The 121896-nt window shown below is 38.2% G+C and overlaps 8 protein-coding genes across 13 annotated transcripts; 5 read left to right on the top strand and 3 right to left on the bottom strand.

Moving 5' to 3' along the window:
- The first annotated feature begins 289 nt into the window (after positions 1-289).
- Golgin104 (coiled-coil domain-containing protein 186) lies at positions 290-5275 on the top strand. 4 transcript variants are annotated; one of them, XM_090171642.1, is made up of 10 exons: positions 290-1941; positions 2858-3341; positions 3399-3478; positions 3544-3819; positions 3947-3982; positions 4091-4144; positions 4316-4566; positions 4635-4704; positions 4856-5008; positions 5077-5275. In XM_090171642.1, exons 1-10 carry the CDS (start codon positions 568-570, stop codon positions 5164-5166), a joined length of 2868 nt encoding a protein of 955 aa, XP_090027768.1. In that variant the 5' UTR covers positions 290-567; the 3' UTR covers positions 5167-5275. The 4 variants fall into 4 exon arrangements, with proteins under 4 accessions (XP_090027768.1, XP_090027767.1, XP_090027770.1 ...); XM_090171641.1 differs by having other exon boundaries at positions 3544-3873; XM_090171644.1 differs by lacking the exons at positions 3947-3982; positions 4091-4144 and having other exon boundaries at positions 291-1941; positions 3544-3771.
- A 1348-nt stretch (positions 5276-6623) lies between these two features.
- Positions 6624-70725, bottom strand: Ent2 (Equilibrative nucleoside transporter 2). Of its 3 annotated transcripts, XM_090171636.1 has the most exons (15): positions 70497-70724; positions 31090-31574; positions 21693-21915; positions 18126-18207; positions 15285-15442; positions 15101-15198; positions 13750-13800; positions 13593-13678; positions 13467-13515; positions 13287-13384; positions 12162-12263; positions 11425-11533; positions 11271-11356; positions 8145-8341; positions 6624-7785 (listed from the first exon to the last, which is right to left on the bottom strand). In XM_090171636.1, the coding sequence occupies exons 2-15, from the start codon at positions 31400-31402 to the stop codon at positions 7659-7661; spliced, it is 1779 nt and encodes a 592-aa protein (XP_090027762.1). In that variant the 5' UTR covers positions 31403-31574; positions 70497-70724; the 3' UTR covers positions 6624-7658. The 3 variants fall into 3 exon arrangements, with proteins under 3 accessions (XP_090027762.1, XP_090027763.1, XP_090027764.1); XM_090171637.1 differs by lacking the exon at positions 12162-12263 and having other exon boundaries at positions 70497-70725; XM_090171638.1 differs by lacking the exons at positions 21693-21915; positions 31090-31574; positions 70497-70724 and adding an exon at positions 20426-20783.
- Positions 29581-31032, top strand: LOC149947816 (uncharacterized). The gene is made up of 4 exons (XM_090172313.1): positions 29581-29695; positions 29782-29901; positions 29978-30208; positions 30288-31032. The coding sequence occupies exons 1-4, from the start codon at positions 29684-29686 to the stop codon at positions 30801-30803; spliced, it is 879 nt and encodes a 292-aa protein (XP_090028439.1). The 5' UTR covers positions 29581-29683; the 3' UTR covers positions 30804-31032.
- A 1351-nt stretch (positions 70726-72076) lies between the features above and the next one.
- On the top strand, positions 72077-77198 carry LOC149947814 (uncharacterized). The gene is made up of 2 exons (XM_090171625.1): positions 72077-72288; positions 72359-77198. The coding sequence occupies exons 1-2, from the start codon at positions 72272-72274 to the stop codon at positions 76947-76949; spliced, it is 4608 nt and encodes a 1535-aa protein (XP_090027751.1). The 5' UTR covers positions 72077-72271; the 3' UTR covers positions 76950-77198.
- On the bottom strand, positions 77185-78018 carry LOC149947813 (RRP15-like protein). The gene has a single exon (XM_090171626.1). It carries the CDS (start codon positions 77997-77999, stop codon positions 77202-77204), a length of 798 nt encoding a protein of 265 aa, XP_090027752.1. The 5' UTR covers positions 78000-78018; the 3' UTR covers positions 77185-77201.
- A 5959-nt stretch (positions 78019-83977) lies between these two features.
- Positions 83978-85064, bottom strand: LOC149947812 (uncharacterized). Its single transcript, XM_090173643.1, has 3 exons — positions 84929-85064; positions 84466-84528; positions 83978-84225 (listed from the first exon to the last, which is right to left on the bottom strand). Exons 1-3 carry the CDS (start codon positions 85054-85056, stop codon positions 84006-84008), a joined length of 411 nt encoding a protein of 136 aa, XP_090029769.1. The 5' UTR covers positions 85057-85064; the 3' UTR covers positions 83978-84005.
- Positions 85065-86005: 941 nt separating this feature from the next.
- Positions 86006-87485, top strand: LOC149947811 (uncharacterized). Its single transcript, XM_090172892.1, has 4 exons — positions 86006-86086; positions 86145-86371; positions 86702-86977; positions 87052-87485. The coding sequence occupies exons 1-4, from the start codon at positions 86053-86055 to the stop codon at positions 87253-87255; spliced, it is 741 nt and encodes a 246-aa protein (XP_090029018.1). The 5' UTR covers positions 86006-86052; the 3' UTR covers positions 87256-87485.
- Positions 87486-90965: 3480 nt separating this feature from the next.
- On the top strand, positions 90966-115012 carry LOC149947810 (uncharacterized). Its single transcript, XM_090170972.1, has 23 exons — positions 90966-91048; positions 104530-104606; positions 104686-104842; positions 104911-105260; positions 109019-109145; positions 109216-109430; positions 109495-109712; positions 109779-110109; positions 110168-110322; positions 110395-110957; positions 111022-111191; positions 111255-111363; positions 111426-111490; positions 111565-111672; positions 111748-111889; positions 111954-112783; positions 112980-113111; positions 113189-113485; positions 113544-113826; positions 113895-114064; positions 114151-114259; positions 114329-114479; positions 114536-115012. The coding sequence occupies exons 1-23, from the start codon at positions 90966-90968 to the stop codon at positions 114704-114706; spliced, it is 5013 nt and encodes a 1670-aa protein (XP_090027098.1). The 3' UTR covers positions 114707-115012.
- The last annotated feature ends 6884 nt before the right edge of the window (positions 115013-121896 follow it).

Genomic DNA, 121896 nt, shown 5'->3' with positions numbered 1-121896 from the left:
AAGTGGTAAAAACTAACTACAATAATACAGTCCATGGTGAACCACGTCTTAACAATGGCTGCGGTTTGTTTACATCTAACTCCCCGTGAATATGAAGACGTTTAAAATCGAAATTTTTTTCCTGCTTTCTCGTCCCTGTATCTACTGTCCTTGTAGTTACCTATGAGATTTCTATGGTTATATCAAGGATCCTAAATAGGATCCTTAGTTATATTATATTTCTATGATCACGATCTGGCAACACTGGAAAAATCATACCTAGAGCCGCCATCTCATTGTAAATATTTAGGTGAAACGAAGAGTTGGCAGATTCTTGAAACAAAAAAATGGACAAGAGAATGATGAGATCATATAAAAAATATATTGAGTGTTATTTTTATATTTAAACAAAATTAGAGTTATATTAAGCCAGGCAAAATTTAGAAATCTAATATTATATGTATATGTTAGATATGGTTAAAACAGCTGTTTTGAAGATTACAGCTTGCACTGCAACACAAGGATCTCTTCTGGAAATATTCTTGAAATATGTAGGCTAATGTATGTGTATGTGTACAGTTTGGAGTGATGGAAGATTGTAAACGAAAAGAACCTGTGCACATTGAAATGCTTGGAGATTCTACCAATACTCCAAATGACAATGCAAATAACTTTCAGGAAGTACCATTACACTTAGAACCTCTTAAATTGTTAATTAACAGTGATAATGTACAAGCAAATTCAAATGATAATGTTATTGAAACAAAGACTGGTAATAGCACCCAATTTGAAAAAGATAGAATGCACACAACAGAAGAAAATATTGAAGGTCCAGAAATTGGTTGTGAAATAAATGATGATGAGTGTAAATCAAGCAGTGACTCCACCAACCTTGATACAGAGTCTGCGGATGAAATGCTTTCAAATGATGGGAGGTTATCAGTAGCAAACAGTGAACCAGGCCCCACAAGAACCAAAATGAATGGAGATAATATATCACTGCGATCCTTTGGTAGCGAATATAGTGGAACATCAGCTAAATTTAACCCAAAATCATACGCAGAAAGTACCGGAGATGAAGAGGATTTACTATCAGAATTAGAATCTGAACTTCTTAGGATAAAGCCATCTAATGAAAGTCCAGCAAAAAGTATTCTTGAGAATAGCAAAAAACCAACTTTGGATACTTGCCTCATTCAAATTGATATTCTTCAACAAAATGTTACGCAGTTACAAAAAGAACTAGCAACAACCAAGGCTTCAAATATAAGTCAACAAAATGAATTCAAAGAAAATATGGAAAGACTTAAACAAGAAAGTTCGTCAATGATAGTCAATTTAACTAAACAATTAGATAGTGCTAAGAAAGATAAAGAAACAATGATAATGAGGTATGCTTCTAGCGAAAAAGAAGTGATTATCCTTCGGAAGGCCAAAGATGATATGGAGAAAAAAATTAGAGAAATTGTCAAAGATCGTGAAAATCTACTAGGAAAAATTAGGCAACTTCATGCTGATCGAGTGAGAGCTTGTAGTAGTTTGGATACTAAACTAGCTGAAATGGCCCATATGCAACGCGAATTTGAAAAAATGAGAGAAGAATTAAATAATAGAGACATTAAAATAAAGTGGGCCCAAAACAAGCTAAAATCCGAAAGTGACTCCCATAAGGAAACTCAATTGAAACTTGAACAGACTGTGCATAAGTTAAATGACACGAGGGAAGAATCAGAGCAAATCAGGAAAGATTGCCAAGAAATGATCAGGCGCTATCAAGAAGCTGAAGAAATCAAGTCGGTGTCATTAGACATCCAACTTAAAGCAAAGTTATCAGAACTTGAAGTGCAGAAACAAGAAAGATATGACCAAGAAGAAGTTTACACTATGCTACGACAAGAATTAGATGCCTTAAAGAAAAGACAAAAAATAAGTGTAGAAGAAAATAATGCATTAACAGTCAAAGTATGTGATATTAACTCAGAAAATGTTTCACATTAGCTTCCATTTTTAAGAATTAAGAAATAAATTACCATCAATGTAGGCATAATTAAAAAAAAACCAATCTTGTTATACTGTCTCGACAAGAGATGACATCAAGGAAAATTAGACGATCTGCAGCCTTTTACTGTAAAGATCTCACAAGCACTTGCATAATGGCAAGTGTAAGCTAAAGTCAAACTGGGGATCCATTAATGCCAATGCAGCATTTTTTGTAAAGATGGTATAACAAGAACTACAAATTGAAAGGTCAGATATATATGTAGCTATTAACACACTCCAGTAGGCAGTCCCTAAGCCGCTAAAAATGAAGAAAAACTAAATGAAGTTCCAGAAAAATGATTTGCAGAACTATTTGTGCCTCTTGTAGAAAAGAGAATGCAATACAAAGAGGTTAAAGATAAAAATGAAGGATTTCTGTTTGAGAGAAGAGTTTTGGTAGGAGATCTTGCCAGCGGGCCTAGAAAATATTTAGGTTACTGAGAATGCAGGAGTATAAGATCTTGGTTAAACCTATATTTAGGACTAATGTTTACATTGATTTGGTTCGTGATAGAAGCTATTGTTATAATTTTATTTCTACATAAAAAGAACAAAAAAGTTTCCAAAATCACAACTTTTTTTTTTATTTAAACCTGATGCTTGTGAAGTGCTCAGTGTTGGGTGCAAAATAACTCTTGTTTAAGACAATTGGCAGAGCTTGGTTGCTTACACCCACCCGCCACATAAAATGTGTGTGCCTGTTTATATATCAATTACAAACAAGATTAGTTATTCTGTCGCAAACATTAGGTGTATAAAAAGTTAATGTAATTTTCAAAACTATTTTTGTTCTTTTAGCATAAAATGTTGATTTCTATGTTTACATTATTTTTTTTAGATTCAAGCATTGGAAAGGGAACGATTAGAGTATGAACAAAATTTAAGCAAATTAAAAGATTCACAAAATACTTTAAGACAAGAAGTAGTCGACCTAAATTCTAAATTATCCGAAATGGAGAGTTTAAAGCAACAACTTGAAAGAGAGAAAGAACGAGTCATAGCTGCTAGAAATGAAGCTGAAAGAATAAGACAAGCAAATGTGGAGCTCCAATCTGACATGGATGCTTGTCACATAAAAGAAGGCGAACTACTTCAATTTACAGAAAAGCTCACCTCTAAAAGTGTTCAGTTACAGTCAGAAAATAGTTTGCTTGAACTTAAAGTACAAAAATTTGAAGATGAATCCAGTCATTTTAGCAAAAAGGTAGATGAAACGCAACAGACACTAGAAAAAATTCATGAAGATCTTCAAATTGAGAAAGAACTTAGGATGCAAGAAACTCAAATCTTGGCAAGAAAACTAGCTGAGAAAACCAAACTAGGTAAAACATTTGGAGGGAATAATTTGAAACGAGGAATCACATTAATTTGTTTTCTAGCTGAAAGTTTAAATATAAAATTAGGAGAATCACTCAATGAAAATAAAGTGATGAAACGGAGACATTTGGCAAGCGTGAAAGTTAGTTTATCACATACTTTTATCATAAGTTTTAATAGTAATCTAATCAAATGGCTAATTTGAAGGAACTGTCAAGAGAGTTATATCACACTAAAAAACGACTTGATAATTATGAAATTGTCAGCCAATCTGGTTCCGCTTTAGGAATTGAAACCACAAGTTTGGGTTCTCGTACGAGTTCATCTAACTCTTTGGACACAATGGCTCACTGTGCCAATTCATCTGGACATATCCAAAATGGTTTAGTCCATCATATGACTGTTGCTTCCAACCAAAGATATTCCCCACCGCAGGTCAGTTTCAGCGGTGTTAAACCTAGTAACGAGCATGCAACGAATAAGGTCAGAGATTTTTCTTTGAAGCATTTTTTTAAGGAATTGTCAGCTACTTTCAACGTAAATTTAAATGCCTTAAATGGGAGTAGGTCTTTTGCTTTTTTTACTTAACATTTTCTTTTAATTTAAATAGTTTAGTACTAACTCAAAACATCATAGCAAGGTGCGGGTATGTTGGTATTAACTTCTTTATTTAAGTTTAATAACATTAGTTCCTAATTTTATTTTTTTATGGGTTTTATTTTCTGGTTCCTTTAACTTTGTGTTCTTTATGAAGGCTCGCACACAAAAATTTAAATTTTTGAAAGGTAGCAATGAAGTTAAAAGGAGGGTAAGATTATAAGATTGTTTGCAACTTCAATTTATTTGGGTCTGTGGTCTGTATATATTCATGTTCTGTTAGTTTGGCTTTCATTTTCTGTGGTGTGGAATTTTAAGCCATGTGGCATAACTTTTTAAACAGTGAAGTTGCTCATTAATTTAAAAATAATTTAATTTTTAGGATCAACATTCCAATCTGTCCAATCATAGCTCGTCCATTGCTAAAACCAACAGCGCTTCCTGTCCTAACTGCGCCACTAATTTATCAAACAGTAACTCCACCAATAGTCAAGGTGGAGTGGAAATTGACCGCCAAGTATTAATTGAAAGGATTTTCAAATTGCAAAATCAACTTGTACGTAAAAATGAGAAAAATGAATTTCTGGAGGAACATAATAACCAACTATTAGGCGAGCTAAAAAAGAAATCCAAGTTAGTGTTACACACACTCTAAAAGTTACTGGGTATTAAGAAAATAATTAAAAAAAATTCGCTTTCAGAATTATTCAAAAATATGTTCTTGAAAGTGAAGCCGGTGCTTTAGTACCAAATACCATGGATCAAAATAAGGTAGGTTCATAAAGAACTAATATAATTATTCATTCATTAACGTACTGTACTGTAACTATTAAATTTTACAAGCATATTAAAGGAAAATTTAAGGTATCATTCTCAGAGTATTTAATTTGAACATTAATTCAAGAAAAACTTCTACTTTCAGGCGGAATTGGCCAGAAAAGGTGGAGGAGTTATGGCTTCAGTTTATAATAACCAAGTAACCGATAACAATTTGACATTGAAATTGTCACTAGAAATTAACCAAAAGTTGCAAGCTGTTTTAGAAGATACGTTGCTTAAAAATATCACTCTAAAGGTAATATGGCTTTTAATAATCTCAAACAAACTGATCTGCCATCAATTTAATGGAAAATGTTTATGAAGGAAAATATAAACACACTCGGGGAAGAAATTGCAAGAATTACGAAAGAACAAAGAGATCTTCAACAGGCTGCTTCGAAAAGTTTTAAATAATATTCTATTTTTTATCTTTGAAATATATTGTGGTGTAAATATGTGTACAGTAACTTATACACTTTAAGTATTAATTTGGAAGATTGAAAATAAATTACAATCAATATAATTGGAATGACAAATTTGTTCAATTTTAATGGCCGTTGTTAGAAAGGCCAGTGGTGTCACTAAGGGTGGTGATAATTCATAGACCCAACCAGCAAGTAAAGGAACAGTAATTTATAAATCATTTGAACTATTCTGCATATAAAAACTATATAGCATTGACTAATGTAGAAAAAATTACTTAATTGTATGTAGATTTATAGGAGATAATTTTTAATAGTAGAGGAAGATGTAGGATATTTTAGATGAAATAACAGAAAAAAGGTTTCAAATCTTTATGAAATTCAGTACATGGTTTTTAAAGGAAATTTTGTTTAATGTGTGTGATGTGATAATTTTGTTCTAAATGCATGCTTTATATCAATACACGTTTTTGCAATGGATAAAAGTAAGAAAAATTCCTAACAAATAGTAAAATACTAATTATAGTAAGAGATTGAAAACACAGGAAAAATTATAGAATATACATGGTGCGTTCGCCCTTTAGGCATAATTAGTATTAGGTTTAGCAGCGAAGTCTAAGGATCAATAGGTGTTTCTAAGGGAGGTTACGTGTAAATGTTTTTTCTATGTCACTAGCTATAGTTATTGAAGATAGAGCACACGCTCGGGTCAAAGATTTTGGAAATTGAAGTCCACGTGCAAAAGGTGAGTGCCAGTAAAGTAATACAAAGCTTAAGCTCGTGAATGCCTGTGGAGAAATTACGTCAAATCTAAGATTTGTGAATTTTTGAAATCATTTCTCAGCTGTAAGCAATAAGTTTCTACAAGAATTAAAAGTCTTCCTTAGACATTCCAAGTATATACATATTTTCCTGCTTTTTTTAACTAGGAGAAAAAACTACCAACATTTAAAAAAGGGGATAAATAAATTTATGACCGTCACCTTTGTGAGGGAGACACCAGAAGCACAACTCAGCGACACCAATCACAAAGAGGTTATGCGCCAAGTTAGGGTTATTACTAGCATCAGTAATCTATATTAGATAAACCAATATAATAGTGCTAGCTCAGACTGGGTATCTTTGGGGGAGCTATGACCAATCACATATTAAGTAACTAAGGTCTCTGGGATCCACCAACTAAATTTATTTTGGGACTTCTAATAATTATCAGGACTGTGATTTTTGCTTGAAATTTTTGTTTCCTTGATTTCAACATTTACAACTTAACACCTTATTCATCATAAAATTTTTAAGCTTGATTTTATACTAAAATATGACTAAATATGGAATTGACATAAGCTATACAAACCCAATACCTGTTTTTATTGTAAGTAAGAGAAAACTTTGAAATTTTTTTAAGTATAAGAACCCATGTTTTTTATTATATTTCTATAAAAAAACGCATAATTTTCACTTTTTTTAATATCCCACCCTGAATGTAATACTAAACATAAATGTCAGTTACATTTTGAGTTTCCGCACAAATTACATAATTCTGACTAGGTTATTAGTTATTTAACTCTTTAAATATACCACCAGGTAAAACATAAGCTCTATGTTTTCTTATTTCAAACATTTAACATTTCTCTGCTCTATCAAACAAGTGATATGGTATTTTAGTTCCAAATATAACCTCTACCGAAAAAAATATACTAAATTTTACTCAAAACATGAAATATTTAATTTTTTTATCCAAATCTGAGAGATTTTGGTTTTTTACGTATAAATTCAACATTTGTAAAAAAACTCTCAACTAAGTTTCCTTTTATAAAATGTGGAAATTGAGACAATTTTTCTTGTATTGAATTTCTTTGAATTTGTCCTCATTTAATTACTGGTATGTAAATAAAAAAACTCAATAGTTAAACACTAAATTTAAACGAGATTCCTTATAAGTTTTTGCATTTTAGGAACCTTAGAAAAATTTGGATGGCATTTAAAATTAAAAATTGTATATTTTTTATACAATACATAAAAATTAAATACTTTTAACAGAAGCTATATTCTATGAAAGGTCATATTGGCACTCAAAACAAAGCTAGCTGTAAAGAGCAAGCGCTAAAGGCTTGATGCCAAATACAAGCTGTCACAGTGAAAATAATCTCTTAGTACTAAATGCCTTCCGTAAAAATTAATACCAGTTTACAAAGTATTCTTTACTTTAATTAAAATTAATAATAGAACTTTAGAAATAAATAATTCTATACTGATAATTGTATTACGTAATCAAATATAATAGAAATAACACCGGGATTCAAATCAAAGTAACTCTTTAGTCTAAATCAAGTTGCACTTTCATTAGTTAAAAATGATCTCGAGTCCACTTTAAATAATTTGATATGATTTCATTCATATATTCCCCATCAATGTTAATCCGTTTTAAATTTTAACGGAATGTAACAGGGGTGAAAAGAAAAAAAAATATCAATGTTAAAAATTTCTTTAGAAAAGTCTGGTTTCAACCAGCCATGAGATGAAAAAGGAGAAGTTGACCCCAGCCAATATCCCAATCATGAGAAACAACGCTGCCATCATTCCAGCATAAGGTGCATGTTGAGGTGCGACAGACCTTGAAATGCAAACAATTTTATGGCTTAAGCAATATTGTTACTTGTACAGTCTGCTTATATTATAATCTATGAGCAACAAATGAGCCCCACATATAGGAAATTGCAACCCAATAAAAGTTGCGCTCTCCTTGTGGGGTTTGTTAGTTGCTTATATCTCCTATAGGAAAAGTTAAATTGTACATATTTTGAAGACTTAAGTCCTAGTTTATAAACTATTTTACTTCCAAAAGTGCCTATGGTGTTATCTTACTCTTAGTCAAATTCTTGACACATTCGGTAACTTACCCCTGACATAAATACCGTTACCAACTTGCCCTTATTTTCTACCCAAGTGTAATAAAAATGAACATGATCTTACTTGGGAGCATACATCATGGCTAATGAGCTAAAATAGCCACTGGTCAGTCCTAAAAAGGCCCCAACTCCAATGTAGGCCCAATCTTGGTCAATGAGAACTGGTAGTACTCGCTTATCAGGGTTGTAATTGCACAGCATGAAAAATGGTATCAACAATGCTCGAAGCAACACAGGTAACCACAGGAAACGAGGACCAGGCTTCAAAAAGATCATAATATTTATAAAACATACTGATTGAACATCTTCGTTATTTCAACAAAACAGGGTAACAAAATTTTCGGAATTTAGCAACTAACAGCACTGATTTATATTCAAAGTTTAATTTTTTTTTACCCCCTTTTGTAAAAGCTCAGAGAATACATCTTATAATATTTATAGCAATTTACATCAACTTGTTATATATCCTTTTTGGGGATTTTTTAACAATAGGTACTTTTGTTTTTTATTGTTTCTTGGGTTTGTTATTTGTCAAGGATTACAGTAATGCAAAAAGTTTTAACCGCAAGTTATTATTTAAAAAGATATGATTAATGTAAAATTGTTACTTGCCAGCAATTTTTACAACGGAAAATACTACATATTTCGAGATTTGTGTACGTGTTGGATGAGGTAGGTCTGATAACGAAAAAGAAAAAGGCTGAAATGCAAAACAGTACTAACTTTTAAGGGTTGGCAATTTTTCCCGTATGTCAACGCATTTTAGGCTTTTTTTAACCATACTATGTCATATTATATGTATTCTGTGTGACGTTGACTTATACAACGTCGAATTTATTCTTAAGTATTAGCGCCTGACGGCGCCGCGCACTAGCTTCGCTCGAGCGCTGGGCGCGCGTGGTGCCTCCCCAACCCCATACTAAAAAAAGCTATGGGCCATCTCTAACGTAACCTAGAGGACAGCACCAAGCCTGACGCATCAAGTATCGTCAGCCCGATACTAATCCAACTAACCTAATAATATAAATAACCTAACCTATTTTCCCCGCCAAAACCCCTAAAATGCATTTAAATACGGCGAAAATAACTGAAATACAAAAGTAAGTTAGTAATGTTTTGCATTTCCACATTTTTATTTTTCGTCATCAGCCCCACGTTATCCAAAACGCATTAAAATCTAGGAATTTAAAGAATCGTCCTAGGGAAAATTCACTGCAAAAGGCCAATGTTTAAAAATTCATATCTTTGTTAATATTCATTTCCACCAAAAAAAATTAACATTAAAATAATCCCCATCTTGCCCTCTATCTAAAGAAAAATAAATAAAAAAATCGGGTGGGGGCAGCTATTCTACACTTTACCCAAAATTGCTGGCAAGTAACAATTTTATATTTATCATACCTTTCTAAATAATAAATTGCGGTTAAAACTTTTTTCATTATTGTAATCCTTGACAAATAATACACCAAAAACAATAAACAAAACAAAAAAAAAAACAACAAAAGTACCCATTGTTAAAAATAGCCACTAGGGGTCTAAGATCTCATTTTTTATCTTACCACTGACTGAGCAATAAGGATTGCTGAAATTACAATTGGTTGCCATTCTCTATTCCCAAACCCAAGAGTTACTGTTTTGTTTTATCTTCGTTTTGCAAACATCCATTCGCTATAATTATCTGACCAGTACCCGTTGCAAAATTTTTAAAACTGGCGTCCATTCATCGTTGCCAGATCACGAAAAATAAATTATAATTATCATACGTCTGGCAACGTTGTTAGCTAAGACACGATTAAACCAAAAGGTAATATACACCTCGTACGCTAGATTCGAAATAACTGCCCACTTCCTACCAGAACTCCGAAAAAATTAACTCCATAGTTACCATGGTAACCAACTAGATATGACCACGGCCAGCTTTGATGACTCTCTGTTCAACAGCGCGTCATCCAAGTTGGCCGTGATAGGACAATACAGCGACCTATTTTCGGAGGTCACGTGCCCGAAGTGGGTAAACGCTTCGTTACAAAACCGTCAAACAGAAAGCTCTCAGAATTCAAACCTAGGGAACAGAGTTATATATTATCTTTGACTAAACTTAGCCTTGAAGGTATAAAGCCAGTACCTCAGGGTTGGCAAAAAACCGGCTTTTTTAAAAATTTAAAAATCCAGTATGGTTAAATCCGCGTGTAACCGGTGGCTTAAACCGGTTAAAACCATTAATAAAAAATGCTCAAATTGCTTATATCTAGCCCTCATTGCTCAAATTGCCCGATTTCAAAATTAAATTTTTGCGAGTAACAGTACCTTAACAAAGTGAGGTATTATTTACCCACTTTTATACCCTAACATGGCAGCGTATTTTCACGCGCAAAATGAATTTGAAGATCCCCTAGTTGCTTATATCTAGCTCTCATTACTTGCGACGAAAAGTGAATTTTAAGTTTTAGTTTTTTCAATATTCTAATTAATTTCTCAATTTTTTTAAATAAAAAAGTGGATTTATCGATGGATTGTATTCGGTGGTTAAATCCAGCTTAAACCAGGGTGGTTTTAACTAGTCTGGCTGGCTCTTCTTGCCAACCCTGCTCCCATTTGAATTAGCTGTAGATTACGTGGGAAGGAGAGGAAGCCATTGCCATTGCAGGCCAAAGCACGTAAATATTCGTACCGCACTATCGCAGGCCTGCTTGCCATAGTTTTTCGCAGTGTTTACGTTAATTAAGGTAAGGTTAAATTAGGTTGCTATATAATAATAAGGGACATATCGTTTGTCTTCTGCTTCAAAATCATTCTTTGGCGGGGGGTTTTCTATCTTCTACTACGATTGGTGACGTCACTCTTATGTCGTGACGTGAACTTTGGAGTTGTAGAAAATGGTTCCGCATAGCTGTTCTATTAGTTTCAAAATAATTTATTCGTTAATAATAACTTTTATACTCTTATTTAAATTGCATCTAAAATCAGAAATTTGTAATAAACCGGCTTCAGAGTTTTTTTTTATCAAATTCAGCTAAAATAAATACGTTCAATTTTATCATTTGTGGGTGTAACATGGAATCAAGTTCCCCCTACACGTATTCTGGTGCTGGCTTAGCCTCTCTAATGACGTAAGCAATCGTAGTTTGGGCCTCTTTTACAAAGTTGTTACCGCCATGGCGCATTGTTATAGAAGTACAGCGTTACTTACAAATCTGATCCAATTGGGAAAGATATTGCCAATCATAGCAAAAACATTGAAATTCAGGAAGCAAGTAACAGCGGAAAAGTAATTGGCTGTGAAGAATGATTAATTATCAATTAGTCGTTTCTAAATCGAAATTTAAACGAAAATGTCTACTAACGCTGTATGATGAAATCACTATCCACCGCTTTGATGTTGGCGTGCACCGCCGGAAAAATGGACAGAGTTACAAAAAATATGAAGAAAACATTGAAGCATTGCGGCCATGTCTAATTATAAAAATAGAAGTGGTCAATGTATCATGAATTTACAATCCGAAGAGCAGTGTAGAAGGAAAAGCCAACTAATGCGAGAGTGAATCCGAAATTGCATCTCGAGATTTCGCTTTTGGGAGCTCACAGATTATTTTTAACATACTCCCGCGCAAAACTATAGACTGTTTCTTGCCAAAACGTGGGTGCCGCCCTTTCCCATCACTTTGATCGTTATTGAAGATGGTAATTTAGCGAAATTCCCTACAGTTATCTTACAGGGTTCTGGTAGCGTCTTTTCCCGCTTTGGAGTATAAAGGTCGCCAAAGTTTGGCTAGATTTTAAATATACGGACATTAGTTAGAAATCTTATTCACTAATCGGCATTTTTTTAAGCAAACCTTTGCATACAGTGAAGTAACGATATCTCATTGGTTGCGTTAATATTTTATTTATAATAGCGCTATATTTTAATAAAATACTGTATAACTTTAGCTATTTACAATAATTGACCTGTCGGCTGGCGATATTATATTCCCTAACAAGCTTTACTCTTATAATTTCGTCACGCTTGAAATTATTAAGGTTCCGAGTTTAAATCCAGACGCCCATTCACTGTCATCAGTTGGCCAAACCTTATTCGTGCCTTTTTGAATATTTTCCAATATGGAGGCCGGCCTGTAGACCCTTGACTTCCACCAGAAATTGCCGCTTTTTTCGCTAAGCGATGATAATAGCGATAATATCGCTAATAAAAAAAAAGGTTGTTTAAACATCTGGAGTTATTTGTCGATACTTCAAAAGAGCACGCGCGTATAAAATATTAGTGGAAAATGACTATCTTGGTTCTATTACGTTGCATCTTTGACGATTTACCCGTCAAAGAAAATGTGCGACAAGGGGCCATTTATAAATTAAGTAAAGCAGTAACAGCGGAGGAGACGTTTCTACTACAGTCCGACGCCGATGAAAAATTACCAGCTGCGGCGTAACCAATTTCTAGAGCGCTTGGCGGCGGCGCGCCGACCGTTTTGTGTCGGCGGCGGCTTTAAGGTAATTGAATCAACGGTGAGTTGAATAATAGCGGCGCGCCGAGAAATGATAGGCGGCGGCGTGCCGCAAAATACATAATTCGGCGGGGGCGCGCCGAAAATTAAAAACGGCGGCTCCGGCTCTCGTTTCTACTAGTGTTACTAAATGTTACACGGGTAGTGGTTGCCCAAACACAGTTTTGTACCGGACAATTATTTTAACTTACTGAAGCAATTTAATAACTGTTTTTTTTTTCACGATTAGGTTTCTAAAGGTAAAACCGTAAAGCAAATAATTAGGCGTAGCTTTGGTAGAAAATTAATAATTTTTTAAGTTTATGGTGTTATGTTAATTGAGGGGGGGGGGGGGGGGTTGGTTTGGGTACTTGTTGCGTAATTTGGGGTGGGATCGAAAAAAACTTGGTTTTGCGTTAAATAATTTGAAACAGCCCATAAACTACTATCACTTTTCGGGTAATTAACGCTACATCTTAGCTAGTATTTCTTCTCATTTTATGATTATTAAGCCTTATAATATTAGGGTTAACGATACACTATAGCTAGCGTCACAACTACGGTCGGCACGTCATCGTTTAGTTTTAATGTTGGCCGATTCCGATATGTAATCGATATATCATATCGATTTAGATTTTTTACCGATTTCAAAAAAAAAATCGCCGAAAGAAAGCTGACACAGCATTAGTTTTTACGCACGTGTATAAGGAATAAATACAACTTACCGAAAAGGGAAGCGCGAAGTAGGTGTCGAAACAAGTGAGCAAGATGAAAAGAGCCGTCAGAAAATAATAGATGGCGGCTGTTCGTAAATTAGGAGATACTAAAAAATGGAAATTGAAACGGAATGCAATTAATTTCCACTCGTAATCGTCGAGGATCAAGCTGTTTTTGCCCCTACTTACCAAAAATGGCAAAAATGCTTATGATGGAAGTCAGAGTTCCACTAATGTTCTGTTAGTTAATCGGGGAAAACGAAGGCAATATTTAAGTCAAGAGAAATTTCGAATGAATATATTGAAAATACATACTGAGCCTACTACGATGGCGTTGGTGTAACGCATCGGTAATTTGGCTGCTAACCCGTATATGCTGCTCTGATATACACCTCCCGCCACTAGAAATTCAAATTTTATACGATACTTAATATTTACTTTCTTAACGCAATGTGGAATAATTGGGCCTTACTGTTCAAAATTACAACGCTGCCTAATGTCAAAAAGAAGAACGTTTCCGGCCCTGCGAAAACACACGCGCGTTTTACATGTTGAGAAAATTGCGTTAAACGAATAAATTGATAATTATGATTCGCGTAAGTGAGTCAGTTTCCCGCGAAATTTTTACCGATAATCATTTCTACAAAGACCATATATTTTTGGTCGACTAAGTTATTAGGCCTAATACACCCTATTTGCCTCGTCAACGGAGAGTGGCGGGCAGTGTGCCATGTTGGAGAAATAAAGGTTGCGGAAGTAGCGAACGGGAGGTGAATTCGGTTTCATAAGTGATTGAAACGCCAATGTATTTAAGTCGCGTCTTTTCCCCGCTAGAGGAGCTTATTTTTTTGCATGATATAAATTTTACGTTACTCTACTCATATCTATCAGTAATTTGTTCAATAAACTGACACACTCATCGATATAATTATAGATTTACGCAGTGGCGGCGCCAGGGGTATTGGTTACGCAGGCTATAGTCTACTTTTAATTTCATTTAGAGTCCTACAAATCAATTTTAAGGGGGTCCTCATTTTACACGGTTCATACAATATTTCAAAAACCATTTTCCCTGATATTTCCAGGTTTTCCAGAGTAGTTTTGAATATTTTCCAGGTGTACTTTTTAAAACAATAGGGGTCTCTAAAATGTTAAAAGCATTATTATTACACTTTCTAATATAATATAGTCAAGATCGAACGTATGAATTCAATACCAAGTAATAATTTCAGTAATACTAAAACAAATTGCACATAATTTGAGTTCTCACAATTATTTTCCTTGATTTTTCAGGAAAATTTTCATTTTCCCTGACTTTTTTGGTTTAAATAAATTTCACTGATATTTCAAGGTTTTCACTGATTTCCATGTTTGTATGAACCCTGTTTTACCTCCTCTAAAATTGGTAAAAGTCTAAAATGGAGCCCACTTTTGTAAAATCCTGGCGCCGCCAGTGGACGGACGTATAATTAAACACTATTAACAGAAGTGAATGAACCTAGTAATCAAAACAAATTTCGTAACATTCAGGGGTGTAGGAAACAAGGGGCCCCTCCCAAACAATTTGCGGGGGGGGGGGTAACTAATGTAATTGTCCCCCCCCCTTATTAAAATTGCCAAAAAAAAATACTAAATCAGTTCCGTTTTAGGGTTTTAATTTTTGTTCTTAAACTGATATGCCCCCCCCGACTGCCCCTCCGCAGACCGGCGGGTTTAAGCTGCTTTGCACCCCGACTTCTCAATCGTTCCTACGCCACTGGTAACGACTGGCAACTTACAAAGATTCATTTACTTCCGGGTCTAAGACAAGAAAGTGAACGTACATGATGATGTGTCGAGCATAGCTAAAACGACGGTGAGAATGAAGATGACGACTTCCACTAAGATGCTAGCGACGATGCGAAATGTTGAACTACCACCCCTGTGTCATACAGCGAAGCGCGACGAAATCGTTAGTTACTAACAAGTAGTGGCGCGTAGAGTGCAAAATGAAACAAATATAATAACCCAAATTGGACGAATAAGTTGAGTGCGTTACAAACGACATTGGGAATCTGCGAGGCGACACCCAAATACGAGAGAAAGTTTTTCTGGTATTCTTCAATCGATCCATCGCTACTACTGTTATCGGTTGAATTAACAGCCAGCTTGTAGTCCACGAAGTACTACGCGAAAGAGTACAAAAGTCAATGTTGTAAAACCCCAAAGACATAGTTTCCTTCGCAATAGGCGTTTCAATAAATGCCGCTTTCTTTTTCTTTCCCCCTTACGTGCATGCGCGCGAGTCACTGAATAAAATAGTCAAGTGATTATGTGACGCAGTTCGCTTTTAAACACGCTAACGCAGAGTTGTATACAAATTTCATTGGACGAGCCTTTACGCTGCTGCACGTTTTACGGAAAGGGGGAAGACAATTTTCCCCTTCCGACCGCAGCAGGCGTTAAAGCGTCTAGCCAATGACAATTGTACGCAAGAAAATAGACGACTTATGACGGGTTGCGTTCTCCTTGTGTGGGGTGCTGTGTTTGTTGCTCCTAGGTTTAATTTGTAAGGCTTAATATTTAAGCGTGGGCGTAGTTTAGTCTTTCAGGAGGGCTTGCGAAGTTGAACGAGCCTTTCCATATTGAAATATTAAGCAGCGCGCGCTTTCAAATATAACGCTTTCGCGAGTATGTCCTGGCTCTCTGTATTACTACTTTTGGGCAAATCGATGATCAGGTTTTATTTAAGCGTCTATTGGAAATAATCTAAATATTGAAAATCCTGAGTCGTGTTAAATGTAAAATTTTATACATTCTAAAAGCAAATAAAAATAATTAGGAAAAAATAGCACCGAACTGATTTTTAGAGCTATTGCGAAATCAAGGTTTAGCGAATCACAGAGCCCCCTAGTGTCAAAATATGGCCGAGGCAAAATATAATACTACCAAGGACGATAATATAGAACTCCGACTGGTTGCGGGTCCAAATCGGAGCTAAGCGAGAGTACCAGTGTCGAATAACTCAACAATTTCTATCCACAAAAATATTATAATAATGTAATCTAATTATTTTTAGATTATTATTATTCTAATAAAATAAATTCGGTTTAACTCGAAGTTCCAAATTGGGGAATTGGGAATTGAACAGCGAGGTTTCGTCACCGGGGTCACAGACCTCGCCACCGCGTTCGAGTTTTGGGCCTGGCGAGATCAAAGGCCAAGTCTCGCTAATTATTTATACTACCGCAAAATCTCAGTTTCGGCGCGGTTTAACTATAGCTTACGAAGTGGCCGCCATGACAGTTACCATTTTTTATCAATAGGCAAATTACAAGGGTGACGTCGCAGGGTCTTTGGTTTCAGACGACAACACTATCTCCGAAAACAGGCTGATGGTACGCGCACCGTGATTTAAACAGCTCGCGATTAGTAGGTCATGTAAAAGTACGGAAAATCTCATTTATCGCTGACAATACGAAAACACAGATTTTAATCACGTTCTCTTTAACGGATTGCGGCGGGTCAAGCGAATCGCTCCGTCATCTTCTCCTTTGAAAAGAAAACACCGGTTCCATCTCTACCTTTCGGGAGACTATACCTTCGTCTTCTTAAAACGCTTCTAGTGCCAGTTTCGAGCAACGCAATTGAGAGATTCTCGACGCAAAAACTGGTTCCAAGCGCTAGTGTGATCGTGCTTTGAAATAAATTCACGGCTACAGAGGGTTTTATTTATACAATATCAAACGAATACGCTCGTCACTTTGAGCGTTTATTTACGAAATCGAATGTTTTCAATGATTTCGATAGTAAAATTTTGTTAGATCGTCTTACTTTTTGGTTTACTAAAACTGATTAAATAAAACCAAGACTAAACGAGGTCTAAAATTGGATTAATTGTGGATTTCCGTAATTTACGGCTACACTGCCTAGGGTTATTTTCTTATTTTTAAATGACATTTTTTCCGGTATGTTTCCAATAAGCACAGTCTCGATTATAAATTAAATCATATATTAAAACAGCAAATGATAAGATTAATTTCGTACCGTAGCGATATAGAGGTAGATAGCGGTATAGAGATATGGATACCTTTCTCGACAAATGTATAGTATATACTTTGGCTACTATTAATGTTTGGTGGCACGTCTCAAAAAGTGTAGAAGAGGAAAAGAAACTGCAGCTACCTGGGGGCATTCAGACTATTACGGTGGGGTGGCGGAGTGGTTAACACTTTCGCCTCGCAGCAAGAGGAGCCGGGTGCGACGCTTGAAACGCCAGATAAATAATATTTCAATACACGAGGCTTACGTCATCCCCGAGAGGAAATTTCTATTCCTCTCTCCATTTTCTTCACGCGCCATAGTTCGAAAAAAAGTTCCACCACGAGGCCTGACGTATTTAGGTCCTCCAGTGTAATATTTCGTATGTTTATCGTTCGCTACTCTATCTACAATGGTACTTGGTTTGCTATCCAAATTGCGAAGCGCTAACTAAGTCAACGATGCGTTTTTAATTACATTTTTTGAAATGAAAATGTTCTATCCGTAAAACAATTGTGCCCAAAAAATCAACCACCTATCCGGAAAAATTGTTCAATTATTTGTCCAAACATCAAATTTGGTGATCAAACTAAGCTTCGTTCACACCACCTTGCTTAAACATTTTTATTTTTAACCGAACGACAGGCAACTTTTGCTGCTACAACACAACAACGCACTTATTTGGATTTAAGTTTTGAAGCGTGAACGTTTAAAAAATGTAGTTTGAAAACCCCTTAAGCGTAATTCCGGTATCTTTATCGGATGTTACGAATGAGCCCCACTAAATAAGTAACACAAATAATAATAATGTCAATAGGAGAAACTTACAGTTTTAGCAGTGATAAACATGTTCCATGGCATTAGTGTCCCGATTCCGTGCAGCATCAGGATTAAATAGACCACGTTACATCTGCGAAAAGAGAGAGTAGAGCTTTTATGGCTTTATAAGAACGGACCAGATGCTTAGAACAGTCCAAACAAAACCCTGTTTAAATAGAACAGTCTATCACAGACATCCCACACGCTGGATAAAAACGGAACCATAAAAACAAGCTAAAACTCTTTCGTAGTCCTACGCGTTAAAAGAAACAATTTGCCAAAATATAGTCCGGCGCTTTTGCCGCCCTCTACATTCGTGAAAAAACGCAAAAAATACCGTGATAATATTCTTATATTAATTTAGTTCTAAATTTACACTTTTAAGTTTTACCTCACTATAGAGAGGGCTGAAAGTTCCTGGAACAGACAGCGACGAAAATTCCTTGACTTTTCCCTGACATTTTGAAATCATTTTCAATTCCCTGACTTTTTCCAGACCCTTTGCAAACATTTTAAAATTCCCTGACTTTTCCCTGATCTTTTGCAAACATTTTCAAATTCCCTGACTTTTCCAGGTTGTGTACGAACCCTGGAAGTATATACCAAAGGGCCGTTCTAGCTTTGGCAATGGTGTCAACCAAAACGAGTTTTTTCCTTAATGTGAACATCACTCCGGCGCCAAGTATAATGGCGCCGGCCTAAAAGGAGAACAGCCAGCCGAAGGGGTTCCCGGCTTTAAGAGCCGATTTAAAACGGTAACTCCCCTCCCCCGCTAGGGTGAAAGTTTTAAAGAGCTTTAAAACTTTTAAATAGACCAAACAAACTAGAAACGACGCGAGCAAAATTGCAGTTCGTGTTATGGGCGCTGGCCGGTCCTTAAGGTGAAAATGATACGGAAAGACCACTGTTAAATGGCCCGAAAGTTGGCTACGCGATACGATTAAATTACCGTCCAGCTAGTTCGGCGTAAGAGCCATTTTGCGCGTAGTTTGGAAATTAACAAATCTGGTTCTCCTGATACACTATGTAGCGTAGATGCCGATGCAAACCTGATTGCCTGTCCTTATTATTAAATACTAGGATGCAACTAATTATATAAATTCTGGACGTTAATTTTTTTGGCGATATGATCGTTTTTTTGTGCATTTGACTATTTCTAAAATGGGTGTTTCTATAAAATAAAACAATAAAATAGAAGTACACAATGTTTTTATACGCGTCACGAGCTCAATTTATTGAAATGCTTTACTTGCACGCGGGTTTCAAATTCCGAAGGGTGTCGCGACTGCAGCGCGTGCTCTCTACCTTCAAGAGCTACAGCTAAGTGACGCGGACAAAACATCTCCCGTATTTTATAAAAACACCTATTTGGTTGATTTATTGAATTTTTGGGCGGTTAAGTGGATTTGTTATCCATTGGCGCTTTTTTTGACTATTGGGTGACGCAGAATAAAACACTTTAATACTTCTACACTTTATTTGGTTTTGTACTGCCCAAAAAACTATGGATTTTACCCCCAAAATACACCAGCATTTGCGCCGATTGGCACCATAACCTAATCATTTCGACTACATTTATCATACGTACGTAAATGAAACTTTTATTACGAATAAATAAATTTTGTTATTTTCCTGACAGATTTCCTTATAGAATGGAATTTTATCCGTTGATAGCGACTAGTTATTGCGGGTAAAGGGCGAATTTCTTCATCTAGTGACGTCATTAAAGGTTTTCCTTAAAGGGACTTAAAATATACGCACACGTGTGGTTTTTCACGTCCGAGGACAACGGTGTTTGGGTTTTACCCTAGAAAATATACAACAGGACAAGGCTTTAAAATGTATCGCTAGGTTCCCAAGTCAAGAGGGCTTGGCCCGGGGTACTTCCGGGTAATCTATATTTCAACGAACGAGGCATTACCGGAAGCGAATAGGTCTAAAATACCTCGAGACGAGAAATCGTGCGAATTGCAATTCCTCTTCTTTATTTTCTACGGTTTAGCCGACAGCGCTTAAGGCGAGGTTGAACGCGTTAGGACTGTCATTTACGAGAGAAACCGCGGGCATTGCCAAACTAACGCTTCTACACTAAAGCTAATGTACGTGCGCGATGTGAAATAGGGGACATTTCGACAAGGCGTACGTACCACCGGCAATTGAAAAAGCAACGAAGAAATTGACGGCAAAATACGAAACTACCTTTACAATCAACGAAACGAGCTCATCCAACGTTCATTCGAACAAAAACAACAAAGGGACTTTTAATGGGAGACGACGCGGCGCAAAGACTGGCTCGTTGGACAACGTACCTATCAATCGGCGGGTTTCGAACGGGCTCTACGGAGATGTCATTGAGATCCTGACTTTCAATGGGTTTGTAGCCCACGTTGGACGCGGGGCTGGCTCCGGCTCGGAAGGCGACGCGTGGCGAGCCATTGACGTTGAGTTCCTCCATGGACGCGAGCGGGATCCGGCCGTGGGCCTTGGCCAGACTACTCATGCCGCCGCTTCCGTTCAGGTTGCCATAACTACGCTCGAGGGAAAGCGGATCTTCTATTCGCGGGAGGGGAAGTGCCGAGGTCAAGGGGTCGACGGGATTTTCTTTTAAACCGCGCGTCTTAAGAAACGTGGAAAAGCCTAGGCTTAGCTCGGATCCGTAACCATCATGGCGAAAAAGTGAAACTCTCGCGAGAGAAGCGAGAGACTGCGAGGAATCGGAGGAAAACGCGAAAATCAATGTCGCCGGAGAGAGAAGCGGAGGAGGAGAGGAAGCGCTCGCGTTGGCCGCCCGACCAATCGCGTGGCGCCCCCTTTTTGGGAAACGCGAACTTCGAAAGCTTCGTCGCGCCGACTGCTCCGGAGAAGCCAACTGACGGGTGCTCCGTTCCGCCGGAGATGAATCTGTATTGGAACGCGGTCGCGAGAATTTTACGCGTTATCGCGTCGACGAGATGGATTTGTAAAAGACCCGTGGTAAGGGGAAGGAAATATCGAGGCCCAGCGGACTCGAGCCCAGCCGCTAGAAAGCTGGCATCGTCAAACTCGATGACCTTTTTCGAAAAACTAGGCAATCGGATAATGATTTGGCGCGAGCTCGCGTTCGGGACCACCTGATCCGGCGCTCGCGCCCGATCGCGTTAAAAATCAATTTTCTTCTCAAAATTGGTTTCCCCATTTTTCGCTGGGAGACTTTCCCCGGAGAACGACTGGGACATCAACCGGCGCTTCAGCCATTCTCCACCCTCGTTCCTCCCGCGCAAAAACGTCGAAACGCGTTTCATTTCGATTGGCCAAAGTCTCGAAAGCCGTTGTCACGGGAACAGTGATCGAGGTGGCTCTCCCTGAAATTTGAGAAGTTGCGACTCGTTAAGGCCAAACAACGAGACAAAACTCGGATAACGTCGTTTTCATCTTAAATAACGTTACGTAAGTTAAAAGAACGAGCTATAAACGAGGACGTTTAAATTGTCGTTTGACAGTTGTAGGTCAAAGGATGACGGCAGTAAACGAATTCAGTCGAAAGCGAGTGCCTGCGGAAAACGTCCAATATATAAAGAAAACAAAGCGGGAACTTACGCGTCAACCGGTGGTTTATCCGAGATGTCTTCGTCTTCATTCTGAAGCGGGGTACCCTTGGGGCCCGTGGCCCTGACGTTGCGGAAGTTCAGCTCGTCGTGCGGAGCGTTGCGGCTCTCCCATCCGGGGGCGAGTTTGACGGGCCCGGGGTCGCCCCGCCGAAGGGTCGGAGGAGTGGACCGCAAAAGGGCCTCCCTTTGCTCCATCGCTCCCACTCCCAAATCTAGAAATTCAAAACAAGAAAACCTCGTCAAATGTACGTTAAATTAAATAGAAGTTAGTTATTTAGGGTTTCCAGAAACTACTCTCGTTCTGAGAAATGTCCACGACACCAGCCGCCCCTGAAAACAAGAAACCCGCGAGAAGAAGAGGGACACTAGATGGATGGATGCGGATCTTCGTCAGCGCCGAGATGGAATCCCGCCTTTTCCCCGTTCCCCTCGCGGCGCCACCCACCATTCAAGTTAAGCGGAGTTAAGGGGAGCCAACATCGAGATTGCGTCTCCGGGAAAAGAGCGTCTAATTATCGGAACCGTCCCACCCTCCGGAAAACATTCTCAACAATTTGTTCGACGCGTGTGCCATTTTCCACTCACTTTCCATAACAAAAACCCTTAAAACCTCGAATGTTAGCGGAAAAAATCTGATCAGCCGGTGCGCTTTGTCAAGCTCAACGCGCGGGTTATTTGTCTATTTTTGGTCTAGAAACGCCTGTAGAAATGTTCCATTTGCAAAGCTTAGGTGTATAGCTATGGAGTATTATTAGTTACTTGATTTAACGTCGAATCTACGTATTAGACTAAAGACTCAAAATGGGTAAAGGAAAATATAAGATTTCAGTAGAGAAGTATAATGTACATTGCGAACGTGTTTCCGCGTTTACTAGTCAAAATTTCAAAATTAAAAGAGGGTTGATGATTTTATTAATTTTTCAACATTTTACGAACTTCGATATTTTGCTAGTATATAGGTAACGTAAAGCGTAATTTAAATTAAATCGGAATGAACTTATTTTGTATCGAATTTCGATTGTTACAAACTATATCGAACGTATAAATTGATTTAAATCAATCATTTCTAGATCGAGTAATTTTAAATCAATTTTTTTTACATCCGAGTGATTTAATTTCGTATTGACTATTTTTAATCAATCATTTTTTGGATCAAGTGATTGAATTTTAGGTTGATCTATTTAATTAATCAATTGATTTAAATCATCATTTTTAGATCAATTGATTTGAATCAACATTTTTAGATCAATTGATTTGAATCAACATTTTTAGATCAAGTGATTTAAATCAACACCTTTAAATCAATTGATTTAAATCATCATTTTTAGATCAATTGATTTAAATCAACACCTTTAGATCAAGTGATTTAAATCAACACCTTTAGATCAAGTGATTTAAATCAACACCTTTAGATCAAGTGATTTGAATCAACATTTTTAGATCAAGTGATTTAAATCAACACCTTTAGTTCAAGTGATTTAAATCAACACCTTTAGTTCAAGTGATTTAAATCAACACCTTTAGTTCAAGTGATTTAAATCAACATCTTTAGTTCAAGTGATTTAAATCAACACCTTAAATCAGACAGCCTTCAACTATAATGAATTTTGCCAGGATAAATATTCGCCGTGTCATCCGCGTTAGCGTAATAACTAAAATCGAAGAGTTGAAACGTATAGGGCGTGCAGCCGTTACCCCTCCATTTAAATAAACTTTTGCCATTTTTACCGGGTTATTGTTAACATAAGTATAGATCGAATTTTTTCCAGAGAGAAAAGAGAGAATTCTTCTTCTTTTAACGGTTAACATCAAAAAGTTCCCCTTTTTTCCGATGAAATGCTCGCGGCCTCCAAAATACCTCAAAAGGGAAGATACGCGCCTATATAGGAGCAAAAAAAAAACTTTTTATCCCTGTTCTGGCAAAGTACTTAAGGGAAAAATATTAATGTTCTTTCATCCCTTTTTTCCCGGCGCCTCTAAAAGGAATTCCCATTTTGACCGGTATAGTCGGAGTTGGATTTCAACTCCCTTAATTGTTATTCAATACTTTTTTTTCCATGAAAGGAAGTAACAAAATTTTATATTATGAAATAATAAAACCTTCATCAATTAGAGTAACGATATTTGAAGAGAGGAACGGTTGGTCTGCAGCAGTGGGTGCAATTTTAACTCGGGCTAAAAATGACTTAACGCGAGGGGTAAACTCAAACTTTATTCTTTAAAAGGAATATAACCCGCAATGCAAACTGTATGGAAAACCCCTTCAATTATTCAAATTTCCCTGTACAGTGGCGTCAAACATTTTTAAAGCCAAAGGCAAGAGCCGCCAGAGCTGCAAATGTCGGTGTTCCACACCAAATACCTGAGATTACATTCCCTTTAATAGCCTGCCCGACGAGAAATGTAGAGGAAACGAAAAAAAACGTCGGGCCCTTCCAATGACCCGGCTGGTTTTAGGTTAGTTTTACGTTTTAATTATTAAAGCGGCGGTTATTTTTCAGCACTCGTTGGAGTAGGATCAGAACGCGTGGATGTGACCATTCTTTGGTTTTAAAAATCTAAGTTACGTTTAGCCCCAGATAGAAAATTACACTCCAAAATGTGTTATATTTGATCCAATTGAAATGTATGAAATTCTACTTTATTCCTATTTGATCAAAATTAATGGATCCAAAATGGATGGGTAATTAAGCCGATATATATATATTTATCCAAACAACTAGGTTTTCAGGTTTGCCAGATAAGTGAGATAACTATGTAATGTTTCCGCGTAATCGAAAGGATGCATTTACAGATGGGTCTATTCCGTACGCAAATTGGCAAGGTTTCGGATCATATCCCGGCAGGGTTCGAAAACCAAAAACCCAGTAGGTTTTTTTGGACCCACCCACCCGAAAAAACCCAACTGAGAAAAAACCCACTTTGAAATTTCATATTTCAATGAAAAGGCTTTTTAGGTGCAATGACCACTTTAATATATATACATATATATATTTAGTAATTTACAAAGTTAACCGGCTTGTTAACTTAATAGTTGAGACTTCAGATTTTTACCAGTCCTTTGGTTCAGCTTTGCTGCCTTTGCAGTATCTGTACACTTTTACAAGCTTTTCAGCTTTTTCTGACAGAAAAAAAAGGTGAAGCAGTCTACCTAGCAGACGATATCTAGTCCCTACAATCTTTTTTAGCAGGGCTCGACATAAGACATTTCTAATTTCTCTTGATTTTGGTTTTTTTTTGACATATCATGTAATACAAATATGGAAATAGTATGCTAAAATAAAAAACCCACTGGGTTGGGTTTTTTCGAACCCTGTATCCCGGGCTGACTCTATTTGATAGGGCTCCGAAACATATTTAGCGTAATAAGAATGACTATTTGGGCGTTTTATAATATCCATTGACACGAAGATCCGAAAACGAATATATTTCATATACATTAGAAGCCATTTTTCAGAGTTGCGCGTGACAAGGCCGCCATTACAGAAGGGACAGGGGATAAATTCTTTCTTCTCGGACAAAGCGAAGCCAGACCAAGTTACGATCTTTCGATACGAGGATTTTATACGGCACCTCCTTCTCTTATTCAAAAGCCCCCCCCCCCCCCATTAAAGAGCGAGTAATGGCGGGGGGTGGCGTTGAAATACGAGAGGATATGGTTCCGCTAATATTTCAGAATAAGAGAGCGGCGGAGATTGGACGCGTCCGGAGCTCCATTTGATTAGAAAATTCGCGAAACTTCTTCAGCGCGTAATACCCTGCGTATTTCCAAATGGTTTCAATTGGCATTAGTTAATAAAAGCTTTGAAATACGAAACAAGAGTAACATTTCTTAAAACGACTCAGGAGCGTTTGGTTTTAGCCGCTTCTGGTCGAGGGGTAATGTTACTAGTAAAAACAAGATGTCACGGACATTTAAGTACACACAATCCCCCGATGTATTAAATATATTTGGAATATTAAATTTTACTTTTAAGAAATTGAGAAATGACGGTTTTCTCAGCCACCATGTATACTAAAAACAATATTTCAATCACCCTGCCGTTTAACATAACTAACGCACTAAGCATTAACAACCAAATGAAAATCTAGGACTACACTTGATTAACACCCTGTCTTTTAATTATGAACACTTCAATCAGCCTGCGCATTAACTTAATAAGCGCACTATAACAAACTAAGTGTAAATTTCACCAAAACATCAACCGCCCTGCTTATTATTATTATTATTATTCTATAACTAAAGCCGCGCTCACACTTTGCAGGGCTCCCAGCGATTTTGTTTTAAATATTATAGGAATTTATAGGACATTTCCTAGAAAATATAGGAATGTATAGGACATTTCCTAGAAAATATAGGAATTTATAGGAACATTATTAGCCCAAAAATAGGAATTTATAGGAACATTATTAGCCCAAAAATAGGAATTTATAGGAACATTATTAGCCCAAAAATAGGAATTTATAGGAACATTATTAGCCCAAAAATAGGAATTTATAGGAACATTATTAGCCCAAAAATAGGAATTTATAGGAACATTATTAGCCCAAAAATAGGAATTTATAGGAACATTTTAGCTAAAAAATAGGAAAATGTTGGAGTATATTGAAATTATAGGAATTGATAGGAACTCTGGGAGCCCTATCTTTGATGTTTTCGGGAACACCGGACCGAAGCCAGAGCTAAGCTCTATTTAGAAGGCAAATTTTTCCCAAACGTTAAGGCTGTTTTCTAATACATTATTTTTAAAATTATAGGAATTTCTGGACATGGCTATAGAAAAACTAGGAAATTTCGAAAAAATAGGAATTTATAGGAACAATTTTGAGGAAATAGGAATTTATAGGAGCATATTGAAATTATAGGAATTTATATGAGCATATTGAAATTATAGGAATTTATATGAGCATATTGAAATTATAGGAATTTATAGGAATTATAGGAACTCTGGGAGCCCTGACGTTGCCTTGATATCAATTCAAAACGTTTAATTCAGGAGTTGCGTGAACCAGGCTAAATCGTTTTAAACCAATTCAGACCGTTTTCTACCGCTTACGTCTTAAAGTAGCTATAATCAGGGCACTAATTCTTAACAACTGAAGCGTAACCTTTCTACAAACAAATTAATTACAACGCTTTATCAGTCACGCTGTTCATTAGGAACAATATTTTAATCACCCTGATAAGCACAATATAACAATCTAAGGGGAATGTTTTACCAAAAGCAGCACATTCTCAAAAACGTAGTGCATTAACAACGATTCTAATTACCTTGTCATTCATCCAGTGAAAAATACATGTTTTCAATGAACATCATTGCTATACAACAGCCTGTTCTCCGAAAGTGTCGAACATAGTATAGCCAGCACAATGTAAAATAAACGTGCGTTTCCCTAAAAAGCACGCCTAAAGTATCCCACGCCCTGCAGAAGACAATGGACGCAGTTCATGGAGGTTTCAAAGGTCGAAAATCAAATTTTTGGAAGCAGATGGCGCTTGTATTCTGAATTTTGAAATGGTACTAAATTCAAATATCACAATAGCGCGAATTGGTTAGAAAGCTCACGTAAAATAAAATTTCTTAATTCAACCATAAACGTCGATCAGAAATGGCCAGCACTAACTAAAAATATAATTTTCAACAAAATCGAACTTAATTACAGCAAAGTATGTATATTCCAAGCCGAAAATAGCTAAAATTCATAAAGGGCTACCGCGGACGTGATATATCCTTTCGATTGAGATATACCAGTCCTTGTAAACCACCTGAACTAAAGGCTTTAAAAGTTGCTCGATGACTATAGGCTTAAGGTGGTGCCTTGGGTATTAGCCTAGCTGATTATTAATTATTAGAGAGTTATTTAGAATACGGCGGCGGCATCGGCTACACTGTAAGTGAAGCTAGAACACACAGATACCCTAGAGATTGAGGGAAAAAAATTATTTTCGAAATAAAGGTTAGGATTCCCACAAATTTTCGGTAAATTCCATTGATTTATGAAATATTTTAGTCATTTTCCATTAATTTATTAAACGTTTTCGCCAATTTCCATTAATTTCTTGAACGTTTCCGACAAATTTCCATTGATTTCTTGAACGTTTCCGACAAATTTCCATTGATTTCTTGAACGTTTCCGACAAATTTCCATTGATTTCTTGAACGTTTCCGACAAATTACCATTGATTTCTTGAACGTTTCCGACAAATTTCCATTGATTTCTTGAACGTTTCCGACAAATTTCCATTGATTTCTTGAACGTTTCCGACAAATTTCCATTGATTTCTTGAACGTTTCCGACAAATTTCCATTGATTTCTTGAACGTTTCCGACAAATTTCCATTGATTTCTTAAACCTTGTATTGATTGGGTGGCACAGAAGTCAAATTAGATGATCCACCCTAAATATGGTACCCAGGGCCCCCACTCAAATCTTAAATTTTTATATTAAAAATAGGATTATATTTCTAAACCTATAGGACTTTATAGGACGATTTTTACAAAATTATATGACTATATATGCTATTTCATTTACTAACTTTATGCATTTAAAAACAAAATCTATATTTAGAGAAGTAAATCTTTGATTTTTACTTAAAAATAGAAACTATTTAACCATTTTATCACAAAACTATACTAGTAGCTAACCATGTTAACAATAACAAAAGTATAGACTAGAATGACTTGGTATAGGAATCTATCCTATATCTAAATCTAGCAATTTAACTGAGTGGCTGGATTTGAAATGGGCAAAATATCAAAATTATAGGATTTTATAGGACTTTTGGGGGATTTTGATCAAAAATAGGATTATATAGGACATTTTTGAAAATATAGGATTTTATAGGACATTTTTGAAAGTATAGGACATTTTTGAAAATATAGGATTTTATAGGACATTTTTGAAAGTATAGGACATTTTTGAAAATATAGGATTTTATAGGAATTATAGGACCCCTGGGGTCCCTGGGAACCATTTCAATATAACAAAACTATAAATGTGTCAATTTCGTACTAGGATGAATTTAACTAGCCGATCTTCCAGTACTTTTTGGAGAGAGCAAAGTTTAGTATCAAAGAGCAGCCTCAAAATATCACAGCGAAATGAAGAGCTAACTCGGGGTAAACGCGTGATCATTGTTTATTTAAAAGCGTCGCGTCCTCTGCAGAGGTCAAATTTGAAATATCGGTACAACGCGGGTTAAATTTTAATTCCAAAGTGATTTTACGAGAAACGTTAATTTAAACGAACTTATCACGTGACATAATCTATATAAATGGATTTTTGAATCCGCAACCAGAAGTGGCCCTCGGGCGCGTGTCCGTTCCTACGGTTTTTCCTTTCCCGCGGCTCGACACGCACCGGAGACAACCAATCGGTTTTCAACATTTCACCGCGTACGGTTTAAATAGATCGCACACCTTCGGCAAATCAAGTTTTATTCGGTAAAAATCCGCTTCTTCTAACTCGTTTCTTGGGTGTAACAAATGAGACGGTGACCGTCAATATGCGGCTCTCTTTTTTCTGAATTTAAAGCGGAATTGAGAGTAGAGCGTTTGCCGGAAGGGGAATTCGAAGAGAATAAACGAGAAAGAGGGAAAGTGGACCCCACCTGAGAACGAGTTCTTCGTAATACGTTTGCGCGCGGACCCGCGAAAACCCCTGGATTTCCAATGGGTCCTTTACCCGCAAAGATTAAAAGGGAACGACTATTTTTTCTCCCACAGCCCCCCCCCTCCCCGCGCTGTTATAGTGATAAGGGCAGTCGTAAGTGGGTGCGACCACCGAGATTATGTAGATATTTGGCCATTCGCGCGACCGAAGCCTGTTTTTGCGGAATTAATTTTTTTTCTACCGCGGTAAATGTCAGTAACAAGGTGATGGAGAAAGTAGAACAAATTTCGGAGTATAAAACTGTCGGGAATCCGTCGGAAAGTCATCAGTTCTTTCTCGATTCAGTTCAGGATTACTTCTATTACCATGATCGCTAAGGTAAGTCATTTCCGAAGAGATGATGGAAGTAATCGAACGGTTTCTCCAGAAAGCGGTCGCTGACAATGGATTTCTATTCGCTGTAGATTGCCCTCCTCGCCGCCCTCGTGGCCGTCGCCCACGGAGGAGTCGCTTACGGTGGATACGCCGCCCCGGCTTTGGCTTACGGACACGCTCCAGTAGCTGTCGCCAAGGCCGTCGCCGTCGTAAGTCACCCTTTCCAAACGCGCTCTTTCTTCAATCATTCCAAATGGTCGAATTAACCCGCGTCGATTATTAAAGCAGGCTCCTCAGCCATACGAATTCGGCTACTCCCACCACACCGACGATGGCGCTGCCTCCAGCCGCCAAGAATCTAGCGACGCCGGTAACGCCAAGCACGGCTCTTACTCCATCCAAAACCCAGATGGTACCTACCGTCACGTTGAATACGTCGCCGACGCCGCCGGTTTCCGCGCCGTTGTCAAGACCAACGAACACGGAACCGCCCCGCAAAACCCAGCCGCCACCCAAGTAAGCGAACCTCTTTCGCGTCTTTAACCTAACCGGAAGGGTCTAGTTACGAAACTAATAGATACTTTTTCAATCTCAGATCCTCGCTGAAGAGCCACCCTACAAGGTCCTCCCAGCCGCCGCCCCCCTTGTCAAGGCCGTAGCTGCCCCACTCGTCGCCAAGGCCGCCATCGCCGCTCCAGCTTACGCCGCCTACGGTGGTCTCGGACTCCGTTCCGCCATCGCCGCCCCAGGCCTCGCCTACGGAGGTCTCGGTCTCCGTTCCGCCATCGCCGCCCCAGGCCTCGCCTACGGAGGTCTCGGTCTCCGTTCCGCCATCGCCGCCCCAGGCCTCGCCTACGGAGGTCTCGGACTCCGTTCCGCCATCGCCGCCCCAGGCCTCGCCTACGGAGGTCTCGGTCTCCGTTCCGCCATCGCCGCCCCAGGCCTCGCCTACGGAGGTCTCGGTCTCCGTTCCGCCATCGCCGCCCCAGGCCTCGCCTACGGAGGTCTCGGTCTCCGTTCCGCCATCGCCGCCCCAGGCCTCGCCTACGGAGGTCTCGGACTCCGTTCCGCCATCGCCGCCCCAGCCTACGGTGGTCTCATCCACGGTTAAATACCAGCCCAGTCTTTAACTTTATCAATGTCCACCATTTCGCTGGCATCCATTGTAAATGTCCCTTTCTCTCGACTCTTTCTAACAAATGGCGTTTTCGCGCTTTTCTTTTTATAGGAAATATAAATTAAATGATGAAACCGTGGAACGGTACGACGCTTTTGAGGAAAGAGCGTCGCTGGTGTAAATGATATCGCTAATGTTCTTGTATATTTATTGTAAAAATAAAAATATTTTCACTGAAATGATAATTCACGACAATCATTGAATCGCTACTCGATCTTACCTAACTCTCCGACTTTTCGTCTCGGAGTCGTGCTGGAAGGAACTCGTCTCCCTAAACTGTCCAATTGATGCATAGGCAGCGTCTCGCTTCGGCCCAAATGATGATACGGTCCTTGGTGGTGGGGCCTCAACGTGGACATCCTGGGCGACTCCCTCGGGTAATCGAGCCCTTCGTCAGCGTACAGCAGCCGCTGCTGTTCGGGCTGGCGGTACCCCAAGGGCGGGGTGCCCGAGACTTCGCCGTAGGGGTACATGGGTCGACAACGTCTCTGCAGGGAATCGTCCGAGACGTACGGGTTTCGGTAGTGGCTCATGGCGGGTCGGTATCTTTGGGCGCCCCTCTCTCGCGGCCAGCCCGGAACGGAATGTCGCTGATGTCCTCCGGGATACGTTTGGAATGATTAGGGAGCACCGGCCACCTTCGCTGTTCGGACATATGTGGTCATCGACTGGCCATCGCGCGTCCCGTTAAATTAGTCAGGCTACCTACGAAATGATAAAAATAACTGGTAAGCGTGGCCTTGCGAGAAAATGCGAAACATTTTTATCGGGACCAAGCAATCTTTCAGGCCGTGTCGCCTAACAAATAAAAACCTACGTATTTAATGCAATAGTAATTAGAGTATTAGTCATTCCTTACGAGTAGATTGCGCGAATCCAAGTTGGAGACCAACCTACACCCAGCGTATGACGTTCGAAAATCCTCCGTATTCTAAGCCAAACGATCTGTCGCACGTACCCTCGGAAACGTCGCGAGAGTTCGTCGTGTGAACAATAACTGTTGCGCGTCCCAGAATTTCAGATCGCTTCGTCGACCAGTTCGGTAGCGGTTCGTGGAACTATGAGCATTTTAACGATAGTCGACAATCGTAATTTTTTGCGTCCGATAATTTGGTGTAAAAAATACAACAAAATGTCGACGTGTGATTAAAGAATGTTCCAAACGCTACGAACCGCTTCGAGAACGAAACGAGGCAAACCGTTTCCGAGGTTACGTGTGAACGCGGCTTTAGTGTTGACGGGGAGCGCGTTGAGTGCTCATTCTTTATCTTTAGGAAATGGCCGCCGTCACTACAAGACCGTTAGTTCCGAGGACTAAAAGCGTCTTCCATTGGCGCAAAAAGCCAACGGGAGGTGATTGATTTTTATCCATTCTTACGCCGAGTGTAATGTACATATGTAAAGAGTAACGACACGACCGACGCGCTGACGTCACGCCTGGTTGAAGCCCGTTACACCAACTAGATTTATTTGGTGTTCATTTACTATTCTAGTCAAGTGAAACTAGACAAAAATGAAAAAGAAAATTGATGAACGGAGCCCATTGGGCTCTCTCAACGTGAAAAATTGGTTTTCATGAAATTAGCGGGACACGTTATTTCGTCTTGGAAGTGGTGGTAGGCAAAGTAAATCGTCGAAATATAGCTAGAAATTATTGACCTTTTTTATTTTGTCATTTTCGTGTCAATGAGGTAGATTTTTACACAGACTTTAATGAAGATGGCACCACACAGCACTGGGAGGCTGCGCGCGACGCGTGCTCCGGGGCGCGTTCCCATGAACACATGCCGTGGAGCGTGCGTCGCGCGCCTTTATTAAGTAGACGCGGGAAAGCCTCCTAGCGTGGAGTAAGGATCTCCCTAATAGATTAAATATTTCAACAATATTTAATTATTTTTAATTGAACTTCGTGTAATTGGGGCGAAATAACTCTATACGGTACCGTCCACAAACACAATCCCTAGGGATTTCTGCGTACTATTTTCACATATTCGGCTGCCGCTGTATTGCACGTCACAATTCAACCTTTCGAGATGAAATGATACATCAATCGATGGGACACAACACGGCCTCGCTCTTCCAAAATTAATTTCGAACTCGAAAGTGGGTCACTCGCGCGTTTTAGAGATTTCTAGTCTATATGCATTTCTGAAATTAAGTTTGATTTGATTGAACATTTAACGGTAAAAGTTATAGTGTGGCTCGCGTGGGATGAAGAAGGGCTTGCCACCACCCTCCTACGCATTGTAACTCGGCCAAATGAATTAATGGCTTTAAAAGTCGCTTGATGACTTAGGCCTAAGGTGGTGCCTTGGGTATTAGCCTAGCTGATTATTATTTTTTTATATTTTAATAGGTGGTTTCTTTTCGCCTGTTCTCGGACTAAAAGTGTACTCTTCGAGGGGGTAGTCACTTAAGTAATCAGGTGTAGAAATCCTAGGTAATCACGGGAATTCACTTAAAATAATCACCGGAAATCACCGAAAATTGTTGAGTAATTACTGGAAATCATCGACAACTTATGAGCAATCACTGGTAATCACCGATTGTTTTACGAAAAGGTGTTCAAAATATTTACGAGTGACTACCCCGTCCGTACTCGTTTGACTATTCGCCTGTTCCGGGGATGATAATTACTCCGCCCCATAAACTATTCGCTTGTTCCGGACTATCAGGGCTATCTCTTTTTACTCCTTCTGAAAAGGAGGTGTAAAGAGAGTAAATCAGATTTTGTCGTCTTCTAGCCAGAATTTATCTGCTGAAAAGGTCACAGGCAGCCATTTTGGAATAACGTTTTTACTCCGAGTCAAACTATTCTCCACCACAGAATCGGAGTTAAATGACGTCATAGCCTTACTCTTCTTATACCAACTCCGAAATCCCGAATCAAGCTAAAAGAAACCACCTAATGGTATGCATTTTTGTTTTGGAAATTAGTTCGTTTGGTGCTAGGAGCAACAAACACAACACCCCACACAAGGAGAACGCAACCCGTCAAAAGACGTGGATTTTCTTGTGTACGTTTTTCATTGGCTGGACGCTTTAGCGCCTGCTGCCGTCGGAAGGGAAAAATTCGGAAATTGTCTTCCCCCCGCCCGTAAAACGTTCAGCGTAAAGGCTCGTGACGCTCGTCAAATGAAATTCGCACACAACCCTTCGTTAGCGTGTTTAAAAGCTAGCTGCGTTCTCCTTGTGTTTGTTGCTCCTAGGTTTGGTGGTGCCATTTAAACCCCTATATTGGTCTGTGGAACAAACGAAGAAATATAATTATAGACATTTTAGGTAGAGACATTTCAACATATTTATGCTTTGTTGAGGATACTTGGGCATTTATTTAAAAATATAACCACTTTTACATTATTATTTTAGGAAATGCAACACTATTTTGGGAAAATGCAACACTAATTGTTTTAAACATCGAGAATACGTCAACAAATCACGCGTCTTACGAAAGATCTATCCACAGGAAAAAATTATCCAAACGTTTCCCCCGTTCGTTCCACAAATCAAAAAAGACAATTATACTACCCAAACAAACAAACATCTACAAAAAAATTAAAGTTCTGAAATATTTAGTTAACCAGTACATGTATATTAGAAAACGATACTCCAACTAGTGTATATAATAATAAAATTCAGTAAAAACAACGTTTTACCATTCACTACGAGAACTTAAATATTAATAAATAGTTAAGTTCTCATAGTATACGGTAAAACGTTATTTTTACTGAATTTTATTGAATTAATCGTTTTACCAGAGTATTAGAGTAGTGCAAATAGAGTATTGGAAATTTCGAAGATGGAGTCGGATTGCATCCTAAATGATTGGACTAGTGTGATTTGTCGCGTACTTTATAGATCAACCAACCAAACTTCATTCGTCATACAACTTCTGTATTGCAAATCAAGATTTTCGATTCACACTGATTGCTCCTACTTAAAAAACAGAAGCAAAAACACTTAAAACAGTGTCGTGTAGATAAGAGTAAAATTAAACTTTTTCTACCGAGTCAGTGAATAATTTCCGCCTCAAATAAATAGCATTCTCGCTTTTGATGGTGGCGTCAGTCAGCGAAAGAACTTTAACGTGCTATGGAAACCCACCCCTTTAAAGGTATATTACGAGCGAGTAGATAAAGGAACGCTTTTTTGACATTTAATTCGTAATTCCGCCAACGGAGTAAGCGAATAATTTCCGCCTCAAATAAATATCATTCCCTTTTGGGGGCTGACATCAAGTCACCAAAAGAACTTTTCCGTCCTATGGCCACGCCCAACAAGAAGGAGGGGAGGGGGGGAGAGAACCGGTACGAATGACCGGGGCCCGTGCAGCCTAGGGGCCCGGGTTTGAACAAACGAGGTATATACTTCTACCGGGTTTTTCTCCGAAAAAGTATCGCTATCGCCAGTAGTATAATATAAATTATATTTTATCGGGGCTCGGGCCCTGCCTATGGAAATAGGCACTACCCTTTGTTTTTCACGATTCACGGAAGATATACACTCTTTTACGAAGTCGGCCATTTCATTACAGTGTGTCAGAATTTATAGCCTGGTGTACAGTCTGTCTGAAAAGTTTGTTCGTCCTATAATTTAAAAATTTAAATGGGGATAATTTATTTTCTAGAAATACTAGTAACAAAGTTCCTAGCTTGTTGAAAAGAACAGAAAAAGCCCTACAAAACACATATTTTGACATAAGGAAAAGTATAGGTTTTGACCTATTTTCGTCTAAACTTTCCAAAATGTGGAATAGTAACTTTTTTTGCCGCTTGGAAATTTGATTTTTAATTGTGATTTGCATATTCCTCTGGGTCGATTTAAATAGGAAAAGTGTTTGAATTTTTAAATTTCAACCAATAGTTTGCGAGCTACGGCCTTTTAAATATTAGGAGAGAATACGCATTTAACTAATTGGCGCAGCACGCAATACTAACATATCAAGAAGGTTGTTTCGGCGTCGCACTTTTATTCATCGACTTCTTGATATGTTAGTATCGCGTGCTGCGAAAATAGGTCAAAACCTATACTTTTCCTTATGTCAAAATATGTGTTTTGTAGGGCTTTTTCTGTTCTTTTCATCAAGCTAGGAACTTTGTTACTAGCATTTCTAGAAAATAAATTATCCCCATTTAAATTTTTAAATTATAGGACGAACAAATTTTTCAGACAGACTGTACCTAGTAACAGAGACCATACCACCGGAGGCCTATCATCATAGTACCCTACGCCAGCGTCCACCTAGCCCGGACAGGTGACAAATCCAGCATGGGTAGTAGTACCCTACTACTGATGGTCGCACCTTTGACGCCAGCCACTCAACCCAGCAGAAGGTGCAGCAATGGGTGGCCAATTCCCACTTAGCACACAGCAGTAGGATTAAAAGTGGATGCTGTAGCAACTCCAGCCGACACCCTACCTACGTAGGTAAAGAGTCAAACCCATTGGAGAGAGCTCCTAAAGGGGAACGACGAGCACACAGCAGTCCACATAACCCGGCACTGCTGGCACCGGAGATCCCGGTGTGGCTCCAAAAGGCCGGGAAACAGGACCGCCGTGCCCTCATACGGAGGCCCACAGCAGGCTATACCCAATCCGCCGAGGTGGCCAGTTTGCACGGACTCTCTCCGTTAGTCTGAGCCGAAGCTCAGTATCCAGCCCAAACCTGACCGAAGTCGGAGGTGGGGATAGGACCACTCAGTGGCGGCTTGAGAAGGCTGGGTCCCCGGCAGTGTTTTGTGACACCCCCCAGGACCGTGCAGAAGTTTTCACGTCCGTCTTCTTCAAGTTTAATCGTTCTGATTTGCTTCCCCCCCCCCCCTCGAGCTTCTCCGATGGCACCCCAGGTTACCCTGGTTCCCGGGGCGGACCGACCCCTCGCCCCCCCCCTCCCTTTTACGCGGCCACTGGGACCATTTGATCAGAGCTAACATCTCCCAGTGCGCCACCGCCCTTATGGGTTACAAGAGTCGGACCCCGACTCCCCGGTAAAGGCACCAGTGATTGCACACTCTAACCCATTTAAGGCTACAGGCCTAATTTAAAATAGTACGGGCAAGGGCGCCTGCACGTGCTCATCAGCTCGAGACGTCGCGTGCACTTGACCGCGTGAAGCGGCCTTGCATGCGCTATTTGAAATCAGACCTGTAATAAAATGGCAGCTCTCACAAATAAGGATATAAAAGAGTGTATAATCCGCCTACACGGGAGAAAGTGGCAAAGATTACGAAGACGAAGGGGCGTGTTTTTTCTTCCGGGAATCGCGAGGCGTGTTCTCCGTTCGCACTAATACATTCTCACGAATGGAAAGCGCGCGGAGAGTTGTCGTAAAACATTTAAAGCCACGTTGACACGTACCCTCGGAAACGTTTTGCCACGTTTCGATCTCGCTGCGATTCTTAGCGTTTGGAAATAATTTTGTTCACACGTTTGATTTCCAGTGAGTTTTGAAGAAAGTTTAGCACGCGTAGTATAGCCATATAATTAGAAGTTCGTCCGCTCACGCATTTGAGTGACGTTTCAAAACATTCTAATTAAAAATGAATGCACCCAGAAGAAATTTGTTGGATTTTTTAAACAAATAGACAAAATGTTGCGAGGCATTTTCTTCTAAAAAAGGCATACAAATATTATTAGGCGCGAAGAATTTCACGATCGACTATTTTTGTTAAAAAAAAAAAGCTCGTGGTTCACAAAAACTGACTCGATGACGTCACGAATTGCTGCCAAAATGATCAACGAGGCGGTTCAGCCGAAGCCAGCTGAAACGCGCAACGGTCACTGTTCACACGACGGGATACAAATCGAGGGGTCGGACATTTGGCCAAATCCCGTACAAAATTTGGAAAAAAATCCACAAATCCAAAATCCAAGAATTTTGCTCCCATAGACCTTGTATGACAAATCCACAATAAAAAATCCAAAATCCCGTACACAAAACAGGCAAATGTCCGACCCCTCGATACAAACGTTGAGGGAGCACTCGCAACGTTGCAGAGGGTATGTGTGAACGCGACTTAATAGGCCTTTCTATAAAGTCATTACGCTTGCCGAACTGGTTTTAATGTATCGCTTTCGTCACGAGATACGTAGGAGTTCAGTTCAGTTTTCAAGGTTAGATCTTTATAAAAAGGGTGACTCCTCGAATTTTCATAGTGAAACGTACGTCCACAAGTGACGCGCCGGATACATCTAAACAATAAGGCCAATGTTACTTTATATCAAGGCCTATTGATATTTTCGGGGAGAGAAAAAACGGGTAAACCGTCTGAGCAATATATCGGCAGGGGCCATTAAGGGAGCGTCGAACGCATCACGTGTCGATCCTGGCGGCGCGCCTTGTGTCATTTTGGCACAATTAACTAAATGCGAGGAAAAAGGCGGTATTTTCGGAAGTAATTAAGACGCGCGTCCAGAGTCGAAAGTGAAATCGGGCGTTTGCGGCGGCTCAAAGCGACGCGATTTTGGCGCGCTTTCCGGAAGATTAGAAACGCCGCTTTCGGGAGTTAGCCCACCCGTTGCTATGACGACCGAAGCTGATGCCAACGCGCCGCGTAATTGGGAAGCGATCCCCGGAGAAACGTTGTCGACACAAATTATATTTCAATTAAGATATTGCTCCCCCCCCCCGTATGCCGATTTTTTGCCGCGATTATCGCGATCGAAATCCGTTGGCGATAGCACCTTCGTAATCGAAACTGATCACGTCAAATAATATATTGCTCTACCGTTGTATAAATGAAATGTATTGTTCAATACTGACGAGTACCGTTCGCGACACCTTAAAATTTGACTTTAGATACATTGGCGAGGATTATTCGGATTACATTTCGAGGCGAAAATTTTGTAGTTCCCATTTTCTCCCTGGCCAATATCCATGGTCATTTTTTTGTATTGTGAACAAGCGTGAAAGAACACCACATATAACTGACAAAAACAATATTAAATGTCACAAACCTATTATATGTTATAACAGTATTACGAGAATAAGCTATTAATTTTACCAACAACATATTTATTTATACTACATACCGATTTGACTTTTTGAAAATAACAAATCGCCAAATTATTATCAAAGGCTAATGTACACCGTTAAATTGGCGTTTTTCGATGGGAGGCGCGTGGTTTGCTTGACTGAATAAAAAGCCCGACTCAGCCAGGTTTCAGCTTCTCATTTAAGTACGTACTTAAAGGGTTAAGTAAACAACATCGGTTCTTCATCTACGCGAACCATCCGTCTCGAACTTTTTCGCAGATATTAGTATCTTCTACTCCAGGGTTCGTACAAAATTTCCGGAATTAAATTCCCTGACATTTCCAGGTTTTCCCCGACTAAATTGCCAAATTTCCCGGACCATTTTTGTAGAATAAATGTATGTTTTGAGGTATAATCTTAAAAAATGTTAATTGTGCATTTTTAATAGATTATTCAAAAATTTATTTGCCGGATTTGCTTTTGGGGTCCTTTTAAAATTCCCTTACTATTTCGGACCATTTTAAATTTCCCTGACTATTCCCTGACCATTGGGAACCATTTTCAAATTCCCTGACCTTTTGGAACCATTTTCAAATTCCCTGACTTTTCCAGGTTTTCCAGGTCGTGTACGAATCCTGTACTCGTACGGAGTGCGGCCAGTCCTTTTTTGAAGGATTTAATTAAGTCCCCCAGATGGCAGTGTTGGGTTTCGGCTCCCTTTCTCTCTCATCGGAGCCGATATCGGCCACGGGCGCTTCTCGCCATTATTTCCGGCCTATCGTGCTATTCCCCCGGGACGGAGCGTTCACTCGCCGCTGATAATATTGGACACCGTCCAATACGTTCGCCAGATAACTCGCGAAAGCCACTCGCCGGAATAGCGGGGTCCGTCGTGACGGGGCGCCAAAATGTAGCCCGCCACCAAGCGGCGACTTGTTGGACCCGACGAAGGTTTTTCTTTTCAATTAGCCTAACTGACAAAAACAGCCCTCGGTAGAGAGGGGGGCTAACTCTGCATATCGACGCAACGAGTTTTGAACGTATCAGGGAATTGATCCGGAAACGCGTAATTTTAAAATAACAAAGGCAGGCGGCCTTTTGTCTTCTCGGCCAAGCTGTTGCCTCGATTGTTTCCAACTATTCATTCTTTCAGGTTTTTGACTCTTTGACTGGAATTAGCTCGACGCCTTCAGGATTACTATTACAATTTAAGCTACGGCCCCATTTCGACGCTCGCTAGTAGCGGGTAAAACGTTAGTAGCGAGCTTGAAAATGGGGCTTTAACCCGGGGAAAGGTACGGCTACCAAATTTGCCTGGTGAACAAAGCGGAAGCGGAAAAAAGCTATTGGAAACAGAAAGATTCAAAAAGTGAAGCGGATTTTTGGCCGCTGTTAGCGGGGTTGGAAAAAAACCCAAAAATAACCGTTTTTTTTTAGTCCAGGCACGTGGCAAATAGTGGCAAAAAGTGGAAAATTGTCCAAAATGCTAAATAAGGTATAATCAGAAGTAAATGATCCGAAGTTATCGAAATAGCTCTCAGAATCGGAGGGCGTTTTCCTTATGAAAAAGATGAGAAAATCGAGTCAAATAAAAGCTAATTTCCATCCCCGTCTTTTGACGCGATAAATTGCCCTTGGGAATTGTGGGTATAGCTATTTATATGTATAAAAAATAGTTTCATAAAAACCAAAACTTTTTTTTTCGGCCTAGGAACGCGCACAATTTCAAATTCGAGGTCAAAATGTAACTTCATATGGAAAACGCCTCCAACATGGGGAGTATAGCAGTCTGATAACTTCGGTAATCAGTAGGGATGCAACGGATAACCGGAATCGGAACCGGAACCGAGAAGAACCGAGTAAATTCTAGGAACCGGAACCGAAACCTGAACCGATAATATAAAAATTTGATAACCGTATAAGGAACCGGAACCGATATTTGTAAAGAAATGATAACCGAAACCGGAACAGAGTTTTTCATTGTTTTAAACGGTTTTTAAACGGTTCTATAACTTAATTTACCAACATTTAGCGCATGTTGAAATTTGGTTATTAAACTTTCTAATTGACTATTAGTTTTTCATATAAGCTCATCTTTATCCTATCTCAGATACCTCTATGTGGGTTTCTACCTGTTTTATAGCAGTTGTGTTTCTGAATTTAAAGTTTTTAAGGTAAGGCTAATTCGTTTGTATAATATTAACGCTGGACTGGTTAGTTTTTGTTTAGAAAATCTAAAATTTCAACTCATGCATTTGCTTACATTTCACAAATGACAATGCGTATTGAACGAAATAATATGGACTTCATTTAGAGCGATATACTCAACTGAAATCAAATCGAGTCATAGAAAACCCGTCTTTTTATTTTTCAATGAAATGAGGCAGGGGCGTAGGAACCAGGGGGGGGGGCAATGCCCCTCCCTAGAATTTTTCTGGGGGTGGGGCAACTAATGTTATTGCCCCTTCAACTTTCTGGTCAGTTGAAATCTTCAATAGCTCAAATTCTCAATTTAAAAGCATATAAAGCTCAACTGTGTCTTTTCCGGGCAATTTACATAGTAGTCAAATACAGGGCCCCCACTCATATTTTCAATTTTTTTATAGGAAAAATAGGATTATATTTCTAAAAATATAGGACTTTATAGGACTATATTTACAAAATTATAGGACTATATATGCTATTTAATTAACTAACTTTCTGCATTTAAAAACTAAATCTATACTTAGTGAAATAAATCTTTGATTTTCATTTAAAAAATAGAAACTATTTAACCATTTTACCACAAAAATATAATAGTAGCTTACCATGTTAACAATAACAAAAGTATAGACTAGAATGACTTTGTATAGGAATTTATCCTACAGCTAAATCTAGCAATTTCGCTGAATGGGGGGATTTGGAATGGTAAAATATCAAAATTATAGGATTTTATAGGACTTTTGGGGGATTTTGCTAAAAATATAGGATGTTATAGGACATTTTGGAAAATATAGGATTTATAGGAATTATAGGACCTCTGGGGGCCCTGCAAATAGTAACACATGCATTCGGTGAAGCTACACTCCTTTAAAAATTCAAAACTATTCTCATTTTTATTGTGGATTTGTGTATCTTATTTATTTTCTAAATAAATAAATGTGGTATAGTATTTTTGAAAAAGAAAAAACCTCGCCAACTGCTATAATTTCGGTTTAAATATTATCTTTCTTGTACTTCCCCTTATGGTTGCATTCGATTGTACCTGTGGGTGGAAATTCCGCCGAATGTAAAAGTACCAAAATAGGCTTTAAAAAATAAAAACTTCTATATGATTATTAGCTTAAATTTAATAAATTCATTATACATATTAGTCTTTTAAAATTAAAACATATTTGTTTTAGGTAAAATTATGATACTAAATTATATAAAATTAAAATCAAATAAATAAAAAAAATCAATAAAAATCCGATTTAAATAAAAAAAATCGATTTATTTGATTTCTTTTTAAAAAATAAAAAAATTGCCAACTCTGTGTACGAAACATTACTTGTAAGTAAACTAAAAAGAAAACTGGGTCGGTTCTCCTTCGCGTAAATGCGTTCTTGGTTCTAACTGTTAGAAAAGGTTGGATACATTCGCGTTCTTTCCCAGTCATTCCTATATTTTCTCGCAAAACCTACGCCGCGAAACTTGATCGTTCTCGAGAATCTGATTCAACGTGATGTACGTCAATGGAAACGTATAGGTCTGAATCGTTGTTTAACACCTGTCACGACAAGATATAGCTTATTCCGAACAAATTTAGTATTATCAACAAAACAGAGCGGAGTCTAGACTTTCGAAATTTAGTAACGTCTACACTCGTCCTTAACCTCTCTAGAGTCGAGTACGTGTCGTTTATACAGTCGCTTGTTTTGGAACACTTACCATAAATCAAATTATTCGGCCGTTTTGAAGGTGAGTTTTACTCAACACCGTAAACTATTGGTCAAGGGCGGACTAAAGCGAGAGTAAAGACGAGTAATGATATTTTTCGTCTGTAAAGGTAAGGCAGCTGCCAGCTATTCTGCTTAAAAGTCGAGTTTGGAGCGCTCTATCGGTACGTGTGGCAAGCGAATAGTTTCATTGGGAGTTAAAAGATCGTTAGAAGACGAAGGGGTAGTCACTTAAGAAATCTGGTGTGCAAATAGTGAGAAGTCGAAATAATTATCTACGGAAATCTAGAAATACAGGAGAAATACAAAGAAATTTGGGAAATCTAGAGAAATAAACAAAATATTTTCGATATTTCTGGAAATCGAGAAATCCAAAGAAATATCGCAAAGATGTCAGATATCAAAAATCTGGTTAGAAGAGGTAGCTACGAACACAGTTTTAAAAACCATATTTAAATATTGGACTAATTAAATTAACCGATAAAGGCCTAATTTGATAGCTTAAATATCGAAGAATTTAAACGTAATAGCCTTGAAGTCAGGGTTGGAAATTTTTTGATTTAAAAAAAATCAAATTAATCGATTTTTTTTATTTAAATCGGATTTTTATTGATTTATTTGATTTTAATTAATTTCAAAGTTTTATATAATTTAGTATCATAATTTTAACTAAAACAAATATGTTTTAATTTTTAAAGACTAATATGTATAATGAATTTATTAAAATTAAGCTAATAATCATATAGAAGTTTTTATTTTTTAAAACCTATTTTGGTACTTTACAAAATAAATTCGGCGGAATCTCCACCCACAGGTAGAATCCAATGCAACATTAGGGGGGAAGTACGAGAAAGATTATATTTAAACCGAAATTATAGCAGTTGGCGAGGTTTTTCTTTTTCAAAAATACTTTATGAAAATTGATTTAAATCAGCCAATCCTGCTTGATGTCTTAGAATAAAATCTGAAAACGTTACGGCCTATAATAACGTACCTAAGCAAAATTTGTATCCGAGCGAAAGATCAACCTTTTTTCAACCTCGAATAGCTTCAAAGTGTAAGTGAATTCTTGAACTCCAACACCAAGGTATATGAACATTTCACCCTTGTTTTTTTAATTAATAATTAAAATAATAAAAAATACTCTTAGGCATAAGAGCGTGTAAATGTTACGCCACATTATAAATTCCAAATGTTTGTTTAACTCTGGTTTTCACTGGGTAAAAAGCCGTCGACGCAAAAACACTATTTCGGGTGTTACACCTAGGCCTTACGGAGATTTTTGCCTCGCCGCAACGATTGCATGCTGGGTAATAATAATAAGATTAATAATAATAATTATTAATCATAGTCATTTCAATGCTTAAATATTCGATAAATAGGCAGGCAAATAAGATCATCAAAATACCTAGCTAGAGGCGGTTTTCGGAGTTCCCTTTAAGCGAGATTGAGTTTATTTAATATTTGATAGTTTTAGAAAGTTGAAACTTGGGGAAAATGTGTCTACAGACACCATTAATTGAGAAAATTAGGCAGGCAACTTGGTTTACGGCACTTCTGGTCTAAGTGACGAAGATTGTCCGCAAAAAAGAAACATTTCCTCTTAGAGCGTACGTGGATCCGCGAGCGACTCTAGAAAAGAATGGTCCACCCGCGCTAAGAGTGGCTCCCCGTCCTACGCCAACAATGGTCTAGGTGGAGCGGCGAGAATCTAAAATAGCGTTTTGATGTTCTGCAACGGGGTAATAAGAGAAGAAATTGAGGCCTTCCACAGATAAGGCCCTATTTCCGCCTTTCCTTTTTATCCGCCGGAGAAGATGGAACGTCGCGAGGGTCTTCCTCCGAGAGGGATTGGCCGAAAAGATGGAGCAAGTACAGGGCGCGCTCCCCTCAATCCGCCGCCAACTGATCGGAGGAACCGATTCCGGGACCGGTTACCGGGTAGCATTGTCAACGGGCGGCTGTGAAATATTAGCGGCAGGACGGTCGTCCGCCAAAAGGGATTTCTTTTCCCGCGAAGGATGGCGTACAGAGTTGGACGCTCGATCTCAGGTAAGGCGCCAAATAGCGGCAAATCGATCCAAACGGGACTTTCTACCTACTGGAGTTGTACCGGCACTTTTGGTATTCATTCAACCGATTTGTATGGCAAATAAAAAGCAGCTCGCAATCGCCCAGTTCCCGACAGATAAGGCGAAGTTCGAATGGGATCGAAGGTCTTCCGCTTATTATTGCACAAGATCTTTGACAATTTTCAATATTGCGCCAATGCGTGATTTTAGTCGCGCTACAACGAACTCTTCATCAGGGAAGTTCATATTCGGAGAAAAGGACTAAAGCCTAGTTCCCACTTAGCGAAAAAAAACAATTTTCGGGCTGAAAATTGACGGTCGCGAATTAAATTTGCGATTTTTTTCAAATTCGCCGCTAAAGTCGCGTCTCCGCGGTATCTAGCGAATGTTCTATTTCTTGACGTCCACACTTTGGCGATAAAAAGCTTCAGCCAATCAGAAAACGCGTTCCCTCGATCTATTCCGCTCCCGTCCGTCGCTTATTAAGCCAAGGTCTTTAGAAAAGCGGCTCAGCCAACTTGACCAAGATACTGAAGTAAAGTTAATTATCTCACGAATATAATCTTTTATTTATTGAAATTATCAACAGGAACATCCATTTGGTTCATTTTGAACTGATGTTATATGTTAGGCCTAAAACATTACTAAAAACCCGCGCGAGTTGCTTTCAGCGTTTTTAAATTTTTGCGCTAAAGTGAGAACCGCTTCCCCAGCGACCGAAAAACCGCATCTTTTTTCGTTGTGCGAAAATTTTATTCGTCTCGAAAATTCGCCAAGTGGGAACTAGCCTTTAGAGTCGTCTTGTAATACTATACTTCTTTCTATAAATTAACGTTGACCACCTACCCCAAAGAAGGACTCGCATCAACCTCGAAAAAAGGTGTCTCAAAAGTGACGCTGCTTTTTTTACAACAAACAGAAAATAGCGCGTGAAAATCCTTTATTTTAAGAAATAAAAACGAAAACGTCGTGCGCGAGAAAACTTCCACAATACATTTTTTATTGTCGCACCTTTCAGACACAGTCTACTTGACGTGAGATGGCGCGCTCTTAAAAAATCCGCTTCACATTCGAAACAGAAAAAATCAAATTACTAGTAGCGATACACGCGAGGGGTCGGAAATTTGTACAAAATCCCGTACACTTCGCAAGAAATCTCCGACGAAATCGCAAAATCTCTGACCAAATTTCAAAATCTCTGACCAAATCGCAAAATCTTATGAAATCCCGAAATCTTTGACGAAATCGCGAAATCTCTGACGAAATCGCGAAATCTCTGATGAAATCGCGAAATCTTTGACGAAATCGCGAAATCTTGGACGAAATCGCGAAATCTTGGACGAAATCGCGAAATCTTTGACGAAATCGCGAAATCTGATGAAATCGCAAAATCTCTGACGAAATCGCAAAATCTGATGAAATCGCGAAATCTCTGATGAAATCGCGAAATCTTTGACGAAATCGCAAAATCTTTGACGAAATCGCAAAATCTCTTATAAAATCGCGAAATCTTGGACGAAATCGCGAAATCTGATGAAATCGCGAAATCTGATGAAATCGCGAAATCTGATGAAATCGCAAAATCTCTGACGAAATCGCAAAATCTGATGAAATCGCAAAATCTCTGACGAAATCGCAAAATCTGATGAAATCGCAAAATCTCTGACGAAATCGCGAAATCACAGAGATACACGTCTCTCTTGGGGTAGATGGTTTGTGTTTTTACAGGGCTATGAGCGCGTGCTGGAGTCACGAGGAATTTCGGATTTTTAGCGCGTGTGCTAAGATTGTACTAATAAATTTTTTATTTTTTTAAATAAAATCATCGATTTTTTTAATCGTTTTTTATTGAATTCAATGATTTATACACAATTAATGACTCTTTCATTGTATAATTAACGGATATTTTACTTTTAGCTAATCTTGAATTAAATTAAATCTTAATTTAATTTAATTACTATTTAATATTTTAGTTTGTTAAGATTTTCTATGTATTTTAATTTTTTAAGAACCTATTTATGGCCAATTTGGATCCCCTTATTGAAATACATTGTGCGATTTAAATAGCTAGATATTAATCTCGATATAAATCAGGCAACCCTGTTGTTACGTAATAGCAACATGTTTTATTTCTTTGTTTTTGTTCATTTTATTTTATAGAAACATCTATTCAAAAGCGTTGGTGTCAGAAGCCCTACTAGGATATTTTCGCGAGTAGGCACTGCATGATTCTGAGGCCACCCATCAAGAACTCTTTTGTCATTTTCGTTGATAATTAACTAATCAAAATATTTTACTTCATTAATTAAATAATATAATTATTAAATTATTTAATAAAAATTCAATTATTAAATAAATTATCTACAATTAAATACCGACTTTTTTTAATCGAAGGATGCCACCCTTTGATTAGCTCTTTTCCCAAATTAGTCCAACTACTATATCTGATTATTATGATATCTTAAAGGGCTACAACGGCGTTTGAGAATGATGGGTAAAACTCGAGTAGCTCCTCCTCTCCCGTACCTCGTGATAGCAACGAATCGTAATCTTGGGGTTTGTTACATTCGATTCCTACAGACTTCGCTGACTTTGTTTTCCGAAGGTCAAGGAATCCGTTTAGAATTTGCATGAAGGGCGGAGCTAACGGACAAATTCGGCGACCGCTCGCTACAAAAATGCGAAGGGCCGTTGGTCCTCGAGGCGGAAAGGCGACTTCCCTCAATTAGAAGACAAAGCTTTTGCGGAAGCGACCTGGGCTGCCGCGACAGAACAGCCTTTAAAGACGAAGGGACGAAAGATTACGATCGAAAGAAGCTGTCGCCATGGAAACCCTGATTATCCCGACGAGGAGGGGGGGGGGGTCTTTCACTCCGTCCGGAGATCGTTTTAAAAGCCCCGGCGAACTTTCGCTTTCCCTAATTAAACTTTAGGAACCCGGAGGAAAGGGAAGAGCAGAGTTTTTTGGGGTGCCTTAATTAGCTACTTGTTAATTGAGAATAACACGGCGAGCCAAATAGTGTAGTAAAGCGAGCTAATTGCCACCTAAATTACAAATTATTTTCGTGTCACGAGCGTCTTTTTTGCCGGGTGCCACGCGCGAATTTAGGGGACTCTAAATCTCTATTAAAAGATGGTCGCGTTGGAGGCCCTTTTGACAAAGCCCAGCACGCGTGCCGAAAGGATTTCATTTTTCAACGCCCTCTTTCGTAAATTGAGGAACTAATTACCCGGCTTAAATACGGGGCCGAAGCTAACTGGATTAAACGGACAAAAGTTGGAAAATGTTAAATTTATCTTTGGGGTTTCGGGTTGTCATAACCCGTTACTAATCGAGAGTCACGTATGATTCGGGCGCCGGCCAGAACGGCCCCAAAACATGAGGCCACCACGGATGACACGCTCCGACCAACATTCGTAGTGGCTAAATTGTAGCTACCACGGGTGGGTGGTTTCAACAAATGGTGCGTCAAGGTGCTAAGATTTATTAGTATGTACGTGTTCTTAGAATGATAAGAAAACGTCCCTTCTAGTGGGGTTGCGGGTATAGTTGTAAACCCTAATAGTTTAAGTCAAGTGGTTTATTTGGTTTTTTTTTTCAACCATGTCGTCTTTAACAGAAAATATAAACTAAATATTTACAAAAAAAGTATTTTTTTTTATGGAGAATGGAGTTCAACAAAGGTTACGAAACCGAATTAGTTTAAATTAACCTAACCAGTATTTGAAATTAAAGCAGGTTTAAACCACGGTTGAAACTTTTTTAATTAAAAAAATTAAAAATTAAATCGATCGATTTTTTTTTATTACAGTCGGATTTTTTTTATTTTATTGAATTTATTGATTTTTATACAATTAATGGCTCTTTTCCTGTAAATTAACTTTAATCTTACTTTTATAAGTTAGCTAATATTGAATTAAATTAATCTTAATTAACTTTAATACTATTTAATATTTTAGTATGCTCAGATTTTCGATGAATTTTTTCAAGAACCAATTTTTTGGCATTTTGTTTTCCTCCATTGAAATACATTGTGTCATTTAAATTAATGATTTTTTTAAAAACAATCATTTGATTTTATTCTTGATTTAAATCAGCCAACCCTGGTTCAAACCAAAAAAGCACTGTCTTCTGGTTCTTGCTTCACAGATAAAACTCTGACGATAGGCTCTTGCCAATAAACAAGGAACGATTCGATATAGCCAAGAATTGCAAATGGATACTTCAAAAGGCAGAAAAGTAATGGACTTCTTATAATAGCGCGTATGGATATGGACAGGAACTTCAAATCATGGGATATTTGCTTCCGTCGTAGCCTTTCAATTAGTAACAGTCGGTATCGCCGACTTCGGATTAAGAAAAGACTGACTGAAAGAGCGTTAATGAACTACCAACGATAAGCGCGGAAACGCAAATGTTTCACAACCGGGAATAATATTTAAATCGACGCAGTTTTCGGATCGCCCTGAAACATCCAACTCACTATATAAATATCAGCCATCCTAAGCCATTTCCTAAATCTCAGAAAGCGAAAAAGCAATTTTAAATGTAAAAAAAAAAAAAGTTTTCCAGCCTTAGTACGAAGTAATCTAGAGTGGGGGGTCGTCTTTTGACCAAAAAACCTAAGTACCTTCAATGTCCACATCCAGCCGGGGCAACTTGGTAACTCTCCCTTAAGCTTCGCTGGCATGGCTCTACTAGGTCATCATTATTGATCAAGGCAGTCTGATGCCAACTTTTTACCTCTTTTTGTTTTTGGTCGACACTCTTTGGCGAAGAAGAATTTTGGGAGATTTGTCGGATGAAAAATGGATTTTTAGTCGGCCAAAATCGGCGATCGTCCGCGTGGACGCTGGAAGGAAGTACACGACGAAGCAAAGATCACTTTGCTCCTATAAATGAAGATATCTCGTCGATATATAGAACCGGCAGTTGAGGCCTTTTTATAGGAATAGAAAGCAAAAAAAAAAAACGAACTTCGAGAGCAATACCACGCGCCTGTTTTTGAACGTAATAAAACACCCTGGTGGGCCAATTTAGAACTTTCCGTTTGTCTTCCCATTTTAGGGCGCTTGCAATATATCGCGAGCTCCATTTTCCTCGGACGGTGGACGCGTTTATAGTTACTTAGCGAGGACGCCGTTAGAGCCGTTTTGATTGCCAAAGATTTATTTTACGTTATTTTGTACGTTTTAGTGAGAAATGTTTCGTAGACAATTTACGCGTGGCTGTTAATATTATCCATGATACGTCGTTGATAGCGTTAAAATTATTTCGACCGTTTCTCAAAACCGGGAAGCCCGTAAAAAGTCTAGTTTTGAAATTTTCGGGTAAACTAAAAGTGAAGCGAACTATCAAATTCCAAATATTTTTCAAATACAAAATTCAAATAATTATATTTTCACCGCTATCAACAATGTATTTATTTATATTAAATGGTCTCAGGTCATTTTAGTATTATCGGCCAAAGGCTACCTGAAAACATTATCTTAAATGATCCTGTTTTTTTAAATAAGGTAGCGAAACGCAGGAATACATACCTCTACTTGGAATGCTTATCGCGGCAGATTGTCGTCTCGACAGTTTTTTTGACGTCACTATGTTAACTTAAAGGGAATATAACCCCAGGTTATAACCTTCGACAATTTCCCGCTCCCTCCTATGACTTTAGATATTTTTAGTTTAGTGACTTCCCGCCAAAATCACTTACATAAAAAAGCGTAAAAAACAAAAAACGATTTGAGGTTATATTCCCTTTAACAAACAACAGCGTGAGAGGGGAGCGCGCGCAGACGGGAGTTTTTTCTCTCGTAGTGATCTTACCATACGCGATACGCCAGGATAAGCATTCCACGTAGAGTATTCCTGCGAAACGCGAACACATTAATTTAAATATTTTTTCGAGTTACCTGGTTTTGGAAATAAGTTAGCGAAAAGTGAACGAGTTAGATGGCGCCTGTATCAATTGGTACGAAATTAAAATATCACAATAGTGCGTACGTGGGTTGTCGGGTCCCGTAAATTAAAATTTCTTAATGCAACCGAAAACTTAGTTTAGAAATGATCAATACTAACTTAAAATATAAGTTTAAACCAAGTAGGTCTTAATTTAAAAAAAATTAGGTACATTTAAATTCAAAAATTTAATATTAGAAAATCGTAAAACACTAAAAATGGGCAAATGCCCCACTTCCGGGGCCCCGATCTCACTAATTCTAACATTGCCGGCGAGGGCATGATATTTCCAATCGATTGACTATCGTGTGTCTTTGTACCTCTATCGTACCGCGAGACATCGTGTGAACACCGCGAGGGGGTATTCACTTAGAAATAAATTGTACACCAGATTTCCGATATTTTTTAAATATTCCCAAATATTTCCAGAAATTTAAAAAATATTTCCGTTTATTTCTCTAGATTTCCAATATTTCTCGGAATTTCTCTAGATTTCTAATATTTCTTTGGATTTCTCTAGATTTCTAGAAATATTGAAAATATTTCCGTGTATTTCTCTAGATTTCCAACATTTCTTTGAATTTCTCGAGATTTCTAATCAGTAGCGGCGCTAAGGTTTTCTCACAGGTGGGCTAATTATTTTGTGGCCCTTAGCGGGAACCTTAGATTCTCCAGGAAGTGAGAAGAGCAAGGTCGTTTTATTGTTGCGGCTCTCGTCGCGTTTTCTGGACCCCCTACTGACATTCTATCAGACCTGGAGGGGACACGTGCATGCCTGGGATAATTCCCTAAATTCCCATAAGCCCCTTTCTTTTCAACTTTCTCTCAATTTCCGCTACCTTCCTCCGGAATCTATATGTTTATGGTCTACTACCTTTTTGATTAAACCAATTGATTTTGAAAGATTTTTTCCAGAAAAAAGTTTCTTCGCAATAAAACAAATTTCTAGAGATAATGAAAATTCATAAATTAAAATATGTGGCCTCTTAATTATGAATATGTGGCCCCTCTCAGAAATGCAGGGGGGCTAAAGCCCACTTCAGCCCACCCTTAGCGCCGCTACTGTTTCTAATATTTCAATTTGTCACTATTTGTACACCAGATTTCTTAAGTGCCTACCCCCTCGGAACACCGGCCGCGGCGATCACCCAAAATCACTAAAATGGGCCAATACCCCACTTCCGGGGATCCGATCTTACAAATGTTAACAATGGCGGCGAGGGAATGATATTGGAAATTGATTGACGTATCATGTGTCTTGGTACCTCTAACGTACCGAGAGAAGTTGCGCGAACACCGGCGGCGGACACCATACGTGAGACTAAAGCCCTTTCCACACTGGTTTCTTTTTCATCGCGGTACGAAACCGGAATAGTTGGCTCGCGTCCAGACGGAAGTTTAAACCAGTTCCGATAACGTGATCGGTTCACTTCGTCGTAGTGTGAACGGAACTAGCTCACTTTATTCTCAAACCGCGATCGGCACGGCTAGAAAATGTTCGGCGTAAAGAATGTCATTTTATTACTACTAATGTTTTTGAAGTACCGTATACGTAATAGACATAACAGATACTTAAATAACAAAAGAAAGAAAAGGATTGTGTGTAAAAAACTTTTTCTTCGCCAAAAGGTTTCAATTAAAAATTGCGTCCATTATTATACCATGAAAATTAAATAATTCCATATTGTTCGAGGGAAACGTTTTCGAATCGAGCCACTGGCGTTCATATTTTTAAAAAAAGTAAAATATTTAAGCGCAACCGCGTACGTTAGACGCGCAACAATAGGCGAATTCTAGGCGAAACTAAGCGAAAGCGATAAAACAACATTCCATTAAAAGCTAGGCATAAATCTAAATATAGCGAAAGTCAAAAGTGGACGAAGTTTTAAATTTTTAATTGGGAACGAACCTTGTCCCGGCTCAAAGCGAAGCCGCCTCGCTGCGACTCTTTCGTTTGGAGAGAGCGGCACGGTTTTGGAGTGGCCGCGTCCAGAGGCACGGGGACACCAGCCCCCCTCCCCCCTTTCGGTGAAATTCCTTCTAATTAAGTCGGAAGAAATAATTGAAAAGAGATCCCCCTTTTTGGTTTCCACGGCTCGCGTCGGGACGGCAATGGCCGAGCCGTTCCAACTGCAGCCGGGGTTCGGGCCGTCACCTTCCGGTTTTCCGTACCATATATTCCGGGGCGAAATTAATATTTCCTCTTCGGTAACCGGGGAAGCATCAGGAATGAGGACGATTTCGCTGAAGGGGTCACGTTAAACTACGCTTTTTTCTAAAACGATTTGAAGATTTCGCGTACTCAAAGGGTAAGGCGAAAAACTCATTTTCGTAAGGGTGCTAAAAATTTCCATTACTTTCGCCGGATCCGACGTACAAATATTAAATTTCCGTTCTATTAATCAATTCGCGGGGTACGCCGAGGTAAGAGACTTAATTTATCAGAATCAAGGCGGAAAAGGGCCCGAGTAAAGCGAATAACCTTTCCACACTTACAACTTTTCTCTAGCGCTTAAGACGGGTTAGCTAATTTCAAATCGACGAATTTAATCTTAATTTTACGCTGTAACAAGACGTACGACGGTCAGAATACACACAATCCTTCTAATGTGTTAAGTTTGTTTGAGCTATTCACAGCAACCTGCAACGCCAGTATCACAACCAGTATATATCCACGGTCACACAATTGTATTTACACTTATTTGTTACTTTTAGTCATACTTTGAAAGCATCGAAGATTCCTTCGATCAGTGTCACTCTTATTTTTTACTTCTGATCACACGTATTTGTTACTACTAGTCAGCCGTTGAGTGTCACACTTATTTATTCTGGTTATACGACAAAGACTAGTTCGATCAATTTCATACTTATTTGTTACTTCTGATCACACTTATTTGTTACGTTGATTGTCACACTTATTACTTCTGGTCATAGGTCGATCAGTGTCATACTTAATTGTTACTTCTGGTCATATACGTTGAAAGCGCGGCACACTCTGAATGGCTTTGAAAAACGCCAGAGGGAAACGGGCACGTAGACCTCTATAAACACGCGGATTTACAATGTTGGAAATTGCCGGGGTCCGTATACGCTGCCCAAAAAACCTTACTTAGAATTAAAATTAAGGAACGTATTTGCAACTCTAGGTTATATGTAAACCACAGCTATTCAAAAATATAACTTTCATGAAAATCGGACTTAAATTAAGTAACTGTATGTAGATTTCTAGGCGAAAATAAAACCACGAAATTTGGGGTACCGTAAATTACCCTGAAAACTATACTTAAATGTAATATTTACTGATATAACCGAAGTTGTAGGTCCGCTGAATCCTAACCTATCCAATAATTTTTTTTTAACGTTATCGGACTTAATTTTAAGTAAAATATCTACCACATAAAGCGAAACCACCGAAAATGGTAAATTGCGCAAATGACCAACTTCTAGGGCTCCGATTTGAAAACTCCATGAAAGACTATCAATGGCGATGTATGTACATTCGAACGAGATATCATTGACTTTTCTAGACCTAACTGTTGAAAAGATATGCGCGACACGGCGACATCGGCATCGGCGGCAACGGCTACACTGTACGTGAGACTAATACACACAAATCCTTTGGATTGTGTGTAAAAAGCGTTAAGAAATATTAAGAGGTGGTTTTGTAATGAATTTTAATGGTAGGCAAGCAGACTCTTTTTCCGATAAACTGAGAGACACGCGTGAAACATTTCATTGCTTAGACCAGCGGTTCCCAATTTCTTTTTGCTATGGAACCCTAAATTATGCAGCTAATACTGGCGAAACCCCAACTAATTTTTTTAAATTATCTTAGAAGACTGTTGCCACGACCAAAGATGACCGCGCTGCGAATTCTCGGAACCCCTGTGACCCTTCCACGGAACCCCAGGGTTCCGCGGAACACCTTTTGGGAACCGCTGGCTTAGACAATAGTTGATTATTAAAAAAAAAGTAGTCTTGCCCAACTTGTTAAAATGTTGCTCCTACGTGAAAATGCCCAGCTTTATTAGTGTATTCTTCGCACGAGCGATTTGCACGCGCGATAGGAAAAGCTATATTTCTAGCCACATTAAAACAAGAAGGCCACGTTACTCACAAGAGATAACTGAACCATGGACAGTAAATTAAGAGGACAGGAGTAGAGATGGACTAAATATGAACATGTAAATCCAAGATGGCCGCCATAACCCCCCCAAAACACCCCCAGCAGAAAAATAAACTTATATATCAAAGTAAGTATTATTTTATTTGAAAAATAATTAAAATTATTAAACTTAATGTTGTTTTAATTTAGCCACCGTTAAACACCCGTTCGTTCACTGTGTATAGTCAGAGAAAATTCTATTTACCATGTTGCTATTTTTAATTTAAAAAAGTTAATTATTTTTTATTTATTTTCAATAAATGGTTTTTGGAATTTTTATTGATTACGTAACTTAAAAATGATTTTCCAACTTTAGAATATATTATTTTACTATTAAAAATTAACCAGACATCTAGTTGGGTAAAATTATAGTCTTTCGAGTTGCAAAAGTTAGTGCTCGGCAGTCGATTAATTTTTTCCATGAATAAAATAAGCTCGGCTATATTTCAATATTTATTTAAATAACGAATAGTTGAATAAAAATTGCAAAATGTTTAAATAATTGAAAGTGAATAAGCCTATTATTTAAATAAAACAAAAAATTACTTAAATAAATACCGCTTTTATTCATTGTAATTTGTTGTGTTTTTAAAATATGTATTCATTTCAACAGGGGTAAAACATAAGTTATTGGGCGGATATTGACCAATCAGGCCTATTGCAATTTGTTGTGTTTTAAAATATGTATTTTATTTCGACAGGGGTAAGTTAAATTGTATTTTATTTCGACCGGGGTTATACATAAGGGGCTATATCTCGGGCGGATATTGACCAGCCCCATTGTAATTTGTTGTGTTTTTAAAATATGTATTTTATTTCGACAGGGGTAAGTTAGATAACACGTGACAGACAAACTTGCCAAGGCTATAAAGCGAAGGTCGCGAATTCATTTCCCCATCTCGCAATTAACTAATTAGCATTTTAAACGGCGAAAAAACCAAAAGTGAATAAGCGTAAGTATTTGGTGGGGTCACATATTACCACCCATATCTCGGGCCGACCTTGTCCGATCGTGTCCAAACTTGTTGGGGTGATAGACCGAGGCTTAGGGGTGGTGGACAGCGTCGAGGTCAAAGATCATCTTCAAGGTCAAATTTAGAGTTAAAATTAAAATATGATTTTTTCAAGGACAAAAATTGGTTTTTTGGAAAAAAAATTTGGGGGTGTTTTGGGGGGGTTATGGCGGCCATCTTGGCGGACATCTTGGATTTACATGTTCATATTTAGTCCATCTCTACTGACAGGTTTTCGATACCCTTCCACAGTGCATTTTATTTCTCCCCGCGTATCAATCAGCTCGAGAGACTCCGAGGGAGTCTTGCAAAGTCGTTTGTACCACGTGATCTTAAAATTTCAAAATGGCAATCTAATGCGGTTGATATTGTTACGTAATTTTTTACGCTTTATATTTTAGTAATTTTTAATTTTGGTTTTTTAATTCTATAAAAACTATCAACTGATATTTAGTATATCATATTTAATCTATAAAAACGTGAAAAAATACCTTTTGGCGTAAAAATGTACTTTGTTTTTATCTTTTTTGTTTTTTCGAACAGTATCGTCCACTCTTAGCGATACTTGTTTTTTTTCAAATAACCTTGGACGACTCCCTTAGTGTGATTGGTTTACGGGGGCTAAAAACCAGGCTTTATACCGATCCTCTAAAATCTACTATCCATGACTGAACTGTCTGAACAGGGTAGGATTTTCTTAAAAAAAAATCCGTATCAATATAAAAGCAGGTGATAGAAATTGTCGAAAACTATCGGCGAACAGTGTTGGAAATAAGCATCTTGTAAAACTAGGACGTTTTAAAATATCAACTATTTTAATTTCTTCAGACTTTGGAGTTAAAATATAGGGTATTATAGAAAGTTTTAAGAAATGATAGGAGAAAAAAGTAAGGACCTTAAATTATAGGAAAATATCTGAAACGTCACCCAGTCCCTCTTACCTAACCACATACGTTGTTATTAATCTTCTCCCAAATGCAAAAGTTATTTCTAGGTCCCCGCGAAATGGCGGTTGCTCATCAACGGCACACAATAAAAAATTAATTGATACGGCGTTCGAACGGTATTAGTTCCCTCTATCTAACTATACCAGTTCCGAACCTTTGTTGTTAATCAAAGGGTTTTTTTTTACGCCTTTGCTATTATGGCCTGTGCCCCCTTGTTAGATTTAGTTCCGATAAAATCATAAGTCGGGGGCGGTAGATTCTTCCCCGAAATACATTACAATAGAAAGTTTCAAAGTCTACGCTGTCATTTTGAGTTAGGCGTCATCGCAAAAACAGCTACGTGTCATTTTGACATCGAGTATACGAAGATAAATTAACATAATTCGGAATATTCTACAAAATGGCTTCATCCTGTTATTTCAATTAATATCCCGTCAACAGCTGTTGCGGGAAAATAACATTTTAATGTATTCCATAACGAGCGCATTCCTCGCCTGCCCAAACCGAAAAACGAGGTGTCGGGCCTATGCAAATTGGCACGTCCTGGCCCGAGCCCGAGCTGCCTCTAAAACAATCATCTCATTTTAATCCGCGTCGTGACCCCCCCCCCCCCCAGACATTCTTCGTGGCCCGGGCCAACCCGGAATTTCTATTCGTTCTGTCGCTTTCTTGTTTTCCCTTCGTTGCTATGGAAACGGAGCGGCTGTACTCTAATCCGCGCTAAAATATTACGATAAAACTAGGCTGATTAATCGTCGAAGCCAGCCGGGTCGCCCAGTGAAGTCACTGACAGGCCCGCTCGAGGAAGGGTAATTACGGGGCGCCATCTTGCTGAGCCTACTGTCTCTAGTTTAAGACCCATCTTAAATCGAGGAAAGAGTTAGGTGACGTTTAGTGTTATCAACACTTCGTAATAGATCCCTTTCGGAGAAGTATCAAAAGAAAAATAATTTATTAATAAAATAATAATAATACTCTTCATACTTTTAAGCCCGACTTCCTACTTTTAAGCCCGACTTCCTACTTTTTAAGCCCGACTTCATACTTTTAAGCCCGACTTCATACTTTTTAAGCCCGACTTCATACTTTTAAGCCCGACTTCATACTTTTTAAGCCCGACTTCATACTTTTTAAGCCCGACTTCATACTTTTTAAGCCCGACTTCATACTTTTTAAGCCCGACTTCATACTTTTTAAGCCCGACTTCATACTTTTTAAGCCCGACTTCATACTTTTTAAGCCCGACTTCATACTTTTTAAGCCCGACTTCATACTTTTTAAGCCCGACTTCATACTTTTTAAGCCCGACTTCATACTTTTTAAGCCCGACTTCATACTTTTTAAGCCCGACTTCATACTTTTTAAGCCCGACTTCATACTTTTTAAGCCCGACTTCATACTTTTTAAGCCCGACTTCATACTTTTTAAGCCCGACTTCATACTTTTTAAGCCCGACTTCATACTTTTTAAGCCCGACTTCATACTTTTTAAGCCCGACTTCATACTTTTTAAGCCCGACTTCATACTTTTTAAGCCCGACTTCATACTTTTTAAGCCCGACTTCATACTTTTTAAGCCCGACTTCATACTTTTTAAGCCCGACTTCATACTTTTTAAGCCCGACTTCATACTTTTTAAGCCCGACTTCATACTTTTTAAGCCCGACTTCATACTTTTTAAGCCCGACTTCATACTTTTTAAGCCCGACTTCATACTTTTTAAGCCCGACTTCATACTTTTTAAGCCCGACTTCATACTTTTTAAGCCCGACTTCATACTTTTTAAGCCCGACTTCATACTTTTTAAGCCCGACTTCATACTTTTTAAGCCCGACTTCATACTTTTTAAGCCCGACTTCATACTTTTTAAGCCCGACTTCATACTTTTTAAGCCCGACTTCATACTTTTTAAGCCCGACTTCATACTTTTTAAGCCCGACTTCATACTTTTTAAGCCCGACTTCATACTTTTTAAGCCCGACTTCATACTTTTTAAGCCCGACTTCATACTTTTTAAGCCCGACTTCATACTTTTTAAGCCCGACTTCATACTTTTTAAGCCCGACTTCATACTTTTTAAGCCCGACTTCATACTTTTTAAGCCCGACTTCATACTTTTTAAGCCCGACTTCATACTTTTTAAGCCCGACTTCATACTTTTTAAGCCCGACTTCATACTTTTTAAGCCCGACTTCATACTTTTTAAGCCCGACTTCATACTTTTTAAGCCCGACTTCATACTTTTTAAGCCCGACTTCATACTTTTTAAGCCCGACTTCATACTTTTTAAGCCCGACTTCATACTTTTTAAGCCCGACTTCATACTTTTTAAGCCCGACTTCATACTTTTTAAGCCCGACTTCATACTTTTTAAGCCCGACTTCATACTTTTTAAGCCCGACTTCATACTTTTTAAGCCCGACTTCATACTTTTTAAGCCCGACTTCATACTTTTTAAGCCCGACTTCATACTTTTTAAGCCCGACTTCATACTTTTTAAGCCCGACTTCATACTTTTTAAGCCCGACTTCATACTTTTTAAGCCCGACTTCATACTTTTTAAGCCCGACTTCATACTTTTTAAGCCCGACTTCATACTTTTTAAGCCCGACTTCATACTTTTTAAGCCCGACTTCATACTTTTTAAGCCCGACTTCATACTTTTTAAGCCCGACTTCATACTTTTTAAGCCCGACTTCATACTTTTTAAGCCCGACTTCATACTTTTTAAGCCCGACTTCATACTTTTTAAGCCCGACTTCATACTTTTTAAGCCCGACTTCATACTTTTTAAGCCCGACTTCATACTTTTTAAGCCCGACTTCATACTTTTTAAGCCCGACTTCATACTTTTTAAGCCCGACTTCATACTTTTTAAGCCCGACTTCATACTTTTTAAGCCCGACTTCATACTTTTTAAGCCCGACTTCATACTTTTTAAGCCCGACTTCATACTTTTTAAGCCCGACTTCATACTTTTTAAGCCCGACTTCATACTTTTTAAGCCCGACTTCATACTTTTTAAGCCCGACTTCATACTTTTTAAGCCCGACTTCATACTTTTTAAGCCCGACTTCATACTTTTTAAGCCCGACTTCATACTTTTTAAGCCCGACTTCATACTTTTTAAGCCCGACTTCATACTTTTTAAGCCCGACTTCATACTTTTTAAGCCCGACTTCATACTTTTTAAGCCCGACTTCATACTTTTTAAGCCCGACTTCATACTTTTTAAGCCCGACTTCATACTTTTTAAGCCCGACTTCATACTTTTTAAGCCCGACTTCATACTTTTTAAGCCCGACTTCATACTTTTTAAGCCCGACTTCATACTTTTTAAGCCCGACTTCATACTTTTTAAGCCCGACTTCATACTTTTTAAGCCCGACTTCATACTTTTTAAGCCCGACTTCATACTTTTTAAGCCCGACTTCATACTTTTTAAGCCCGACTTCATACTTTTTAAGCCCGACTTCATACTTTTTAAGCCCGACTTCATACTTTTTAAGCCCGACTTCATACTTTTTAAGCCCGACTTCATACTTTTTAAGCCCGACTTCATACTTTTTAAGCCCGACTTCATACTTTTTAAGCCCGACTTCATACTTTTTAAGCCCGACTTCATACTTTTTAAGCCCGACTTCATACTTTTTAAGCCCGACTTCATACTTTTTAAGCCCGACTTCATACTTTTTAAGCCCGACTTCATACTTTTTAAGCCCGACTTCATACTTTTTAAGCCCGACTTCATACTTTTTAAGCCCGACTTCATACTTTTTAAGCCCGACTTCATACTTTTTAAGCCCGACTTCATACTTTTTAAGCCCGACTTCATACTTTTTAAGCCCGACTTCATACTTTTTAAGCCCGACTTCATACTTTTTAAGCCCGACTTCATACTTTTTAAGCCCGACTTCATACTTTTTAAGCCCGACTTCATACTTTTTAAGCCCGACTTCATACTTTTTAAGCCCGACTTCATACTTTTAAGCCCGACTTCATACTTTTTAAGCCCGACTTCATACTTTTTAAGCCCGACTTCATACTTTTTAAGCCCGACTTCATACTTTTTAAGCCCGACTTCATACTTTTTAAGCCCGACTTCATACTTTTTAAGCCCGACTTCATACTTTTTAAGCCCGACTTCATACCTTTTAAGCCCGATTGAATCTTTGGGGGCGTCCTAATGATCACGATAGTGACCTGCCTCTCGATATAGTCAATCTCCCTAAGTATAAATAAACTGATTCTTGATCTAAATCTTTTCCTAGGAACAATATTCAGTCAAAATTATGTAAGACCAGCTTAAACCTTTTTACTATAGACTCTTAAACGCGCCTCCCCAATCGACCGCCATTACCTTACAGTCTACGGGGAGGGTGATGAAAAAACCGGTTTGGGGGGATTAAATTTCTGCGGTAGAGGGCTTGCTCGTCGGTTGCCTGTACGATAATGGCGGCGCCCAGTAAACGTTTCTAAAAAGAGTGCATAGGATCCTAACTGATCCGCGACTCTCAAAAGTTGAGCCCCGTAAATCGACAGAACATTACAAATTTATCGCGAATGTTTTACAAGCTATAAAATTCGTTTCTATAATTCATTGCGGCAACGAAATATTCGGATTCCCGAAGACCCCCGCGAAGAGGATGAAATATTAATAACGATCAAAAATGGATTCGCCTCGCTATTTCGAATGCCAGAGTTGATTGCCTAAGCAACGTAGTAAGGCGAAAGCTTCTAGCTCAATTAAAAGAAGGGGAGGAGGCTTCGGCGTCATTTCCGGTTGCCTTGGCGGGGGGGCCTCGAAAATTCAGTCCAAGCGGAAGTGGTCCGCTGACGTCTGCGGATAAGATAAAGTATCGCGGGCGCGAAAAGAGAGAGCGGCGCGGCTGCCGCTTTGATGATCCATCATCTGGCCGCCCTCTCCACCTGACAACGCCCCCCGGCGGGATGCCGCGGAAGCTCTTCGTTGTTTACTATTTCACCAAGTGCGCATTTTAAAGCCAGCTGTTCGCGTGAGACGCTTAACTCTCCAGCATCCTCCGAAACGGAAGCGGACCTATACAAACCGTGGGGTCCAAACATTCGGCTGCTAATAGAGACTTCTTAAATTGGCGATAGCGTAAATTGTTTTGGTCTTGGCTAACTTGTTAAAATGTTCCCGGAAGTTCGTCATAGCACTGCCAACTTCTACAGCGCGCTTCCGCGATCGGGGTTGGCCGTGCTCAAAACTTTCTAGTCAGAGACTGAACATCACTATCGCAATAATAATACTAATGTCAGAGTCGTCGTTAAATTAAGTTTAATAAATTAATCTTTTTCCATTAAAAAGGTAAAAATATTTAAAAACGTAACTTACCACAGAATTTTAAGTATGACTTTCTTTAAAAGTTGAAGATTTATTTAATGAAGTTGAAAGTCGTTGTTTAACGGTAAACTTTAAAGCAATTTTATATCCACGTGACTATTTTTAAAGGTTTCTTCCGTTTGTTGGCGTTCAAATGTTTCCCGAAAACGCGACCACCTACTACATCTACACCGACGACAACGGCATACGGAATGTGGAGATCATCAAGGGAAAGTTTGCGGAGTGCCTCAAGCCGTTTCCAGGTCCGAAGTGCCCTTTTTAACGAGTTAGGGGGGGGGGGGACACTCAACCGTAAATAAATACGAACAAGATGTCACGGACATTTGAGTACACACAGTCCTCCTGGTGTGTTAAGTACATCTGGCATATTCAAGTTAAATTTCGAAAATTCACAATATCCCTTAATAAGCGCATTATAGCAACCTAAGAGTAATATTTACGAAAAAGAGCGCCTTCCCAACCACCCTCTGCATTAAGAACGATATTTCGAGTTACCTGGTTTTGGAAATAAGGTAGCGAAACGCGAACATATTAAGTTAATTTTTAGACAAACCGAATTTTTCGAGTTACCTGGTTTTGGAAATAAGGTAGCGAACGCGTTAATTTAAATTAATTTTCACTGAATCCGAATGCCTTTTGGAGTTAGATGGCGTCTTTAAGGGGTTTTTCTCCCGACCTCTTCGGTTTCCCCTTCCATAAGAACTTGTAGAGGTTAACGGTAAAAGTTAGTGTAGGGAGCTGTTGGCTCGCGTGGCTTCCAGGGCTTGCTCGCTAGATGACGACATCTCCCATGAGGTCATCACGATTGGTCGGACATTTACCAAAATCCCGTACACTTTGTCTAAAATCGAAAAATCTTTCAACTCTCTCTATGGTAAATTAACATTGAAATCCCAAAATGACTTCAAAAAGTAATGATAAAATCGCCAAAATCTCTACGAAATCCCGTACAAAATAATGGCAAGTGTCCGACCCCTCGGGTCATCAGCTATTTTACATTTTTCATAATTTGTTGTCATAAATTCACGATAAATAGCACTGCCCAAAAATGGCAGAACAACCCACTAGTTTAGGCCCTAGACAATTCAGTCCGCTCCAGTGGCGCACCCTAGATTTTTTCGGGGGGGGGGGAGGGGGGCGGCGATGAGTCCCAAACATTTTTAGGTAGAGGAGCGCCTCTTTGGGAGCAAAAGACGTTTTATGAAGGGTCATGCATATTTTCTTCTTCTTCCTGGGATTTGAACCTTTTTATATATTTTTTGAAATGTTTCCGCGGACCGCAGGGAGACTAATCTGTTATTTTCATTTCGATCGAGTCTGTCCAAATGATTTGACCATTCAAGTAGCCAGCCAAATGGGCATGATTTCTCATTTAGGTAGTTTACCCCACTGATTTGAAGGAAAAAAACTCGTTTTAAGAGCAAAAGCCTAAGAATAGAATTTTCTTTTATGATGAGTATTTTTGAGAACTAATACGAAATTCTTTGACAGTGTGGAAAACCAAATTTCGATTGAGAAAACCCGCCAGATAAAATAACCAATAAAAGAGAACGTTTAAAAAACACACACACATGACGTAGTGTGAGAGGAAATGACGTTTATTTAGATTTGGAAAGGGAATTCGAGCGATCCAAATGACGATTTGGATTAGATAATATGGTTTTTTGCGCCCAATCAAAATGAAGCCGATTCAAATCATTTAGATTTGGAATTGTCTATACGATTTGGATTGTTTGACCTTTTTGTTAATATTCCTGATAATTTTCATCATTTCATGGTTTCATAGGTAAAAGTACAAAGTGAAACAATATTTTTTAAATATCACAAACTGAATTATATTTAATAAGAGCATACTGAGAGCGTCTCTCTCCTCTCTCGGGAAAAGGTGCCAGACATGAGAAGCTACTTCATTTTTTTCCGCGATGCAAAGTTTGTGTAAGAAAATCCCCGACTTTTTACGATATTATTTAAATCCCCAACTTCTTTCACCAAATTTTAGATCCCCGACTTATCCGGGTTTTCCAAGTTCCGTTTGAACCCTGAGTCAGTTTCAAGGAACCTATGAGATTTGATTTCGTTCACGGTGGAAAAGGAAAACGCTACTAGAGAAGTGGCACCTGAACAGAGGCCCAACTAGGGCATTTCTACGAAGTATTTCTTTTTAAGAACGAGACCATGATCGGGATCTCTCTCCGAGTGAAATTCCATCCGCCATTGTTCGAAGATGGTCAGATTGTGGCCTCTATTCGAGTCGTGTTTTTGGACGGGCGGCGCTGGCCAGAGCCCCGTCTCGCCTGTCTGAGGAGGGTGACGTCATTAATAGCGCTCGTGGAGGAAACCCTCCGAAGGATGCTTAAGAATCACTTAAGAAGTACTCGAAAGACGCGATAAGCGAGAGAATGATGAGAGGCTCCTTCACTTTAAAGCAACAAGACGTCGCCCTTAAGAGCCCGCGAAGCCCCACCGGCATTAGCCTCCGAATACGTTCAACATATACCAATTTAACAGAAATCACCGGAATTGAAACTTTTTCTTTTCAGTCGCGTATAGTTTTTGGGCACTCTTCAAAACGGCGACGTTTCTCACACTCTCCGCAGCCCTTTAGCCGCCATCTTGGATATTTTGAACTGACGAATTGGGTCGGATGAGACGGGCTACCTTTTGTTCTATTGGTCGTACCGATTTCTCAGGCAAAACGTCATCAAAGTTCAAAATAGTAGTACCAGAAAAGAAATTTTGCAATAATTTCAGATGTTTCGTGCAGCCAAGATTCTAATTCAAGTTTTGATGTTGCATGTCCAGTATGACTCCATTTTCATTTCTAATTTTTGGTTTTTAATGGTGCTATTGTGAAAAATGTATTCTGTATTGTCTCGGTGCGTATGGTGTGAAGACCACGCTGTCATATACACCAATATTAAAGTTATTATTATTAAAAAAAATAGTAGTAGTACCAGGCACATAAATGTCTCGAGAAAAACTAACACATTTACCTGTTTGGAATATCTAATATACTGTTTAAATTTACTTTTTTGACGCTGGTTACCTAGATTTGTTTACAAAGTCCTTTTTTACCTATCACACGAACCCAAACCTTAATGTTCGCGTTTCCCCGCTGCTTGGTTTTGCGCTGGTTGCAGCCTACTTCCAGGGGCTAGTAGGCCACACTTTGAAGCTCTCTGGCGCTCTTTTAACTCATCGTAGGAAAATGGAAATAAAAACAGGCATACTTCTCAACTCACCCCCTACAACTACTTTAAATTTTTGCATAACCTTTTGAAATACCCTGAATTAAGAGTGGTATAGCACAGTTAATTAGGTAAACTTAGTTTTAATGGGCGATTAATTTTAAAATTGTATCTTGATCTTTCGACTTTAGTTTTGCCGAACTTTAAATGCTACGGTTCGGATACATTTGAATGGGATATTTACATATATTTAAAAATGCATTTTTAAATAATATTCTTATTATTTACCAGGGACGTTATTTTCTGAAGGTCAACTATGTACCTGGCACTACTTATGTTTAGACAAGGGTTTAGAGGTTTGAAGATTTTAGGGAGATTACAGAAAAATGTAAAACATTTTATAGGAAATTGGTGGTCGATTGTTTGGACTGTATACGAGAGATTTTAAGGAAAATAAAAAATTATGTATAATTGCTGATAAAATTAAAGAAAAATATAGGTTTCAAATACTTAGGAAGCGAACGGAATTTGGTTCGAAAATACTTCCTAACTATAGCCTCGTTCACAAGTACCCTCAAAAATGTTTTGCCTCGATTCAATTTCGTTGCGGTACGAAGCGTTTGGAAATCTGTTTGTTCGCACGTTCGATTTGCAGTGAGTTTTGCGTATAGTATAGTCATACAATTGGGAGATCGTCTGCTCACGCATTTGAGTAACATTTAAAAAATTAAAAACGTATGCACCCAGAAGAAATTTGTTACATTTTCCAAACAAATAGACAGAAAGTTGAAAGACTAGGCCTATTGCTTCTAAAAAATTCAAAAAAATTATCAGGCGCAAAAAAATCCAAGATTGTCGATTTTCTGAAAAAGGGTAACACGACGGGATCTAAACGTTGCGGGAAATCATTCATAAATTTGTTCTCACACTGCAAATTGACTGAACTGTAATTGCAAACTTTGGGTCGATAGAGTCGAAGTCCTCGTTTGATTGACGAAATGGTTCCGAAATATCGCTATTAAAAATCAACGTAACCACCTCGTAATTAGCTTTTAACCGAAATGGGGGGGTGAAGGAATAACGGTGTTCCCCCCGCAATGGCGGTAGTATAGCGCTCATTTAATAGAGAGATAAGGCGTCAACCCCAGCCAGAAAAGGCTCCTCTCGCCAGAAGGGAAACCGCGCCTCAGATTGAAGATTTGATAGGTTTTCCTCACTAATAGTTGGTCTATTGTAAATTGGCAAGACTATCAATTTCACCAAGAACGCGTCCCGATCAGAAGTTTCTGGCCGTTTTCTCTTGGCAGCCATTTTAGACAGAGAACCTAGTGGGGGCTTTTAAGAAAGAATACATTCACGAAAATAATATGCGGTGAAACAGAATGCGCTGGCACCATTTGGGCCGGAAATAAGAAACCCCCTCCAAAATGAATAAATTATTTCGTAATTGAACATTTTGTTTGACGCGTGATCACACTCAGAAAACCAAATCAAGTTTCATTTTGCAAATCGCATTCGAACTTTTAAAGTTATTGAAGAAATAGTGACAACGAAAAATATGAAAATCAACCCAACCCTAATATCAATTTTAAGTAAAACAAAAGCCAGCGTGAAAGAAAAATTTCGCTTGAGACCACGACATTTTTGCATCACCCCAAATGATAGCGTCGAAAGGTTATAGAATTGTGCATCATTACATGATACACAAGTGGAACACTTTCGCCTCGCAGCGAGAGAAGCCGGGTTCGATCCCAGCTTGTGGTACTGGGTTAAAACTCGGAAAAAGAGCGCCCCCCCCCCAACCACCCTCTGCATTAAGAACGATATTTCGAGTTACCTGGTTTTGGAAATAAATTTTCACTGAATGCCTTTTGGAGTTAGATGGCGTCTTTAAGGGGTTTTCCCCCGAGCTCATCGGTTTCCCCTTCCATAAGAACTTGTAGAGGTTAACGGTAATAGTTAGTGAAGGGAGCTGTTGGCTCGCGTGGCTTCCAGAGCTGGCCACCACCCTCCTACGCATTGTCACCCGACCACCGGAACTAATGGCTTTAAAAGTCGCTCGATGACTTGGGCCTAAGGTGCTGCCAAGGGTATTAGCCTAGCTGATTATTTATTTATTTATTTATTTACACTTTGCTCTTCTAATTAATGGAAGGATAATGTTTTAGACTTCAGCATGGCTTAAGCAAAGATAATGTTGAAGTTTTATGGGCGATCGCAGTGCCCCAAGAATGGAGATTTGGCTGTTTTATTGCAAATACGATAATTTACGCGTAGGGGAAAGTTTTATTTCACTTAGAAAAACAGTCAAGATGGCGCTGTAGTGCCAAAGCAATCACCGTCTGCTACAGCGTGTAGCTGAGTAAAATTGAGTTTTAAAGGGATAATTAACTTTCGCCTTTATATTGGATCATCGTATTTCACATTTGTGCCTTCTGAAATAACAGATACAACTACATGAGCGGAGTTCTCTTTAAAGTGGCTGGTATGTAGCGCCAAATTGACAAATATATCCTAAAATTTCTTACGCAGGTCTACAATATCTTTTTAATTATTCCGATTTCGCTTTGGGTTAGGCAAAAAAAATTATGTTAGTCAGGTTGTCGGGTCGGGTTAGAATACCAACCCGACCCGACTCGACGGGGCTCAACCCGAAGCCGACCCGACCAGACTCGACGGGGCTCAACCCGACGCCGACCCAACCCGACTCGATGGGGCTCAACCCGAAGCCGACCCGACCCGACTCGACGGGGCTCAACCCGAAGCCGACCCGACCCGACTCGACGGGGCTCAACCCGAAGCCGACCCGACCCGACTCGACGGGGCTCAACCCGAAGCCGACCCGACCAGACTCGACGGGGCTCAACCCGACGCCGACCCAACCCGACTCGACTGGGCTCAACCCGAAGCCGACCCGACCAGACTCGACGGGGCTCAACCCGACGCCGACCCAACCCGACTCGACCGGGGCTCAACCCGACGCCGATCCAACCCGACTCGACCGGGGCTCAACCCGACGCCGACCCAACCCGACTCGACCGGGGCTCAACCCGAACCCGAACCCGACCCGACTCGACTGGACAAGGCTTAACCCGAACCCGACCCGACTCGATAGGGCTCAAACCCGAACCGGATTAGACTCGATAGGGCTCAACCCGAACCCGACCCGATAATATTTCGGGTTGATAAACATAACCAGAACCCAACACGACCCAAAACCCGACGGCAAGCCGTAGACGATCCCCAAATTAAGACCTTTGTAATAAAAAAAAACATGAATTCTTCTAAATACGTTTTGTGAAGACAACCATTGAAATAAAAAGGCCACGTCAACCATGCGTCAACTTTATACGATTATTTTTAACTTTTAGACGAAAAGAAATTTTTGAATTTTACCTTGGTAGGCGGAGTAATACACGCGTTTCATTTTGAGCAATAATGCGGTGTACGCTCCGCGATTTGAGCGGAAAAATCAAACTAATTGGCAATTGCGAACCACCTTGTTTTATTTTTACCAAGTTGACAATACGTGTGTATGAAAATATTTTTTTTTAGTGTAAACGGCTCACGCACGCGCCGATTTTTTTATAGCATACGAAAATCCAGCAGTTAATAAACTTATCGCGTTTCCAGGCTCTATGTAAACTGAAAAGCGCTAATTCTCCGGAGATGCGAATAATTCGATTAGTGAAAAATTGTGGCGTTCCTTTTGCCGTCTTCCGTCCGCTAACGCAATTAAATGAACTCAAACGAGTTACTCAAAATACTGCCGCATTTATTAGAAAATGTTAAACAAAATTTATTTCCTATAACACCGAATATCGCTACAATTTCAGTTTTTATAACTCGGCGACATCAAACCCCCGCTGCGTTGGTAACGGCCAGGCCAAACTTTACAACGAGAGAGAGAGAGAGAGAGGGGGGGGGCGAATAAAGGGCGCGTGTAAGAGGGGGGGTTACGCGGTAGGTAATCCACAAAACGGCAGAAAAGGGGGGAGAGTTACTTTGATCAAACCGGAAAGGGGGGGGGGGGAAGAGTCCATTTTCAGTCCTTCCGAGGGTGGCGGAAGCGATTACCAAGTTTCGTGCCCCCTCCCGCGCCACATTTCCTTCCAAAACGCGAAGGCTAATTATAATTAACGCGTAGCGCCGAAGAATGGCTAAGATCATAAACCCACAACAAATACTGATAGTCTTACATTTTATCGTATTCACTTACGACTGAGGTCTGAAATCGGTTAACTACAATAAAGGGCGTTTAAAGCATTAACGATATTCAGAAGTAATTTACTACAAATATTGTAAACGAAGAATTTTGGACCGTGTTTGATAAGTGGTATTGGGTTCAAATGTCGTGTAAGAAAGGGCTCAAAGCGGCTATACGTTTGGTCTAAGCGGATAATATTTATTCTTAGACTCACTTCACCGTAACCTTAAAGTTCACAATTATAAATTAATCGTGGAAATTTCTATTAAAAAAAGCTTCGAAAATTCGTTTCCTTACTAAAAAAAGACATACTCAAATCTTGTCAATCAAGTTTAACTTATAGATTTTATCAACTAGAGTAGTTTCTATCGATAAGCGTATTCCTAGAAGAACGGGTTTGGCATTTGCGAGGGCGACATATAATTAAGCTATGCGGAGAAGAAAAAAACTCATTTTGACGCTTTTTACCATATTTTTGTGGGAATGTAGAAAACTGGAAGTGTTAGGTCGATATTCGCGAAGCAAAGAAGCGATAGTTAAGACTCAGAGGTGAAATTTTTGCGAGGTAAAACGTGGGCTACGATGGAAGTTGTACAAGAATGATAGAGCCTCGATCATTCAACGTTAGGTTAAATAAAGAGAGAAGTATTTAGTTCATTCGCGAAGGCGAGTATTGAAAAGGAAAATGTCCCAACGTTACCATTTTTCACATTTTAGGCTTAACCATTTTTCCCGCGCGCCAGAGGTTTTCGCGTTCAAATGGAGACGCCAAAACTAAAAAATAATAAATCTATGTATAAGAAAATATATAATTCTATACCTTTATCGGTTGACAATGCATTCGATGGTGCAAAGAAACTTGGCACGAGTCCCTGGAATGAAGAAAAGTGCGTAAACTGTCTGTGACTTTTTCACCGCCCGCGAAATAGAGGAAAAAAGCGGACGATGAACCGTCGCGGACGCCGACACAACAGTCGAGTCTGTCGGCTTCTCCGCAGAGAGCGCTTGCTGCAATCCGCAGCGAATTCTAGGAGAAATTTTGAGCGGGAATGTCTAAGGGGGAAAGCAGCCAATCATTGGACTAATCTGAAGGTCATGTGGTATTTCGCCTCTGTTGACCAAGGAGGATAGGTCCTACTTGTGTTGACATTGGTGTAAAACCTATTGAAGGACGAACATACAACCGTATAAGACTCTTTTCGCTACAGGAGATGCAATGCAATGTTAAAAAGATGACACTGAGCATTGCGGGGCGCCTCCTAGCGGATTCTGTACTAAAAAGACCAAAGACTTGCTCAAAGCATAGACAAATAATAGGTACATCCATAACAAAATAATAAAAATAATAATAATAACTATACGCCTCTATTCAAGGTATCGCCTGACGTCATTTTTTGTGCAAGCCACGTCGAAGGCGTTCACCTACAAAATTTTACTGAACCTGGTTATATAAACGCCAATAAGGAGTTGAAGCGTATAGATATAGTGCTGGGGAAAATAACAAAACACTGTCCTGAATGTTGCTATTATTTATCTATGCTCAAAGCCACCAGGGGCTCTACGTTAGGAAGAATACGTCTCAAGCGGAAGTTCGTTCGCAACGTTAACACAAAACGTCATTGGCATTTGGCTGATATTGTTTGGTGCTTTACTAGTGGTTTGACCAGAAAGAAAAAACCTGCACTTCACTTTCATTATAAACACCCTTTAAACTTCTAAAAATCGGTAAAAGGTCTACAGAAAATATTTCAGGTTAACATCGTTGCTATTTGAATTCTAACGTCTAGATCCGAAAATTTCAGATAAGATTTCAACGCGAAAATTATAATTTAGCTTTGAAGTTGAAAATTCCCATAGGTTCTAAAACTGTCTGTTATTAAACCATTAATTAGAAGTCTTGTTTCATTGAATTTGCATAAGATTCATTAGCACACTGCTGACATATCACCTAAAACCATTTTTTTAAACTTACCGCTTTTATCAAATCATGGAAATCTTACTGACATCTATCTTACGCTCTTTAAAACCAGTCTAACAAAGCGTAACTTTTGTCAACGCTTGTGCTGACACCTAGGAAATATTTTTGAAACAAGTAATGTCACAAAAATGCATTTAATTATAAAAAAATATTAATTATAAAATTGCACTTAATGTTTTTAATTTTAAAAACCGATAATGAAATCTAAATTAATCAAAATTATTTCAATAAAAAGGTTCCCTAGATAGCGGGATTGTTGTACGAATAAACACGTATTCCTTGACCCTCTGGCAAGATATATTATTGGCTAACATATGATGTCCTTAACCTGGCGTCATTGTTGAAACACGCCTTTAGACTCAAGCTTTCGGAGTTATAATTGGACAAGATTATGTGGAGCCTCCCCTCTACTTTCTTTTATCCTTGGAGGAAGCCGGCATGCCGGATATCCCGTATTGAATTTAGACTTCTGCGTCAACCGACGCCATTTTCTTGTCGAATTAACGCGAAACGAGGGCGCTACTGTCAGAAATTCTGATTGGTAACTATTTAATTAAAATTTAGTATCTGAATTCAGGAAGTGACGTTGTTTTCAGTACAAGGCTTCGATCGTTAAGATGGCTAAAAACTGCAGGTATTTTTTATTTTCATTTGTGTGAATTCCTGTAATCTTAAAAAAAATCGTTATATCATCACTATTTTAGGCCCAAAGGAGCGGCCAATGGAAGGAGGAGTAATAGACGCCGTTCAGTGCAGCAACCGATAGAAGGTCATGAGGCAGGAACCAATAAACTAGGCCGTACGTGTGTCGTGAAAACGGAACCTCTTGGTAGCGAATCGGAATATGGCGAACCAACAAATACAGTAAGCAACCCTGATCTTAGCCAATCAGAGGACGCTATAAACGGAAATTCCCACGAGGTGGATCATGGATTGGATACCAATAATTTAAAACCGGAAATGGCAGAAAAGTTTGTTATGGAATGTAAAAAAGAACCAGAAAATCAGGAAATTTTTATGATTAAAAAGAAAAAACCAAGAAAGGTAAAATCGCGATGGGCTAGGGGAGAAACTAGAAAAAAGAAAAAGAAGAAAATTAAAATAGATTTATCTTTGCAAAATAATTTGAACTGTTGTGATAACCTTGAACTGGAAAGTAATTCAGGGCTTTCATCTGGAAATCGTGATTTGAACAGCAAGACTAACAAACTTGACATGGATCTACTTAAACAAAATAGCAATGTTGAACTTGGTTTAAATCAGGCTTTAATACAAAATGAAGAATTATGTCCTCAAGAAACTTCCACCGAACCAGCTTCTGTTGAACTAAAAACAGCTACTCCTAAAACTAGATCAGTTACCTCCACATTGAAAGTTATAAAAATCATTTCCTCCAATAAACCTTTGATTCAAACAGAAATTAATATACCCAATACAAATATAGTTATTGATGAGATACTGAATTCAGTAACTAACACGAAAGAAGAACAAGAACCTGTTTCTTCCACTTTTTCAGATTCAAAACATTTAGAAAAAATTTTTGAACCAACTTCCCATTTTGAACAAAGCTCATTGCTCAAACAAACTGTCTCACAGCCAAATTTAAATAAAAGAGATGAACAAAACATCCCTTTGGTTGCAAGTAAGCAAAGTTTGCAACAAGTACCAGTTTTGAAGTTGAAGAAAAAACATTGTAGTGATAAGAATGGTAGAGAAATCACTAAATATGTAAGGAAAAGGCGATCGTCTGGAATTATTATTAAGAAACAGCTAAATTTTGGACCTGGTTCTAAGATAAAAAAACCCAAACTTTGGGAAAGCTCTGAAACTGAAAAGTGGGTTTTAGAGCCTAAGAATGAATCAGACTGTGCCCCACTAACAAATGATTCAATAGATTTTTTGACTAAATTAGCTGATGAAGATAAAGATAGTTGTAAAAATGTAGCTGAAGATCTAGAAAATATGGTTGATGAAACAGAGTTTATTGGTTTCTGTGAGAATGAAGTGGTTGAGTCTGTTGATCAGAATGATGGTGAACCAATCTTGAACAATTTAATTTTGCCCAAGAACTGTTATATTTCTCTAACTAGGCTTACAAATGAAGAATTTGAAAAATGGTGGCCTTATTATTCGCATGAAGAAAGTGACACAGACCAAAATGAATGTATAGAAAGTCAAAATCCTTTTTATGAAGGAAAACCAGTTATTGATACAGATATGAAAGTAGATAATAACCAAATTTCAGACTTGGAGTCGCAATATCCACCTTATAGTATTTCTTCTCCAAAGTTTGATTTCATTTGTGATCAAGATGAATCTTTTTACGAATTCTATATTAGTAGTAGTGATGATGATCGCAATTGTGACCCATCGTATAGGCCAAACCGGAAAAAAACTCCAAAAGATGAATTGGGCTATAGAAAGAAGAAAGGACGGAAACGCAAAAATAAAGAAAAGATTTTGAAAGATGTTAAAGATGAAGATGAGTCTATTCTTCAAGCTCTTCTCGAATTATCCCCTGGTCAAAGAAATGATACCAATAATGAAATTTCGAAGCAAGATGGAAATAGCCCAGAACTACCAGGATCAATCATGAAACCAGAAAGGCAACTGCTACCCAAAGCAACTAAACTTCCAAGAAGTGATTGGACACTTACAAATCAAGGTTGGAAAAATCCAAAACAAGATTGGAAAACTACAAAACAAGCTTTAAAACTTAAAAATAAGAACAGACTTTTTAATATTAGATCAGATGATCTTATTCCTATAGCTCCCAAAGGTGTAACAAGTGGCACCTCTTCAAAGTTAGAAATGTTGCCAGAAAAGGTTCCAATGACAAATGAACCAGAGAAAACTCCAAAAGAGCAAATGCGTGACAAGAACGTGTCTATTTTATCCAGCCTTTTGAAAAGTAGCATTATGTCTCAACCAAATTCAATTATAAACATGCCCAAAAAAGTCTCAAATAGCTACGAAGCTGTTGCTAATAGTGCGCAAAAACGAATTATGAAATCAAAGGTATCAAATGAACTTTACAGTCACCTAAAAATTTCAGGAAATACTGGTATAAACAGATACGTTGTTGAGAGGCAACTTGATTTTGGAGGCTCAACTCACGAATCCCCCCCAGCAACTAAAACTAGTCCAAACAATCAATTGGAAATTTCCAGCTTCACAAGTTCCAGTAAACATAAGTCTTCCTCAAATAAAACAAAGACATCCAATGCGCAAAATTCTGTACAGAGCTCTCCTCCCGTCATGCCTTTAGCCTCACCAGTGGCTCCAACATCACCTACAAACCCTCTTTCAGTGCCCACTAAAAACTTATCTGCTATGGTTAATGTAGATGGCAAAATTTTAATTATACCGTTGGAAGCTCTAATTTCTCAGCAAAATAATGCAAACTCATTATTAAAGGGGCAGATTGTAGCCCAACCTTCTAACACTAAAGCAGTTGTTCCGCCTCCCATAAATACTGTAAGTATAGTTAAGCCAACTCAGAATGTTACTATTTCGGGTGGAAAGATTTTGTCAAGTCCTGTAAATCCCAAGTCAAGCACTATATCAGCGGGAATTGTTCACGCAGTAAACAACACAGCTGGTAGTGTACAAAAGGTTTCAGTTAGAACGAATCTACCTCATACACTGACTACTAGCATGATTAGATCAGCTGCAAATTCATTAGGCATAAACCAACCAAATATGATAGTAACTAATCCGAGCCCTAGCCCTTTAAATGTTAGGCCAAGAATACTAAAACCGTCATTGGTACCAGTTACCAACTCTAATGTTAAACAAGTTACTAGTGGACCAAGAATGATTTCTACTACTGCTGTTAGAACTATTAGTAGCGCTAACCCTTCTTTTTCAAAAGTAGTCATAAACAGCCCAATGAGCAATAACTTGCCACAACCTCCCAAAATACAAATTAAAAATGTAACTGGTTCATCCAACCAATTTCAGTTCAATAATCCAAGAGATAGAAATATCCCGAAATACATACCAATATTTAAAAATCCTGTTCCAGTATCCCAGTATGTTATGAATCAAACTGGCTCTAACACAATGACAACTGTAAATTCTCTACACAGAATGCCTATCACTGCTAATAATTTAAAAACAATTAATCCAAGCCCACATGGATTTGCAATAAAAAATAGACCCCCTAATTTTAATACACCTTCAACATCTGTGTTACAACAAATTCTCAGGCGGGCCACTCCAAATAACCCTGCAGCTAAACCCAGAAAAACCATTTCAAATTTAATGAGTACCCCAGGAAATCAACCTATTACATTATCTGGCACTTCAACGCTTAGTTCTCTTTTAAAGATGAAAAATCAAACTTCTACAAATGTTGCGCCTCGGCTCTCAGTGCAAGGCCATATCGGTTTACAACAACGTCCTATAGCCAAAAATCTTTTACCAATGCAAAGGCAATTACAACCCATTGCAAAAGCTGCAGAAACAATTCGTCAAATAGTTCCAGTACCACTTAACCAAACAATAGCACCCAACCAGACAATTAATTCTGGGCAGTATTTTATAACAACTCAACAAATTGGAGGTCAACAAACATTTGCATTGTCCAATCAAAATGTAAATCAAATTGTGTTCAAACCTACATCCAATGTGCAACAAACTACTGGACCCATCATCCAACAACCAGGAGCACCAGCCCCTATTTTACAACAATATTTACTTTCTTCAAACAGTAACACTAATAGACCCATTTTAATGCAACAACCTGTGGTTGTTCAGAACACAACACACAACAGGCAAATTGCTGTACAAAATAGTAGTCCATTTATTGCCCAGAGTTTTGTGTCACAAAATGGACAACCAGTACCAGTCTTACTAACCAACAGCGCTAATCAACCTATTCAAATATTTAACCATACGATACAAACATCAGCTCAAATACCATTTTCAATGCCAACCACTAACCCAACAAGTACCTCTGCGGTCAACCGAAACCGCCCTCCAATAAAGCTCCCAATTCCGCCTATTACTAAAACGACGACTTCTATTAGAGCTCCCAATATAAAATATACAGCTAGGAATCCCGCTTTAAAAAATAACATTTGGTTGTCCGAACAGTCAGGGCACTATAGTAATCAACCCAGAAAAACCCCAAATGAGACCAGTGTTAAAAATAACTTGGACGAAACCATTAAGAAGTTATCAATGCGGGGTACTCAGTTAATTGTATCATCTACAGATAATGACGTGCAAAAACAAATCATAAAATTACCACCTGGACTGTCAGTGCGAATTAAGCAAGAGCCAGAATAGTAGAGCTTTAATATTATAGTGTATAGTACCATAAATCAAGTATAACGTAAGTGTGTCAGTTCTCTATCCTATCTTCCAAAAGTAAATTTTTTAAGACCCCTTTTCTAAATAACTCCTTTTTGGAGACAACCCACATTAACTGGCACATTTATGGAACTTAATAAGGTTTTTTTTTTAAATTGTAAATATTCAAGCATTTTATAAGAAAAAATTATTTTGATTTCAATATGAATAATAAAGTTGGTAAATTATTTATTCAATTATTTCTTTATTCCAATCTTTCATCTTACTCCCAATCATATAATTATCATTAAATACATCTGCACTCCATGAATTATTTGTTTTTTCAATAATTTTATATTTCCCTTCATCTTGAGTATCATTTTTATTTTTAGGCTTTAATAAGTCTAAGAATGCCCCTTTATTTGAAGATTGCAAAACTTTATCCTTTTTAACTTCTGAAGGTCCAGCCTCTCTTAATTTGCAGTCTAATACCTTTTGATGTGTTTGAACCGCATTAAACAACTGCACAACACCTTTGGTGCCAATTCTCATTAGAGCTCGTTCTTTATCTTTTTCCAAAACCATTGGTTTAAATCTTCCCATATTTTCCCATTCTTTCTTTTTCTCTCTTCGTTGCACAATCTCTGAGAAGTTCGGTTCACTTTTTGATTTTATAGGAAAAGCATTTACTACTTTTACAACACCATCGTTACCAATTATTTCAATTTCGGTTTTCTTCTCCGTGGGTACTAAGTCAACGTCTTTCTTAGCTTTAGCTAAAATAAACTTTTTGTGTGAAGATTTAGTACGAAGAACATTGGAAATGGCATCAGCCCAAGCAGCATTCCCTAACACTTGGTCGTCATTCGAATCTTGACCAGAGTTTTTACTATCATTTTCATCACTGTATTCTATCTTAGCCGAAATTACTGTTGATGTGATCTCTTCTTCGCCAGATAATTCTCCATCCGATTTGACATCACCCGAATCGTTAGAATCCTCTTCTTTAACATACACAGAAGCACGTGTACGCTTTCGGGTAGCCATTTGGGCATTTACAAAAATGAAAATTGGCTATTAATTTAACGATCGAAATAAGTCTAGGTGGCGCTACGCCTCCAAATCAGAGATCGTGGGAGTCGCTGCGCCTATAGAGATGAAAAACTCCCAGCATCGCCTTGTCGCTGAGAAGAATTGTTTTCGGCACGTTTCTTTTTATTTTGGTTGTTTACAAAGCCACCGAAGAAACCAAGTTGAAACTGAAACTTAGCTATAATTTACCACGATTATTTAAATATATTTATAAATTATATTTAATTTTCTTAGGCTTAAACCCAAGGCTCAAGTCAGCTAGCGAAAGTTCATCCCAATTCCCAAGTGGCCAGGTTAAATTGGGTATGAGGGTGGCGAGCCCTTCATGATACGCGAGCTTACAGCTTCCTACACTCACTATTACCGTTAAGCTATAGAGTAATGGCAGTGCTACGTCACACGACGTCACCCATACTTTTCCTATTCATAAAAAATTCGCGTCCACAATGGCGGCCATGGCCAAAGCTACAGAGTGCTACTACTCTATACAGATTTTTATGGAAATGGGGAACCGAAGTAATCGAGGGAAAACCCCTCTAACCAGTGGGGAGATAACTTGCAAACTCCACTCAGGAGAGTAGTTCCGAATTTGCACCAACTGCCACAAGCTGGGATTGAACCCAGCTCCTCTTGCTGCGAGGCAAAAGTTTTAACCACTCCGCCACAGCACCGTAACCAGGATTTGATTTCAGGGTGGGCACGCAATGGAAACAAATAAAAAAAAAATAAAAAATTGTACATACAACCATACGGTCCAGGGTGGGCACGGCCCGACCGGCTCCCCGCCCCCCCTGGTTAAGGCCCTGCTCCGCCATCTAACTTAAATTCAATTAAATCGATACGGTTTAGGTAAAGGTTAAATTAGGTTATTTTGGTTGAAACATTATTTTGGATTGCTTAAGGATTTTTGAGCAATGAAAATTGGGAATCGTTGCTTCGTTTAATCACATAGATGGACTATATTAAAAATTTACAATCTTCGTCAGGAAATTTAATATTTTAAAAACCAAGTAAATGGACTTGCCTTCATTTTGTTCTAACGAACAGAATCAAGAATATTAAGTATCAAAAATTAAAATAACAAGTTAATATCGGTAAAAACCTCTTACATTGTTCGCGTTAATTAAATATTTAAATCAATATTTCTAAAAACGTTACATGGTTTTGGTTTTCAGGCGACTTTAGAAGCAGGCCATTAATTTTTCGTGGAAGAAAATACCGCACAACGTTTTGGCGGGGATTTTGAAAAATATTGATTTAAATATTTGAAATAATAAGGTACGTGCTTTATAAAAAAAATATATTATTATTATTTAATAGTTAATATTTAATATTAAAATTATAATATTTAGTAAATTTGATGTATAATGTGACACAAAATCAGTATTTAATCCTATCTAAAAAATGACTTCTCTAATATAGGGTGAATTTTTCTTCATTAAGACTTTTGAATGGACTTAAATTTGGAGGAGGCCATTACATTAATTTATAATAGAAAATCGGCCGTTTACGGTACATTTTCGGTCTTTGCTACATAATGTTACTGGAAAACAGGACTATCAATTTACATTCTAAAACTATATCGACTCTAATCTATACCAAAAACGCATTTTTTTGGTTTAAATTATATTGAGCTAACCGTCGTTAATTTTTGAGCTAGTTATGAAGAAAATTTAAAATTTTAGCAGAAACCAATTCATACATTTGGTTTTTATGAAAATTAATTGATTTATAAAAGATTTTATGAAAAACCACTGCCGCATTTTGAAAATCTCCAAGGTTTGTTAGTGTAATCAGATGAGTAGCCACGGAGGGTACAAGAGGAGCATGTGCCCCCCCCCCCTCCCCACAACAATTTTTTTTCAATTATGTGCCCCCTTTAATTCCGCAACTAAAATTCTGGTTACACCGCTAAGTATTCTAGCGGATGTTGATAAATATATTAATTGGCAACTATTGTCAGTCGTTATTCGATAATAAAATTATACTAATTCTAAGATATCCTTTATTAGCTTTAGCATCGTTCGGCCTGCCTTCGTGGTATTAGTATTGGCGTCATTTCGTCTAATTAACATATTTTTATTTAGTTATCTATTAGGGTATACTAGCTATATCTAGTTATCTATTACTGGTATACTAGCTACATCTACTAACCACATTTAGAACTACTTTGTAACATAAGACTATCAATGTTTGTATGTATGCCAGTTTGGACATTATTTTACACAACAGAAGCTTTCTATATACTACGATATACTGTTTATGCGGTTGGGGCAAAAGGCGACCTAACGCTAATGTTTAATCCAGGTATACAGGTTTTAGAGTTACCCACCCAGTCATTTTTCTTAAAAAAAAAAACAATTTTAATATTTAAATTTCGGAAAAAATTGGATATTTTTCATGGTTTTGATTTTTTTTTTACCGGTAGGTGCTAGATAAAAAGATTTAATGATAAAGTTTCAATAAACATTATTGTAAGAAAACTAGGAGGTTCAACTGTTTTTAATTAATATTAAAAAAAATATATAAATAAAGCATATTATGGAATGAACTTCTGATCATATTATAACTGGGCTTCAATGATTCTTGGCCAAATCTTCCAGTTTTCTAACAGTAATTAGGGGTGTAGCCAGAGGGGGTACAGGTATTACAGGGTCAGATTCCCCCTTGTATAATTGTTTTCGTTTTTTTATTTTTTTCAATTGTATGCCGAGCCAAAATCTAAACTCATTGTTTATATAAACCACAACATCACGATGTTGGTGTTCTGGTGCAACGTCATGCTGGGGCCAAAGATGTCCGAAATCATCTACTCGCGCTTTCATGGGAATAACGACGCATTCTGGATATAAACGTTTGAAGAGCAATTGTAAATAAGGAAAGCGACCCTTTAAATACCAAATTTATCCGTGGCCTTTTTCTCGCACAAAAAATAGCAAAAAAATTAATTAATTAATTTGAACCATTGGTTTAATTATAATAATGCTTAATGATATTGAACAAAGATATATATATTGCAAACATTTTGTTGTCATCATTCCGAAAAGGCTATTCTAGGTAGTGTCAACTTGTTTATTTCATGACTTAATGTCTTGGTGAAAAATAGGCAGATTGTTACAAAACCAACCTTAGAAAATACACTGGAAATTTCAGAATTCTAGATTAAATAGTTTTTTAGGAAATACGTGCGCCGATCAAATTTAAGCACCCTGTATACTCAAAAGTGTGGAGTATATTATATGATATAAACTAGAAACACTGTGTATTAGATTATAACTTTAAAAAACATATTTTTATACTTCACACTTCAATTTTAGTAGATACCTTAATAAAACTGAAGAGCGCTATCGCGTTTTTGGTCCACGAAGACGCGTTCAGGTAATGGGCAAAAAACGATTGCTCGTAGGAGAAATTTGCATAATACCTTTATTTTTTTTTAAATATTTTGTAGCTATAAATTCAATTCGAACATAGATACTAGCAACAAAAATAATTTTGGGTACCTTTTACCCCCATCAAGAAATTGCTGGACAACCAAATGATGGGGACTTTTGACGCATTATGCATTAAGGGGGAAGAATACAGTAAAAGCCTCTTTTTCGTTCAAGCTGGACGTTTCTGTTTCAACAATTACATAATTGAATTATATTTTTCTTATTAGGCCGAACTTTCCTCTAGTGCTTAAAATAATTTTGATAATTCTAATATTAATAGTTAACGAGATATAAGTTCCTAACTAAAGGGTAGTTTGGGAGCTTGCCCAACTTGTTTAGCTCCGGGGGTCCGAATTAAAACGTAATAACTTAATTATTTTAAATTTTAAAATTGTCAAAATTATTTTAAGCACTAAACAAGAGGCTGTTCTACAAATAAATATTAATTTTATAAGTTAAATTACAAAATTAAAAGAGTTCAGCTTGAAATAGCGTGAAAGTAGACAATGACCACTGTAGTCTTCCTCAGTAGCGGCGCTAAGGGTGGGCTGAAGTGGGCTTTAGCCCCCGTGCATTTCTGAGAGGGGCCACATATTTATATTGAAAGGGCCACATATTCATAATTAAGAGGCCACATATTTTAATTTATGAATTTTCATTATCTCTAGAAATTTGTTTTATTGCGAAGAAACGTTTTTCTGGAAAAAATCTTTCAAAATCAATTTGTTTACTCAAAAAGGTAGTAGACCATAAACATATAGATTCGGGAGGAAGGTAGCGGAAATTGAGATAAAGTTGAAAAGAAAGGGCTTATGGGAATTTACGGGAATATACCAGGCATGCACGTGTCCCCTCCAGGTCAGATACAAGGTCAGTAGGGGGTCCGAAAAACGCGACGAGAGCCGCAACAATAAAACGACCTTGGTCTTCTCGCTTCCTGGAAAATTTTGGGTTTTTTCGATTTCAATCCATAGTTCCCGCTAAGGGTCACAAAATTCTTAGGGGCCACAAAATAATTAGCCCACCTGTGAAAAAACCTTAGCGCCGCTACTGGTCTTCCTCCTTAAGACTAAAAAATGGTGCTTTCAAAAATGCGATTCCATGAAGTTAAATGCTTAAGTTAGTGCAATAGTAGGGGCTATGGCTAAAGTAGCCTAGGGTTCCTCACTTAAGAAGATGAACGTTTCAATTTTCACTAAACTAACGGAGAGCTATCAAATGCCATTAGTTGTACTCGGAACTGAAACAGTACTTTGTATTGTAGCTTTTTCTTAAACTAGCTGACACTTCAAATTAAACCTTTTAAACACATTGGAATTAGATTTTTTTCCACACTAAAGTATTTTTTAAATTAGCTAATATTAAAAATTTTAATCACATTTTAACTATATTGTTTGTATATAATATAATTATACTATAAAACTATAAGTTTCAGTTCAGAGTTTTGGCTTGAACATTTGCTATTAGGATCCCCACACGTGACGATATCGTTGATTTTAGAATTTAATTTGTAGTACCATTTGCACGTGGCAGGTGGCACTAACGTCGAAACAGGAAATGCGTATTTGTTTTTAGAGTTGACTATCATTATGTCTGGATTGAGTTTCAGGCATATCCTTCATCTATGACTATACGATTCTTAAATATTCCGGGTTGCCAGAAACATTTTACCATAGTTGTATTTGCCATAATCTACCAGAAGCACCCTTTGGAACACTCCTTCCCAGCTGATCTTCATCTTGGAGAGAAAGTGTTTACAAATATTATTTCTCTTAAAGGGGCTTTAAACGTCGTCTACATAGACCAAATAAGATTTTATTAAAAGCATTTTATTTTTCAAGTCGTGATCTCAAGCCAAAATAGACGCTTCAATAAATCATCCTCCCAGGAAATCGCCTTGAAGTAATATTTCCGAGAGCCAGGACACGCAAGTCACTGTTTATATAGTGTTTGTTAAAATAATGAAAAATTTTCACCTTTACAGCAGCAACAAGCGTTCCCCGTGGCGTTCCCTTTTAACCTGGTAGCTTTTTTGACATATTAAGGCTTGGCAAAAACACGCCGTTCTGGTTACAAGTGAAAAGTTTCCATTATTTCAACAAGCACTATAAACAATACCTTGACTGTCCTGGCTCTCGGAAATATTACTTCTTGGCGGTTTCCTGGGAGTATGATTTATTGAAGCGCCTATTAGCTTGATGCCAAGCGCCCTTGTGCGCTCAATATTTTTTATATGTCAACGAGATTTTTAGTGTTTTAGGTTAAAGGGAATATAACCTTAGTTATTTGGTGGGGAATACCAACGTTTGCAGCTCTAGCCGCTCTTGGCTTTGTCTTTAAAAATGTTTGGGGCTACTGTACATTTAAGGGATCTTTCATAAAGATTACTTGGCAGGTGATATTCCCTTTAAATAATAAGAAGCATGTACTTAGTTATAATATTTTTTAATTATAAAAATTGTAAAGTTTGTACATACTGATTTAGAAAAATAGCAGCGAATAAAAATAATTTTAAAACTGTTTCTGATTATATGATTCCAACCATATTCAAGGCTGCGTTCAAAACGCTAAGAGTCGAAAACGTGACAATTCCCTTAATTTGATCCTCCATCATATCCATGAACGCCGAAACTCCATAACTGGCCATGGGACCCCAAATCGGTCCCAAACTAACGATAGTCGGACTAGGTTTTCCCATCATAGTAATGGAAAATCTACTTGAAATCGGCGGCAAGCCAGATGAAGATCTGTAAAAAAGAGAGGTGAAAGTAGAAAACACGATATTTAATACTTGATCTCGATTAAAGGGCCACAAAATCATTTGAATAGCTCCGCTCGAATTTCAGGTTGCTCCTCCCCATCCGTACCTCATGATTGTATATCCGACAAATCATAATTTGGAAATTTTCTTACCCTATTTCTGGAAACTGTAGTGAATTTTAGGGATTCTGTGGCCCTTTAACAGAAATTTTTTAACGGTTGTTTACCTGTTAACAACATCAATTTCTGCCAAAACATTTGGCACTTGCACTTTAACAACCATGTGAAATCTATTTGAAAAGCAGTAAGTTTTAAACGCGACGATGAACAGCTGCAATTTTCCTTCGGATAATATGAAATTAGGTGATCCAGCGTTAATAATTATTACTTTTCGGGATCTATATTTATATTTATCTTCCTAAAAAAGGGATAATAACTGAAACTCTACTGAAGTATAAAGTTATTAGTCCCATTATGTATGACGTCATTTTCTTTAAAAAAATGGAAAACAGAGTATATACTTTTCTAGGAAAACGGTTAAGATTTGGTTGCGCCGTCTTTACTTTTCTAAGAAAAGGGTCAAGAGTGTGGCTGCTGTGACTTTGGAAGATATCGATACGCTATTACGTTTGAAGCATGCTTCGGTATTATTTTAAGGAAAAAGTGGCGCCTACTATAGTTTATATTTACCTGAACCTCCACGATTGTAAAAGAGCTTTAGTGGTGATAACGTAATTGGGTATTATTAAAGGAGCAGTCATTATCGGCCTTCCAGGTCTTCGATTGTGGTCGTACAGCACAGGACCAATTCGTTCCATTCCACCGAGACCCTAACAAAGATCACGCGCCATCCAGCATTGACATTCCAAAGAATACCAGTAAAAGATTAAGAGCACGTAGTTACGAACCTGTAGGGTGGCGTTAGCGAGCGTGTAAGTCAAGGTAACTGGCTGGTACATGAACCGAAACGTCAAATGATCTCGAACCCCGAATTTGGGTACCACAACGTGATCATTCAACGACGATAAATACGATCGGACACCGAGGACCACCCTGTCGAAATATTCGTTAGGATTCGCCGGATTTCCAAGAGCAGGTAGAATATTTTGCATTCCTTTGGCATTCAGGTGGCCCGCAACTAAAACCCAACACATTAATCGAACATTGAAGAAGCGATTTCCCCGAAATATTTCATTATCACTAGGACCATACCTAAGCATATTAGTATAGCAACCTTCATTTTCTTGATGTTTCGAGTCGAAGTACGCTAACGTGAAATGAAATCGTCGAACGTTACGGACTATTTTTGTGGTTCAAAATTTTGGCTTTGCGGAACTTAGCAATTACGTTTTTAGCATAATCAATGTTTAGCTTCTTTTCGTATTAAAGTTAAAAGCTGGGTAAGCAACAATTCTCGTAATTACCCCGCGTCAGGAAGTGATTTTGCTCAACGTTTATGCGTAAATTGTTTCAAAATTTGAATTTAATAAATACAATTTTGTTTGCAAAAGCTGGAAATCAAAATATCTACCATTTTAGAGTATTGACCTCTGGTTGAAGAAAGAAATTGCGAAATTTTGGGAAATAAAAACTTATTTCGTAGTTAACGAATAAATTAAAATTAAAATTATTATTTAGATATTACTTGTTTAAAAAACGTATACATGTGTAATACTATCTATCATGTATCTTATCATCTGATATAGCCTTCGCAAGTCGATAAATATGTCGCAATTAGCGTCATCTTGATCTATTGTTACGCTTTCACTGTCATATACGCCTTAAATTGACTCAGTGATCTAGAAAAAGGAATTATGCATTCCCCAACCAAGTTATCGCTTTTAACAGGTAAAGAAAATTATTTAAAAAATAGTTTATTTTAACTAAATTTTACCAATATTTACAGTCGTAATTTTATGCTGTAGCTTAAATGGAGTATTTACGCACAATAAAGACCAAGATTTATTCAAGCAATTGGAGAATCTCCTGCTATCTAATTTATTGGAGTTTCAACACAAGATGAAGATCGGTTTTCCGTCGCTGGAAATTCCTTCGATGGAGCCCCTCATCTTAGAAGGAAGAGATTTCGTCGAACAAAACAAACAAATATCCATATTACTGAAGCTCAAACAAGTATAATACATCAACATAATTATAATTTTCCTCATAACAAAACTACATTCAGGTACTTAAGAATATAGAGGCAATAGCATTAGACTCTGTTACCACCCTCGCGTACTTCGTGGCGTGAGTTCGTTTACGTTTTAATCACAAAACGTAAACATAGATAAAAATCGTCCATATGAAAGAGTGTCACGAAAAATCAGAAGCTGACGAACTTTGGCAACAAAGTATGTGAAGGTTGTGTTTACAATCTCTGCAGCTCCATATTCTTAAGTAACTGAATTAATTCTTGGTCATAGTGCAAAAGTGCAAAATTAAGAAAGAAATGATAATTTTCAGATAAACGTAATGGGGCTGACAAGTTTTCAATTCAAAATGTTTCGAAACGGCAGTAACTCCGTATATTTGGACATCAACTTTCCGTTCTTAGCAGTGAGGGGATTGTACGAAGTTGACGGTAAGGTTCTGAAGATATTTCCGATATACGGTGAAGGTATGTACAACGTGGACGTCGTAAAAGCGAGAATGAACTTGACGGGGGATTTCGTCAACTCGCCAAACGACAACTCAAAAATCATTTATGAAGCCAAAGATATATCATTCGATTATCAACAAGTAAGAATACGCTTCGTAATAAATACAAAAATGTTTGGTGTTTTCGGCCATTGAACAACTATAAAAAACTTTAGGTCAAAGTGCAGATGGAAAATTTTCTTGGAGGAGGATCCTTTTCCAAGCTGATTCAAAATCTAATGCCAGTTTTCGCCAAAGATGTTCTTCAACACATTAAGCCCGTCATTGAAACAAGAATGGAGCCGATTTTGAAACAAATGATAAATGAAGCTATCTCCAACGATAACGTTCAAAATATTGTGAAATCACTGATAAGCTAAACAAACTGCGGTGAAAATACATTGCAAAACCAAACCAAAAGTAACTTTAATCAGCAAGCATTGCAAAACCTACAAAAAGTAACTTTAGTCAGCATACATTATTTAAACTATAAATATATAATATATCACTTATAGACAAGTATCCATATCTAATGTTATTTACACTTGAAACATGTACCTTCGCAAGCTAGCTCTTGCTGATTTTTCAAAATAAACTTTCGAAAGAAACAAATAGCACGGGACGAAAAGCAACATTTAGTGATTTACTAAAACAATTACAAATGTGGTGTATAAATAATGAAATATCTCTAGGCAGTTTAATTTCAACAATTTCCAACGTAAGTCTGAGTCAGGCGCGGCTCCAGACAAACATTGGGGGGGGGGGGGGGGGGGGTCACATTGATGTTGGCCGAACGAGTGAGCTTTCTTCTCATACAGCGAAGTAATACATTTCGTAAATATTAATCCACATCCACGTTTTGGCGATAACTCGCATTGGAAACTGCCTCAAGCCTGCGAAGGTATACATGTTTCATGTTATTAGCATAGATGTCTACATCTCTTGTAAGAGGTCAGTTATATACACATTTTAACCTCTCCGAGGAGGGGTTATACAATCACCGTGTCTGTCTGTCTGTCTGTCAGGCCTGTGAACGCGGTCGCATTTTCGGGGCAAAGGGTAATCACTGCGTACGCAGTTTCTCGAAAATTCTGCGTTCGCAGTTTCTCGAAGGGTTGGCAAAACCACCGTGTAACGGTGAGCGTTAACGGATTAATTTGCGGTTGGGTTGGTCTGGATTGTCTTTTTTTCGTCAACGCTCACCGTCGCGACAGTTTTAATTCAGTTTGATTGGATATTTCGTTATCGTAATGTTTATGTGTAGGTTGTGAATGTTGAGTTCGTGTTGTGAAAGTTGTAGGTGTTGAGTTTGTGTGATGATGGTTGTGGATGTTGAGTCTGCTGTGTTTGTACGAGCGTTTTCTCTCCAACTTCTTCTTAATGACTTTGAGACGGACTGAGTGCTGAGTGTTATGCAACCTCTCAAGGTTCAATGGCAGGGTTTCCACCAATTGTACACGGTATTCGTCTTAGTATCAATTTGCGATTCATTAGCGCCGGCCGGGAATCGAACCCGGGTCTGCCTCCACTCAGCCACCAACGCTTGCTAAGTTGCGGTGTTTTTCTAAACAACAGCTTTGGCGAAAGTGTTTTAAGCAGTTTTAAAGTTATTAACGTCAATTTCCCCTGTGCCGTTTTATTTTTTTGATATGTATAACATTTTCAATTGTGGAAATTGTTCAATTTGTAGTTAAATACGATCGTCGTCAAGAGTCGAACCCGGGGCACATTCTTAGAACGCGGACGTTTTACCGATGAGCCATTGACGTTTACATCTCTAAAGTTTAAATACTAGTAAAACCGGGATAAAAATAAACGTAATATTTGTTGGGAAGATTATAAACACCTTACGTAGATGTTTATTTTGTTTTTAAAGTCTACATTTTTTACGTATGAAAATTTAAAAGTCAAATCTTGTTTTAGCTCAGTCAGTATATAAGATAAAGGGTAGAACCCGTTAGTTTTTTTTTTAATTTATTTAGTTTTTTCAGTCGTTTATTCTTATCTATTGTGTTTACAGTATTTGTCTTCAAGCTTAATAGTTCATTTATGAAGAAAATATCGAGTTGCTCTGGTTTTCAACTCGTTCGTCATTACTTCGTAATTTATTTTAAACGTTTTCTCGACTGATTAAGATGTTTAATGCAGTTCATCAATTGGGTTCGTTTGTGTTTATTTATAAAGAGCCCTAACAATTCCGTCTTCGGTCATTTATTGATATACGTTTAGTCAAGTGGCTTTCTGTGCTTTGTGAATGGTAAGTTTTTCGCTTCTTGTTAATAAGTTTTTTGTTGGTGTGGATATTTGGATATCTACGATTCCTAATGCAGTCATTGATTTCCTGGGTGTGCGAGTCATTATATGATATTGGAAATTGGACAGTATTGGTCGTTTTCATGCGGTATGTGTCACAACGTCAACAGAACGTCTACGAGTCGTCCACTACCAGATATCGATATTCTACGGTATCTTCATCAAGGGCGAACGTTGAAATAAAATGAGCGTTAACGATGCGGCAAATATTTCGTAAGCGATAAAAATACAAATACCCTCTGTAGATATTTCTTTCATTAAAATTGGCTTCGTATTATATTTAACTGCTAAACTTGTACCGTAAATAGGGTTAAATTCAATTGTGCAATGTTTTAGTACGTCTAACTCACTGTTGTAACTACTTAATTTATAATATTCTGAATAAATTAATCTCGGTTGTTTCGTCTCAATTATTTTAATTATAATTAAAATTTTATACCAGGCGGGATTGAACCGGGATTACGTTTTTAGTAAATAACTCTGAATTGGGGAGATATATCTTTAAGGGTCATCTCGAGAAATTAATACCGCTAGGGACAATTCTTCCGAGGAGAGGTATATTTTGGCTTGCCAACTTGTTCTGAATGCATTTTCAAGCGTATTTTTTCTACCAATGAAATATTGTTTTCGATTATTGGAAGAGAAAGGGGTGTTGTATTGTAAAAAGCTTACATTAAAAGAACGACATAGATCATTTTATTTTATTCGTTGAACTCTCGATCCTGTGGCCGTCTCGAAACAGAACCTGATCCGGGAAAACAATGTTCCGGAGGAAATTGGAAACTTGTTTCCGTTATTCCTGGCCAGAAATCGTACGACCAGTTTTTAAATATTTAAGTATTATTATTGAAAATAAATTTCGGTGACATTTCTAATGATTCGGAATTGCGGTCACGCGGGAAAACTCGCTTTTTCATTAGCTCAAAGGCCTGGGTCAGTTGCACTTTCCATCGTTTTGTTACAATGTCCTAGTGACAGTAAGCCAAACAACTCGGATCTTTACTACAAAGCGGTAATAATTTATGACGAAAGACAGTTCGTAATATAATCTTAAGAAAATATAGGACTCATTGCAAACATCATTAATTTATCTCGAGTTTAATTCGCGCGTTACGAGATTAATTATTTCTTAATGAAGCTTCGCCTTTTTATCTCGACTCGAAGAAAGCAACGCGAAAAACCACAACAAAAATATGTTAGTTATTGTATATTATGACGAAATGATATAAGTATATAAGAGTTGCATTTTTTGCCCCTATACGTCCAAGATATTGAACGGAAAGAAGAGGATTTTGCGAATGGTACTCCGGTGCCTGGACCCTGACCCAAATCCTATTCAGGTTTCGTCCACTCACCCGCGGATTGACCCGTTCTTATCCCACCGCCATCGATATTTAACAATATTGAAAACATTAAGTCCTCACGCGTTGAAAAAAAACGTGTATAGTCTTGCGAATGTCTCGAAATGTTTGGACGTTCTCGTTTGAAGCGTAGGGCTTAAACTCTTTTCATTATCCCCGGTTTCTCCGTCCTCTTTTAAATGAGAAGGAGAAATTTCTATCATTTGTTAAACAGTTTGGAATATGTGTTAGCACTTTGTCCCTAATGGTTGACTATTGGCAGTTCGAGCACGAAGTTTCCACGAGGTACTCCCCGAGGGGTTCGCGTGACCAGCGAGCCTTTCAAAACGTCGGATTCAAGCGTCGATGCTCTATAATTTCGGCGTTTTGTAATATTTATTTAAATATATTCCCATTTTAAAAAGGCAGATGGGGTCATGATCGACTTATTAAAGAAAAAGCTCAGCCAATGCGCAATCGACGAGAATTATTGCGTCAAAGCTAGTCAATGGGATACAAGGTAATATGGCGCCTTCCACGATATCAGGAATATCAATACGAAATATCATCGACGATAATAATAGTAATAAACACGATAGTGAGTTTATCGCTCATTAATGTAAACATTTCAGTGTTGTTGAAAATATCAAACATAATAATTTTCCTTTCTAAGCGAAGTCATACGCGCGTCTCAATTTTGGTATTTTTCTCAATTAACTATAAAGGGAAGAATTTAAAACCTTTCAAGATCAATACAGGAAAAACCTGGAATAAATTGTAAATTTGGAAAACGAAACTCAATTTTTTCACAGTATTTCTTCCGTTCCTACACAAAACTCATTTTATTGTAAGACATCGATTTTTTTCACAAACTGTATAAAAGTATGAAAATTGGAAGCTTTATGCGAAATTTACCTTAGTTAATTAACGTTAGTAATCGAATATTTCGTAAAATTTTACGAAAAATTGCATTTTTCTGAGTTATTTATATATAAGGGAAACATTTAGGGGTCTTTGGTGGAACCATGAAGGGTGAAACGAACTTACGAAGCCTTAGGTTTTTGACTATGAAAAAATCGATCTACAACATTTCTTGGTACCCATGGCGAGTTTCTTTGGGACCCTCGACATCCCCCTTGTGACACAACACGCATGGGCCCCTGTAGGCTTCACCCTAGTTACCCTTTGGATAATACGGCACTGGGTGTTCGGACATATGGACGCCATGGTATCCGGTGTATAGGGTGAAATCGGCTGATTTCAAATATTTCATTAAAATCAGGTCTCCGATTTGTACATGTATAATATATTTTGCGATGTACAAAGTTAAAATTACACTGCCTAATAGGGATATTTTTATTTATAAACCATATTTTGAAAGCAGACGCGTGTGCCCCCCCCCCCCTGTAAAATAGTTTCTTACGCGCCCCATTTTTCCCTTTATACTTTCAAAATTATATTAAATTCATAAACTTTACATGTAAATTGCAACTTCATAACGTAAAAATGCTAGCAAAATAATTAAAAAGAAAAAGAAAAGCCCTGCCTTGTCGCGAGTAAGCGCGCGCCTAGCGGTATTTATTCGATGTATGGTAATATTGTTTAAAAAGATGGTTTTTAAAAAAGAGACCGTTAATAACGGAAAATCTGTTGAGATTGAGAGCGGTCAAAGCAAGGACCATTTTTAGTTAGCTGTCCCAGCAAAGGGACCCAATTGTATCGCGAAGTATTGTGTAGACAATAGTCAAGATATTGAAGTGTTATTTAATTTTAAATTCATCGTTTCCTCAATTCACGGTTATTAGTCAAGTTCTCAGACGTTTTTCAGTCGGCGTCCGAGAATATATTTAGCTCTCACAAATATTCCAACCGTACCATCGAACCACCTCTCGAGAATAATCTTTACCCCCCCCCCGGAACCAAAGTCCTGGCTATGCTACTGCTAGAAACTTACTGTAATTACATTTATCACCAACTCTAGTTATCCGCGGGGTAAACACTTTTGTAAAAATCGTAGGTAATCATGGTAAACACTTAAGCAAGTCACTTAATTGGATTCGCCGAAAAACTGTAAGTACTCGGTGAAATTCGGTAATCAGGTGTTAAAATTTTAAACCAGTGACTATACCATCAAAAAAACTTCCAAAAGGTATTAATTATTAGGCACACCCAAGTGTGTGTACACTAAAATGTGCTAACCATAATATACTCGTATTACTCATTGACGTTTTCAGTCTAATACCTGACGGCAATTTTTTTTTTCAAAAATTTGTGAATTACGGAAATATATAATTCAACCGTTAATCGTTTTGATAAATGCAAAGAGTTTTGACAATCCGTACAATTTTTTGACCATAATTAGAATGCAATTTTAAACACGTTTTCCACCGATATAGGTAAGTTAATGATATTACCGGAATATATTATTAGTATTCAAAATCCACGCCTGTAACGTTTTGAGAATAACTGCACCCGAAAGGCTAAATACCGGTCTGGGCAAGATGCGCGGGTTCTTAACAAAGCTTTATTAATTTATATTAATTGCGCTTTCCACGATAGCATTTCGGAGCTGTTGGCTCTGAAGCAATGCCACCGCGAAGAGCGGCTAATTAAACACTTTAAAGCGAATATTGCTCAATACGTCCCATAAATGAGAAAATGCGGCTGACTTGATGAGGACTAGTTTGAGAGATAGTTGAAGGACAAATTCGTCTCATTCATCAACTGTTCGTTTTGTTTCGGCCGCCGCGAAAGGTACGCGCCAAGATAAAGATTTTATGTAATTACCATAAAAAAACAGCGAAAATGAACTGTTTTCATGGCTGCGATATCAAATGCAGGTGGTACCGGGGTCTTTTTAATCGATAAAGTATCCGTCGATATAAAACTTAACCAATACACCCCCCGCAATTTACGATAAAAACGGTATAGAAATTAAAATGCCTCATTTTCTTTTGATTTTCAGTCTTCGATTGGGTTCCAATGTTAAGGTTTGCTACCGCGTCCTTGACCAAATATTGCATCTGACCACTAACCGTACACTAGCGCCCTCATTTCTTCCTTCTTTTCAATTACACGATTTTTTAACGAAATTTAGGCCTAATGCGAAGAATCGTGGTTTGCCTCTTTCCGATTTATTTCTTGCATAATTAGTCATCGAGTTATTGTTTCATAACGGCCTGAGCGCGTCTTCAACGCCAGAACCGTATAAACTAATAACCTAGATTTTAACTAAAATCTTGAGACTTCAAGGGTCAACTTCAGATTTTTACATCATCCTCAAAGTTCTTTATCGGATGCAACTATTGAAATCGATCACAAACGCGTGTACGATTTAAAAAGGTGGATTAAATCATGCTTAATTTAGGATGTCGAAAAATCGTAATGTGCCACTCGCCACCTTAGTCAAAAACCAATATGGGGCAAACTAATCTATTCAACCTGATATCCGATGCTCCAGTAAAAATGTGGTTTAAGAGGTAATCAATATTTAAATAAACAGAGTGCAGAATTTCGAGCGTAAGCGTTACTTAATCCATTCGAACGGTGACGTTGCCAAATTGTGTGAATATTTAATAAATAAATGAAACCGAAAAATGGGACCGAAACAAACGACTGTCCGGCCAGCAAATATCGCATTATAATTTCGAAAATCAATGTCACGTTCGATTTCAAAGTAAAAAGACTCTTTTTAACGAGGCCAATGTATCTCAATTTAATAATAAAAAGGGAACAAAACCCGGAAATTGGAAGCGTGTGATTTCTATAGCACCCATGCGAATCTTTCTCTATAGAGGTCGCGCTGTCTTGTTATTTATTTTTCGAGAACGTCTTGGGAGCTGGCCCCCTTCTTTTAAATGGTTTCGCGTCGGCAGCGGTGGGCCACTCTCTCTGAAAGAAAGTGTTGACGAGAGTGAAGACACGTTAGTAATAGCGAAGGGGTAGGTACGAGTAATTGTCTTCTGGTAAACAATGTACTCATTGTCCACCGCAGCCTGGCCAGTCTTTTCGACCAGTTTTATAACGATGTTCTAGTTCCGTAGCTGGGTCGGAAAGTTAACGATAAAGTCATTGAATATTCCCGCTTCGTTTCAAAAGACAGCGAAATACAATACCCCGGCTTCGTTAGCCACAGACCTCCCCTTCGGACCAAGAAAAAACACGCACACCTCCGATATTCATTAGGATTTTTTTCACAAAATGTTTTCTCGGATGATTTTGCATATTACTCTTTCTTCTGTCCGTGCGCGGCCGGAATTTAATTGTTACTTCGTGGTTGTCCCATCATTTATTATTTAATGATGCAGGTCTGTTTCAAATGATCCAAATATTTCAGGACTAGTTAGAAGCTCGGTTTGGTGAAGGTTTATAGGGGCAAAACCGTGTTTCTTTGACGCGTTCGAACTTCGTAATTTGCCGAGTTTTTAGTTACTTGTTACGTCTCGTTTACATCGGAGCCATTCTTTAAACTACCATTAATGTTATTTTTTTGTACTTAGCTGTCATATTTTGGTTATTCGACGTTAAATTAAATAGCCTTTTGTTAACCGTTTCTTCACGGTGACCGCCTTAAAGTCGACCCGCCGATTGGCTGCTAATGCTCGTCTTAACCTCGGTCTGTCGTACCAACGCGTCTAAAAATCTAGCCAGACCACCGTACTAAAAAACGTAAGAGCGACTATTTTCATCTCAATCACGCGAGGCGGTAGTTTCTTAGCAATTGAAATGAAAGTCCTTCGAAAAATGTTTATCAACGCGGCAAATTAAGGCCCTACAACCGTTCTCCGAGCTCGTACTAAGTTAGCTTATACTAAAACATTATCTAACAAATTTTGCACACTACACTTGAATGGTATGAAACCGAAAGTTCTCAAAATCTTTATCACTTTAAAGAAAGAGTTAGAGCCGGGAGTAGTGGCTCACTCCTGTAATCCCAGGCGTCCGGGAGGCAGAGTTTGTGGATGGCCGTGTGAGGCCTACCACCAATCCCCCAACGGGTGGTCGGAATACTTCCGCCACGGGTGTCCCCACCCCTGTCCCCACGTATCCCCCCGTTGGCGTGGCCGTTACACATATCTCGCCCTGATTAATCAGTTATTGTGTGCTGGTGTCTAAGGCCTTGGGTCGACACCGATGTGTGGATGTCAAAAAAAAAAAAAAAAGAAAGAGTTAGACTTCTTATAGAACTACGCGCAACATATGCTAGAAGTTTGATAGGGTTAAGTGTGCGCAAGAGCCGTACCTAGTCCAAATGGCTCCCTGGGCAAAAAAAAACAAAAATTTTAATTTTTCGATTTTGCACCCCTAATATTTTGGCGCCCTGGGCCACTGCCCCGCTCGCCCTACCCAAGGGACGGCTACTGCAACATTGTGTATATGAAATACATCCGTAAGAAACGCGTAATCTCTATCGAGGCATCTTGTTTCAAGTCTTTTAAAATTCAGGTGCCAAGTTTGTCTTTCGGAGAAAGCAAGCGACTTATTGGTTCACGATATTCGTGAGTGTTGTAATTCCGATGCACCCGTTGCCCAATATTATATTTTATATACTCGCTTTCGAATACGCCGCGTGAATATGACCGCTCGCGCTTGCGTTTTTCTTTGTGGATGAAACGTCTTCCTTCTAGACACTATAAAAGGCTACCGTAGAGAATATACTTCAAGGATTAGCCCTTTGGCTATGGGACATTTTGGGCCGTACTTTCAACCAAACCGTTTTCGTTGAGCATTTTGCTCGCGAACGGCTAACATTATCCGTTCGTGCTTTTCATCCGATAAATTAAAAAAAAAGCCTAGATCCTTTCACTTCGAACGCTGAAGCCATCAAATTTATCGCGCGGCCCTGTTTTCAGGGCGATACAAAGAGTTCCGATAATTAGGTGGGTATTTCGCTTTCACTCAAATTCCTTTTTTCATCATTCGATTCGAGTGGGGGTTGCCGCGTCGTTTGGAATTACAAATGAATTTAAATTGGATCGCGCAAGATATTAACGGGACGAAAAGTTAAAATTCGTGTTGAAGAAAGACGTTCGTGAACTGGGTCTCCCTCATCAATTTCAGGATAGATTTTATCCGCGTAAATTAGGCTCTCGACGCGTTTGAACTTTGGCGATATGAAATTCATTGACCACTGGGATCTTCCGAGTGTACGCGCAATGATTTATCGTTAAAGGGAATATAACCTCAGGCATTTGGTGTGGAACACCAACGTTTGCAGCTCTGGCCGCTCTTGCCTTTGGCTTTAAAAATGTTTGGTGCCACTCTACAGGGAAATTCGGAAAATTTAAGGGGTCTTTCATAAAGATTGCTTTGCAGGTTATATTCCCTTTAAATAACAAGATATTTATATGATTTATAATATACGTATTAGAATTCCCCGATCAATTTTCAAATATTTTGTAACGCGATTATTCAAAGTACAGCTGCAAATAGTGATTGAATTGTTGCGGACTGAAATTGCGGAATATGTTTTTTCCATTCCAGATCCATCTTTGATCGAAGTAATGTGAATCACGAGTAATTTGAACGTTCCTTCGAACACAGTTTAATAAAATACGCGGATCTATAATCCATTTTTGTATTTATATAATCTATACTAAGTTAGTTTCAACCGTGTAAAGGTAGTTACGCGAGCGAGTAACGAGTGACTTTGGCAATCGTTTTCGTTTACATCATTGGCGTTATTTTGCAGGAGACAACTTTCAAGCACGTCCTAATAATACTAATATTATTTAGTTGCCTATCATTTCAGATTTAGATTGTACGAAATCACGATTAGATTGTGCATAAACAGAAAAAAGGAACTGAAATTGTGCAAAATAATGTCAGATACGCGAAACACGCGATTGGCCCACATTTTAATGACGAGTTAGCTCCATTGATTTAATTAGCATTAATACGTTGTTTACCCGCCACTTTTCTCTTTTCTCAGTCGCCTTCCCAAGAAGATGAAAGTGTTTTGAAATAGATAAATCACAAAGAGAGCGGCAGTCGGTCGGTCGGCGCGGTCCGTTTTTGGTGGAAATGGGAACAAATCTTCGTGCCACCTTTTCTCATCTTCACTTAAATTTGTTCAAATCTACATAATGGCGTTTCTACCTGGCCGGAATTCATTATGGCGGTAACTTAATGCTTTTTCGCCAAAAAATTAGCTAGAAACATCAAGTGCACCTGGGTACAACGTCATTTATGACTTCATCGGCGCTTCTCCGCCCAGAATCTCAGAAAAGGGGACGAGCTAGCGTTTTCTTTCGAAAATGGGGCAGTCCGAGAGCCCCTCCCCGTATCTTCCACTATACAAATGTTTAGTGGGGCTCCTACCCTATGTCATCCACTGAGGTTGACACTTGAAGGTAATGTCAACAACACACAATCAAATACAAATCAAATAAAATGACATAATGCCCAAAAAGATAAACCGAGCTGGAGGCTAAGTTATTAATATTGTGACGACCGCCAGGTAGAGCCGAAGAAGGGCGCACCAATGGGAGAAGAGCGCGGGTTACATAAAACGAGACGGGAAGGAAGACAATCGCTTTTGAAAATTGCCCATCTTCTTCCGCCGCGAGTCTCCCCCTTTTCTCCACCCGCCCCCCCCCCCCCGCTTTTTTTTTGGAGGAATATTTCTTTATAAAGCTTGTTCTCTTCCTAGTTTAGTTTGAAAAACTCCCTTTCCTTATGCTACAGCGGAGTCGCGCCAAGAAGAGAGAAACCTTTATTTTCTTTTTCGTATTCCGAGAGTCATCAGCGTATTCCGGACATACTTGATTTTTCGGGAACCGTGGGCTAACCTGTTCTTTCTCGTTGAGCGCTCTTTGAAGGTTTCAGAATCAAGAGTCACCTCGCAGTCAGAAGATGTTCCGGATGAACCCTCCGTTTTCTCCAGCGACGCCGCGCGCTTGAATCGCGTATATTCAAATCACTCAATTTTTATATTTTCATATAACAGTTAATTTTTTCCCGTTTACGAAAAATAATAATAAACACTATATTTAAACGCTTATTTTGTGCGGATTATTGTGGGTTTTTTTCTGTAAAGACTGGCATAATACTATTTCGAATGGAAATCAGGTATTTATATCTACGTTCCTATTATATTTAATATTGATATAAATGAAATTAAAACGGAATTTAATTAAGAGTCAATCGCTGTAAAAAAATTAAAATTATTTTTATTATTAATTTAATATTAACATAATCCAAATTCGTAAATAGTTTACTTTAAATTTACTTTAATTCCGAGACAATTTTTTTATTTTTTATTAAATCTTAAAAGAGGTTCTTTCCAAATTGCTGATAATGTTAAAACGGGTCGTGTGACATGAGAGTTATTTTTTGGGAAAAGATGAATTGATGGCCATTGTTTAACTCGAGAGGAGCGTTTGACCCACTAACCCGTGGGCCGCCGGGATGCAATCATTACGTCCATTTCAAATATTAGTTTGAAAATAACTTTATTTCAATAGATAACATCTTTGCCAAATTTTTATACTTATTTTGTTGCTTTTCAAATTCCGTTTTTCAAATTCCGTTTTGTAAATGGACGAGATGAAACTTTCATTATCCCTGAATAGAAATAAATTAATTCTTGCTTCAAATGAAAAGCGCCATTTGATTTTTGATAATGTCGTGGTCATCGCGGACTGTTAGCTTGAAATCAGCGTTTCATCTTAAGCAAAAGGATATTAGAAGACGCTATAAATTAAAATTTTTCTTTCAACTAAATTATTTATCAGTCAATAATTATGAAATTTAGAAAATCGTTTATTCAATTATTTTAACGAGAGTGTGAGATAAAAATAATGAATTGTAATATCGAGAATGGATTGATCTATACGTTAGGGGTAATTATTTTGTTGATACGATTTTTAGCGTTGTTACCTTTCACTCTCGAAAAGTAAATTCCTCCCCCCTAAACAAATCAGCCTGGATTCTCATTGGTTCACTAAACCTACGTCTTCGGACGCGGATGAAGCACACTTTGGTGACGTTTTTCCTTCCACCCTCTCGTGCCTGGGGGGAAAGTAGACCATGATGGCAGCGGATCGTCTGCGCATTGTAATTCTCGTTAAATAAATACATTCTTGGTAATATATAATATAATTATTTACATTGAAATTTTATACATCCCTCGAAAAAGTTGACCATTTAAAAGTTCTAAAATTCGCAGGACATGGGTACTAACTAGCTGGGCTAGCCTATACTGGGTGATTTATATTCTTACGCCCTTGAAGAACGCATCGAGAACGATTGAACGGTACCTTTGCGCATACAGCGTGTATCTCGTTTTCTGTCCGTTTTCTAATAAATGAAAAATGCAAATCTCAAATAATTTTGAAGTGTCGCTCAACACCGTATTTTTATTTTTTTTTAACTCTCGCCTACTTGGATAACAGACCAAAACCATGAAAGATTCCACTAGGAAAATTCCAATCTGAATTTCCTCGAAACAAATCTGTAAAGCTGTGGGCCCACGTAGCGCGCTAACTAAATAAACCCTCTTCTGAAATCACCCGATCAACTTTTCGAAAGATGATTCCTGATATGTTAAAGACAATACGATTCTATACGAAAATTAGTACCGGCTTTAAAGTTATGTATTGTATACTTTCACTCTTGATTTTTAACAAGGAAGTTAGACGTATTTAATCACGAAATCGAGTTTTCTTTTTAATAAGATAATTAATACAGTAATCGAATACGCGTTTTCTTTAATAATAATAACGGTTATTATTGCAAAACAATCTTCTATATTTGTCCTATAACGGGAACGAAAAGTACGCGGATGTTGAGAAGATTTTTTTTAAAAGATGAATTTGCATGAAAACATGCAACGGATATTTATAGAAAATGGTTGTCGTAAGGTTTAAAAATAAAGTATTTTTTCTCGAAGGTATATAAGAATTTTCGGAAGATGCGTAATTACCTCTGTTCGCTCTTCAAAGCCCGTTGAGATGGGGGGGGGGCGCAAGATGAGAGTGATTGTTGGAGATTCAATAGCAGATATTCGAAGAATCTTCCTGGATTCGCCAAACGGGTTGCCCCTTAGCGTTAAGATACCTTTACATAAGGTAAAGATAGAGTCGCGTTAGTTTTACAATATATCAAAGATAAAGTTAATAGGTACTTCGTTTCAAATAATATATACTACAAAATATTGTCAACGACATTATACCATATACAAGTTATAATGAAATATAAAATAATTCGGATATATTATAATATAATATTATATTAATTTACATTATATTACATATTATAGATGAAAATTTATCAAATTATCTATAACTTACAATTTTAAATGTAAAGTTAAATGAAATAAATTAAAAGATACTTTTACGGTTTTAAAATTCCTCCGAAACGTTGGATTTTTAAATAAATAAATTGTGAATTTTAAAACCGTTTTAAGTCTCTTTTAATTTAGTTTTTTCACAATGTGCTTCTCTTCACTTCTAGATTAAATGAAACTGAGTGCTACATTATTTATGATAATTTTTGTAGTGATTTTGTAAGAAAATTTAAATAAAACTACTACTAAAAAATTTTAATGCTAAAAATAATTAGAGGTCGGGGATGGTTAATCATTATCCATGATTAAATTGATTTCTTTCGAGGGGAAATGTAAACAAAGAAACTTACCGGTTATTATTTCGGAAAATGATTAAAAAACATGTATTATTCGTAAAATTTGAGCTTTTTATCGAAAAAATCGTCGTTTTCCGATTAATTTTACAAATTTATCAAATAATTAATCGGATAATACAGAAATATAAATTACTTGATCAAAACGTTTTACGAATAATTTTGAGAGCTTTATCTATTGAATAAAAGTTAACCATCCCTAACCTCTAAAAATAATATGAAGTAATATTTTAATTATCCGTCGATAACATGTTATAAGAATAGTAAAAAAAATAGGGATTAGTAGGCATTCAAAATAGCCAAGCATTATCAGCTACAAATCGTAGGGATTTTTAATGTTCCTTTTGTAAAGTAATATGAAATTCCCAATGCGGCATTGCGCGACTCACCTCTCGGAGTCACCAATTAGAGATTCTCAAGTTCCGCGTTTTTTGGTTGTAGATAATCACATTACGACGGTATAATGGTATTGCAGGAATAGCAGTCTGGGTAGGAGCCCATATAGTTATAGGTGTGGTCGCTAGACAACGACACCCAAATGTCATAACGCCTACATTTTCTTTTTTCTCTTCACGTTCACCCGTCACACTCCGCCAGGGAAGTACAAACACTGTTAAAAACCTTATTATTATATAATTTCATTTGTGTGTTCCTTGTCGTCTTCTTTTTGAAAACAATTTTTATATAATTTCGTGCGAATCACGAATTAAGATATACACGCAATTGCGTGGTAAGATTCCTGGTTACGGATTTAGACCCGAAAAGAGGCTCAAGGTATGACCCGAGGGGATGGGGGGGGGGTGAGGTAGACGGAGAGGTTACAATGATGAGAGGGAGAGTTTTGGCGTTTATCCCTCCAGTAACTAGTTTGGGATGAAACGCGAACGCTGCTGGTCGAAATGGGTCACCCTTCGCACCACCCCCACTCGGCTCGGGACACCCCATTTCTTTGTTTCGCCTGTTTGCGATATTATATTAATGATGTAACGGCTGACGAAGGACCACGGTTTGAAAGCTCCCGAAAAATGTTAATAAAAACATTTTTATATCCATGAAGTATCAGCTCCTTTGATATCTATTTATTTTTAAAATTTAAATTTACCATGGATCGGAATTTTAACATTTATAATAATATCACTTTTTTACGCTTTTCGTTGACAAACTTGGTTCGTTTATGATGTCAGCTAGAAAAATCACCGTGGATAAGAAGAGTTTGCGTAAATTCTTCCACTTTGAGTCTTAAGCGATGCCGCTATAACTGAATAATTGTGGATTTTGATTTTTTCCGAAAAATTGTATATCATAAGAGCGAAATCGTAACTTGACAATATAACCCCCGAATATTAAGTGAAAAACGTATACTGATATGGATAATTATAAGTACTGACTTTATCCATTCCGGCTCTGGACTTTCCCCTAAAGTGTTCATCCCGTTAATTAATAATTCGCGAGCTGGTGTCTCTTTTTTCTCGATAAACTAGTTTTCGTTTAACGGCGAGCGAACGACCTTAGCCTAATTTAGAAACCGACTCGAATATAAATTCGAGAGTTCGTTTTGTATAGCTCGTATATGTAAATTTTAGGGTGAGACCCGTAATCCGTCTCGGGTAATATAGCCTCTATTATTTGTTAAAACGAATCTTTATTTTAATTAACGCGATGCCGTATAAAAAGCGCATTACGGTAAAGGTTAATTAGCCTAATCGAAGCGCATCATAAAACTCAAAAGGCGATTTAAATACCAGTAATTTGAAAAGATTTTTTTCCACTCCCCCTTTGTCGAATGTCCTTGACGTGTTTCTAAGGATGGAGAGGGTGCTATTTTGTCCAATAGGACCGGCAATTCGTCGTCCTTCACCCTTTTTTATACATTCCAATCGTCGTTTTTCCCACTTGCCCAAAAAATCATCAGCGTTAGCCGGTTCTAGTTGTGTACGATACTCTGCGTAATTCCCATTAAATTATACTATTACATAGCTGTATTTTATAATATAACTGTGTCATCGCAAATTTCAAATATTAGTCTTAGGTCGAATTCAAGTAAAATATGACCTAACATTAGATAGGTGAAGCCAGCCCTCTTGAATACGTGACGGGGACACCAGTAAGAGTATAACTATATTGGGTAGAACAAAGCTTCGTATACACTAACAAGCTACAAGTTTATCGTTCATGCTTTCGAGGGCTGGCTTCACCTGTCTATTTGAGAAATTTTATTTGATCGTGTGACACTTGTCTTGCTCGCTAATATTACTAGAATTTAAATATATTCCAGATTTCCTTCCGAAACAGCTCAAATACCCTTCGTGTAGTCAAAGGTTTGGCAGCTTCCAAGGTTCACACTTCTTACTTTTAAGTAAAGTCTTTTGGGCTTGGGTCGGACTCATTTTTACAAAAAAAAAACGTTTAAGGACTCTTCTCTGGCTCTGAATCATGTCCATTTCTAAGATGCTCTCAGCTCAGACTCGAGGTTTTTAGTTTTCGTTTGCCTCGAATATGGCTTACTCTTCATTAATATCATTCGGCTCAACTATAACTATATAATTTAATGAAAACACAAACGGTATCCATTCTGAATCAACCCACATTGAGTTATTACGAAGATGTCCGCAGATATTTAAGAATTGTTTTTAGGATAAATGGTGTTTTTCACACCAAAATATTTAATATTTGAGAGATAAATCTTCACAAACAAACTCCGCTCAGTCTCGTCTTATCAACCAAATTCCTTCACTGAACTCGCACAGAGATCATAAAATTAGGTCTGAAGAAAGTTTAACTTAGCTTAGCTCTTACATTAGGCACTTAAATTTTAAAGACTCACTCTCAAACTCGCGTTTTAGCTAAAATTTTAGATGAATCTAAGCAGCTTTGGTGATAAAGTTTAAAGATCAAGGCAACTTTGCTCAAACTCTCCGTTAGCGACTTCGAAATCCCTGAAACGCCAAAATAATTAAGACCGAAGATTTCGGCACTGAGGGTCATTAGGCTAATCACGCGCGGTATAGGTGAAAATAATTCGCCAGTCCCGAGCTGTTCAAACTATCCTTGCGCAGTCTATTCGCCAGCTAGGAGCAACAAACACAAGGAGAACGCAGCTAGCCTTTAAACACGCTAACGCAGGGGTGCGTACAAATTTCATTTGACGAACTTTTACGCTGAACGTTTTACGGAAAGGGGGAAGACAATTTACGAATTTTCCCCTTCCGACGCCGGCAGCAGGTGCTAAAGCGTCTAACCAATGAAAAATGTACACAAGAGAATACACGACTTTTGACGGGCTGCGTTCTCCTTTTGTGGGGTGCGGTGTTTGTTGCTCCTAGTCGCCAGGAACAGTACTTTTGAACTGTTCGGGCGTAGACTATTGGCTACCGTGAACCGATTCTCGGATCGTTCGGAACTGTCCGAGACTCCGAGCAGTACTTACTCAAAAGCAGGTACCATCAAGAACCTAAGGTTAAGCTCTCTTAATTTTGCCTTCAATAGTTTTTTAGACTACTTAATACGTGCTTTTAGGATTGAAATTCAGACTATTCGTACAACAAGTTCTGAACTGTCCGGGACGTTTTGGTGACGTCATAGCTTGGTACGAATCAGTTGTCTTGAACAGTTCCGGACTTACGAATAGTTTTCACCTATTATTTTCAGTATCTGATTCACCAAAATTTACCAAGTCAATAATGTTTGACCATTAAAATTTATAGTACAATCAACGTAATTTCCAATTAATTTCAATTACAGATACGACATCAAGAAATGGATATTTGCCGTACTGGCTTGTACAATTATTTTCGCCCAGTGTATTTTCGCTGAACAAGTGGTTGACGTGCCAGCATCGTCTAGAATATCAACCGACAATTCCGGAAAGGTATCCCGGGTCGAGCGCGAGCTTAGGATTCATAGGAGACAACTAAGCAACAGAAATGCGCAACACATCTCCCATGCGAACAGGGTGATAGAACCCATTCCAGACCAACCGAGAGTCAACATGCCCAGAATGTCAATGGCCGATATGCAAAGGCTGATTGACGAAGCAGCGGTCATAGTCGACGCGCGACTGAAGAACATCGAACCTAATATTTTTAACAGTGGTAAGAAGTCCGTTCTCAATAGAGAGGGTAGTTTTAATATTTCCTGATAGTGGCTTTTTTTAGTGCACCTATCCCAACCAGCCACTATAGCTGTTACCCATAGCCTTCAAACTTGGAGGGATTGTAGATTCGTATTACCATAAGATAAGCTACATCACTAACAATTTATTCCATTCAGTCTCAGTTAAAGTGTCAATCGAATTTGTCCTTGCTTCCTCGTGAGAGGTAAAACGAATTAATTTCCGGATTTAGCCCCAATTAACAGAAAAAAGTTCTACTAATTCTCGTTTTTATCAATCACTGAAAATTCTTTTTTCTCCGAGTGCGGTTTCGTTCAAACCACTGTATACATGCATATGGCTGAAATTGTTTTTTGTTGAATTACAAGAGTATTTCAAATCTAAATTTCATAACTTAAATCAGTGGCGTCACTAGGGTGTGTGGTGGGAGCGAGCGCTAAAGGATGTCACCCTCACACTTAATTAGTGACCACTTATCACAATAATGTAATTTAATTTTTTTATATAATTTTGTATACTGGTCTGATCATAGAAATCTCATAGGTAACTAGAATGCTGCCGTGTAACTGGCAAATGGGCCAAACGCCGTGGCAGACGATAGCCAGATCTCAGCCAATCAGAGCTCAAAGAGTGGTTCTGCCAAGAATTTAATGTCACCAGAGAGAATGACGTCACCTATCTCCCGCTATAGTAGCGGATCCAAGGAGGATTATTATCCTCCTTGGCGGAACCACTCTACGGCCTCTCATTGGCTGAAGGTTCAAGGCGAACTGGCGTCAAGCTCGGCCGTAGGCGGCAGCATTCTAGTTCTATGGGTCTGATAAGTATTGCGAGGGGGTGATAACATGAGTTACGGCTTTGAGTTTCCATGTTTTATCGCCCTTAGTGTCATTATTGCCGTTTTATTTCCACCACTACAGTGTAGTTTATATTCCTTCGGTGCTGTTGTTTGTACGGACATCGGTGTTATTCCAGTTATTCCGGAAACGAGGTGTATTTTCATTTAACCAAATTCCCACGAAGTAACCTGCCATGTCTTGGTACTGTGGAAGGTTAGATGCTTTGCTTTCGATGTAGAGACACAGTTGATCAATAGATTTTCGGGGCCATTGCTTTGAATCGAATATCTGAATTCAATGGTGTTGTTCTCGAGGCCGGCACTTGACCCCAGAATAAAAGTAACTTCCACTTATGCATACCTGCTGCAAGATTCCATCAACTGAATCTTATTAGTGAAAGTGTTAAATTTTAAATCACGGGCTACGTTCAGTAACGCTCAACGAAATCGCCGTTGAGTAAAATGTTGAGTTAAGCCTTTGCACACACGAGGTAGCCTCTCAAAATTGGCAATAGTAAAAAAATGATTTCAGCAAGATACTACGTCACGTTGAGCAACGTTCTCAACATAAATATTTATTTTGAGTCTTACTGATTACATGATCATAGGTTTCACGTGTCTTGTGACACTTGTCCAGTAGACAGTTTCGTATTTAGACTTTTGGCGCCCATAGGCGAATAAAATATTAGCGCCCCCTTAAACCCATAAAATTACAAAAATGAACCAGTATTAGGCATTGGTGAGATATGTATAGCTTTTAGTTCATTATCCCAACCTAAACTAAGCTTAGAAAAATGAATAGACATGCACTAACAACTTGTAAGTTCAAGTTTTCCAAATAGACTCGCCCGGCTAGTGTACGTGAAAGACCAAAGCTACGGTTAAGCGTCATTTTCTCTCTGCCGTTTATTCAAAATGAGTCATTTTGCTATAGATGATTGTTGTTGATTTCCCCTTCTGCATTTACTCTGGGCGTACGCATACATTGCGCCCTCTTCGTATTCCACAGCAGAAATATAGAGCGCACCATAAACCAAACTAGTAGTGCCTCTAATGGTGTCTATGCATAACATTATTTTTTAGTCCCGGAGAGAGACACAAAAAAATGGTTGCGCCGTAAAACATCCCTTTTTTTTGGGACTCTTAGCTTAGCTTCATTTTGTTCGTAGACAATCAACTTATCAACACTAGAAGCCGTGACCTTGACTCCCGCGATAGGACATGGCTAGTTTTTCCCATTAATAAACGAACGGTTTGATCGTCATCTGACCACCTAGAACGTTTTTCCCTTGAAACATTTTACCACAATTGATTTACAAATATAATAAAAAATGAATGTAGTTTGGAGGAGGAGGGCGGGTAATTTTTTCAGTTAAGGTGAAATAAGATTAAGCATTGCAAGAAATGAAAATAAAGTTTTTATACCTTTGGAAACCTAGCTTGAATATTAGATTTCTTCCGGGCTCCCTACCACAAAAGTGATCGTAATCTTCAATTTAGTCTTCATTTTCCCGGTGGTCAGCGTAATATCTAATTTTATCAAGGGTGGATGGACTAGACTTGGAAGGACTAACCTTCATTCGTCGTATTCTTTACTAATTAACTACATATTTTCATCCTTTCTCTAGCTTGGTATATCCTCCTTCACAGTCGCCCTGACTTCATATGATGAAATTCTGGCCGCGGGCTATTTATGCGTTTCTGATTACCTTTTTCGAAAGCAAGCAAAATGTTCCCACCAGAACTCGGTCGTAATTGCTTAAATACGTAAATGAGTCGTTTATTGTGGTACTTATCTTTGATTTTATAAAACTCTGGGGCGTCTTCCGGGTTAGAATGTTCAGTCTGTCTTGGCCGCTTTAACATAAATAAAGGTTTGTTAACTGGGCAGTGATTTGGGAGGTGAGCCCAATGCATTGTGAATCTGAAGTTCAATTCCGTCCTTCAATATGTTTCCTTGTTTTCTTTGGTGGATGGAGCATGCCGTGCCTGATAACTATATTTTTACACACCATCCGAATTGGGGATTTGTGTATTAGGTTCATGTACCGCGTAGTAATTAAGCCACTGCCGACCTATTGTATATACCTCCCTCGTCTATAACATAATTTCACTATTGTTAGCGTTTAGTGCGTATACGCACTAAGTGAGTAATCAAGAATAAATAACGCTACTTGGAATGAATAACGGCTTTGATTCCCCGCCGTTGTGGTGGAACATAGTATATTAAGGCGAGTGCTAGCTCCTCCTCTCATAAAACCACGTGACTAATGTCCTTTGCTCGGTCGTCTGCTTGCTAATTTGGGTCTTTGGTGGAGTTGATTATAATGTTATAAAGTTCTGATAGAAAAAAATATTAACAAGAAAAAAGTTTAAAAAAAAACAGTTGTTTCGGAAATCAACATATTTTTAGAGAACGGCATATTTAATATTCCCTCCGCGCCGGTTTAAAAACTGTATTGAGTTCATGCAAGGAAAAGACCCAATGGTTTTCACACTTTGTGCCAAGCAATATATAGAATACATGTTTGAAAATCTATAATATCAGGATTACCTCTAATTTGTTGGATGTTATGATAACTCTCATAGGATTTTGATAGCAATTTGCTTCACTCCATGCTTCTAAATCTGAGCTGTTAGGCCTTTGTTCACGATTTGGTGCGTGTTTATGAATGGACACGGTGATTGGGGATGTTATGCTCCTTAATGTACAAGGTGGTGAAACATTTTTCAAAACTTTACTTCGCTAGGGGGCCCCATTCTAGGATGTTGAAGGGGTCATTGGGTGTGTAGAGGCACAGGGTGTATTGCTTTTTTCAGAGGCCATCTGCTCTAAAGACGATCCTGGCAGTGCACCAGGGAAATTTCGTGTACTCAAATACATCTTGATTTCATCTTAGGTGTCGTTCAACAGCAGGGTACTCCAGCCTGGTTCGCAGCCGCGATGGGTAAAACCAAAGTCGCAGCTAAGAACTTTTCTCGACCAGCTTTGATAGCCGAAGAAGCTACCCGTTTGGTGGCTAAAAAGTACGATTTAGTCGAATGTTAATGGTATTCGTATGATATTATTTATTATAGTGTTTTCGTTGCATTTTAGTTTTGGTTTGGGCAAGGAAGAAATTATATTTGGTTTGCCCACGGCCGATATCCGTGGAACTGCACTGTCCCAGATCTGTCCACTGGAAGTCGACTTTCCTTGCCAGCCAGGGAAATATCGCGCCTATAGTGGCTACTGCAACAACGTCCAAAACCCTACTTGGGGAAATGCTAATACAAGATACTTGAGATATTTACCACCTGATTACGCTGACGGTAAGACTTTAGGAATTTCACTTTACACAAAAAAGTCAAATTAGCACAATATTTTTTCTACTAGGTATTAGCGTCCCTAGAGTATCCGTAACCGGAGGAGAATTACCAAGTGGTCGAGAAGTGAGTTTGTCAGTTCACGGAGATTCTGACCGACCTCACCCGCACTTGACTGCCATCTTGGCAATTTTTGGCGAGTTTGTGTCTCATGACATAGCTCATAATGCACAGTCGGCTGGCTTTCACGGTCATAGAATTAAATGTTGCGGAATACCTCAAGACAAAGTAAAAAGCACGCTCCGCTAAACTCGAACTACCACTGGACTTTGTAAGACCATTCTTTCTTCGAAGGTACATCCAGAATGTATGCCCATACGGGTTCCAGAAGATGACCCCGCTTACGGACGCATTGGAATGACATGCATGGAGTATACCCGTTCGTGTACGGCTCCGAGAATAGCTTGTACATTGGGTCCCAGAGAACAGATCAACCAGGTAACGTCCTTTTTGGATGGTTCGGCAATCTACGGGTCCTCCGCGGAGGAAGACAACTTATTGAGAAACTTCCGAGGAGGGCAATTAAAAACGCAAAAGTCCCAGAGCGGCACGGAACTTTTACCAGCAGATGACGATAGCAAGGACTGTAGAGGTGGCAATGGAAGAAAAAAATGTTTCATGGCAGGTATAGTGCAGAGGAAACTTTGAATTCGTAGGAAATGTCTTAATTGACTTCTTATCAGGTGATGTACGAGTTAATGAAAATACCCCATTGATGGTGATGCACACACTTTGGGTGAGGGAGCATAACAGAGTAGCAAAATCATTGTCTAATATTAACCCCCATTGGAAAGACAATGAATTATATGAAGAAGCTAGACGGATTGTTGGGGCTCAAGTATGTTAATATGTCCTTACCACTCTTTATCAGCTCAGGAAATATTCATATTTGAATAACTACAAACGCTAGATTCAACACATAACCTATAACGAACTTTTACCGGCAACACTGGGTCGGGAGCTAATGGACAAATTCGACCTTCAAATTCAGTCGAGTGGTCATTTTATGGGCTACGACATAAACATAAACGCGGGCATATCCAACGCGGTGGGATCCGCCGTTCTGGGTTTCATCTTTTCCATGATGCCGTCGCACTTTGACCTTGTTACTGCCCAAAATGACCAACTTAAGAAGGTAGGCGTCAGGATGATGAGCGAAACGTCATTTCAACCATCCGACCTGTATCAAGGCGACAAATTCGACGAATACGTCATGGGAATGGTCAGCCAGAAGGCCCAATCGAGAGACGAGTTCATCACCAATGAAATGACCAACAACCTCTTCGCCGACCCCAAAACTGGCCTGGGAGCTGACATGGCGGCAATGACAATTCAACAAGGACGCGATCACGGTATTCCGAGCTATATTCAATGGAGAAAATTCTGTCGTTTGGACCCAGTCATTAACAATTTCCGCGATTTGCGAGCGATTATGACGGCTGATAGCGTTGAAAAGCTCAGCAATATTTACAAGTTAGTGACCTATGATCTTTCGAAAACTACCCCGCTATATTTCGAAATTTTCTCATTGTTCCAGGGATGTAGCAGACATAGATTTATTCACGGGAGGTTTGGCAGAGAAACCAATAATCGGGGCCGTTGTGGGTCCCACATTCGGATGTTTACTAGCCAGGCAGTTTCATTACCTCCGTAAAGGAGACCGCTTCTGGTACGAAAACGATATCCCACCGTCTTCTTTCACAAAAGGTAAAGCTTCAGTTTTACACTGAAAGATAGCGTCTAACGGTTCGTTGTTGTCGTCTCTTGCAGAGCAATTGGCCGAGTTGCGCCGATCTACGTTGGCCCGGGTTATTTGCAACAACGCCAACGGAATTCATTTTATGCAACCCTCTACTTTCTTATTATCCGATCCCTTCTTGTGAGCGTTTTATATCTTATAAATAGCCAAGTATTGTTCATAACTAGACTTGCTCGTTTCAGAAACGCGTATCAGTCGTGCGACACTGCCGATATTCCGGAAATAGACCTGTTGAAATGGCAAACTGGTAATAAAATTAAAAATCAATGAATCAAATAATTCGTTTTAATAGGTTTCAATTGAAAACATATTCCTTCGCAGCTTCCCCAGTTTTCAAAGTACCGGACGAAATGTTGGAAGAGTCTATGGTTCGGGCAAAGCGAAGTCTTGCTGAGTTACGACAAATTGAAGAAGAATCGTTTATAAACAGTACGATACTATTTAATTATTTTATTGAAATGGTATTTCGATTGATTTCGATTCACGTTCCGCTTTTGAAAACAGGAATAGGCGTGGCGGATAATAAAAGTCCTCAAGGAACTCATCTCGGTTTCCTTAGACCGAAAAGAATGGCGCGCATCGTTTCCAATCAGTCCATGGTCTTGGAATTAGCGTCTCAAGGATTTGCTGACGTATTTCTCAACCCGTAAGTGCAATGAACTAGTATTAGCAAATAAAAATGGTACCAAAAATCGTCAATGTAAATGTAGGGCATCTAGCAATCACTTCCGACAGAAACGAGACCGAGAAAACAGGAGGCCCCCAAACAATGTTCACGACCTGATGAACGCGCTCCCGAACGTGGATGTCACTGACTTGTTGGATTTACCGAAAGTTCTAGACTGCGACGACCAGGTCCTTCCGTGCGACCACACGTCTCGATTTCGCACGATGACTGGTTGGTGTAACAATCTTAATAACCCGGATTGGGGCAAGAGTATCAGATCATTCAACAGAATTATACCTGCCCACTACGACGACGGAATGACCTCCCCTAGAAACAGAGCGGTATCCGGAAATCCCCTGCCGAGTCCCAGAACTGTATCGACGGCAGTCCATTACGACGTTAGTGTCCCGCACGTACGCTATTCCCTGATGGTCATGCAATGGGGACAATATCTCGACCACGATTTAACCTTTACGCCGATGAATGAGGGTTTTGGAGGTACGGCTCTGAATTGCAAATCGTGCGACTCTACCCGCAACGTACATCCAGAATGCTTGCCCATACCGATACCCAACCAAGACAGTTTCTACCCTGCAACAGATAACAATGGCCAAGCCAAATGCCTGCATTTTGTTAGGTCTATGGCTGGACAGTTAAAATTAGGTCCACGTGAACAGCTGAACCAAGTAACGACCTTTTTAGATTCGTCCAATATCTACGGTTCGGACAATTGCGACGGTAAAGTTTTGCGAGCTTTCGTCGGTGGACGCATGAATTCAACGAGGAATCCCAATAGAGGTACTATGGATCTACTTCCCCAAACAGCTTTTCACAAAGAATGCCGAGCGCCTTCCAGGCTCTGTTTTGAAGCTGGTGAGAATGCGATTTATCACGATGGTTTTAAAGGGCAACGCAATTTTGCTGGGGATAATGTGGTCGTGTACCGTGTATTAAGGGAATGGGGGGAGGGGATTAGAATAACAACATGCTTTCCAACATTTTGCCAGCCAAACTGCATTTCCCTTCAACTCTGAGAAACTACTAAAATGATTCGTTATAATTTTGAAAGGCGACAACAGGGCGAGTGAGCAGCCAGCCTTGGCCGCTATTCATACGGTTTTCCTGAGGGAACACAACCGAGTTGCTGACGGCCTAGCGCGAATAAACTCACACTGGAACGACGAACAACTCTATCAGAATGGTATTATTTATGAAGCTCAATTTAAGATAAATTAGCGTAGTTTCAAATAATTGGAAATACATTTTTTTCGTTTAAAGCCCGGAGAATAGTCTCTGCGATTGAACAACACATATCGTACAAAGAATTTCTCCCTCGTGTTTTGGGTTTGAACTTTTTGAACCGATTTGGCTTGCGACTTGAAACCGAAAACTACCATGACGGATACAACCCCCGATGTAACCCCACCATGCTAAACGAATTTGGATCAGCGGCCTTCCGATTCGGGCACAGCCTGATAAAACCCGTTCTTGAAAGATACGACCGAGGCTACAAACTAATGAACGATCCTCTACTTCTCCGCAAAGGTTTCTTCAACTCCGACATGCTGATGACCGGTAAAGTCGTTTCTACACTCATAAATTGTACTTATTTCTAATAAATGCAACAATTCAGTTCACGCCATCGACCACATAATGCGGGGACTCGTGACGAGCAGCATGGAAACCCTCGACAACACTATCACGCAAGAAGTGACAAATCATTTGTTCGAGGACAGTCGCATTCCCTTCTCGGGGATGGACTTGGCGTCTCTTAACCTTCAAAGAGGAAGGGACCACGGGCTGGCTCCGTACAACGACTACCGACAGGCTTGCAATTTGACGCGCGCGAGAAATTTTGACGACTTGCGTAACGAAATTCCGCAACACTTGGTAGAGAGACTCAAAAATATTTACGAGTAAGTCTTTTAACGAGTCGAGTTAAATTAAATAAATTGTTATACAACATACATTAACGTGATAATAGAAACGTCAACGACATCGACTTATTTACTGGAGGACTAATCGAAACGCCGTTACACGGGGGTCTTGTTGGGCCTACATTCGGCTGTATTTTGGGCATTCAGTTCCAAATGTTACGTAACTGCGATCGATTCTGGTACGAGACGGGAAACCCTCTCGTTCGTTTCACCGAAGGTGAGGATTTAGAAAACTCGGCCATCGTGCCCTAAACAGAGTCTACTAACACGTTAATATCTTGCTCATTTGCATGAACACGACAGCCCAACTGGCGTCTTTACGCAAAGTGTCGCTGGCTAAAGTTCTTTGCGATAATTCGGACACCATTGACACGATACAAAGGCAAGCCATGGACTTACCGGACCCTTTCTTGTGAGTTGGCAAAAAATATAACGTAGCGTCGGATCGATTAAAAACATTTCGCTATTTCTCGCGAACTAGGAATCCCAGAGTAGCTTGCAATAGTCTACCAGGTCTGAATTTCGATCTCTTTAAAGAACGAGTTACTTGTACAGTCGATCGCGTAACTATAGACGTCGGCAACGCCGAGCGAATCTCACCGTGCGTCATGTGCACCTGTACAAAAGAAGGGGTAAATAAGTTGAAAGCGTTAAATTGTATGAAGTATATACACGTTTCTTTTTATAGCCAATTTGCCAATCACTTAAAATCAACAACTGTTTCCATCTGGCGTCTTCATTTTCAAAGGAGGCCATTTTGGCCGATGACGTATGCAAAGTTCAGTGCGCGTTTTCCTTCAGAGCCTTCCCCCAAGTTGACATTAATACCAACAACGTGTTGGGGTTCAGCAACAATTAGAAGAGAATTGTCGAAGCTGTCCGCCACCGCCAAATTATAGACTATTTCTCGACAAAGCGGCCATCGTTCATTTTCGACTAAATCGCCGCGACTCCTCTTACACTAGCAACTTTCGAGTGCTTCACTGCGCTGTCGAGGAGAACGAAACAAGTCACTAAAATTTATTCTCAAAATCTATTTATTTCCTAAAAGCCCTGCCAAAATAATCTTTACGCGATGAAGAGAATTTTTAATACATATCCAACTTGTTTCGCTGGTTTGTCATCTAGGCGTTGGAGACCCTTTTAAAATGACGATCACATAATATTTTATCAGACTCACAATGTTATATTTTTTCGTAAAATACTTTATTTTTTATTGTTCCTACAAACGTAGGTTTTCGAAAAATAAATAAAACCTTTAAAATCGACACGTTGATGTTAATGTATAGTTTAATGGAATGTAATCGGCTTTACTATAGACTAGCATTGTTCCCCCATTTTTGTTGGACACTGCCCAGTATATATTGGAAAACAGATATTTTTCAGTGGTCAGGTACGTAAAGAAATTGATGTTCCCTATATTAACTTTTTGGGCCCTTTATAATGATTTTGCCTCACCTTTTTATGTGTTAAAGATACTAAAATATGGCAATTAATTCTCAAAATTTCAATTTCTACACTCCACTCAAGTAATAAATGTCAGTAAAAAATTTAAAATTTTTGGTCGGCTTTTGGGCTTTTTATAAAATTTCGAGGCCGGCAATGGCATACCTGTCCTACCCCCTGGCACCGCTAATTCACTAATCCTTCTTACTCTTTATATCAAAACACTAAATCTCTACACATGATTGTAGAAACGTATCGGCATTTGAATTTCAGTAGCTTCTCCCCCCCCCCCCAATAAGTGTTTCAATAAAATATCTTCAAGGAAATCGCCAAGAACTAATATATCCAAGAGCCAGGATCTGAAAGTGACTGTTTAATTGGTGCTTGTTGAAGTAACGGAAACCTTTAACCTTTAAACAGAACGTCGTGTTTTTGCTAAGCCTTATTATGTCAAAAAAAGCTACCTGGTTAAAAGGAAACACTTGTTGCATAACGTACAGGTGAAAAGTTTCCTTTATTTCAACCAGCAAAATATTAACAGTAACTTGCAGGTCCTTGTTCTCGGCGATTTCCTTGAAGATGTTTTATTGAAGGGCCTGTTTTCTTTGTAAAACTGATAATGGTTTTAATAGTTTTTGCTTTGGTCACTTGATTAAACGGTTTCGTGCTATTTCGCCCACTGCTTCCTCTTGAAAAGTTTGGTGTAAGGAATTCTCTGTAAGGAAATTGCGGTGTATAAGAAAATTTCGTGTGAAGAAAAAATCTCACGTTTTAAAAATCTCATCAATAAAATTCTTTTTTTTAAACCTCACATGGTTTGAAACGCCTCTCAAATATTTTAAAATATTGTTTAGATCAAATTTATCAGTAATATTTTTCACTAATTGGGTGATACTGACTGAGATAGGTGAAAACAACACAAATGATATCTGGTTATACGTCTCCGATCGCTTTAACCGCAGCGATTTCGAAGACAAGCATGATTCCTTTCAAAGCGAACTGATCAGCTTCAAAGTTCAATCTCTGAGCGTGAGTTCATTTAGTTCATGAGCTATCTTCATATCAATGGTATGCAGCCTCTTATAGCACTAGCCTTTCTGAGATAATATATTTTCCTAGACACCGAACTTTACTTACAGAGAATTTTCCTATACCCTGAACTTTCCTTACAGAGAATTTTCCTATACACAGAACTTTCCTTACAGAGAATTCCTTACACCAAACTTTCCTACACCGAATTTAGCGGCTTCACTATATTAACTTACAGGTTCTGGCTCTCGGAAACATTACTTCTTGGCGATTCCCTTGAAGAGGTTTTATCGGGTTTTATTCAAGGGCCTATTGACGTAGCAGTAGCTTCTCACGTGAGTTATTTTGTGGGGGCACCAAATTTCTTTTGAAAAAATTTATAAGTTTTGATAAAAATATTAGCCTACCTTTTAAAATCCTGAAGCCACAATGAAGTGGTAAGTTTTAGCTAAGTGGCGCATTTACACCTCTTGAGACCCTAGACATTACGTGATTTTTAATTAAACAAATTTATAAGTGTTTTCAAATTAATTAAGTTTTTGCAAAAGGAGCGAATGGTGTAAAACAGAAAGGTTCCCACAGCTGGGTTTTGTTAAGGAACGGAAATTCTAAGATTTGAAAAAGTGATCAGTGCAGATGGAATAACAGCCATGCTGGCAGTGTTGTTTTATGCAGTGTGGATATAATCGGAGGGGAATGCATATAGTTCGTTATCGTTCGGGGTCAGTGAAAATATCGGCGACGGCGGTGTTAGGCTTTCAGTTTCGATCTAGGAGCCCCAAACACAAGGAGGACGCAGCTAGCCTTTAAACATGCGAACGCAGTGTTGTGTACAAATTTCATTGGACGAGCCTTTACGCTGAACGTTTTACGGAAATTAGGAAGACAATTTCCGAATTTTCCCCTTCCGACGGCAGCAGGTGCTAAAGCGTCTAACCTAAGACCATTTACACCTGGACTACAATGCCAACGTTATAACTCCGATTTCGGAGTGTCCGCTACAAACACCACCAAGTGGAGAAAATCCGCGATAGTAATCCACAAACATGCAGCAACCCCCCCTTTTTTATCCCCCTTCTTTAGGAGGCGAACGGTTCGCGCTCTCTTCCTCTGTTTTTCTCTTGACGCCGTAAATAACGGACGAAAATTGGTAAAATGTCGGGGGAGGAGCGCGAAGTGAACGCGTTTTTTCAGTCCGAATTCCCTTGTGGACGAGAGTTGCCTCTAAATAGCGATGGTGGCGTTGGGGTAGCGGCGACACTAGCCTAACGACAACGCCTACCTTCATTGTAGTCCAGGTGTAAATGGTCTTAGGTCTAACCAATGAAAAATGTACACAAGAAAATGCACGATTTTTGACGGGTTGCGTTCTCCTTGTGTTTGTTGCTCTTAGGTTACGAGTTAGTAGACAGCGTACCGTTTTCGAATTTACTAACATTGGCAGATTATATAAAAAAGCTACTTTGTTAAAAGGGAACACTTGTTGCCAGACCCCCCTTAAGTTTATTTTTATTAAGAGCCACTGGCCCAAGCGGGGGGGGGGGATTTAAAATTAGGTAGGGAAAATAGGAAATAACATCTATTAACTTTAAAACAAGCAAGTATATTATAATATCGCACATAATCATTTGTCACGCTAGATCCCGCTCTCGTATAGGGTAGGAAAACGGCGTACAAATCATCATGGAAGATGAAAGCTAATGAATAGAATTGAGTATCGAAGTTCTACCCACGGTTTGATGCCAACTCCCACAAACGGGTGAATGGTGTTGGTTGAAAATATGGGGATCACATCGGGGTAAAATTGACACAGCAAACTAGCTTCATCGCACCATGATTCGGCCATCTAGATAACTAATATATTTTTGGCCGTTGCGGTTGCGCGCGTTATTTTCTTAGCTACAACATCTCCACAATGACAAGGTTTTAACTGTTTTTGCTGATGATTTTAAATCAAATTTAGCTATAAAGATAATAAAATGGGAAGGTATTGTGTTTAATATCACTGTAATTTTGAAAATATATTTTTTTTCCTATGGAAAGAGGGCGCCAAACAGTTATATTTCTATTCTACGTCACAAATATTTTACCACGATAACCCCTTTTTTCACCCCTCTAATTCTCCCACCTGGGGGTGGAGGAGTTCTCGCATGGGGTGTGAATCGCGCACCTCGATTCTATTCCTTAGCTTTCTTCTTCCATGAAATCATGTTCCAGAAATTTCCGTAAAATGTTTAATAAATATTTTTTAATTAAATTGAGAGCCCCCGTGGCCCGCAACCCCCGTTCGAATGATTTATTTTAAGAGCCCACTGATTTTTATTAAGAGCCATTGACCCCAAGACTCCCGCTAATTCCAAGTCTGCTTGTTGCATACCGTACCGGTGGGAAGTTACCATTATTGCTACAAGCACTATATAAACAGTGACTTGTAGGTCCTGGCTCTCGGAAATATTACTTTTTGGTGATGTTTTAATGAAGCGTCTATTGGCAATTTGGCAGACCACGAAGTAAACTGTGAGAAATGCTAAAATCGTCTCAAGTCATTCTCCTCAAGCATAAATAAATTCATTCTTGATTCAACATTTTAAAAACTGAAAATTTAGATACAATTTCAATAATTTCCAGCAATTAACATAAACTGGCCCTAAACAGTACACTGTTAAAAAAATTCGTTCAGAAGACGTTCAACTTATGTAATATAGAACGGTGTGTTCAAAATATTTTATTTCGTTCAAATAAGAACGAATGCTCTGTCGCCCTCTGGAGGAAGGCTTGTAAACTACACAATAGAATAGATTCGTTCCAATAGCTAGGAGATCGTTCCCTTTAGAACATGTTTTACACACAATCCAATATGGATTTATTTGTATTAGTTTCATGTACATGTACTAACATTTTAGAATGACACTTTCAACGTATGACCAAAAGTAACAAATAAGTGTGACACTATTTTGCGGAAAACGTCGTAAGGCCAAAAGTAACAAATAAGTGTGACACTATTTTGCGGAAAACTTCGTATAGCCAAAAGTAAGGTTTAGAGTGCGCTTTGTTATAGGTAGTTTTTTCGTACATTATTATGTTGTTTTAAGTTAGTGTACTGGTTGATTAAACTATTACTCGTAGTAATTTATTTACAGGGTGAGTTAGGACATGTTGTAATGAAGTTGTTTTTACCTCTCCGAGGGGACAAAGTCCCCTAGGAGGGGTTATACAACCAGCGTGTCTGTCTGTGGGTCTGTCAGGCCTGCGAACGCGTTCGCATTTTCGGTGCAAAGTGTAATCACTGCGTACGCAGTTTCTCAAAGGGTTGGCAAAACCACCCAGGTAGCAAAATGTGGTTAAAAAACCGTTTTAAAACCGTTGATAAATAGTAGTAAATCAAACGTTATAATAACGTAGATCATGTCCGGTGATTTATACTATAAAAAAACCGTTAGAAATACGTTTAGTTAACGTTAGTATTTTTCTAATCGTAACGTTACTTGTGCAACGTAAATAACACGTTATACAAAAAACCGTTTATTAAACGTTCAATAAACTACCATAAAACGTTTTTCTAACGTTAGTGCTCTAATTGAAACCAACTGTAAATCAACGTATTTTAGGAGTTATAACGTCGTTCTTATACTAGAATGTATGCCTTTTACATACTAATTAGAGCAGGCGTGATCTCCGAAATGGATCAATTTTTATTTAATGCATCTCTCACATAAAAATTTATTGATAGCCATAAAAATATAAACAGACACTGGAAAAAATTTAAGTTAAGAAAAGAAAGAACTGTACTTTTTATAAAACGTTTGGGTTACAATGCAATATGAACTACTAAAACATATCAGTTAATTAGATTAACACAAATCACTTTTTTGGAAAATAAAAAATTGGATCTACTTAAAACTTGAATATACGTTATTTAAAAATACTTAAATCGTATTTCCAATAATCGAGAATATTTGAAATTAAGCATTTAATTAACGAATTTTAAATATTAATTTCGATGTATACAGCGAATATAATATCTCCCTTGTTTCTAAAATATCACAAATCGCTTTTTACGGAAAATATACACGCTATTTATTGCAATACTGAATCTAAAATCTCCATCAGTTTGGTCAAACATCTTAAAAAAGTTTAATCTTACTTGTCGTTACTTCCTAAATATTTAAATCTTATTCAAATTAATCAAAAATACTTGGAGATAATCTTAAATCCCAATTTTGAAAAGCATAAACATATGGTATTACAAAATCTATTTCATTATTGAAGGTACACAAATCACCTTAACTCAATGACAACAGAAAAAAATATTCAAAATATAACAATAATGACATTCCTCAAAATTATTTAGTACTAACTAAGCAATATAAATTTCTCTATCAATATAAACAAACTGCAGAATTGCAGATGAAGATTGATTTTTATTTACCACAGCTGACTATTACAAAACTTTTTTATTGTGAATTTGTGATGGCCTATAGTATTTAAGATTAGCAGTAAATATAGCCCTAATGAAAATAATCCCTTATTTTAGGGTTAAGAAAAATGTAGAATGTTTCCAAATTTCAACTCTCAACATTGAATTAAAAAGCATTATTTCTAATTTTTTTACCTAAAATAACTGAATGCAAACATGGTGATCTAATGTAGAGACATCAATTTGATAATGGAATTATATCTTCCCCCAGACTTTGAAATTTTTACTTTAAATACAGACTGCGGTATTTTGCTCACCCGCTGTATCGCATACTAAGAATCATGTAATCAGAGCTAAATATTTGAATTTTTTATCACAACTATCTATTGCTAAACTTTTAAATTAATAATATGAATTTTCGGTGGCCTATAGTATTAAAGATAAGCAGGAAATATAGCCCTAATAAAAATAATCCCATATTTTAAGGTTAAGAAAAATGTAGAATTTTTCAAAATTTCAACTCTCAACATTGAATTAAAAAGCATTATTTCTATTTTTTTTTCCTAAATCACTTAATGCAAACATTGTGAACTAATGTAGAGACATCAATTTGGGAAGGGAATTATATTTAAAATTTTCACATTAAATACACTGGTATTTTGTTCACCCACTGTATCGTGTACCAAGAATCATGTAATCAGAGCTAAATATTTGAATTTTTTTGTCACAACTGTCTATTGCTAAACTTTTTAATTAATAATATGAATTTGTGATGGCCTATATTTTTCAAGATTAGCAGTAAATATAGCCCTGGTAATAATAATTCATTTTTAAGATTTAGAAAAATGTAGTTTTTCTCAATTTCAATACTCAACATTCAAATAAAAAGTATCATTTCTAAATTTTAAACTTATTGGAAACAAATTGAACCTAAGTTAATTTATTGCATACAATGTGAACTGATTTATAGCTTGAATAAATTCATAAAATCATAGTTTTTAAACCAAGTTTGTTAATGCAAATGAGACTTTGGAAAGTGATACAAAGGCTTAACTGCTGGGTCACGATAATCCATTATTAAATACTAAGCGATTATGTCAAATGACATTTAGTAAATACCTATTAGTGTTTTATAAGCTTATCATTAACTTGATAAT

Source organism: Leiobunum rupestre, chromosome 4, assembly GCF_980474605.1.
Source record: "Leiobunum rupestre chromosome 4, qqLeiRupe1.1.hap1, whole genome shotgun sequence".
Taxonomy (NCBI): domain Eukaryota; kingdom Metazoa; phylum Arthropoda; class Arachnida; order Opiliones; family Sclerosomatidae; genus Leiobunum; species Leiobunum rupestre.
Note: the sequence above shows the minus strand (reverse complement) of the source record. Positions and strands in the feature narration are given on the sequence as shown.

What these genes read in the sequence shown, in the direction of transcription:
- LOC149947812 (XM_090173643.1), bottom strand. Translation starts at nt 85,056, where the DNA reads ATGGAACGAATTGGTCCTGTGCTGTACGACCACAATCGAAGACCTGGA. An exon ending in TTACAATCGTGGAGGTTCAG is followed by an intron (nt 84,529 to 84,928) that starts GTAAATATAAAC and finishes CTTTTCAAATAG; the next exon opens with ATTTCACATGGTTGTTAAAG. An exon ending in GAAATTGATGTTGTTAACAG is followed by an intron (nt 84,226 to 84,465) that starts GTAAACAACCGT and finishes TCTTTTTTACAG; the next exon opens with ATCTTCATCTGGCTTGCCGC.
- LOC149947816 (XM_090172313.1), top strand. An exon ending in TCGCCAAGGCCGTCGCCGTC is followed by an intron (nt 29,902 to 29,977) that starts GTAAGTCACCCT and finishes CGATTATTAAAG; the next exon opens with CAGGCTCCTCAGCCATACGA. An exon ending in AAAACCCAGCCGCCACCCAA is followed by an intron (nt 30,209 to 30,287) that starts GTAAGCGAACCT and finishes TTTCAATCTCAG; the next exon opens with ATCCTCGCTGAAGAGCCACC.
- LOC149947810 (XM_090170972.1), top strand. Translation starts at nt 90,966, where the DNA reads ATGATCGACTTATTAAAGAAAAAGCTCAGCCAATGCGCAATCGACGAG. An exon ending in GATTCACCAAAATTTACCAA is followed by an intron (nt 104,843 to 104,910) that starts GTCAATAATGTT and finishes TTTCAATTACAG; the next exon opens with ATACGACATCAAGAAATGGA. An exon ending in AGACTCAAAAATATTTACGA is followed by an intron (nt 113,827 to 113,894) that starts GTAAGTCTTTTA and finishes ACGTGATAATAG; the next exon opens with AAACGTCAACGACATCGACT.
- LOC149947813 (XM_090171626.1), bottom strand. Translation starts at nt 77,999, where the DNA reads ATGGCTACCCGAAAGCGTACACGTGCTTCTGTGTATGTTAAAGAAGAG.
- Ent2 (XM_090171636.1), bottom strand. Translation starts at nt 31,402, where the DNA reads ATGAGCCACTACCGAAACCCGTACGTCTCGGACGATTCCCTGCAGAGA. An exon ending in TGTTTATCACTGCTAAAACT is followed by an intron (nt 15,443 to 18,125) that starts GTAAGTTTCTCC and finishes TCTTTCGCGTAG; the next exon opens with TACTTCGTGGACTACAAGCT. An exon ending in GCCATGATGTATGCTCCCAA is followed by an intron (nt 7,786 to 8,144) that starts GTAAGATCATGT and finishes TTGCATTTCAAG; the next exon opens with GTCTGTCGCACCTCAACATG.
- LOC149947811 (XM_090172892.1), top strand. Translation starts at nt 86,053, where the DNA reads ATGCATTCCCCAACCAAGTTATCGCTTTTAACAG. An exon ending in CAAGTTATCGCTTTTAACAG is followed by an intron (nt 86,087 to 86,144) that starts GTAAAGAAAATT and finishes CAATATTTACAG; the next exon opens with TCGTAATTTTATGCTGTAGC. An exon ending in TATTACTGAAGCTCAAACAA is followed by an intron (nt 86,372 to 86,701) that starts GTATAATACATC and finishes GATAATTTTCAG; the next exon opens with ATAAACGTAATGGGGCTGAC.
- Golgin104 (XM_090171641.1), top strand. Translation starts at nt 568, where the DNA reads ATGGAAGATTGTAAACGAAAAGAACCTGTGCACATTGAAATGCTTGGA. An exon ending in AATTGTCAGCTACTTTCAAC is followed by an intron (nt 3,874 to 3,946) that starts GTAAATTTAAAT and finishes TAATTTAAATAG; the next exon opens with TTTAGTACTAACTCAAAACA. An exon ending in GAGCTAAAAAAGAAATCCAA is followed by an intron (nt 4,567 to 4,634) that starts GTTAGTGTTACA and finishes ATTCGCTTTCAG; the next exon opens with AATTATTCAAAAATATGTTC.